Source organism: Talpa europaea (genome assembly GCF_964194135.1).
Source record: "Talpa europaea genome assembly, chromosome: 6".
NCBI classification, from domain to species: Eukaryota; Metazoa; Chordata; class Mammalia; order Eulipotyphla; family Talpidae; genus Talpa; species Talpa europaea.
Genome location: NC_140072.1, coordinates 14359645 through 14497590, shown reverse-complemented (window position 1 = coordinate 14497590; position 137946 = coordinate 14359645). Strand labels below are relative to the sequence as shown.

Here is a 137946-nt window from a genome sequence, read left to right as displayed (position 1 = left end):
TGTGCCATGTGGGTCACCTCCCTGCCTGGGAATCGAACTCAGGCCTTAGCGGTGATCCACTGAGACTTAACCCCTATGCTACCAGGGAGGCCCTGTTGATTGTCTTTACCTGTGAGAACTGATAGGATTTTTGAATATTACGTTGCGAGGCTCTGGGTCCTATTAAATCCTCTGAATAATATTGACTCTGTTATTATTTTAGCAAACATTCAATCCAGTGAGCTACAGACAACAAATTCTGTTTCATTTTCTACGAAAAGTAGTTCTGACATCTGTTGGGTTTTCAAAGATTTTACTAGACTTTGTGGGTCAGCCCCTGCAGGCACCACTCAGAGGTTGGCCTGGGCCTTAGGTGTTGATTCATAGTTATGTTTTAGTTCCAGTCTTTAAACCTTTGTATGCTTCTTGGGGGTGAAACCTGCACATGCACAGCTTGAGGTGAGCCTAGGCTTGTGTGAGTTAACAGACACAATTCCTTAGAGGTCCCCTCTCCAGCTCTCTCTGGAGGGCTGTACACACCACAAATGTATTTTTTTTTATTTTATAGAGGCATGTTTATTTATTTATTTGTTTGTTTGTTTTGTTTATACATGCACTGGGTCCAGTCAGAAGCGCGGGAGGGTGAGAGAATTCACCAGAGCCAGAGTGGGGAGCAGAGCAGGCAGAAGGACCGAAGTACACTGCTGAGGGGAGCAGCGGGCGGCAGGAGAGGTCTGCGCGCCATGTGGGACCCTCCTCCGGTGGCCGGGGAGCAGCCGGGGATCGAACCGGCGCTGCAGAGGCTGCGGGCAGCTTAGCAACCCAGTGCTCAACCGCTGCGCCACCAGGGAGGCCCACCACAAATGTATGGATTGTGTCACTCCTCTTGCCTGCATCAGAGCGTATTTTGATTGTGGGAAAAGATGCCAGATTGACACCTGGGAATGTTTGTGTGCTGACATAAATGGAAGAAATGATTCAGTGGTGAGGGACAAGCTAGAGACCTGGGCGACAGAGGGAACCCTTTTAGGAATGAGGCTTTTCAAGAGGGCAAATTTGGGCGCAGGGGCTCATGGGGAGCACAGGCTTCATCCATCCTCAATGCGGGTGCACAGCTGGGAACCCTGTAGTGTGACCGTTGGTGGCACAATGGGGATGTGGGCAGCGCCTGCCTGATTACTTTTATTTTCTCCATGAAAAAAGGGATGAAGAGAAGCTGAGAGGACTGCGGGAGAAAACAAGCGGGAGATAAATGTTTCAGTAACATATCAGGGAAGAGAAGATATCAGGGAAGGGTGCCATGCGGCATGAGTGCCCATTTAAGACTGACGGTGAGAATTTCCAGGGAGGCCGGAGAATGCAGCTGCATGTTCATCTCCAGCTGTGTTCAGGCAAATCTTGGAGTGAGAAGACAGGACAGGGCCAGTGTGTTGCCAACCAAAATCAGTGGGAGAGGAGGGAGTAAAGGGTGGGGATTTTTTGCAAGGGAGCAACTGTAATAATGAACACGGAATCGGAGATGAGCAAAAAGGCAGTAGGCCATGTGAGAAGATGGTTAGCAAGACAGAAGACAGTAAATGAATTAGACATCTCAGTAAGACGAAAGAAACACTAGACTGTACCCGCTAGCCTAGATGAGATGGAAGGAGTGGGGAGAGGGATCAGCTTGAAAGAGATTTGGGAGGTGGTGCAGCTACTGGTGATGACAAGGCACAGGGCGTGATCAGAGCAGTGGGTGGCTAGGATGAGGGAAGAAGAAATGGCATTGAGACAGCCACGAGCTGAGATGCCAAGATATTAGATGGCCATGATGGAGAATTCATACATTAGGAAAATCTTACAACATTGTGGTTTAAAGTATAAATTAAAGAGCCTCCCTGGTGGCACAAGGGGTTAAGACGCAAACTATGAAGCTGTCCACAGCCTCCGCAGCACAAGTTCGATCCCCTGGCTGGCCAGGGAGCTACCCACAAGGTGTGGCAGACCTCTCCTGACTCGCCTGCTGCTCCCCTCAGCAGTGTACTTTGGTTAATCTGCCTGTTCTGCCCCCCACTCTGTCTCTGGTGAATCCTCTCATCCTGCACACCTCTGGCCTGCACCCCAGTTTTTATATGCACAAATAAATAAATCTTGAAAAAAATAAAGTATAAATAAAAATAAATTTTTGAGTAAGTGGCATGCATTCTTCTAATGTAGACATAGATCAAAATGGTCGGAACTATGGAGCTATGTGCTTAACTGGATTAGGAAAATTCTATACCATGAGGGGTTTTTGGAGTGGGTGTGGGAGGAGGAACTGGGTCTATACTAATTCATCAGGTTGGCACAAGCCTGCTGGGGAAGGATGCTGAAAGATCATGGCCCGTGAGGGTCTGAGCTCGTATTGTTTTGCTTACAAATGGCACAACCTTCTGGTCAGTTTGCGGAGCGAGCTCAGCACACATGTTTACCATCTTGTAACTGATTGGAGCCTCAGCCCTTACAATGACGTTATTAAACACACGTACACAAAGGGCGCACAGTAACACAAAGGCAGTGGGATGTTTTCAAATAGTTTCCTCAGCAACCGATCTGCAGCAGGTCTTGAAAACTTTAGGGGAGACGTCGTTTTCCATGCACATTCACAGGAGGAAAAAAGTGCACTCGGACAGTGCTCGGAATGGTGTGAATCTAGAGGTCCTCCCCGAAGGCAGACTCAGTCCTAGATATCGGAGCTATTCTGCTCCCTTTAGCTCAGGTTGATTTCTGAAACCATGTCAAGATGCCACCCACGATCAGCCAAGCTGGCGTCAGGATCGGGGACCCCTCATCACATCTTGTTTAAAAGAGGAGTGAAATCAGTTCAGTGGTGCATTCCTGGTCACAAGGTAGGTCAAATGCCAACAGAATCAAAATCTGGTTGTCACATCAGTCAGGAATAGAGACACAGTTATATATTGTTTTTGAAAGTTTTTTTTTGTTTGTTTGTTTGTTTGTTTTTTTGTGGGACCCTTGCTGGTGGCCGGGGATCGAACCAGCACTGCAGAGGCTGCGGGCAGCCTCACAGCCCAGCGCTCAACCGCTGCGCCACCAGGGGAGGCCCTATTTTTATTTATTTATGCATCCAAGAACTGGGGTACAGGCCAGAGGTGAGGAGGGTTGAGAGGATTCACCAGAAACACAGTGGGGAGCAGAGCAGGCAGATCAACTGAAATACACTGCTGAGGGGAGCAGCGGGCGAGACAGGAGAGGTCTGCTGCACCATGTGGGTCAGCTCCCTGGTCGGGGATCAAACTCATGTTGCAGTGGCTGTTGATAGTTTGATAGCACTGACACTTGAACCCCTGAACCACCAGGGAGGCCCGCCAATGTCAATTATTTTAACAGAGGGAATTTATTACAAGGATGGCAAAGATCAAAGGGGACCTGAGGTGGTAGCTGAAGGAAGGCCCCTGGAGGAGGAGGGTTAACAAAGGTAAGGGGGAGAGTTACTGGAGCCCCAAGCTTGGGGGAAGTGGAACTCAACTTCAGAGCAAGTGGTAGTGACTGTTGGTGCAGTTATAAAAGGCACAATAAAAGCTGGTTCTGAGAGGCAGAAAACCTGAAAACTTGAACCAAGTTCATCTGCTGCCACCTTGACAGACTCTCAGTGGAGAAGTTCCCACTCTTCAGGAGCGCAGGATTCCTCTCGCGCCCCCTAATGGCGGAGCCTAAGGAGTCAGTTGGCAAAACTGCAGTGTGCTTTACAGAAGCCCAACCCCAGCAGTCCCGGGTAACCTGGGTTGGGGCTGTTAGTTAGTGCTGTGTGTTTTTGATGTGGAAGGTGGTCTCTCAATGTGGTTTTGATGTGCATTTCCCTGATGATAAGGGATGTTGAACATTTTTTCATATGCCTGTTGGCCATTTGCATTTCCTCTTTGGAGAAATGTCTTTTAAGTTCTTCTGCCCATTTCTTGACTGGATTGTTTATTTTGTTTTTGTTGAGTCATGTGAGTTCTTTGTATATCTTTGTGATCAGCCCCTTATTAGTTGACTGGAGTGCAACGATTTTTTTCTCTATCAGTGTGGTGTCTCTCTGTTTTGGTTAATGTCTCTGTTGCTGTGCAGAAGCTTTTCAGTTTGATGTAATCCCAGGTGTTTATCTTTTCCTTGAATTTCTTTGCTTTGGGTCATGAGTCTTTAAAGATGTTATTACGATGTATGTTTTGTAGTGTTTTACCTATATTTTCTTCTATATATTTTATGGTTGCAGGTCTTACATTCATTTCTTTTATCCATTTTGAGTTGATTTTTGTGCGTGGTGAAAGGTAGTGGTCTAGTTTCATTTTTTTTTGCATGTGGTGGTCCAGTTTTCCCAGCACCATTTATTGAACAAACTGTGCATGGAAGATGTGGTATATTGGAATATACCACATATGGTATATTATATGGAATATACCACATATGGTATATGGTATATCACATATACCACATATGTGGTATATTGGAATAATGGAATATTATTCTGCAATCAAAAAAGATAAACTCATGCCATTCACAGCAACGTGGATGGAGCTAGAAGGAAATATGCTCAGTGACATAAGCCAGAAGGAAAAAGAAAAATATCAGATGGTCTCACTTATAGCAGGAATTTAGGGGAACCAAATAAGACATCAGGGCTAAAAAATAATAACAGTACAAAACACAACAAAGCAAAACCAGACAATTATAAATCAGAGACATCCTGCAGGGGAGGAGGAGGGAGAGGGATCAGAGAGAAGGAGAGAGGAGCACAGGGGACTGAGGTGATGGTGCGCGGGTGAACTGGTGAAGGAAACTCTATGGGGACTACACCTGAGGGGGTGGGGGAAGCAAATGTTGTTTAATAATGAATAATGATGTAAAAAATAAAAAAATTAATATAAAAAAGAAATAATACTGTGAATGAGCACTCTTGCACTTATCTTTTTTTTTTTTCACTTACCTTTTGATGCTTGTTCACTCATATTTGGGGGGTACTTGTTGGATTGAATAATTTCAGAAAGTAACCATCCTGGTGAAGTTGCAGTAGCATCTCATTGTGATTCAAACTGCATATTTCTAATCACTATGGAAGTTGGTGATCTTTGACAGCTTGGATAGCCTCTTTAGAAAGATTAAGTCCCTAATTCATTTACAACTGGATTATCCATCTTTTTTCTTATTGATCAGTGGGCTTTGAAAAAAATGTATTCATGATGGAAGCCCTTTGGAGCATAAGAATGGCAAATAAATTCTTCTGGTCTGTGAAGTTGCCTTTTTTTCACTTTCGTAATTGTGTTTTATGTTCCTAACTTTATGGAGTGCAATTTATCAATCCATTCCCTTAGGGATAGTGCCCTTTGTATCTTCTTTAAGAAATATTTCCTTGTTCCAAGATCACGAAAATACTTTCCTGCATTATAGTCTTCTTTTTTTTTTTTAAAGACATTTAATATTTTATTTTATTTTATTTTTTTAAGATTTACTTATTTATTTATTTATGCAAGCACTGGGTACAGTCAGAGCACGGGAGGGTGAGAGAATTTACCAGAGCCAGAGCGGGGAGCAGAGCAGGCAGAAGGACCGAAGTACACTGCTGAGGGGAGCAGCGGGCGGCAGGAGAGGTCTGCGGGCCATGTGGGACCCTCCTCCGGTGGCAGGGAAACAGCCAGGGATCGAACCTGCGCTGCAGAGGCCGCGGGCAGCTTCGCACCCAGCGCTCAACTACTGCGCCACCAGGGAGGCCCTGTAGTCTTCTTTTTAATCTCTGTCCATATGTACTAAATTCTGAGTAATTTCTTCAGATTTATTTTCTGATTTACTAGTTTTTTCCAGCACCTTCAAATTAACATATGCACTTCAAACTAAAATACTGTGGAAGGATTTTCATTTCTAGACATTCCATTTCCCTCCCAATTCTGCCTGGTCATTTTTGACAACCTCTTGTTCCTGCATTGCCTTTTCAAAAATACGCTTGATTTCTTTAACATATTAAAAACATTTAGTGTCTATTCTGTGCCTAAAAATTACAGAATCTTCAATCATTACAAGTGTGATTTTTATAGCTTGATGTTTCTTTCTGCTAAAATTTTCTTATGGTGGTATAGTTCCTTCTAATTTTAGAATTGTTTTCTATGAGCTCAAACATGTTTGAATTTTATCCATGGGAATCCATTAAAGCCTGAATTTAAAGTATGTTTTTCCAGAGAAAAAAATTGTACTTGCTTTTCCCTAGAAACTCTACTACATTGAAACCACTTGAAATGTTTGGCTTTTTTTGTCCCCAAAAGTTTAAGGGCTTGGAAATCTCTAGAGACTGTCCTATCCCTTTCCTTCCTCTCTACCCCAAGGTAAGACCTATTTGGACAAATATCCTCATTTTTCTCTTTTACTCACGAAGAGTGTTGCCTTTTGGGAATCCCAGCTTTATGACAGGGTCTCTGATCCAATTTCCCATGTTGTATGAGCCCCAGGCTTTGTCTCTTGTGCTCAAATTTGACCTGCTAAAACCTTGACCTTGAGCACCAAGGTCTCTGCAGATACCAACAAGACAACACTGGCTAGTGCTGGCTTATCATTTTTGGTTTTACACTTCCTTATTCCTTTCCCTTACTTTTATGCCAGCCCAGCAACACATTAAAAATATGCTTTTTTAATATTTTACCCATAATTTAGAGTTTCTGTACCCGGAGTGTTTCTCTGCACATGTCAAAAATGGTCAGGCAGAATTCATCATATTGTCAGAAATGGAAATCCAATAAATTTTCTAAGAATATGTCACTCATGCAGGATCCCTGTGAGGTAAGTAATTTCTTTTTTTTTTTAAAGATTTATTTATTTATTCATACAAGAATGGGGTACAGGCCAGATGTGCAGGGGGGTGAGAGGCTTCACCAGAGACAGAGCGGGGAACAGAGCAGGCAGTCTGACGAAATATACAGCTGAGGGCAGCAGCGGGCGAGACAGGAGAGGTCTGCCGTGCCATGTGGGACCCTCGCCAGCCGGCGGGATCGAACTGACTCTGCAGAGGCTGCGGACAGCTTCACAGCGCCGCGCTCAACTGCTGCGCAATCAGGGGAGGCCCAGAGGTAGGTAATTTCTACTTCAAACAATCAGTCAAGTGTGTTTTACAAACCCAAGTATTCTCTTTCCTGCTCTGTTTCATGTTTGTTTAGAGTGTCCTGGAGAAAATCCTTCCATAAATTGTGTAGCTAACATAACTGAGCACAAAGTGAATAGAGGTTATTGTGTTAAATAATGAGACAGTGACCCAGGGCCACCTCAAGTCAGGAGGAAATAAAGCCTCTGGGAGAACAGATTTTAAACCCCATTGATTCCCTTCTATCAAGATCAGAGCCACCTTTGTTCACAGTTGTAATTTAGGAAGAATGAAGAGTAGTTTCAAACTGCATGATCTTCCTGGCTTGAGATGTAAATTTAAGTGAGGAAGATATTGGTAAAGTAGCCAGAGGGGATAGATATTTCAACACAGATGCTTTGTCAATATAGGTCTTTGTGGGCGGGTTTTGAACAATTCCAGTTCTGACTTTGTACAAAGATCATCCTTACAATACTTAGAAGAAAAATAGCCTCCAGTAAAGGTGGTGGGGGATGAAGGGGATCCTGCCAATATCTATGTCTTTTAAACTGGAAAGAACACTTTTCTCCAAAGGGCGTTGAGAGGCCAACATATAATGACTGATTTAGTATATTTGCTGTTCGTGGAAGGTCGCTTTTAACTCTGGCTTCTTTTTATTATGCACGAGACCAGTGCCTTTCCTAGGTCTTCGTTGTCTTCTTCTACTTCCTTTTTTTTTTTTTAATATTTATTTATTTATTTATTTATTTTTGCATAGAAGAACTGGGAGTAGGTCAGAGGTTCAGGGGATGAGAGGATTCACCAGAGACAAACTGGGGAGCAAAACAGGCAGATCTACTGAAATACACTGCTGAGGGGAGCAGCAGGGAAGACAGGAGAGGTCTACTGTGCCATGTGGGTCAGCCCTCTGGCTAGGGATTGAATTCAGGCCATAGAGGTGTTAGCATTGAGAATTTAACTCCTGTGTCACCAGGGAGGTCACCAGGGAGGCCCCCTCCCTCCTAGGTCTTCAACAAGCATGTCGTTAGTAACACACCCATCATGCGTCACTGGGGTGTTTCTTTTCTTTTTTTTTTTTTTTTTAAGATTTATGTTTATTTATTTATTTATTTATTTTACTTATTTATACAAGCACTGGGTACAGTCAGAAGCGCGGGAGGGTGAGAGAATTCACCAGAGCCAGAGCAGGGGGCAGAGCAGGCAGAAGGGCCGAAGTACACTGCTGAGGGGAGCAGCGGGCGGCAGGAGAGGTCTGCGCGCCATGTGGGACCCTCCTCCAGTGGCCGGGGAGCAGCCGGGGATCGAACTGGCGCTGCAGAGGCTGCGGGCAGCTTCGCAACCCAGCACTCAACCGCTGTGCCACTGGGGAGGCCCTGGGGTGTTTCTAATAGCTGATTTCTTGGGAGGATTTGCAAGGTCAAGATCTCATAATAAGTGACACTGACTTTCAAAAAGGGTTATCCAGTTTTCTCCCCAGGTCCCTCTATGGCTTACATACAACAGGAACCCCAAGAGAATCTTTTCACCTTGGATCGTGCAATCATCAAAATACAACCTCATATTTCTGTAATTTTTCACTAACACCATTCCCGCCCCCTCCATGTATCATCTACCTTTCCAAGCACAGGTAGATAGATATTCCTTTCATAGAATGTATGAGGGTCTCACCTATCAAGGTCAATGGCATATTTTTATGATGACCTTTAAAAGCTACAGTCTGTCCTGGTCTGCTTATGTCTGGGGAAATAATGGTGGCATGATATTGCCCAGGGACATGTGGTGGGACTGCTCAGGAGGGTGCCTCGCCTCCTTGGCCAGCTGGTGGAGTAGTACATCCGTGTATGCCTGGCTGTGCAAACAAGAGGCGTTTTGCTGACTGGCACAGCCCACATCTGGCAGCCTTCCCAGTGCCAGTGACTTCTGAGGATGAGATGTAGTCCTTCCTGGCAGGCTCGGCCTGTGCCAAAACTTGGGGGGTTATAACCGAGGTTTGCTTTAACCTCTGGTTTATGCTCCTGCACTTCTTGTCAGAGAAACTCAGGCCCTGACAGCTTTATATTCACCTGTCTTGAGCACATTCATCACGGCTGGCGCCCTCCCCAAGTCCTATTTAAAGTCTGCATCTTTAGAGAGTTTGTCTGTATTTTCACAAGGACCTCATAATGCTAGGGCCCCTGCCAGGCGCCGTGCCATGAGCTGTGGTTTCTGGGTTGTGTGACATAGAGTCTATTTTCACCCATCTTGGGCCCCACCCAGAGGTTCTGACCCACTGGAGCCTTAATATAACTGTCGGGTCATTTAGGACAACCTGATTTACTCGGCGGGTTCTCCTTCCTCATCTTTACTGTGGAGGCTGTTTCTATTCCTGTCACCCACCATAATTTTTGTAATTTTTTTTCATGTTGAGAAAGCCTTGGCACCTTCATAACCTCTCTGCTTGTTCAGTGGCACTGGCCTTTAGTTCCTGCTTTGTCCCCACGGTGCCCTCCCACCCCCTAGCTGGTGGGCAGCTCCTCTGTCCTTCAGGTCATCTCCTGCAGGCATAGTCACAGAGCCTGCAGCTCAGGGGCTGACCCCTCGCTGTGCTGGGGGGAGCTGATGTGGGGCTGGGGAGGCAGAGTTCCTCAGAGGGGGCTCACTTTCCCAGCACCCCCAGCAGCCAGCCTGGGAGTAGGGGGCATAGGAAACTCAGGCTCCACCAAGAAGAGATAATATATTCATCAGTGAGGAAGAGTCCACAGCAGTTCTTTTGGGGGCCACTTGCCAGCTGGAGCGTGGGGGCCTGTGATTGCCCCAGCAGGGGTTACGGGACCAGGCTGTCTGCTCACTGGTGAGGGGGTGTGCGATGGGGACACAGGGAAACAGGCCGGACGGTGGAAGGGCACTCAGGCGTCTGCACACTGGCGCTCAGAGGGCTGTGGGCTCCTGCAGGCCTGTAACTGTCAGGCTTCTTGGCTGAGCTCTAGGAGGTAAGGGGGAAACCAGGGGCTCGGAGCCCTAAGAACAGAGAGAACAGAGGGCTGCGCTGGAGACTCGGTAGGAGACTCAGCAGTCTTTTGTCTTTGAGGGGATGTGGACTGGATCCTTAGCCCTGTGGGGCCAGCGGGCAGCAGCCATGCTCACCACGTGAACAAGAGGTTGCAACTGTGCTCCAGTTAACCTTTATTTACAAAAGCAGGTTGGGTGTACCGGGTTGACCCACGAGCTGTAGTTTTGTCAACCCTGAGCTAGAACACTAACCTTGCAGGGTCCCTGGGGTTAGTGCTTGTACCACCAGGGAGAAAGAAGACAGCCTTCTGACTCACTCTTGCCACACTCCTTCAGAGGGAGAGGAAAGAGATTTCTCAGAGAAGACTAGCTCGTCTGTTTCTAATCACTCTAGTGACCAATTTGCATTCTCTACCTTAATACTCAGTTCCCCCTTGGCCAATGTAAGCCTCCACATGCACAGTCAGCTCTGGGGAAGTGGTCCTCACCATCATGGCCTCCATGCGCCCTCAAGTCATGGGCACCTGGGATGGGATGGGTACAAGCTAACCAAGCACTCCAACTATCCCTTTTGTTACAGGATAGGGAGAGGGGCACCCCAGAATCCCCAAGCCTGCCTTCTCTAAATAGGTTCTGCCATCCGCCACGTCAACACAAAACATATAGACCTTTAATGGAAAGGAAATTTAATACAATTAGTGTGCAATACAGACAAGACAAAGAATATAGTTTTCAAATCAAGCACCTGAAGTTACCCATCCCCCCCATGGTAAAAGTCCACCTGAACAATTGGCCCCGAGCAAGGCCCGAAAGCCTGCCACAAGCCTAAAGCACCTTCCAGTGGGGAACCATAGAAAAGAGTCAGAAAGGGCCTCCCTGGTGGTGCAGGATGGTTGAGCGCCACACTGTGAAGCTATTTGCAGCCTCTGCAGCGCAAGTTTGATACTGGCTGGACGGCAAGAATCCCACGTGGCGCAGCAGACCTCTCCTGTCTTACCCGCTGCTCCCCTCAGCAGTGTGTTTCGTCAGTCTGCCTGTTCTGTTCCCCACTCTGTCTCTGGTGAATCCTCTCATCAGGCCTGTACCTCAGCATCTGGCCTGTACCTCAGCACTTGTGTAAACAAAAAATACATCTTAAAAAAAAAATAGGTCAGGGGCCTCCCCGGTGGCGCAGCGGTTGAGCGCTGGGTTACAAAGCTGCCCGGGGCCTCTGCAGAGCTGGTTCAATCCTCGGCTGCTCCCCGGCCACTGGAGGAGGGTCCCACATGGCGCGCAGACCTCTCCTGCCGCCCGCTGCTCCCCTCAGCAGTGTCCTTCGGTCCTTCTGCCTGCTCTGCTCCCTGCTCTGGCTTTGGTGAATTCTCTCACCCTCCCATACATCTGACTGTAACCAGTGCTTGTATAAACAAAACAAACAAACAAATAAATAAATAAACATGCCTCTAAAAAAAAAAAAAAAAAAAAAAAACCAAGCCTGTCTCCAGGGGGCTGACCACTTTATCACATAGTGGCAGACTTGGCCATTTAAAAAAAAAAAAAAAAAATAGGTCAGAAACAGTCAGATAAGTCTGGGAGGAGAAGAGCAAAATCAAAATTAAGAGAAAAGTCACCATTGTTAACCTCCCCACGGGTCTTTCACCCACATCTGTTTCAAACAGTCCAGGACCAAAAACCAAATGCAGCTTCTTTCCATGTCTCTCTGCTCCACGTGCCTCCTCCAGGCCTCCTCCTTGTTCTCCATCCTCCTTCCCTCCTTCTCCAGTCTCCTCTCCAGCTCCACCCTCCCTTGGGTGGGGCAGGGAAACTGGAACCTCAACCTCCCCTTTTCCTGGGGCCCATCCTGTGGCACTCCGACGCCTGAGCCAGGCCACCACGTGTCATTTTGTCATCTGTGCTCCTGTTTCCTTTTGGAGCCTCTTTCCCATGTACCTCTCTGCCCTGTGAGTGACAGCTGACTTTGGACCTGAGTCTCAACTACCTTTTGTCCACCTTGTGCTCCCAGCCCTTGTGGGAATAAACCCTTCCCACGTGAGCACCTGCTGCTGAGCAGGGAGGGTTACTCCTGGTTCTGGTTCATTTGTGGATGCAAGTCTTGGGGCTGGTACTTCCTCTAGTTACTCCCATTCATGCTCTGCCTTGGCTCTTCCTGGCCCCTGGCAGCCCTTTGGCCCCCCTGTCTGACTGTGTGGGGTGCTCTCTGGCTGGAGGAGACTCTCCTGGGCCCCCTGGGACTGTCCTAGTCACCAAGGAAAACACCTTTGTCTGGAAAAAGCCCAAGGCAGTCCTAGAAACATACAAATGTGGCACCTGCCCTTCTTCTACCCACCACCAACCTCACCCTCCCTTTGCCCTTCTGTTTTCTCTACAGAGTGATGTGGTCACCCCGGAGGGGTCTGCTATTACTAGACCAAGGCTTGCGCCTAAGCAAGGCAGGACAGAGCAGACTCTAAACTGAAGTCTCAGAAATCCTGGGCCCTGGGGGACTCCCGAAGTACACCCCTGTTTCCTCCCCAGGAAAGGACTGTGTTCTACCAGCCTGGGAGGAAATTCACTGCCTCTTCCTACCACCCTGGAGCTCGGCCAGGAAGACAGGCTAGTTGACTTAAAAATAGAACATTTGAGTTGGACTTTTATGGTCTTGGGAAGAACACTGTGCTCATGCCCACCCACACCTGGTCTCTGCCCTAGCCTGGCCCCATCCAGCTGCCCAGCAGAAATTCTGCACAGGCCCTCCAGGCCCCTCAGCAGAGACTTGGTAGATTTACGAGTACAGCCTTGGCCGAGGCCTTCTCCCCATGGCTTCCAGCCACAGCCCAGCTGCTCTCCCACATCCCATGCAGCTCGAGGCTGGGACGTTCTGTGTCTCCTTTTTTGCCTCCACCCCAGCTTGCTGAGTCACCCCTCAGCCCCTTTTCCTCTGCTGCCCTGGCCAGCCCGTGGAGGGACAGCCCTTCATCAGGCTAGAACCCAGACCCTGGGCACTCTGAGCTGCCCAGAACCCCCTTTATACTCATGGGGGCAGTGGGGCCCTGTCTAAGGGTACCCTGTGGGACTCCAGGTGGCCTGTCCATCCCTTCCCACTCCGAGACACTGAAATTTAACAATCGTGATTCCTTCTCTGTCTGGACCTCAGCTACACCTGATCTGGAAAGTTACTTTCAAAATGTATAGATGCCTGATAGTCCTTAGAGTATTTCTGGAGGGTCAGAAAATAAAGCTACAGCTTTATCAGATTTCTGGCACCCCATGTGGGACATAGGGGGAGCCTGGAAGGGCAGTGCCTCTGGGGGGCAGAGGAGCTGTCCCTGGAGAGCTCATTTGTAGACATTGCAGAAATAACTCCAGGGCCCATCAAGTTTTTGACTAAAATCCTGCTGAAAATTCAGACCAAAAAACCCCACTGAACCCAGAACTATCTTGTTTGTTTTTCCTGGAGGTTAGGTTTTTAACATAATGGAAAGAGAAGACTGTAATTATCAACCTTTGGAAAAGAAACGTGTTCTCCTTTTAAGGTCCTTCAGGCCTGGGGGCCTGAAGAATGCAAAGCCCTGTGTTTGGGGAGCGGGGAGTTCAGGGGAGTTCAGGTAGAGCGGCTTGCAGGAAAGATCTTCAAACAAGGCAGCTGGGACGATCTAAAAGCTTCTCTAGAAACTGGAAGGCAAGCAATGTAGGCTTTATGGCTTAACCTGGAACTATAACTCATCAAGAAAGCGTGGAAGGGGACAGGGCCCAGAGAGGAAGAAGATGTGGTGACAAGGGGCAGCTGGAGAGACCACAATACAGGAACCAGACTCCTACGCCCCTCCCTGCCTCTTTGACTTTGGGTGAGGCAGCATCTCCTGGTCAATAACAAAGCTTGTTCCCTTCTTCAGTTTTCCCTCCGGCAATAGCTCTAGTCACATTCACGGGGCTGCCACAAGCCCAGCTCGTCCCTGGGTTTCCCATCAGCCCCCGGGAGGCCATCATCCTCGGCCCCTGCCTTAGCATCTGAGCAGCAATGTCTGTCTTGTTATCTCCGGAGGGTTTGTGGGAACCTTAGGGGAGAAAAGCAAGGGGTGGAGCCTTAACTCAACTGCCAATCTATTCAGACCCTTTGTACCTCAGCTGCCGCCAGGCAGTCACCCGCTGATGCCAAGATGAGGGTTGTACCCCGCAATACTCTCTACCACACACAGGCCCACTGCTTTGTCTGGTCTGCGCGCTGGAACCTGTTTGCTGAGCCTGACCGGGCGCGATGTTTGAGAGTCAGAGTGAAGACAGCTGAGGTCCGGCAGAGAATCCAGGTCCCTGAGCTGGAGACGCAGTCTGGGAGAAAGGGCGAAGGTGATGCTCATTTGTCACCAAGAGCTGGTGAGGGTGGCCAGGTGGGAAGGAGAGCGTCTGGAAGCCCGATCTCTGCCTCCTTGGCCCTCTGACCTGAGGTGGTGGCTGTGCTGGAGTCAAGGCCAGGGGACCCAAGGCCACCAGCGTAGAGGCGAGATCGCATCGGCCACTTCTGAAATAAAGATGGGAAGTGAGTAATGCTCCCTGCTGCTGCCTCTTGGAGCCCAGAACCTTGGTACCCCAAAACTTGGCCTTCTGACACCTCCCTCCCTGACACCCTCTCCTGGGACAACTGCTCTGATGATGGCCCACCCATTGCACGACCACCTGAGCCTGGCTGAGAGCCACAAGAGGAACCATTTAAGGAGAGCAAGGGTCCCCAAAGGAGCCCCCCACAGAGGGAAGGGAGGTAGATGGCAGAGCTGAAGCAGCCAGGGACTGGCAGAGGTGGGGCAGCAGAGCTGGGGCACTGGCATGGAACCATCTTGACCCCTGTCTTGTGCAGCCCCCAGCCCAAATGCCCCGGATGCCAATGCTGCCCACTCCCTCCAACCTGGGGACCGCCAAGGATTATCCCTCCTTGTAGCAACAGCATGGACAGTCCTGAAAATGTCAGGGTGACTGCCCTGAGGTCTGCCCTCCTCTTGGCAGTCCTTCCACCTGGGGGCCAAGAGGGCCCCCCCACTAAGCTGCCAGATTTCTAGCCCTAACCTGGCTTTTGGGTCTTCACGCTTCAGCATATTTTTCCATACACCATAAACCTGCTACTTGCAAGGGTCTCACCCTGGCAGCCATTTTCCACCTAAAGAAATGACCACGCCACCAAGAGCCCCGCGCCAGGTACCCCCGTCAGCATTTCATTCAGTCCCAAATGCTGGCTTTTTACTTATTTATGTGAAAGGGAAAGTCTCAAGTTTCAAGACATTTCAGAGCTGTGATGTTGCGGGGAGAGAGTGAGAAGTATCCTTGATGGGAATGAGTCATGCTGTCCACGAGGGCAAAGACGGACCTGCTCTCCTAACACAGTTACACTCTGCAAACACCACATGGCTTTGAGATCGGGTCTAGCCAGACACCCTTGGGCACAAACTGCATTTACCTACTTCGTCTGCCCAGGGTTCAGTTTCCTCATCTGTCAAGTAACCCTCATTTTGTTCTTGTGCCGATTAAAAGATAAAAATGCACTAAAGTAGTTAGCCCAGCCGCTGGCATAACTTTAGCACCCAAACAGGTTAGCTGTTACTGTGATGATGATTATGTTCATTATACTTTCCCTTCTGGACTTCATTTCCTACCCCTGGAAGAGAAGCAAGGTTCATGTTATCTTCCCTTTCACATAAAATAAAGCTGAGGTTCCAGGAAGGTAGGTCGGGGCAGGTAAGTGGTGCATGCAGGAAACCCCTCCACCCACTGCCACCCCACCTCCACCCCAGCCTGGTTGCTTCTAGATTGATGTTTTCTCAGTGGGTCTCTCTCCTGTGACAGAACCCCCGAGCACACGGAGGCCCTGTATGATGACGTGACGCCCCTAGAATCTAGGAATCTCCTAGGCCTTGGCCCTGTCAGCTGCTCTTTTATCCCCTGCTACTAAACATGCCAGAGTCTTGGGGTCTCCAAGAATCTGCCTCCTCTAGGAGCAACTATACTCTCACGAAGCCATTCCCAATCCCATCTCCCACCCCACCACACGAAAAGAGCTGTGTCAGCCCAGCCCCAAGGGCCCATCTTAGTTCCTCTCCTGCTGAGAAAGCAGGAAGCAGCCCGCCCCAGGTCAGCGCTGCCCAGGACAGGGGACGCACCTTCCTGAGTGCCCTTCCCCAAAGCCCTACCTTGAGAGGGTGCAAGTAGCAGAGTCCGCGCAGAAAGGGTGGCCAGGCAGGGCCAGGCAGCTCGTGGCCAAGCATGCGGGTGAGGTGGGCGATGTAGCTGGTGGCCAGCACCAACACGTCCAGCTTGGAGAGCTTGGTGTCAGGCGGCACAGCAGGCAGAGCGGCCTGCAGGGCCAGGAAGGCCTGGCGCAGCGTCCTCACCCGGCTCCGCTCCCGTGCAGCATTCTCAGGACTGGCTTCACTCTGTAGAGGACCCCAGGAGAGTGGGTCTAAGTGGACCCCCATCTGCCCGTGGTCACTAAGAACATTCTAGTGCAAGGTCTCCTGCCTGAGTATCAGCTGAACAGTAGAGACCAAAGGAAATTGCCCCTTCTATGTGGGTTCTCAGCCCTGCTGCTTTTTACCCCCAAAGGAAATGGGTGAAGGCCTTGCCTGGGGTCAGATGGCAGCAGGATGGAAAACCTGGCTCAGAACCTGAGTCCTATACTCTTCCTAATAAACCACTCTGCCTCCTCCTAGCCCTGGCTCCATCCACACCCAAGTCTGAATCCTGCTTATCAGGGTGCTGGGTGCCCAGGGCCAGCGGGAGCACAGAACCACACCCTGCTCTGTAGGACTGACCCTTGACCCAGTCAAATCCAGTGATGAAGAGCCAACTGCAATAAAGAGGAGGAGATACCAAACCAGGGGTCAAAACTGCTGTTCTGGGACCTTGGAAAATCCAATCAACCCTCCTGGCCTGTTTCCTGTAAAGAAGTGATGTGGGCCAGCTGTCTGGGCTGCCCTCTGGTGAAGACCAGCTCTGACTTATCCCAAGCACCCAGGGATAGAGTCTTGGAGTCCAAGGAGCCAGTGTCCCCTCTCTAAGGCAGGAAGGGTTAATGCAGATGAGTGAGAGGTGACATCTCAGCCCCCACCCCCAGCAGCCCCTGCCTCTCAGCTCCCTCTGCAGGTCCAGTATGTCCTTACCCTGCCACGAGCCAGGCTCCTAGCCCTGGCGCCCCGTGGGCTAGGGGCAGCTCTGCTCCACCTTTGGGTGCTCCAGCTGGTCTCTTCCCACAGGTCCTGACTTGTCCTGCTCAGGCGGCCCCTCTTCCTGTCAGTGCCTGCTCGCAACTGCCACTTGGCCTGAGCTGGGCTATGCCCTACTCCTGGCATGGCCGGTGCCCCTCTGGCCTCCCTCTGTGACATGCCACACCCGGGCGGGAGCACAGTGCCCGACACAGCCCTTGGGCTCAAGCTGGCCGGGGCAGGCCGGTCAGCCAGCAATGTCTATATCTGAGGGAGCTGACGCCAACTCAGTCCTGCTTTACTCTTTGCTCTGGGAAAACCGCCCACCAGGCACAGCCCCCGCGAAAAGCCTCCTGCCTGCCTCCCAAATGGCTGAGGGGTGGAGGTGCTGGACGCTGGGAGTGGCCAAGCCCTGGGAGGAGGCCCTGGCTGAAGAAGGCAGGAGGGTGAGTGGGAGAGGAGCTTCCTTCCTGGAGCCTGACGGGTCCCGCACCGCGGTCCTGTGGTAGACCTGTGACCTCAGCTTTGGGGTTCAAGTGTGTGGATGGGCTCTGAACCTCCTTCTCTGTCCCACAAGCCTGGCTGCGTACATCCCTCTTGACAATGAGCACGACCTTCCAGCCGCAGGGTCCTACCCCCCCCCCCACCCCGTCGTGCCTCCTGCTTCCAGCCCAGGGTTTAAACTTTGACCTTTCCAACCCCCCGGAATGCCTTTTTCCTACTCTACCAGGGCAAAGGCTGCCTATCTTTTGAGTTATGCCCTTCATTTGAGAGCATTTCCTCAACCCCACGGAGCCCAGTGCCCCTGTCGCCCCGCTGGAAGGTAACCCCGTTCATGTGCGACTGCACCCTGGCTAACCGCTCCATGCTCTTAAATCACTACGTGCTTGGCACGGTGCTCAGCACTTTACATGTGCATTATCTTATTTCTCGAAACAGTCTGCTAAGAAAAAAGACTCATATCCTCATTTTACAGATGGAAAAATGGGAGGTATTAGAAGGTGAAATAACTTGCCCAATGTCTAACGTCGTCCAAGTGAGGGAAGTAGGATGAAAACCAGGCGGTCGGCCGGCAACTTGGAAGGTTGCTCCTCCTCCAGTGCTGTTCTGCCTCGGGGGGCTACTCCTGGGTCTGTCCCCAGACTTGACATCGGGTCTCTGAAGGCAGCGGCCAGCTTTTTGCTGAGTTGCATGGAATCCTCCACACAGCAAGCTGAGAGAAGCTGCAGGAAGAGTGAATCTGCCGCGGTGGACCTTGTCTGTCCTCAGTAGACTCCATCTTACATGTGCCTTACTCTGAAACCTCAAGCTCCATGGGGGACAAAATAAGTAAGGGGAAAGTGCAGAGAGGACAGAGAAACCAAGGTAGATGTAGCTCCAGTGAGAGAGACCCCAGCCAACCAGAGAGAAAGGAAAATAGACAAGTAAATTGACCTGAAAGTCCATCAAGAAAGAAGTGATTAAATACATTTTGGTATTTCACTACTTTGTTGTTTTGTTTTTTTTTAAGATTTATTTCTTATGCATACAAGAGCTGGGGTGTAGGCCAGAGGTGTGGGGTGGGGGCCCTGAGAGGATTCACCAGAGACAGAGTGGGGAACAGAACAGGCAGATTTACTGAAATACACTGCTAAGGGGAGCGGCGGGTGAGACAGGAGAGGTCTGCTGCGCCATCTTTGCCTAATAAGATGGTCTCAAAAGTAAATCAAGCAACAACTGACAGAAATGCAGGAAGAAATAAAAAAATATCAAAAACTATTGTTGATCTGAACAAACTCCTTTCAGAAACTGATAGAGGTATATAAGCAGATAAAATGAATTATAATTAATCAGCTCAAGATTTTAGCTATATCCAAAAATAGAATACAAATAGTGGGTATTCCTGGAAAGAGTGAAAATCGGAACAGTATCAAAGCTGACTTTTACATTCCACTCTGTATACCTCTGTGTCGTTTGTATTTTATACAATGCAATTTGTGTATTATTTGTTGAACTTCAAAGAATAACAAGAAATAAAGGCAAAAAACCACAGTATTTCAAGCTGCTATTTCAACACATTTTTCCACTAAGAGCCTTCATAAAATCAGAATACATGGGCATCATTATAACCCCCAGGCTAGAAATTTCAATTACAAAGAAGGAAATACAAGCAATTTGGGAAAATCTATGTGGTGGGTACCTAAGGACTATATTCAGGTCCATATAGGTACTTGGGAATAAGGTAAATTGCATTCAAACACCTTTTTCTTCCTTTACCCCCCAACTCAGAGATTCTTTGACTTTCAGTCCTCTGTGTGTTGTTGCAAATTACAAAGCCACCAGCAAAAAGGCAAGCAAGAGAGCTGGAGCAGGTGACTTGGCTTCTCTATAACAAATGGCCACATTTTGAGATCTTCATCTGAAGCAAAGAATAAAGTCATCTCAAAATTGGGCCACAAGTCCCATCTGGCCTGGACTTTTTGGAGCATGTGTTTTTCCAAAAAACAACTCACATATGTGCAAATTTCAATTCCCACCTAGCAAGTCTCACAGTAGTTCGTTTGAGAGAATTTGTGAATCAACTCTGGAAGAGTAAGATGAGTCAAAGAGGCAAGTCTGGAACCGACTTTGAGTAATATTTCTATTAGAATAAATGAAGCTTGCTCTTTGCTCATTATTAGGTAATCAACTCATTTGCCCAAATTCCCTTGTTCTGAGGCCATGCATCAAGCATATTTCTGACTTCCAAGCAGATCTCTCTACATGACTTCTCATGCAACATCAACAATGTGGATTCTGAGTATATATTTTTTCTTTCTTTTTTAAAAAAGATTTATTTTTATTTGTTTATGCATACAAGAACTGGGGCGTAGGCCCCAGATGAACTCTTGCCTTTCTGTAGGTGCCTAACACCTTTCCTCAAATCATGATTCCCCCCAAACCAAAGTTAACTGTGCAAGCAGCCCCTTTCTCTCATATTATAATGGACAGCCCAAACAGCAAAGAAAATTAAAAGCCAAATCTTCCCAGATAACTATCAATGTGCCCATTCATTCATCCTCTCAACAGACATTTGTAAATTACTGGGAAGAGTACATGATATACATTTGAAAGAAATAGAACAAACTATTCTTGTCCAGGGTTGGAGGTGTGAGGGGGAAGATGGTGTGGCAGATAACACCTGCAACAAAAACATTTAGCAAACTGAAACAACCGTGTTGCAGTATCATGTTCCCAACGCAGATGCCAAATACTTAGATGTCTAACTCGCTTTCATTTGGTTGATGAAGTTTTACTAAGCATATACTAATGAAAACAATGTAAGGGAGAGAGTGGTTGGTATAAACTGAAGTAATTGTAATTGAAGACAATTTTTGTTAGGACAGCAATCTTTAAATTGGGGTTCTCATAACCCTGAAGGATGTGATTATTTTCCAAAAGGACTTAAATTCTAGGGAGACCAATTGTCCCACTTTATCTGTCTTGATTTTAGCACTGAAAGTCCCATGTCCCAGGAAACCCCTCGGTTCCTATGGCTGGGTCTCAACTTTCATCTCTTTCCTAAAGCTGATATGACTGAGATTTTGCCTGATTCTCTTTTCCCACTGCGCACCTTTTCTTAAGGGTACTGCTCTCACTTTACACAAATACTTTTACTCATTCCTGATTTTTTTTAAAGATTTATTTATTTATGCATACAGGAGCTGGGGTACAGGCCAGAGATGCGGTGGGTAAGAGGATTCACCAGAGACAGAGTGGGGAGCAGAATAGGCGGATTGACCAAAACACACTGCTGAGGGGAGCAGCAGGCGAGGCAGGAGAGGTCTGCTGTCCCATGTGGGTCACCTCCCTGCCAGAGGATCCAACTTATGCTGCAGTGGCTGCGGATAGCTTCATAGTGCTGCGTCTTAACCCCCCATGCCACCAGGGAGGCCCCTCATTCCTGATTTTATTAGATTAATTGTCTGGGGTGAAAAAAGCTTCAGGGTATTGAGAGAGAGAGAGAGAGAGAGAGAGAGAGAGAGAGAGAGAATATTAGAAATACTGATATGGGCAAAGCCTCCTCTAAACCAGACATCCTAGACCCTTGGATGGACATCTCATCTTTCATTTATATTTCATGGTGGTTAATTTTATGTGTCAACTTTACCAGGCCATGGGGTGGCCAGATATTTGGTTTAACATTCTTTTGGGAGTGTCTATGAAGGTGTTTCTAGATGAGATGAATACCTTGCTCGTGGGACTGAAAAATGGCGCAGCCAATTTGGAAGACAGTTTGACAGTTCGTCAAAATGTAAAATAGTCATGCATTGCTTAACCACATTTTGGTCTAAGTCAGGTGTAAAATTGGGTGATTGTCCTAATAAGCTATCCCTTGTAGCCTAGGTGTGTAGTAGGCTATAGCATGTAGCTTCTGTAATTACTGTATGATATTCGAAAGATGAAATCACCTAATGAAGCATTTCTCAGACTATAACCCCATTATTACATATCAAGCAACTATATTCATTGTGACCCAGCAATTCTACTCCTAGGTATCTACTCAAGAAAATGAGGCATTTGTCCATACAAAACTTACACAAGAGTGTTCACAGACACATTGTTCATAATTGCTGAGAAAGTAGAGGCAACAGAATGCCTGTCAACTGATGAATGGGGAAATGAATCATGGTATATCCAGATACAGGAATATTATTTTGCAATAAAAAAGTAAGGATACATGCTACAACATAGATGAAACCTGAAAACACTTTGCTAAGTCAAAGTAAGATATAAAGGTTATATTGTCTATGTTCCACTTATATGAAATGTCTAGAATATGCAAATCCATAGAAAGAGAAAGTAGATTTATATTTTCCAAGGACAAAGAAAAGAGGAATGGAGTGACTGTTAATGGGTAAGGAATTTCCTTTGGGAAGTACAAGAATATACTATAATTACAGTGTAGTGAGTTTTCACAACCCTGTCAGTACACTTTATTTATTTTTTTAAATAGGTTCATTCAATGCATTAAAGGCTTGAGCTTTATTTATTTTTTATTTTTTAAGACTTATTTATTTTTATGCATACAAGAACTGGGGTACAGGCCAGAAGTGTGGGGGGTGAGAGGATTCAGCAAAGACAGAGTGGGGAACAGAACAGGCAGCTCGAGTGAAATACACTGCTGAGGGGAGCAGCGGGCGAGTCAGGAGAGGTCTGCTGTGCCATGTGGGAGCTCCCGTCTTAACTAACCCCTTGCACTACCAGGGAGGTTCCCTGTCAGTACAATTTATTTTTTTTTTAATAGAGGTATGTTTTATTTATTTGTTTGTTTGTTTTGTTTATACATGCACTGGGTACAGTCAGAAGCGCGGGAGGGTGAGAGAATTCACCAGAGCCAGAGCGGGGAGCAGAGCAGGCAGAAGGACCGAAGTACACTGCTGAGGGGAGCAGCGGGCGGCAGGAGAGGTCTGCGCGCCATGTGGGACCCTCCTCTGGTGGCCGGGGAGCAGCCTGGGATCGAACCGGCGCCGCAGAGGCCGCGGGCAGCTTCGCAACCCAGCGCTCAACCGCTGCGCCACCGGGGAGGCCCTGTCAGTACACTTTAAATGGGTAGATTGTACAGTATGTGAATCATATATCAATAAAGCTGTTAAAAAAAATAGTTATTGGGCCTCCCCGGTGGCGCAGTGGTTGAGTGCTGGGTTGCGAAGCTGCCCGCAGCTTCTGCAGTGCCGGTTCGATCCCTGGCCACCAGGTGAGGGTCCCGCATGGTGCGCAGACCTCTCCTGCCGCCCGCTGCTCCCCTCAGCAGTGTTCTTCGTCAGTCTGCCTTTTCCACTCTCTGCTCTGGCTCTGGTGAATTCTCTCACCCTCCTGACTGAACCCAGTGCTTGTATAAATAAATAAATAAAAAATCTTTAAAAAAAAAAAAAGAAAAGTCATTAAAACATAAATATATCCCAAAGGGGGGCGGAGGATGTAGAGTATAAGCCACTGCTTAGAAAGCAAAGGAAAGCAGGAAGCAGAAGGGAAAGCTCAAATAAACTCTATAGTTGGGGAGAACCTTGGTTGGAGGAGGTGGGGGAGCAGAGAGCAAAGGCGGAGCTTGTGCACGAAAGGGCAGCTGAATCCCTAGGAGAGTTTTGCCTCCTTCAGTTTTGTCAAGGGTCAGCCAGACAGAAGTTCCCGGAACCTTGAGCAGGAGAGTCTATGAGGTAAGCAGTTGACCTTTGTGACATAGGCACTAGATGCCAGGGAGAACTGTCCCCAGGGAATGGGGTTACCAGCTCCCAAGGGGGGCGGCAACGCCGCCCCTTAGACAAAGTCCCTGTCTCCTGGAGGTTCTCATCAGCTGGCCCACATTACTGCTGCTGCTGGGGGTGATAAGCCATTTTGGCTGTGGCCAGGCTGAGCCAAGGACACCAGCTTTAGGGGTGGCCAGGGGTCAGGAGAATCAGACGGGCAGGATACCGGGATGCTTGCCGAAAATCTGATTCAAGTTTAGGAGAACAAAAACCCGTTTCGGAAGACCTCGACTGGCAGGAGGAGGGCCGGGAAAGGTCCTGAAGCCTGAAGGTTCAGACAGAGACCTGGTCAGAGTTCAGGGTGACAAATATGTGGCAGAGGACAGCTGTACCCACTGTTTGGTGACTCTGTTCCCCTCTTTCCCAGGTCCCCTCATCACTGCAGTGCCTGTGAAGCACATCTCAGAGCGGCGACCCTCATTGGTAAGAGCCCCCCACAGCAGAACACCCTCAATTCCTAGCCCCATCCCAGCCCTCAGCCCCCAGACCACCTCCTCCAACTCCATGCTACCCTCCTCCTCCCTCCTTCCCTATTTCTCCAGTTCTCACCTTCCCTGGACCATTCTGCAGCTGTTCTGAACCGAAAGGTGACATGGATTTAGGCTCTTGACAAATCGGCCTGGAAATGAGCGCGTGAAGCAAAGCCAGGAACGCACGATTCTCCCAATATCTTGGGCTCTTTTTCTTTCTCTCCAGGTCGGCAGCTGTGTCTTCCTCCCTGGCCCACCCACATCGTTGCTGCTGCCCCTCGGCTCCCGAGAGGCCGCTCGGATTCTGCGGCCCCACACATCCCTCATCAGTGGCTGATGGCAAATAAGTGAGAGGCCAAGTTCAGATCCCAGCTCCTGCCTGGACACTGGAGGTGGCTGCTGCTATACCTGCCACCCGCAGTTGTACCAACACCAGGCAGGAGCCACACTGTGCACAGAGGCCTCGATTTCTCAGCCACATCTGGCCTCAGAGACATTGGTCCTGACTCTGCAGGTCTCTAATCTCTGGTCCTAACACCCCAGTCCCTCCTGGATTCAAGGCGATGTTGCCTCAAAACAAGGAGCAGGTGTTGCTACAGAACGCAGCATCCCCTGGGCACACCCCGCAGAGCCCCTCACAACCTGTGGACTCTCCTCCCACGAGCCTACGGCCTTTGTCTCCCCAGAAAGCACACCCCCTTTCCTGGCAACCTTGCACCCCACCCCCAAGGACTCGTGCGCCTGCCTCCCACTTCTGCTCTTCTGACTCGAACTCTGACTTTGTCCTAAATCCCTGCTCTTCCTCTCTCCCAAGTTCTCCCACTTTTTTCCATCAGAATTTCCCTTTCATCCCCTTTTCACGCTCCCCCTCTCCCTCCCACCTGCTTTACTCCTCTCCTCCCCACTCCTCCTCCCCCTGCCAGCCAGAGAAATCCCTCCCGAACTCACGCTGCCAGTCTCCCTCCCACCAGGGAGACCCACAGAGGTCCACTCTCACGTCTCCGAGCCCCCACCCACATTCTTGCGGGATCTACCCTAACAGCCAGACATGGCACTGGCATCAGTACAGGGACACCAGGTCCCCTGGAGTGGTGGGGGGATGCATGGCAAGCGAGAGGGACCCTGCAGAGTTCAGGGACCCAGGAGCCCTAGCCCAGGTCCTGGTGGCCCACCTGGGGCACCGACGCATTGCTCACGACCTGCGGTTGCTGCTTTTGCAACGCCTGTGGCTAGGCAAAAACGGCCAGGCCCCGGTCGTGGAGTATCCCGTGTGCCTGGTGTGCCTCCGGCCCCGCACTCCCTCTTGCCCCGCCCCCAAGTACAAAATTGGCCCCCGGCTGCTTGCCTTCCCCCAACTACTGCCCTGTGTGCAGGGCCTGGAATCTGGACCACTCCGAATAGGCATCGGCTTTGGCCTTCGCCTGGCTCGGGGCCAGGCCAGGGCCTTGCATCTGTTGCCCGAAAGAAGGCGGAAGGAAGCAGAGCCTCAGGGAGAGGTCGCTCAGGCCCATGGGTATCCACCACCGGCATCTCAGTCTCCGGCAGCTCCAACCCCCGTGGCTCAGGGCCGGGCAGATTCAGCTTCAGGCGCACCCTCCCAGACCGGGAGCCTCAGATCTGCAAGCCCTCAATCACCAAACTCCACCCCACGTTCAGGGCTTCTACCTCAGGCACCAAAACAGGCCACTACCTCCATGAAGCCCAGGCCTTCCTCTGCCCCAAAGAGGCCTGCTTCTCCAGAACCCATTCTCCTAAATTCACCACCCTAACTCCAGAGGCACGAAGGCTCCCCGGAACACCACCTCCAAACACCACCATCCCCGCCAGGCCCCAGACATCAGGGACCCCCCGAGATACCCTGAAGGGCTGGTTGGCTGGAGGTCAGGTGTGTTCTCCAGCCCTGAATCCTGGGAGTCCCTTGTGGAGTTTGCTCTCTCCTGGCTGAAGAGGACCACGAGCACTCAAGGCCTCATTTAACTTTTAATCAATAAAGCCTAACCCTGCAATACTTGTGTCCGTGTTATGCTGAGCAGAGTGAGTGGCTGTGCCCACAAGGGTGGGGGTTAGATGGGGAGCAGACCCCAACAACAGGTGGGGGTTAGGGAGAGTCAAAGAAAATTGAGTGGCCAAGGACAGTGGGTACCATGTGTTGGGCGCCAGATGATGTGAAAAGCCCCATGTTGGGCGCCATATGTTGTCGTTTTTGGAGTCTGTAGATTTGGAGTACAGGGATCCTGGGCTTCACTCTGGGAAAGGTTTCACCAGAGCTCCCGTTTCAGCAACATGTGGTGAGTTTTCCAGGCAGGTTTCTCCATGAGACAGAGACATTAGTTATATTTAAAGGGCGGGTTTATTAGGGAAGGGATTCGACACTAGTATCCCCTAGTATCCTGAGGCACGTTAGATGCTAGTATCCTGAGGTTTGGTCTAAAGATATGGAGATTGAGCCCAACAGACCCCAAATGTAAAGATGGAGACTGAGCCCATTGTAAAATCTCTGGTCCCTTTCAAATTCTACATAGTTATTCAAAATTAGCAACCAACTGACAGCTCACAAGGAGTGACCCCTCCCAAACAGAGGAAAACCATATCAGTGCAATCTCTGCACTGGCTTGGGGCAGCACCCCATCTGCCTACCTGTGACTATGCAGGTGCCTCTTTTCACCAAATCTCCCTCTGCAGGGCAGCAGTTTCCTGCCTGCTGGTGACCTATCAAGGTCGCCTGCCTGCAACCATGCAGGCCTCTCTTAGCAAACCTGTCCCTTCTGGGGCAGCTCTTCCTGCCCGCTTGTGTCTATACCAGTGTCTTTAACTGTTTTATCCCTTCCCTAATAAACCTGCCCTTTATTTTTATTTATTTATTTAAGATTTATTTATTTATTTATACAAGCACTGGGTACAGTCAGAAGCGCGGGAGGGTGAGAGAATTCACCAGAGCCAGAGCAGGGAGCAGAGCAGGCAGAAGGACCGAAGTACACTGCTGAGGGGAGCAGCGGGCGGAAGGAGAGGTCAGCACGCCATGTGGGACCCTCCAAACCTGCCCTTTAAATATAATTAATGTTCTGTCTTGTGGAGAAACTCGCCTGGAAAACTCGCCGTGTGTCACTGAAACCTGAGCTCTGGTGAAACCTTTCCCAGAGCGAACCCAAGGACCACCCCCACCCCCTACACACACACACACACACACACACACACACACACACACACTCCAACAACAACAACAACAATATATCTGGGGAAAGCAAGGCCTAGACACCTGAAACCTGCAGAGAGCTCCATTTGGCCGTTCGCACATTTTTTTTTTTTTATTTTGTTTGTTTGTTTGTTTTGTTTATACATGCACTGGGTACAGTCAGAAGCGCGGGAGGGTGAGAGAATGCACCAGAGCCAGAGCGGGGAGCAGAGCAGGCAGAAGGACCGAAGTACACTGCTGAGGGGAGCAGCGGGCGGCAGGAGAGGTCTGCGCGCCATGTGGGACCCTCCTCCAGTGGCCGGGGAGCAGCCGGGGATTGAACCGGCTCCTCAGAGGCGGCGGGCTGCTTCGCAACCCAGTGCTCAACGGCTGCGCCACCGGGGAGGCCCCATTCACACATTTAATAAAATTTGGAGGAGCAATATTGGCAGGCTCAAAGATGAAGTCATTCAGCACCCTAGGCATAACCCTAGGTTAACAATGTATGCTAACCTAGGAGAGCAGCAGTTAGTGTCTTCTCTCAAGAAAGGGCATTCCTGCAGGGGTTCACTCACAGATAAAGCTGGGGGTACACACGTTGGTGATCAGAAATCCAGTGGCCCCCTCAAAAGGCTGTGTAACAGGGTCGTGCCCAGGATTGGAGTCTGGCAGAGATCAGAACTGTCCTGTTGGGGATTGAGTTGCCTCCCTCTGACACACACCACACACATACCACCCAACCCCACCCCACGCCCCCTTTTCAGGAGCAGAGAGAATAAAATAACCAACTCCCACCTCGGCCAACCATGGAGAAATATTTTGTTAAGATCGTGGTTTCTTCATACTAGGCAACCATGGATTCAAGATTTGCGGCTGGGTTTCTTTCTTTTTCTTTTTAAAGATTTATTTATGCATACAAGAACTGGGGTACAGGCCAGAAGTGTGGGAGGGGGTGAGAGGATTCACCAGAAACAGAGTGGGGTACAGAACAGGCAGATTGACTGAAATACACTATTGAGGCGGGGAGCAGCAGGCCAGACAGGAGAGGTCTGCTGCACCATGTGGGATTCTCGCCGGCGGGGATCAAACCCACTGCAGAGGCTGTGGACACCTTCACAGTGCGGAGCTCAACCGCCTGCACCACCAGGGAGGCCCCAGATCACATTTCGGGTGTGTGACCTTAGACAAATCATTTCCTCTCTGGGGTAAAAGGCAATGGTTGCGCTTGTATGCCTCCCAGGCCTAAAGGGTGGACAGCACTGAACCAAATATTTCTTTATTAAAGGTTATTAGTCTTCCTTAATTTTTATTAGCTCGTCCTCCTCCCCCAGAACCGCCAAGCTTTGCGGTGCAGGCGACGCGCGCCTCCCTAGCCCCGCACAAAGATGGCGGGGTCTGTAGTCACAAAGGGGCGGAGAGCGTAACCCTGACGCCATTGTTACGTCACCCCGCGGCGGGCTAGTGCTGACGCGTATTGGCGGATCTGCGCTTGCGCGAGGAGCGCCACCGGCTCAGTGCGCGTGCGCACTGCGAGTCGAAGTGCTTGGAATAAGCGGTCGCAGCAGAGTTACTGCTCCCTGGGGTAGAGAAGTGTCAACACCGGAGGTGCGAGAGGAGGCGGCAGTTTTCTCCGCAGCGACGAGACCGAGTTCGACAGCGGCCGGGCAGTAGTCGAAGGCCGGGTCCGGCATGTCCCGAGTGTCGCGGTGCGGGCAGTGAGGTGCGCGGCGAGCGGGATGGGTCGGCGGCGGGTGCCGGAGCTGTACCGGGCCCCGTTCCCGTTGTACGCGCTTCAGGTCGACTCCAGCTCGGGACTGCTCATCGCTGCGGGCGGAGGAGGCGCCGCCAAGACCGGCATAAAGAATGGCGTGGTGAGCGCGCTGGGCCCCAGAGACCTGACCGCCCAGGGGCTGGTGGGCGATTCCGGAGGGTGGCGGGGACGAGCCGCATCCCAGGGTAGGGCCCTGCCCCTCCCTGGGTGGGAATCCCCGCCGTATCTGACGCCCTGGCACGAATTTCCCGCGATCGTTTACTTCCCCTGACGATTAAGAGACTTCTGAGGTGAAGTGAAAGCTGCACAGCGCTGCGTAGGCTGGAATGCGTCAATTCGAGCTCAAGAGCTGCTCCAGGGGTTGTATCCTGAGTCGCTTCTGGGGGTCCACATAGACTTGTCTCACTGTCCTCAACTACCGGGAATCTGCCTGTCAGGTTTCTTTGCTCTACCGAGCATCACTCTATTCTATAAACTCCAGGTAGTAACCCATTACTTCTTGCTGTACAGATTTATGAGACTCAGAGAGAGAAAGGGCTCGAAAAAGTTTTGTGAACTAGAAAGTGCTGTAAGCAAAGGGGGGCCTCTCGGTCTATGGAATATAAGTTCGTCCTTGTGGTACTCCCTAGGCACCCCTGAACCTTGCCCCATCCTGGTTCTTGTTCCCATAGCACTTTTTGCAGCTCGAGCGGATTAATGGGTGTCTGAGCGCCTCCTTGCTACACTCCCATGACACTGAGACACGGGCCACCATGAACTTGGCACTGGCGGGTAACATCCTTGCCGCAGGGCAGGATGCCCACTGTCAGCTCCTGCGTTTCCAGACCAATCAGCAGAAGGACAAAAACAAGGCAGAGAAGGCAGGTGAGAAGCCCCATCTCTAGTTTTGGGAAAAGAGTTAAATGAGTAAGACTACTCAAGTGACCAAATTAGTAGGACTGGAGTGGCATTACTGGAAGTGGCAGGTGAGAAGCTGGATGTTGTCCAGCTGTGTGTACAGAGAACAGTACTACTTACTTTAGAAGCCTGGGACTTGGCAGGCTGTGTGTATTGCAGGTTCCAAGGATCAGGCGCCTCGACAGAGGAAGGGAGCAGCCCCAGCAGAGAAGAAACCTGGAGCTGAAACCCACCAGGAAGGGGTAGAACTCAGTGTCCAGAATTTGCAGGCAGTGCAGACAGACTTCAGCCCAGATCCTCTGCAGAAAGTGGTGTGCTTCAACCACGATAATACCCTGCTTGCCACTGGAGGGACAGATGGCTGCGTTCGTATCTGGAAGGTGTGGCTTGGGGGGCTTTGGGGAGGATGAGAGTCAGTAGCAACAGAACCAGTATTGTGAAAAACCCAACCTGGGTTCAGGGAAACTTGTGAGTGGAGCCTGCACTGAGTGACTGTTAGAAGAGATGAGGGGTGGGGAACATTTCACTCTTTTCGGGTGCCTGGTCTAACCACAGTGGTGATTTGACTACAGGTGCCCAGCCTGGAGAAAGTGCTGGAGTTCAAAGCGCACGAAGGGGAGATTGAGGACCTGGCTTTTGGGCCTGATGGCAAGGTGAGAAATTGAGAGGGTGGAGAAAGTAGGTGGTTATGTTGCTTGTCCAATGAGTGGATCCTCTAACTGTCCATCCTTGGAATTTGAATCCTGACCAGTTGGTAACTGTGGGCTGGGACCTTAAGGCCTCCGTGTGGCAGAAGGATCAGCTGGTGACACAGCTGCACTGGCAGGAGAACGGACCCACCTTTTCTAACACGCCTTACCGCTACCAGGCCTGCAGGTGTGACAACCCTAGAGGGGTGCTGAAAGAGGCACAGCCTAGATATAATAACAAAGTGGGGAAATACTGGGGGAAGGTGGGGAGGATTGTAGGTCTCGGTCAGTGTTACCTCAGGCCTGGCCAGGGTGCAAGGGTGCCCCCTGGGAAAGGAGGGTTGGGTAGGCCTGGGAGCTGAACGTCTCTCACCTGACCCCCCAGGTTTGGGCAGGTTCCAGATCAGCCTGCTGGGCTTCGACTCTTCACCGTGCAGATACCCCACAAGCGTCTGCGCCAACCCCCACCCTGCTACCTCACAGCCTGGGATGGCTCCACCTTCTTGCCCCTTCGGACCAAGCCCTGTGGCCAGGAAGTCGTCTCCTGCCTTAGTGTCAGGTGTGAGGCAATGCAAGTTTGGCTAGGTTTGTGGGTACCTGGGGGGGCTTCTAACACCTGAGAACCGTTGCTGGTGAATGATGGTTCCTGCACGGGCCTCCAAGACAATGAGCGCTTTATTGTTTGTTGCAGTGAATCGGGTACCTTCCTAGGCCTGGGCACGGTCACTGGCTCTGTTGCCATCTACATAGCTTTCTCTCTCCAGGTAATGGGTAGAGGTGATCACAGTCCTGAGGGCTGTTTGGGGTGGGAGCTCTAGCCCTGCCTCGGCCTGACTGTGCAAGAAGGCTGGCCCAGCCTGTAGAGGGTAGGCCAGGGGCAGGGGGCAGGGGTGTGTTTTCCGTAAGGAATATTCCTCACTGTTCTATCCCCAGCGCCTCTACTACGTCAGGGAGGCCCATGGCATCGTGGTGACAGATGTGGCCTTTCTGCCTGAGAAAAAGGGTCGTGGTCCAGAGCTCCTGGGGTCCCATGAAACTGCCTTGTTTTCTGTGGCTGTGGATAGTCGTTGCCAACTGCACCTACTGCCCTCACGGCGTGAGTCACTAGGGTGGGACATGGCTGGGGCGGGGGGTGGGGAACACCCATCTTTTAGCTGTAGAAGAAACTTGCTCCCTGGAAAAGGGGCTTGCTTGTCTATAGCCCGTTGCCCCTCCTTGAGTAGGTTGAGGGCGCTGTTCTTGAGGCTGTGAAGGCTCTTTGCCCTCTGACTGCTTCTTGCCCGTCCTGCAGGGAGTGTTCCTGTGTGGCTGCTGCTGCTGCTCTGTGTCGGGCTTATTGTCATGACCATCCTGCTGCTCCAGAGTGCCTTGCCGGGTTTCCTTTAGCCTCCCAGTTCCAGGAGTCCTACACCAGAGTGGAGGCTGGACCCCATTACTCCACTTGGCTCCACAGTTGAAGTTGTCTCGGCCGAGGGTGGCAGGCACTGCCAGCCCTTTCCGGATAAAACTTGGTTGTGGCCCCGCGCAACTTTGACTTCTGGAACCAGGCATTCATCATCTGTGGATCCACCCAGGAATGGTGTCTAAAGCCTGGGCCACACCACCTGCCTCCTCCCTCTCCCTGCTAGAGACTCCAGACGTGAGATTATCCCTTGTCCAGAAAGATGTGAAGATGTCCAGGAGTCCAGAGGCACTGCTGTCCTGCAGTTTCTAGAACTTCCCCTCCTTAAGCCGTGGCCAGTTGCCCTTCATGTGAGCCCTTGGCATTTGCTGGGGCATGTGCCGGGCAAAAGAAAGACCCAGGTAGTAGTCTGTGGATTCATCTGGGTGGCTCCAAACCAGCCGGGCTAAATATGTTGTTAGTTCCTGGATGGTCTACCCTGGCCTTGAGGAAAGGGAAAATGAACCCTCGGTCCTTTTGGCAGGAAATGTTGGTATTTAATAAACTGGGAAGACTGAACCAAGACCCCAAATGGTACTCTTGTCAGCACTTGCCTCCCTCGGCAGGGGAGGCGGCCCCAAGGTCGAGCAGCTCCACAGGGTGCTGGAAGATGGCTTTGGCAAACTGGTGGAAGAGGCGGTTCATGTAGCAGTGCTGCCAGGGGAGCAGCCCTTCCAGGAAGCCGATGTGGCCACCCTGGGCTGTGATGAGCAGCGCCACGTAGGGAGAGTTTCGGGCGGCCTGCAGAGGAAGAGCTTGGGGAGGGGTTGGAGAGGTCAGCCATTCTGCCTGGCCTCTGGTCTCCCAGGCACTCTCCGCCTACATTTCCTGGTCCATTTTCCCTGGGCGCTCAGACGTTCAGATTTCGGGCACTCACCATGCACTGGGGAAAAGGGGTCATCAGCTGCATTGAGGCAGAGCACAGGGATCTGGATGGCGTCTACTTTGGTTCTTGGGCTGGCTGCTTGGTAGTAGCTCGCACAGTCTTCGTACCCGAAGACCACAGCTGTGTAGCGCTCATCAAACTCGCGGATTGTGCGAGCCTGCGAGTGGTGGAGGGTGGGATGGGTTCGGATGGGTGTGGGGGTGGCGAGATGTTGGCGGAACAACTTTGGGTGGACGGCGGGGGGGTGGGGTGCGGGGAGATGGTTGAAAAGACCAACCTGAAGCACCGAGTCTACATTGACCACCTTTTCTATCACTTTTCTGTTTCTGCAAAAGATCACATGGAGGGCCAGCTCTACTCCTGGACCTGACTGAGCCCCAGCCTCTGTCTTATCTCATGAGTAAGGAAGCCCATCTTGCCCTGTCACCCCCTCCCACCTGCCCTGACCCTACCTGTCCACAACACGACAGAGTGCAGCAGTGAGGCGCTGATTAAAGAGTAATGAGTTGAGTGGGGTCTCCAGGGAGCGGGTGGTTTCAAAGGAATCCCAGCATGCAGATAGAGTCAGTGCTGCCACCAGCCCTGAGGCCTGTCCCTTTCGTGCCAGGTGGTTCAGCACTAGTATCCTGCAGGTTGGCCAGGGGCCATGAGAGAAGGGTTTGCGTTAGTGAGTTGGGACAGAGGAGAGGGGGAGCAAATGTGGAGGAGGAAAAAAAGACTGGGCGTTTGGGTTAAGCCCAGGCAGCCTTTACCCTCCCAAAGAGATGCCCACGGCCATCAGAGGAGCATGGGAGTAGCGGTGCTTTATGTGGCTCACAACTGTCTCCAGATCTTCAGTATTGCTGGCACAGAAAGTCCTGTGGGTCTGAGGCAAACCAGATCACAGGTAAGGAGGGAAGCCTTGGCCAGAAGGCAGAAAAGTAGACGGGCTCAAAGATGGGTAGGCAATGCCCAGGGCCCAGCATCTCTGAGGGAGTAGGGTAGAGGGCCTCTGCGAGAAAGGCGGGGACTCACCAACAGTTCTTCCCCACGGCAGCCTCGGTTATTAAATACAACAGCCCTGTGGCACACACAGTTCTTAGTTAGCCATGGCCTCTAGAAGCCCACCCCGTCTGGTAGCCTTCGGCTGGCCCTCCCTTCAGTCTCAGTCAGAAGGCGCCCTTCATATACTTCCCAGGTCTGACTTCACCTCCCAGTTAGAAATTACATCACCCGCTCCAGGGCTGTGCCCAGCCTTACCTGTAGCCATCCTTTACAGCTTGGTTAACTAGATGCAACATGTATTTTTCCTGGCTGCTGCCAGTGATGCCAGGCAGCAGTAATATAACGGGCCGGGTGGTTGGGTCAGGGAAGAGACAGCTGTCGGGTAGGCCAGCCCAGTCTAGCAGGAGCTGTCCTCCATCTGGGGTTTGGATGAATTCACTGCAGTTTTGTAGAAAAAGGCACACAAAGATACTATTAGGAACATCTTGCATTTCAAAAGGTTTATCGCCTGTATATCCTCAAACAACTAGCAACTTCCCATCAACAGCATTTGAGGGCATGCTCTATACAAAACATTAAGATAAAACCAGGTTGCAGTAGGAGCATAAAAGGTTGAATATTACCTCAGGATTGTGCAATGAGAGAGCTTTCCACACAGCTACTCTTTACCTTCAATACTCTGAGGTAGATGGGGCAAAGAACCATTTTCTTTTTCTTTCTTTTTTTTTTTAAAGATTTATTTTTTATTTATACAAGCACTGGGTACAGTCAGAAGCGCGGGAGGGTGAGAGAATTCACCAGAGCCAGAGCGGGGAGCAGAGCAGGCAGAAGGACCAAAGTACACTGCTGAGGGGAGCAGCGGGCGGCAGGAGAGGTCTGCGCGCCATGTGGGACCCTCCTCTGGTGGCCGGGGAGCAGCCGGGGATCGAACTGGCGCTGTAGAGGCTGCGGGCAGCTTCGCAACCCAGCGCTCAACTGCTGCACCACCGGGGAGGCCCCAAAGAACCATTTTCAAAGAGGTGGGCTGAACTCCCCAATACTTGCAGCTTCATGTTCACCCCCCTCTGCCCCTTCTTACCTCCAGTAAGAGACGAGAGGCTGAGATTGCAGTAAGACTCGAAATATGGTTTGTAGCCGCCCCTCAATACACCACAGCGTAGGGTAGAAAGTCTCAACAGTGACTGGACAGTGTTGCTCCAGGAAGGCCAGAAACTGGGACCCTGTTACCAGTTGAGGCCTCTGTAATCATATAACAATCTACTAGTCCCCTGGTTTGTGCATCAAGCCAGGGATGCCCCCGATGGGATCAGCGTGGAGAACTCTGCTTCATGTAAAGGTGAGAAATCCAGCTTCTCACAGTCTGGAAAGGCCAGGTTACCTCTGTTGATGTAGTTCAGCTGGCGCCCCAAAGACCCCCCCCAACTCCTGGAATGTGACCTCCACAATTGACCCTGAAGTGATTAAGAACCAGGGCTGGGAGGTGCTACCGCCTATCCATGCCCAAGTCCATTTTGGGAAAAATTGCCCATCTGCAGGAAGGTCTGGAGTTCTGGGCAAGGCTGAAGAAGTGCAGTACGTTCAGTATGTGACCTTTGCCTGGCAATTGAATTACCCATACTCATCTTCCCAAGCCTAGCTCTGCCTTCCTGTCTCCTGATTGTAGCACCCCGTTGTTGCTTATTCCTATCCCTAGTGTGTGCTTTGCCGAGGAGCTGTTTTTTAACTGCAGCACTTGTTTGCTCTTGCTCATGGGGTCCCTGTTGTTAGACTGTACTCTAAAGGAGGAATATTCCCAGTGTGCACAATTTTTCTCTTCAGGCTGATCAGGGGCAGGTAACAGGGATGGGATGATGGACAGGTGAGGTCTGGGGACACTCGGCCCTTTCACCTCCTCCATGTGGTTCTAGACAGGGAATGAAGAGGGTCTGGCCTCATGAAGGCTTGTGAAGGAAGAGTGCTATACAAAGCAAAAAGCCCTCACGCTCAGGAAATAAGAGCTGTACTTCTTTTGCAGACCCTAAGGAAGCTGAAGGCCAGATTCCTCTTATCTCCTGCAATCCTGGTACTCAGCAAGGCTGGGCAGATTATGAACTAGAGAGGCCAAGTTAGTAGCGTGACTGCTGTGAGATTGACTCATACACACACCTGGTCCTTAAGGCCTGGATTAGTAACACCTATGATTCACTATGTGCTCTGTACAGACACTTGGCTAAGCCCAGCTGTGCGAGCTAGGGTTTAGATGTGAAGAAACATAACACAGTTTCTATTGTTTGCCTAAAGTCAAAGCAAGCAAGAAGCAAAGTGGAATTAATAATAATTCTATTACCCACTAATATTAATAGGTAAAATGTGTTCAGCACTCATTATGTCCTAAGCATTGTGTTAAGCACTTTACACAATCACAGCCTGTGATCATCATAGCTCTTTTGAGATAGGCCCTGTGATGCCCTTGTGGGATCAGGTTTGAAGGTTAAATAACTTGTCAAAGGTCATGAAACTTGCTAGTTAGTGGAACCGGTATTCTCAAACATAGGTCTACCTGACCTAGAAGTCCTGATCCTAGTCATTGTGCTATATTACCTTTTAATTGCCAAGAGTTTGAGCTGTTGCCTTAATAAACCCTTGTTTGACAGCTCAGTGGTGTAGAACAAGATGCTAATAAATTAGATCACAGGTTTGATTTATGCAGGTTAGTTTCTGATGCTAGCAAATTGTTTTTTGACACGTTCCTTAGAATTAGTAGCATGCCATTCATTGGTTGCTGTGGATGAATCAGTATCAGCCCATTACCATGCTGGACAATCCAAATTCCATGCCCCTAGGGCCCTCAGAATGGCATTTTTCCTGCATTTTAATAGCTGTGGAAGTCAAGGAAAGTTTCGGAGTATAAAGTGGCAGCTCTCTGTCACTTCTGTGTGGTTGGCTCAATAAAAGAAAATGTTTAGCTTTTTTCTGAAATGGCTGACTTCTCATCTAGGGTAAGATTTATAGGATATGTGAAGTTTGGATTTTTATACTTTTATTAAGGCAGGCATTTTATAAGCAATGCATGCTAATGGTCAAAGGTTCTGACATTACAGAAAAGTCCAGGTAACATTAAAATTCCCTATAGATCTTTTTAAAGGGCTTGAATCAATTGGTTTCTTCTTAGCTACCTTGAATCTTAATAATGAAAAGATTTAGATTTCAGGGAGAACCTCCAAGTTCATAAAAATCTGCTTCTTTCAATACTTTAACACTGCGCTGTTACGAAGGGATAGAGGTCAGAACTTAAAACATGAATGCATGAGGTAGGACTGTCCGTTAGACTTGAGCAATGTCAGGAAATACCACCCTCACCCCACCACCACCACCCCCCACCCCGTGGGAGAAGCACGGCCCTACTGAGCTGCTGTTGGGCATTAGCCACAGGCCCCATGGGCCTTCATTCAGTGCTGCTAAGGAGAAACAGCTAAAAAGAACGGGAAAGCAGGCTGCACATGTCCCTGCCTTCCCGGGATGCCTCCCTCTCACCTTTCCCCAGGGCTGGTCCACCTCCTAGGCAGAGGCACCGCTGTGATGCCCAAAGGCACAGCTGGCGAGGGAAGTGCAAGGGATGCAGACAATCTAGGTGAGCAACGACCAGGCTCGCCACTAGCTGATAGCAGCGAAGTGGAGCCAGGCCGAAGCGCGGGGCAGGGGTGGTGGTGGAGTGGGGACGTCAAACTTCACCGGTGGCGGGAGGCCCAACCTTGCCGGCCCCCGCCAGTGGGCTGGAGCCCGAGGCTGCAAGCTGCCCCCTGAACCGAGTATCCCCAACCCGCCAGCCAGCGCTGTGGCTCCGCACCCACCTGGGGCACACAGGCCCAGTAGTAACCCAAGTAGAAGACAACGCCAAGAGCCAAGAGCAGAAAGAAGGACTCTGGTGCCATTCTGGAGGCTCGGGGAGGCGCTCAGCATTTTAGGCAGCTGGGCTCCGGCTCCCAAGTTCTCGGCTGGCCCTGGCCCTGGACTCTTGACTAGTGACCCTGCAGGTGCGCGCCCCGCCCCGCCCGTTACGCGCCATTGGACGCCGGGGCGGGTCCCACCTCCCCTGCCGAGCGGTTCGGGGGCGCCCGACCCCGCCCGCCGCCGGTGCGCCCCGCGGCGGGCTAGGGGCGGTGCCAGGAGGTCGCTGGGGTGAGAGGCTGCACCCGCCGCCCGGCGCTCAGCGGCTCGCGTGACCCGCGCGGCCTCCCTCCCGCCGGCCGGATCTCGCGCCTTCGCTTCTCCTGCTTCCGCCTCGCCGTCACCCGGAGCGCAGCCCCTCGAGCGCGCGGCGGCCTCCCCGCAGCCGCCATGTTGGCCAGGGGCACCCCGGGGCCCTTTCGTAAGCTCTGCCCCGGCCGCTCGGCCCGGCACACAGAGGGCACAGCCGGTCGTAGGCTCACACTCCGCCCTGCCACACAGAACACGGTGACACTCGGCGCCCCCTCGCGTGGTGACACTGCAGCCCCCCAGTTCTCCGCCACTCCTCACACTGCACACCCTCCACACGGTGACGCCCGCACGGTCACTCGGGTTTCAGCTTCCCGTCGGTGGCATCCCCCTCGGTCACACACGCGTGTGAGTGTCACTCCCGTTTCATGCAGTTCCTGCCGGCGCCACGTGTACTCACCGCCCAGTCTATGCCAGGCCCTCGGAGACCCGGGGGGTGCTGTTCCTGCCTTAGCTGGCATCAGGACCTCAGCCTTGACTGAAGATTTGAATTACTAGGAGTTTAAAAGCTGTGCCCAGGCCCCATTCCCTGGCAGAGCTGCTCCAGAAAGGAGTCTGGGCATCAGTATGACTTAACTCTCTAGCAGGTTCCGATGTGTGGATAGGGTGAAGCCCTGCAGTGAGAGTGGGGGACACACTAAAGAGGGTGCAGGAAAGCACGACCCAGACACTTTTAAGTGACAGAACATTTAAGGTGACACCAAAAAGTGGGTAGGGCTTTCCCAGGAGAGGGTGTAACAGGGTGGTCCCCAGGAAAGGGGGAGGTTCCAGGTTCTCTGCCCCACCCAAAAGGAGGGTGGAGCTGAACAGGGAGAGAAGAAGCTGCAGAGGAGACTGAGGGAGGGAGGAAGCAGGATGGAGACAGAAGGAGACCTGGAGGAGGCGCATGGAGCCTAGAGACATGTGAAGAAACTGCACTTGCCTTTTGGTCGTGGACTGGTTGAAATAGATGTGGGTGAAACTTGTGGGGAGGTGACAATGGCGGTTTTGTCTTGATTTCAATTTTGCTCTTTTCCTCCCAGACTTGTCTGGTTGTTTCTGATCCTTTTCTGTGGGTCCCCACTGGAAGATGCTTTAGACTTGTGGCAGGCTTTGGGGCCTTGCTCTGGGCCAATCCCATTTGGATGGACTTTTACCTACGAGGGGACAGGTAACTTTGGGTGCTTGATTTAGAAACTTTATTCTTTGGGCCTCCCCAGCAGTGCAGCGGGTTGAGCGCAGCGCTGTGCAGCTGTCCGCAGCCTCTGAGGTGAGGGTTCGATTCCTGTCCAGCCAGGGAGAAACCCACATGGCGGGATAGACCTCTCCTGCCTCACACGCAGCTCCCCTCAGCAGTGTCTTCAGTCCGTCTGCCTGTTCTGCTCCCTGCTCTGTCCAGTGAACTCTCTCACCCTCCTGCACTTCTGGTCTGTACCCCAGTTCTTGTATAAATAAATCTTTAAAAAAAAAAAAAGAAAAAGAAAACAAAAGGAAAAACTTTAGAGAAAACTATATTCTTTGCCTTTCCTGTATTGTTTCCTAATTGTATTAAAGTTCCTTTTCATTAAAGTCTCATATGTTTTGTGTTGATGCGGCAGATGGCAGAACCTATTTAGAGCAGGCAGGCTTGTGGAGTCTGGGCTGCCCTTCTCCCTGCCCTGTAACAAGGGGAGGGGGAAGAGAGTAGTGATTCCAGGAGCAGGAACTGTAGAAGCAGAAGCCTGCTGTGAAGGACTTCATAGAGGAACCTAGAGGGACTTCCTAGAGGAAGCCGTTGGACTGGAGCATAGGAGATGGTCAAGAAGCAGGCTGTGAACACCGCATGAAGGGTGTTAGAGTCACCCTAGGGGTGAAGGAGAGTCATCAGTTTTAAGAAGGGCTCTGCAAGGTGACTTAGAGGAATAAGTTACTGGAGAGTGAATTGGGGGAGGATGAGAGTGAAAGTAAAGAGGCCACTCAGAGGCAGTCACAGAACCTGGGCCTTTAACCACCGAGGCTGCCTGAAGGGGGGGGGGGGGAGCGAAACTTCAAGGTAGGAGGCAGAATTGACAAGGACTGCAAGGACTGGCTAGTAAGTTGGAGGTGGGGAGAGCAGGAAGAAGCATGAATGGTCCCCATTTTTTCTAACTGCATAGGTTCAGGGATTCATGGTAGTAACCCCCAAAATATGGAAACTGGGGAAGGGGGAGACTTGAGGTAGAAGGTGACACACTCAGACCCGGACACAGAGGTTGGGTAGATGTTCTAATTGTGTTTTTTACATTTTGTGTTTGTCTCTTTGGCTTCTATTAATCACAAGGCCAAACTAATGACCAAAATTATTTACCTGGCCCCTGTGATCTGGAGCCCACACTCCAAGCCGCTTCCTTTATCTAACTCTCACACCAACCAGCATTTCCTGTCTCCTAAGTCAAGGCAGGGTCAGGTACCAATTAGGGACAGCCCCTGTTCCCCAAAGCCCACCAGGATTATTCAAATTAACCATTGTGAACTGAACCCCCCCACCACACCCCCTTCCTTTGCTCCCCTTCTCTGCTTCTGACCTAACTGGTGTGTGGGACTGTGTGGCAAGCTGTGCCTCTCATTTCTAGGAGGAACTGTCACCATCAACTTCTCTTTCAATGGCACTGACCTCTTGTGTGGTCACTTAGTCACCTTTATAAATTAAGATCTGGGTAAAATCAGTAGGACATTCAATTCCTGTGTAGTCTGGGGCTTAGAGATTGGAATTCAAGATTTGAATTCATCAGCATTTAGAGGATATATTAATTCTCAGGGTTGCAGCAACACAGTACCACACACAAACTGGGTATCTTAAGCGACAGAAATTTATTGTCTCCCAATTCTGGAGGCTGGAAGCTCAGGATCAAGGTGTCAGCAGGACTGCTTCCTTTGGAGAACTGTGAGGAAGCTCTGTTGCGTATCGCTCTAGCTTCTTTCTGGTGGTTTGCTGGCAGTCTTTGGTGTTCCTTGCTATGAAGAAGCTTCACTTCAACCTCTGCCTTCATCTTTATGTGCTCTTCTCCGTGTGTGTGTGTGTGTGTGTGTGTGCATGCACACAATATTCCCCCTTTTGTATGGACGCCCATCATATTGGATTTGGGGTCCTCCGTACTCCAGCCTGATCTCATCTTATCTGTTTCTGCACTACTCTATTTCCAAACAAGGTCACATCCTGAGATACTGGGGGTTAAGACTGCAACGTGTGAATGGGGAGGGGGTGTGTAGCACAATTCAACCAATAACAGGTGACGATGGGGGCTTCCTGAACAGAGCAGGTGGGACATGAGGAGAGAACACAAAAGGAACTCTGAGGCATGAAGAAGACTGACCAGGAGGAAGGGTGTTGCTGTATCCATTGGGGGTCTAGAGGCAGTGTCCACCTCAGGAACAGGAAGGACCACAGGGTGACCTTGATGATTATTGTGATGGGTGTGGATGGAAAGGAGCTAATGGGGAGGGAGACAGGACAGATTCCGGAGAGGCAAGAAGTCATTCATTCAAAGAACTAAGTTGCCGCGGACCAGCACAGCAGTAGATGATGAGGCCGTCTCAGCGTTGAGAGAAACGTGCAGGGTGGTCAGGGCATCGGCGAAAGAAATGACAAACAGACACACTTCAAGAGAGTGTAAATCTGAGTGTAATTTTCTTTGAGTTTGTGACTAGTATATATGTTTCTAAAAGCACAGGAACAGTGAATATCAATGAAATCAGCTTGCTCATGGATTTAGCTTATCACTGATAGGGCTAGCCTCATTCTTAAGTAGATAGACCATTAGTTTTGTTTTTAAGCTATATAATCGCATTTTGTTTTACTAACTACTTTTTTCACCTAAACTGTATTTCAATTATTACAGGGTTTAGTAACGTTTCATTTGAGTCAGCCTTGTGTTAAGGATTTCATATGATTTTTTAATTAACAACCAATGAACTTTATAGAAGAAAAAGGAAGTTTAGAAAGACAATAAGGGAGTAAAGTTTGTAGTTCTAGAAAGACAAGATAAGGTTTTTTGTAGTAGCATTCTTGTAGTGGTTCCTGGTGGTCGTTATCTTTTGATAAGCATCTGTCTTATCTATGTCTTCAGGGAACTTTGCTGTACTTCCCTGCGTGCTGGTTCCTTGCCCAGCCGGACTTAGGGACCGTGGCGAAAGCCATTAGCCCTAAAGGTCACTGCAGGGGAAGGTGCAGCACTAAGTCCTTGGGTCGCTGGGTGAGACGTAGCCCCAAGCCTAGGTGGAGGGACTGGCCACTGGGACAGAAAGAGGCCATACTCCACTGTGACCACAAACCAGGGCCACTCTCTGCAACACTCCCTGCTGACCACCCCGAAGATGATGCTTTTTCCAGACCCTCACCCCACCTCACCCCTGCAACTCACAAGGAGCCCCTCCAGTGAGGCGACCATCGGCCACACAGCGACAATTTGCTGGGCACCAGCAGTCAGAGCTGCCACTGAAGTGACCAGAGCACCTAGGAAGCGTTCGCGGGGCTGCAGACACGCAGCGGCAACACCTGGGCCGCCGCACGCCCACCCCTCGCTGGCCACGCCCCCGCCGCTGCCGCCCGAGACGGCCCCGCTGAGCCTCGGGCTCCCGCCGCGCGCGCACACGCCAGCCGCCGCGCCCCGCGGGAAGCTGCGCTCCACGCCGCCGCACACCTGGTCCCCGCGGGCGGTGCAGGCGCAGCCTCGCGGGTCAGCCGGCGCCCCGCCCCCCCCGCCTCCCGCCCCCCCCGCCTCCCGCCCCCCCCCGCCTCCCGCCCCCCCCCGCCTCCCGCCCCCCCCCGCCTCCCGCCCCCCCCCGCCTCCCGCCCCCCCCCGCCTCCCGCCCCCCCCCCCGCCTCCCGCCCCCTCCCCTGCCCTGCGCGGCGCACTCCTCCCGCGGGGCCCAGGGCGGGGGCCCGGCCGGGGTCGGAGGGCCGGGGCGGGGCGGGACGCGCCGGGCTCCGGACTCTGCCCGGCCCGGGCGGCGGCCGCGGCGGGAGGCGACGTGGGCGGCCACGTGGAGCGGCGGGCGGGCGGGGCGCGGGGAGCAGCCCCGGCGCGGAGCCGCGAGGACGCCGCGGGACCCAGGCGCGCCCGCAGGTGAGTTCGAGCCCCGCCCGCGCGCCGAGGCTGCGGGACCCCGCCACGCCGCGGGGACCCCCCCGGCCGCGGGGACCCCCTGGCCGCGGCGCGGGCCCGCGGGCGGCGGCGGCCCCCGAGTCCGGATGCTGAAGGCGCCGCCGCGCTGCTCCCGCGGCCCGGACGCGCGGGCGCGGGGCCTCGCCGGGGAGCGCGCGGGAGGGAGAGGCTCGCTCGGCCCGGCGCGGTGCGGGGCGCGTCCCCGGCGCGTTCCCCTCCCGCGCCTCTGGTCGCTGCGGGAGGGCGGGGGCCGCGGGCCGGACCTTCATCCTCGCCGGACTGATGAAGCGCGCGAGGCTCGGGGCGCGCCGGCCCATCACCCGCGGGGGGCGTCAGGCCTCTCCCGGGAGGGGGAAGGCCTGGGGGGGCAGGGGCGCGGAGGAGAGCACCAGGGCGAGGACTCAGTTAAAAGTAACTTCCCGACAATTCCCCCCCACCCCACCCCACCCCACCCCCCACCCCGGCTGGAAACGGACCAGATGCCCGGGGAGGAACTGGGTTCCTGTTCTGGAAAGCCAAGTGGAAGCTGAATGAGTATTGACAGGGATGCTGTGGAAGACATTTCTGCACTGGATGGAAAATTACACAAGACAAGCTGTTTGGTTTTCTCTTAAACTTTTTTTCCCCAATGCATTTTCTCTTTTAATTGAAGTAATATCACGTTATAACATAAATTTCAAGTGTGCACTGTTGAAGACCAGCGTCTGTATATACTACATTAAGTTCACCGCTGAAAATCCAATTTTGTCTTTCACCTACAACTATCCCCTTTGTCGGATTTCCCACCCCACCCTAAGATAACCTTCTAAGGCCCTGCCACCTCCTAGAATCAGAAACACTCAAAGAGTGTCTGTCTGGCCAGCCACCAAACTATCTTATCCTGAGCCCCTATGAGGTGGGTATCCTCATTTTTAAAATAAACACCTTGCCTAGGTGACACTGTTATCGTGAGAGGCAGCAGTTGAGCAGAGGTTTAATCCCAAGGCCAACTCCTCCCGCACGCTGGTGCAAAGGCCCAAAGAAATCCCAGGTCATGGAGAATGGGGTGTGTATTTGTATGTGTAGGATGTGGATAACTTCATTGCAGTGCACGCCGTTAACTGCTAACTAACAGCTATGGTGGCTTTCATGTGGTCATCAGGGAGAATTAGGATCCTGCACATTACAGTTATAGGAAATGATTAGGAACATTTTTATTTGACAGGCAGTGGTTCAATAACTTTTGTAGTGCTGTTGCTTGCCAAAGTTTTGTAAGTGCTTAGCAATTGTGTAAGTGTGAACAAATCACATTTCACCTAAGTTCTTTCTAATAATGGAGGTGGGTTACCTGTACCAGAGAAGTCACAGTTGGAAGCATTACTTAAGAAATTATAACTTAGGGCATCCCTGGTGGCCTAGGAGTCAAGTCTTAGCGCTGTTACTGCTAGGGCCTGAGTTTGATCCCTGCCCAGGGAGCTGACCCACATATGGCGCAGCAGGCCTCTCCTGTCTCGCCCACTGCCCCCTCTCAGCAATGTATTTCAGTAGATCCATTTGTTTTGCTCCCCAGTCTGTCTCTGGAGAATCCTCTCATCCCCCCAGCCTACACCCCCATTCTTCAAATAAATAAACCAACAAATCTTTAAAATAAAAAAGAAAGAAAATATGACATAGATGGCACAAAAAGTCGATGTGCAGTTATGTTTGTGGACTGCACCAGAACGCTGAGGTTGTCAGGGAGGCTCAGGATATTCCATGTAGAGGGTGGAGGAGCTTGGGCAAAAGCTCTGAAAAGTGAAAGTGAAAAGTATTTCAGGAGACTCCCTCTGTTGGAAGCAGTGGAGTGTGATGGAGCACTGGAAGATGAGTCTAAAATGGTAACTTGATATCTGATATTGGGCCTTGAAGACCAGTGAGGACTCCGGACTGTAGTGGAAACAGGCAGCCATGGAAGGTTTAGGAGCAGGAGCAGTGTAGTTGTAGCAAAGGAAAATTAATCTGATGTAGATATGGAGGGTTCTTTAAAAGAAGATACAATAGCAGAGACAAGAATAACAGGCTACTGCATTAGTTTGTACAAGAAGTAATGTTATCCGCTTGGTATTTGCTGTAACTCGAAGGTAAGCACTGTCATCTTCGTGACGCAGATTAGATACTGAAGTTTAGCGAGGATTAATGACTGACCCGACGTCACGGACAGTCGCTGGTGGTGCTGGGACTTGAAGCTAGATTTGGCTGGTTCCTAACCTCTGTTCTCTGTCCACTGCACATACTGACCAGATACACACATGTGCTGGCTACGCAGGACCTACAGTGAAAAGAGTGAGAGTAATTCATGTGGGCAGGGCTCAGGACAGACACATACTTCGTAGGACCCCGTGCAAAAATGCCTAAGAATTTCAAGATGGTGAGAGCACATTAATCTAAGCCCTTCCGAGGGAAGGGCTATGTGTGACTGTACAGGTCGCACACCCATGAAGCCAGTTCTGATTACTATGACAACTTAACAAATCACCCCAAAGCTTAGTGGCTGAAAACAATAGCACTGATTGCCACGAGTGTGTGGTCTGGGAGGGTTATGGAGACAAGTTTGTTTCTGCTTTGTTCAATATTGGCCAGGGCGGTTAGGAGACTGGGTTGGAAGCGTCTGAAGGTTGCTCTCTCACCCAACTGGCCACTGGACTGGAAAGCTGTGAGCAGCTGGAGGCTAGAACAGCGGGGCGCCCCTGCCATCACGGTGTCTGTGCGTTTTCTCCACGTGCTCTGTTCTTGTTCAGCCTGGTAGCTTAAATCATGGATTCAACACTGTCTCTCTTATTACATATGTGCAAGCTTCAGGAGGGAAAGAATTAATAATTCTACCTTATATTATCACCTAACTCATAATAGAGTGCCTCCCTCTAGTACGTGAGCGATACATATTAATAAAATGAATAACTCTTATCCTTATTCTGCAAGCTTATATTTGCCTTCCCTCGGCTGCCAGACTCCTTCCAGGTGACTCAAGGCTCCGGGGTGCATATTTCCATGTCAAGCGAGGGAGAGTGAGAACAGGAACCAGCCAGAAACTGGTCATAAACATCATCTTTTATGAACCAGACTTGGAAGGCACAAAGCACCATTTCACCTGCAGTGAAATAACATCACAAAGATGTCCTCCAGCCGCAAGTCACTCGAGTCCAGGTCACGTTCAAAGAAAGGGGACTTAGAATCGAGTTTTTATGGGGAGTAGTGTCCAAGAATTTGTAGGCATGTTTCTCAAACCAGCACAGTTTGCCTAATGAGTGAGTAGATTGGCGGGGTCTGAGGGGTGCTTCCCCATTATGCCTGAATTGCCACCACCAGAGTGTCTTTGGAGTTGACAAAAATCCTGTGTAAAAGGCAATCGTTCGTGGATGACGGCGCATTAAGACTGAGTAATAGGTTTTGACAGCCACGAGGGATTTAAATTACTCAGGTGCCTCCTTTTGGCCTAGGTCCTGGTGGTAAACAGATGGGGAGGAGAAAGTAATTTGGGGTATCCAGGTGGGAAGACTAGGACAGGACAGTGGGGATGTGTGAAGCCACCACAGAGCAGTCCAGGCAAACGTCTAGAAGGAAAGGGGCTTTCTTGTATAACCGGGCAGTGCATGCCACAGGTCTTGCCTCTTTAACCCTTCCATAGCCCACGAGGAGTTTTCTTATCAGCATCACCTTCCAGATGGGGAGCCTGGGACACGCGGGTCACATGGCCAGCCAGCTGGGAATGCACTTGCACTGGGCAGCCTGAGATGAGCACCCACACCCTCACACTGGGCCCTGCCTCCTCTGCCTCTGCGGTTCTGTATCCCTGTTTTGCCCTTAACCGTTGTTGTAACATTTGTCTTACATATTTGTGAGCTTCGGGAGGAAAAGAATAATTCTTATATTATCATCTTATTTGTAAGAGACTGCCTGGCCCGTAGTATGTGATCGATACGTATTAAAGAAATGGATGACATTTATCCTTATTCTAGGAACTACCATTTGCTTTTCCTGTGGCTGCTTCCCCTCCTGACTGTTGTCACCAAAGGAGTCTGAATCTGCTGGCGCTTCCCATGATTCCTAGTGGCACCCAGGGTCATACCTCTGGCCTTCTCCTTCTGGCTGCTTCTGACCAGCTCGGCCCTTCCGCCCTTAGGAACCACTCCTTCCACCCTAGAGAACCAACCCCTCAGCTGACTCCTGACCCCTCCTCAACACAGCAGTACCCTGGATACAAAGAGCCGGGTGAGGTGCCCTCCCGACCCACTCCCTTAGACCCGCTGTCAGCCACCGAGGCTGCTGCCGGAGCCCCAGGCAGGGCCTTCTCTCCCTCCCCCGGGGCTGGGCACATCTCCCTGCATTTCTTGGATGTCCACTCAAGCTGCGTGTTGAGATTTCTGTCTCCAACCCCCTGCTGAGGCCCAGGTGGTGGACAGTTCCACCCTAATAAGAACCCGGGTCGCCTCGAACCCTGGTTGCTTTCCCTCCAGTTCTCTCTCACTGTCTCCTTGAACCTGATTTGTGGTGTCTTTCATGATACACAAATTTAAACTTTTGATCCACTCAACTCTGTCCATTGTTTCCTTTCAAACTTATGAGTTTGAAATAGTCATCATTTCTAACTAACATTTCATTTCTGCCATATAATACCATTTGCTTAGCCATTGCCTATTGCTTTCATTTCTTTGGACTGACATTAGCAGCACAGTAGCTTTCTATGTTCTATCTAATGTAACCCCAGAATAATATTGTTGGGCTGAAGTTTTGTGGCAGTTAATGCACATTTGCACACCACTCTCTAGAAATGGTTCAAGGTTATAATTCCTCAAACAATGTAGATTAATAGTCACTGATTCATTTCTTTAATGGCTGTAGGGTTATTAAAATTTGCTATTTTTTTTCCCCATCAGTTTTGCTATTAAGTTTTTCTAGGAAATTTGTGATAGCCTCTAATTTCTCAAATTTCTGCTATTTCTGTAGTTAGGTTTCCACTTTCAAGGCTAATATTTAACAATTTCCATTATAATAGTCTTCATTGTTGTTTTTTTAAAGATTTATTTGTTTATGCATACAAGAACTGGGGTATAGGCCAGAGGTTTGCGGGGTGAGAGGATTCACTGGTGACAGAGTGGGGAGCAGAACAGGCAGACTGACTGAAATACACTGCTGAGGGGAGCAGCGGGCAAGTCAGAAGAGGTCTGCTGCGCCATGTGGGTCAGCAACCTGGCCAGAACTAGTGCCACAGTGGCTGATGATAGCTTGACAACTCTGTTGTTAACCCCTGCTCCACTAGGGAGGCCCTAAATCTTCTACATCCTTACTGATTTTCAGTCTGCTTAGTAATTCAAATGCTGGATGAGACATATTCAATTCTCCCACCACAGTGACAGATTTTTCTCCTTGTAGTTATGTTGGATTTTTTAAGACTTTCTTATTTTAGAACAGTTTAGGTTGATAGCAAAGCAGAGAGGAAGGCACAGAGATTTCCCATATGCCCTCTGCTGCCCCAGGCAGAGCCTCCCCATTTATCCGCATCCTCTGGAGAGCGCCACGTGGTGACTAGATGAAACTGGACCGACAGTGATCGTTCGGTCTCTGTTGACATTCAGCAGGTTTGGACAAATATTTAATGACATGTATTCACCATCACAGTATCGTATAGTTTTCATTGCCCTGACAATCCTCTGTGCTTCGCCTATTCATCCCTTCCAGTCCTGAGAAACCAGTGATCTTTTAACTCTCTCTATAGTTTTGCCTTTTCCAGACCGTCCCATAGTTGGAATCATACCATATACAACCTTTTCAAACTGGCTTCTTTCGCTTAGTAACATGCACTTAAATTTCCTCCCTGTCTTCTCATGGCTCGATAGCGCATTTCTCTGTAGCATGGAATAATATTCCACTGTCTGGATCTACCAGTTTATTTATCCATTCACCTACTGAAGGACATGTTACTTCTAAGTTTTGGGCAATTATGAATAAAGCCGCTGTAAGTATCTGTGTCCAGGGTTTTTGTGTGGACCTAAGTTCAACTCCTTTGGGTAAATACCAGCGAGCACAATGGCTGGATTGTATGGTAAGAAAATGTTTAATTTTACAAGGAACCGCCCAAGTGTCTTCCAAAGTAGCTGTACCATTCTGCATTCCCAACAGCAGTAAGTGAGAGTTGCTGCTGCTCCACATCCCTGCTGGCGTCAGTGTCGTCTGCATCGTGGATTTGGGTCATTCTAATAGGTGTGTGGTCAGTTTTTGCTTTAGATATTTTGAGGCTGTTATTCGATACCTTCAAATTTAGAGTTATTGTATCTTTCCTAGGGATTAAACTTAAAAAAAATTATTTATGCAAAAAAGAGCTAGGGTGTAGGCCAGAGGTGTGGGGATGGTGGGGGCAGGGGGCGGGGAATGGTGAGAGGATTCACCACAGACAGAGTGGAGGGCAGAAAAGGCAGACTGACTGAAATACACTGCTGAGGGGAGCAGCGGGGAGACAGGAGAGGTCTGCTGCGGCATATGTGGGTCAGCTCACTGGCCGGAGATCAAACTTGTGATGCAGTGGCGACTGCTTGATAGTGCTGAGACTTAACCCCTTGTGTCACCAGGAAGGCCCCCCAGGGATTAAACTCAGGGATTAAAGTTTTGTGCATTCTATAACGACACCCTTTTACCTATAAAGATTTTCACCTTAAAGTCTCTTTAGTCTAATGTGAGCAATGAGACACCAGCTTCCTTTTGTCTAGTGTTACTTAATAAGCCTTCCGTTCTTCTGCTTGCAACCTTTTTTATCTATTTGGGTTAATCTCTTAAAAATTGCATATAAGTATATTTTGCTTTATATAACTTTTGAAAATCTGTTTCTTAAGGGATGATTTTATACAATTTATATTTATACAATTTATATGATTTTATATAATATATCTAAGTGTATATATTTAGATCTATTTTTACCATTTTATTTTGTGCTTTTTATTTGTTCTTCCTTTTAACTTTCATTTTATATTTTAGTTTCTTCTTTTTTCCCCCTGTCTTCCTTCAAATGGATTTTTTTTAAATTCCACTCATTTTCTTCTCTGCTGGCTTGAAGTCTTACATTCCATTTCTAATTTTTTAGAGCTTAGCCTTAACATATTTTACATGTGTATTCAATAAAGCTGATCAATATGTCTAATCTCTTCCAAGACAATTATCCTCAACTTATTTCTTAATATTGTCCAATAGTGTCATTCAGTCCACCTTTCTTGCCCCATATGTTAACATAATTATTATTCGTTGATTAGATTTTCCACATATTTCTGATTTCTGGTTTCTGATTTTGATCGCTATTTTTCCTTGCATTTTAAACTTTCTGGAATTTTGAAATAGATTCCTTTTTTCTGAATGGACTACATAACATTTCTTTTAATAGAGGAATATTGGTAATATTGGTAATAAATTCTCTAATTTGTAACTTATCAAAATTGTTTTTGTTTCTCCTTATTCTTGAAAGATAATTTTCTGAGACTAAAATTCTAGAATGGCAATCCCTCTTTTCTCAGCATATTAAAATATGCTTCTTTTCTTCTTAATGTCCTCTCATTGTAAATCAACAGCTTTGGGTGTGCATTTCTGTTTATTTAATCTTCCTGAGATTTTTGTGCTTCCTGGGTTGGCATATTTATGCTTTGCAATATATTGCAAATATAAATATTTATTTATACATACAAGAACTGGGGTGTAGGCCAGAAGTGCTGGGGGGGAGAGGATTCACCAGAGACAGAGTGGGGAGCAGAACAGGCGGATTGACTGAAATACATTGCTGAGAGGAGCAGCAGTCGAGACAGGAGAGGTCTGCTGGGCCATGTGGGTTGCTCCCTGGCTGGGGATCAAACTCAGGCCATAAATTTGATAGCACTGAAACTCAACCCTTAGGCCATCAGGGATGGCCTCAGGTATTTCTTAAAATACTGTTTCTACCCAATTTTCTCTATTATCTCCTGTATCCTCCATGCAACTTCACCTTTATGTTTACTAGGTCTCTAACTCAATGAGCTACATCCTGGATAATTTATTCCGATCTGTTTTCCAGTTCATTAATTCTTACACCATCTGTGTCTAATCTGTTTAACTCACTCATTGCATTTTTTGAGTCAATCTTTTTATTTATGTAAGTTTTGTTTCTTCAAATCTACTTGTTCATTTTTATGCTTTTATTTCTTTCCCATAGTTTTAAGCTTATCTTTGATTTCTTAAAACATATTAAATATACTTTAATAGTGTGTGCGATAATCCCAGTATCTTAGTTTTTGCAAGTCTGGTTTTACCTGCTGTCATCTTGCTGGTGCTCACACATGGTGTCTTCTTTCCCTGTGTTTATGACTCTTTGAGTATGAGTTCATGCTCCCTGAAACTTTACCTCTGGAACTTCTTTGAGGCCTGGGGTGGAGCTGTGCTCCTCCAGAGAAGATGTAAATTTTCCTCTGTCAGTTAACTGGGGCCACTGTCAACCAGGCGCCATTTCCAAATGAACCGTGAACTTTAGAGGAAGATTAGTTCAGCTTCCAAGTCGCGTTACAGCAGGGTTGTCACTGATGCTCAGGGAAGGGTTTTTTCTCCCTTCTGCATAGGATCAAGATCAAGATAGGCAAGATTCTCTGCTGCCTTTGATCATGACAAATTTACTTTTCGTTCCTCCTTTGATAGAGAGTGGCGTTGTTCGAATCCCAATGCTCAAGAAATCTTCCGTGGGTCTCCAGTACTACGTGCACCCCGGCTTTATCTCTTTTGTCTCTCATCTCCTCCAGTGCACTAAGCACTCACACTGATAGCCCAAGGCTACCAGGGTTTGGTTTGGCAGAAACTCTATAGTCTAAAAGCTGACTTAAAGCGCACTTTTCCCCTGGAATACCATTTTCACTGTGCGTTTTTACTCTGAGAATTTCTTACTTTCTTGCCAACTCAGTGCACTTTCTATTTTATTTTATTTTATTTATTTATTTATATATTTTTTAATCCAGCTTAGGAGTTCCTTTCACTGGGATGCTTACTATTGAAATGGAGGGCTGAGTACTCTTCTAGTCTCCGCTTTACTGATTATGTCCACCAGATGACAGGCCGATCTCTATTCCGACTGCCTGCCTAGATGGGCAGCTCTCCCGGGTGCAGCCTCTAAAGCCCTAGGATGGATGTCACCAGCGAAGGCTTGTGAACACCTTTAGGGCAGCTGTGGCTTTAGCTCCTGTTTGCTCACTGGGGATTATGGACACCATCAAACTCTGTAGACTCAGTGTATCTGTGGGGACCACCATGTGCATGGAAGAAGGAACATTTCTGTGACTCTTCTCCCTGTCCTTGTTTTTCTCAAGATTTATTTATTTAGACTGCACTGGGGTACAGTCCAGAGATGTGGAGAGGGGGTAGTGAGAGGATTCACCGGAGACAGATGGGGAGCAGAACAGGCGGACTGACTGAAATACACTGCTGAGGGGAGCAGTGGTGAGACAGGAGAGGTCTGCTGCGCCATGTGGGTAGCTCCCTGGCCGAGATCAGGAGATGAACTTGGGGATTGAACTCATGCTGCAGTAGCTGCCGATAGCTTCATAGTGCTGACAACCCCTTGTGCCACCAGAGAGACCCCCATGTCTTTGTTTTGCTGCTGCTTCCTCAAAGCAGCTGTGGGAGGGGCTCCTCGCTATGTCCGTCTGCCAGAGCAGGTCTGCCGCGTGCACTGTACGCACTGGATCCAGAGTAAGATTTGTTTTGCACTAAACCCCACAGGGGGTCGCTGATGTCTGTGCTGGGCTCCTCCCTGAGCAAGAGGGCTGTCACCTGGGCTGCAGGTAAGACAGGAGACAAGGCATTCCTACCGATCCCCTGCTCTGGGGAGGGCACCCCTTCCCCCTGACTCTCTAATTCTGTTCTGGTTCCAGTTACAGGAATGATGCTTCCTTTGATGATGAGAATGCTAGTGCTGCTGCTGCCCCTGGCCCATGCTGCCCCCAAGGACGGAGCCTTGAGGTAACAGGATTCGGAGGGGGGCACTGTGGCCTAGAGCAGGGGGAGTCTCTGGAGATCCCAAGGGTGTGGTGGGCCCCTCTGGGAGGCAGGGGACTGGGGCGTGTATTCCCTGACGCGTATCCCTCTCCCCCACCTCACCTCTGCCTTGTGCATTCAGTTCATGTCTGCGGGGCTCCCTGGGAAGCTGGGAGCTCAGTCCAATGAGGGGCGCAGCACAGGGAAGAAGCTGCTGGTGGGGAACGGGCTGCAGTTCTCATCAAGACCTTACAGCGGCGACTCCAGGGGAATTGAGATCATTAGTGTATTATTTGTTTCACCTGAATGCCATTCTCAAGGTGTCATGTAGCAGTACATGCAGGGGTGGGGGTGCTGATTGGGATAGAGGACAAGTGCAGGAGCAGCGGCAAGGGCTGCAGCAGTGATGCAGTTGCTTCAGCAGCTCTGCTGACTTGCCAGCGTCACAGGTCTGGATTGACTTGGCAAACAGGTGCCCCTGTCCAGAACTGGGAGCAAACCCCGAGCTTTAAAGACTGACAAAGGATCCTGAGCAGACTGAAACTCTAAAACCAGCATGTATGCTTGGGAAAAAGTAGAGTCCCATTTGGGCCAGGGGAGGAAATCAGGTCCGTGTGAGACTGGGCAGTGCCCCCGGGCGCAAGCGCAGACCTGCCCTCGGCTCCTGGGCTTTGGCTGCTTTGCCCGTTACTGGCTTTCACTGTCCAGCTTGTGTCTGTTGGGTGCGGCCTCATCTGGCTGCTACCTACCAGAGGTTTTGAGATTTTACTCAGCAGCTAAGCTAGGAATCTGGAAAAGCAGTCTCAGTAAGCTCCTACTTCCAAGGAGGCTAGAAGGCCTCCTCCCACAGGATTCCTAGGAAACTCCCTCTGGGTCTGGGGAGAGAACTCTGACAAGAGTTTGGGGGTGAAAGACAGGGAGGCTGGGGCCCAGGGAGGCTCTTTGAAAGGCCAGGCCTTCCCTCCCCCTCCAGGCTGGACCCTGAAGTTCAACACCAGCCCTTGCTCAACCCCTTCCAGCCAGGCCAGGAGCAACTCCGGTGAGTAGGCTGCGCTGGGGCCTGAGGACTTGGCCGTGGCTGCAAACTAGGCCTCTCCTGGGCTGATTTTCCACTTTTCTGACAGACTTCTGCAGAGCTACCTAAAGGGACTACAGGGGATGGAAGAGGAACCGGATCACATGAGCCGGGAGCAGGGTGAGGGCCTAGGCTGATGGGGGAGGCTCGGGCCGTTCTAGCTGGGACTGACCGTGGGCCAGGCGTGGCCTCCTGCCTTCGCCTGCCCTGACGCTGCTTCTGATCAGGCTGTTCTTCCTCAGTTCTCCTCTACCTCGTTGCCCTGCATGACTACGACCAGAGTGGACACCTGGATGGCCTGGAGCTGCTGTCCATGTTGACAGCAGCTCTTGCTCCTGGAGCTGCTGACTCTCCTGCCCCCAACCCGGTAAGCCCCATTGGCTGGGGGGTCCCCTTCTCCTGTGAAGGAGACCCAGCTCCTAAGGGCTTTGGTCTCTTTCATCCGGACCCCTTTGGTGACTCCCCCGTGAAAGGAGGGCTCAAAGCCTGGCTGGCAGGGATGCAGGGGTGTGTTGGGCAGGGCAGGGCCCCTGGTCACTGTAGACTCCATGGTGACCGTGTGCTTCCACAGGTGATCCTGGTGGTGGACAAGGTGCTGGAGACCCAGGACCTGAATGGGGATGGACTCATGACCCCTGGGGAGCTCATCAACTTCCCAGGAGAGGCCCCAAGTCAGGCAGAGCCCAGAGAGCCCCTGGAGCCACAGGATATTGGGAGGCAGCCCCTGTCCACTAAAATCCCATCAAGACAAGAAGCACAGGAAGCCCCAGACCCCAGAGACCAAGCTGGGGGACCAGAGGAGTCCAGAAGGGGATCTGTGGAGCCTGCACAGGAAGCTGGGGGCCCAGTTGAGGCCGAAGGAGAAGCCCCAGGTCCTGGAGGGGAGACTGGGCACCCGGCTGAGGCTGAAGGAGAAGCCCCAGGCCCTGGAGGGGAGACTGAGGGACAGGCAGAGGCCCCAGACACTAGAAAGGAGGCAGAAGAGCTTCCACAGGAAACGCTGGAGTCTAGGAACACCCCCGATGAGTTTGAGGCTCATGCTATTCAAATGGAGAACGATGAGATGTAAACCTTTCCCCCCTGCAAGTGTGAGCGCCAGCGCATAAGCTCTGAAGGGTGCGTCTCTGGAGAAGGACCACCTCCGTGTCCCCTTCCCAGCCCCCGCGGGGGCGGGTCTTTCTGTGCAGGTCTGGGAGACCCTATATTGAGGGGCAGCTCTGGAGTCAGCCCACCAAATAAAGAACCGAATGAACCGTGCCCCGGGCATGTCTACAGTGTGCCTGCCAGACCCGGGGGCCCAGCGGGGGGGGGAACTGGGCAGGTCTTGGAGAAGCAGGGATGCGGCTTTCCCAGTGTCCCCGGCCAGTGCTGAGACGCAGGGGAGTACAGCACCAGGCCATGGCCGGCTGCAGACCACCCTGGGAAGAGCGCCAGCCCTCCCGGGAGCCCACATACCTCGGTGCCCCCTCTCCTGGTGTTCCTCCGGGGCTCATCTTCCCCAAGGCCGCATCTGCGCTCTGTGCCCCCGCCGTGTGAACAACAACCTCTCCTGAGAGCAGAGCACACGCCAGCCATCCAGCTGGGCACGTCACCTATTGCCTGATTTTATCCTCGCGATCATTCTAGGATCATGCAGAATTAGTTCCGTTTACCAGGTGAAGAAATTGAGGAGACGAGTTCAGTCACGTACCCGGGTGACAAAGCTTAAGTGGTGGGTATGAACTCGGGTCTGTCTGACGCACATTCTCGGGCCTCGGCCACCCTGCCCTAATCTTCGAGTGGAAACGGGCCCATTCTGCCCTCCAGGCCCGGTCTCCCCACAGGACAGCAACACTGTGGGCAGCCCCATCTGTGGTTGTGGCACTGCCTTAATTATAAGGCTGCCCAAGGACCGGACTTTTAGGCTCTGGGGCAGTCATGGTGGAGATATTTTTAGACTGTGAAGGTGCCACCAAACCACTGAGTTGGCTCAACCACCTGGACACTCTTGGAGCCAAGGGACGAGAGACGAGGGGCAGGGAGGGGAGGGTGGGGGCGAGGAGCTCTTTCCTGGCCTGTGGTTATTTGGAGGTTTCCCCAGGGTCCAGGAGTTAAGTGTCACCCCACCCCGAGGCCACTCTTCACAGGAAGAGCTGGGCACAGGAGGCGGCTGGGGGAGCGACCTGCTGCTCGAGTCCAGGCAGCCCCTCCTCCAGGCCTGGGTGGGGAAGTGCCTTGGAGGAATTGAGGAAAAGAGGGGGGAGAACCGTGGTGTCAAAAACCTCAGGAATCCCCACCCAGAGCAGTTTGGGCATGGAGCACAAGCAGACTGCCAGAGGAAGCTGGCTCAGGGCAAGGAGGTTTATTTGCTCTGTGGCATGAGATGCCAGGACTCGGGCAGGGCCCTCCCCAGCCTGCATCTGCCCAGGGAGCAGGGCAGTCCCAGCAGCGGGTTGGAAGGGGGGAAACTGCCAGGAAGCCAGTGATGCCAACCTCCACGGTAGCGGTAGCAGGGACGTGAGCTAGTAGCCCCACCACAGGCTCACACGATGCCATCGTAGCCTTGCAGGCCACACTTCTTGCCGGCCACCTGGCAGCCGAACCGCAAGGCCTCCTGCACAGGCTTCCCTGTGGTGGGGGAGGGAGCGTAGCTGGGTTAACACCGTCCTCTGGGCAGGCCCGGGCCCAGTCCTGCCCCTCCTGCTGGGTACTCACCCTGGGACAGGCTGAAGATGACCGCGGCATTAAAGGTGTCTCCGGCGCCCAGAGTGTCCACCACCCGGGGTGGCGGGAAAGCATCCGAGTGGAGCAGCTTTCCATCAGGGCCCAGGGCGTCAGCGCCCTGCTCAGCCCAGGCACAGACAAGGGTGGCCCTGCAATATTCTCCATCAGCTGGTTGTCAGCCCATCCTGCCCCCCAGCCTCATTCCTCCTCCCACTGCCCCCCAGGCAGCGCCCTGGGGTCCAAGGCACTTCAGGGCAAGTCCATCAGACTTATTCTTCCCTTTCCAAAGGACTCCGGCCCCACCCTTCAAGCCCTTTCCCTGCTCCCCCCAGCTCACCCTTTCCTCACACGGCTGTATAAGCCCCGCAGGGCCTCCACTGCTGACTGGAACCCCAAGTGCTTGGCCACATCTTTGCTGACAAACACCTGTGGGAAGGGAAGGGGCTGACCGGCTAGACCCAGCTGCACGCACCACCTGCCGCCTCGCGTTGCCCCAGTTTGTCACACGGCTCCTCCAACATAGCAGCTTGTTGTCCCACAGAAACACTTTTTTTATATTTGCCCCAGATAGGCTGGAACACAGCCACATACAATGGGACACAAAAGCCCCCATCTATTGCTCTCAGCTCTGAATTTCCGCGCCATTGAAACCTAAATCAAGCCTTGCGCGCCCTCTTGCGGGGAAATCCAGCACTGCCACTTCAAACCACTGCTTTCAGGAGCCGCTGGTTTTGATGTTTATTCTCACACCACTCCGCGCTCTAGGTCTGGTTTCTGTGTCTGAAGCAAAGGGGTAGGGACTCCAGACTTCCTCAATACCAGCTACATACACATTAGAATAGCCAGAGAGTTTTGTTAAAGATATTTCTGCCCAGGAATCTAGAAAACTTAAATAAGGGACCAGGAAAATGATTAACTATAAGAAAGTGAAAATCAAAATCAACAAAAAACTATGAACCAGAGACACTTTTTGGGGGGTGGGGGGCGGGAGGGGAAGGATTGGGGTCAGAATGGGGCGTTTGCAATTGTATGGGGGAATATAAAAATAAAATTTATTATTTAAAAAAATATATATATTTCTGCCCAGGCTCTCCCTCTGCCAAATGAAACACCAGCTCTTGCTAGGGTCACCACCCAGCCCCGCTTACATCCCAGCCCTGTCCAAATTTACCTTCTGCAAGTCCCCTTCCCATCCCCCCTCACCCCTACTGGTTCCCACAAGCTGCCACCCATAGCTAGGATCAGAGGATGCCCTGGAGAACACTCCCCTCCTGTTTGACAGAGGAGACCCAGGGAGGTGCTGGCATGCGGGCCTGCCCTGTGGCTGTCCGCAGTGGCCTGCGCAAGCCCTCTGGCTCCCCCCATATGACTCCTTGGCCACAGCTGAGGCCCTAAGTTGGGAGTCTGCCTCTTTGTTTCGCTCCCACCTGCCAACACTAATGAGCCACGAGTTGCCACTCCAAGTGTGGGGAGGGAACACTTGGGCCCAGTTTAATTAGTAGGATGTGAGGAGGAGAGGCTGCAAGGGCCACTTACCAGGTCTCCGTAACCAAATAGCTGGAACAGTTCCTCTCGGGGCTTTTCCACCTCTACAGACACCCGGATCTTGTGCTCTGGAGGCTGCTGGGCGTTGTGCAGTTCTATCCGCTGCAGCATCTTCACCTGCTCCGAAGCATTCCGACCCTGGAGCAGGGAGGACAGCTCAGGACCTGCCTGGCACTGCCTGGCTCATCTGGCTCATTCTTCCCTCTCTGCTGGAACTCTGGGTGGAGAGGGGGTGACTGGGCTGGTACCCCACCCTAAGTCTAAAACTTCTAGAGCTGCCACAAACCTTGGAGACCTTATCAATTAGCCCTCCCATTTTATAGACTCTCCTCAGGACCTAGAATAAATAAAATGACAAGGCTAGGATTAGAACTCAGGCCTTCTCAGGCTTCCTCCCATCCAGACTCCAAAACTTCTTTTTGAATGAAAATTCTAGTTCCTTTAATTTGGGATCTGGCCCAGGCCTCTTGCAGGTTCATGCCACCAGTCAAGTGGGAGGGTCCCACACAGAAAGTACAGACCAGGAGCCAGCATCCTGCTACTGGTGACCACACCCTGCTGCGTGACCTTGAGTAAGTTGCTCAACCTTTCTGGGCCTTAGTCACTTCACCCGAAAGCTTAAAGAAGGATGGAGAGGAGATGGGGAGAGGGTTCACGATCTCTACGGTACTTCATGGTTCAAAGAAATCAAGGAGACAGAACAAGTGGAAGAGCTGGCAGGTTGAGATGCTCGAAACACAGAAGGGTGGGGCTTGCCTCAATGTGGATCCACTTGAATCGGGTCAGATCAACCTTCTCAAAGTCTGTAGCAGACACATCAGGCAGGTTCCTAAGTCAAGGGTTGGAAAGGACAGAGAAGAAGGAGCCTGGTGAAGTCAGCCTGGGCCAGGGTTGCTAACTGGCTGCTAACTGGTGCCACCTGCAGCACGGCAGGAAGACGCATCTGTAGCACAGGCAGCTCTGTAGTTTAGCCAGACCCAGCTAAACTCCTGACCCCTTTTTGTCCCACTAGTTCCATTCAGGCAGGGGACTGGCAACAATCTGTTAGGGTGTATTTCCTGTGTTTGAGGCGCTGATATTATCAGCTTGTGGCAGGGGCCTTGGAGACCACATCTCCCAGAATGCTCTAAGCGCACTGGGACTACAATTCCCAGAATTCCCCTAGGCGGCAGCCCACAGCTCCCAGCATGCTGTGACCAGAGAAAGTACAAAGGCCACTGGTGCCCTGCACGGGTTTTGGCTCTTGTCCCACTCCCTTCTGACACCCCATGGAGACAGCACCGCTGTCTAGAGCTGGTCGCTCTGAGCAACAACCCTGAGGTCACAGGGGTGCTTGGGAATGGCTCAGGTGTGGAGACTTGACAAGGGTTCACCTGGACCTTCCTTAGGCAGAGACTTCATTGTCTTCCCCTCCATGTTCTGTGGTCGAATCCATCGTCCATTTAACTGAGAGAACTCGGCCTTCTCAAGGCTGCTTCCCCGTGGGTAATTGGGGCCCAAACCCCCACCCTCACAGGCCTGCTGCTGGAGTTAGTGGGCAACAGATGTTTGTCCTGGGAGCTCCTCTTCCCTCCCTGTGCAGCCCCTGGTGTGCTCTTGGTCACAGCTGCTGGACTGTGCTTAACAGGCGGATGACGAGGCGCGCCCAGCATGAAGGCTGCGTGAGCGTGTGGCGCCCGCCCACTCATCCACTGGGACACGGGGGGCTCTGGGATCTCTGGTCCTGAGATGTGTGGCCTCTCCCCTGGGTGGCGGCCATGCTGAGGAGTAGGGGCAGCCAGGCTCGGGCCACCTCAGCCCTAACATGGCACCCGGCACACACCAGACCTGAAGTAAACCTCTGAGAGTCTTCAGGCGGGATGCTGAGAGATTGGAAGGGTCTGGCTCACTAGGTCTCTCCCTAGTAGCTCGGAATGTTGAAAGGTCCCCTCTCAGCTGACCCGGTTGTGCTGAACCAACGTTCCCCTTCCTGCTCCCTCAGCAATGGCTGCAAGTGGTGTGTGGCATTTAGTCTAGTTTTATTAGGCTGGGAACTCGGGATAAGGAGTCCACTTTCCACAACACCCACACCCCAGCTCCTCGGTACCCTGCTGCAGGTTGGCAACTCAGGGGCTGACCTGGAAATATCTGCGGGACCCGTTGGCAACTTAAGATGGCTTCAATCACTTCTCTCATCCCTCTGTCCTCAGTTTCCCCACAACCACACCCACACCCAGGCTGCTGATTGACTAATTACGGAGGAATCACCATAAATTACATTTGGCTAGGCCCGCCTGCCCCTCCTCGGCATTACCAAGGAAGGTCAAGTTGCCCAGCAGAGCCAAGCCCCTCCCCTCCCGCCTCACTTCTCCCCTCATTGAAACTGATTCACAAATCACTGCAGATAGGCACGGGGGCAATTTCCGGTACAGAGAGAGAGGCCTCGGAGGATGCGCAACTGGGATGCCCATGGCGGCAAGTGAAGGAACTGATTGGTGGGCTGTGGCAGGGCGAGGCCGGGGGCCTTACGTGTCGTAGAGCACAATGGTACGGGAGCCATTGGCGTTGTTGACGATGCAGCAAGAGCACGGGGTCTCCCCCCTGCTCTGCCAGGCCACCTGAGACACATCCACGCCCCGCAGCCTGAAGTCAGTCACCAGGAAACTTGGGGTGGCGCCCGAGCCAAGGGGAGGGCAAGGAGACACATATTAGAGCCTCCGTGGGGCTCTACGTGAGCTCCCACAGCAGTGGGCAGCAGGGGTGCCGGAGCCCGCAGGCCTCTGAGAAACGCTGGTCCTGTTCTGAGAGTTTAGTGACGGCGCAGCTGGCAAGGTGCAGACAGGGGTACCGACCTGTAGGCGTGCAGGATGGTGCGGCTGCCGCTGGCCTCACTGATGATGACCGTGGAGACGGGGACAGAGCCCGTGGTCTGGAGGACCGTGTAGCGCAGGTCCACGGAATAGCGGCGGAGGTCCTCCAGGACAAAGCTGCGGCGGCGGGGGTGGAGGGGGAGCAGGGGAGAGGGGGAGGGCAGGATGGGGGGGTGTAATGGGGGGTAGGTACGGTTTCACAAAGGTCTGGGGAAGGGAGGGTTGGGCCCCCAGGGGCCCTGAAAGACTGGAGTGCAAGCAGAGCGTGAGGGAGCTGGAAATCACCAGGTTCCACAGGCTGTGAAGGGGGCAGAAGCAGCAGGAGCGCACAGGCTGGGGCTCAGCGAGAAAATCACTGAGGGGCATTCATTCAGGTCCGAGCTGAAGCAAAGTCCAACCTCTTCCTTCAGGCATAAAGCTGGAGGAGATAGATTTGGGGCCTAGAACATGTACCCTGTTCGAACCCAGCAGGTGAGGACACTGAGGCCTATTTCATGCGAGACACAGGCAGATTTAATAATTAATCACTATGGTGATACTTTGCCTCCCAGCTGCCTTCTGCATGCTCTGCCATGTCACTCCTTCCTCTGAAGCCCCTTCCAGACCTGACGTCCTGTGCCTAAGCCTGTCTCTGTGATGCCCAGCCAGGAAGGGGTGCTGCCCGGGTGAGTTTGCTCACTGCCCTCTTCTCTCTCAGGGAGGCAAACCCTCATGGCCAGTGAGCTGGCTCCTGGTACCTGATGCCCCTCAGCCTGGGCCTGGTCCAGGGCTCTTGCCCAGAGTCCCCTCCAACCCCAGAGAGCTGGCGGGCAGCACCTGGGGAAGACTGTGCCAGCAGGAGAGTAAGGCCCCAGGCTGGCCCTCTCTGGAGGTGCAGAGTCCTGTGGCCGAGAACTGGCGCTTATCCCCAGCAGTCTAGCCACCATCCGGCTTTTCTCACTGTGGCTGGGCTCCATTTCGGGCAACGCCAAAGCAGGGCGATACATCCTTCTACAAAGGCACGGAGTCGGGGCATCGTTCTTTGTCTTATACGCAGGGATCCTTTAAACCGTAACCTTCTCCCACATGGAAAAATGGCTTGCTCTGCCTAATAACTTTGGCGCCCAGAGTGCCTAGCACATGGTAGGTGCTCGGGAAATGTTTGCTGAACACCTGGGGAGACTTCGGAATGCCCCGCCTGTCTCGCTGCTAGCTGCCCGGAAGGTGGCTGCTGGAGAGCGTAGCTCAGCTAGGGGCTCCAGGCCCCTCTGCGCCCCTCCCAGGGCAGGGTCTTGCCCTTATTCCCCTCGTGCCACTTCATCATGGAGAAAATCTGGCTGTGGCCCCGGAGGTTCTGTTAGCAGCGCCTCCTCAGCCAGGGTGCAAAGATCTGTGCATCACGGACCAGCAACCTGGCAGCCTGCCCGCTGTCCGCAGTGGGCAAAGTGTGGGTCACACCTCCCAGAAAGTGCTTGCTGAGTCAGCAGCCCCAGCGGGGCAAAGGGCTCTTGGTGCCTGCAGGGCCTGCGTGGAAAACGCCAGGCCACTTACGGCTGCACGTCTACGGCCGATAAGCCTTAGACTCATGGGGGGCATGGGCTGAGGCCGGCTTTAGCACGGGCTTCAGCGTGTACCCCACCCTCGGGCAGGGCATTCCTGCTGCGCTCTGGCCTCCACTGGCAAAGAAGCGCTGGGCCCGTGAGTGGTGGCCATCCCAGAAGGAGGGCGGCGGAGCACGCCCCCAACTGCCTTCTGCCACGAGCAGGATAGGAGACTTGCGGAGGGCAAAGTCACATGCACCACAGAGTCTACCGGAAACAAGGACAAAGGTGGGGCAGCTGAAGCAGGCGCCTGGGAATTGGGTTGTAGGGAGAAAACCTTCAACAGGAGCAGCTTTAACACCGACCAGCAGATAAGCCACACCTGGAGGCTGGGTGCTGCCGCCCCACCCCACCTCCTCCTGCCTGTTCTGGGGAAGAACCATTTCTTACCAGCTGCCGCCCCACCCAGACTTCAGGCTTCCTTCTCGCCCCCCACCCCCACCCCGCGGGCAGGCCTCCCCTGCTTGCTCCTCCACTCACTCGGCAACGTGGCCCGGGGCCAGAGAGCCCATGAAGGCGCAGGGGGCTCCTAGCAGGGAGAGAACAGTGCAGGAGTTGGACGCGTTGCCTCCGCGCTGCCATCGCTGGGACAAGCACCTGCAAAACACAGAGAGGGTCCTGCGGCGGCAGCAGCAGCTGGAGCCTGAGAAGCCGGCTGGTCCCTGCGAAGCCAAGAAGCCGGGCCCTGCAGTGCCCGGGCGGGCCCTTAGACTATAACAGCAGGGGCTGCTCCTCAGAAAGCATCCGGCTGGTCTGCTCATCCTCTAGATGGGCAGCTGCAGCTCTGAGAAGGAAAATGACTTGGCTGAGGTCCAGGTGTGAGTCCCCAGTCCAGGCTAAATTCAAACTGACAGTGATTATTTTCTACGCTTCCATCTATTCTTAGGACGTCAGGGAACCACTCGCTCTGATCCATCATGATCTCTGTACAACGGCCCATGATCTCTGTACAAGCTGCCTCCTTGAGAGCTGGGTGACCCTGAGGGCCTCTTCCCAAGGGGATCTGATCTCCTGCCTACACCTGTCTTGAGAGCCCTTTTCAGTAACAAGCACAGGTTAAAGTAAGCCGGGAAGCAAAGCTGGCATTTCTGATGATTTTAAAGCGGGAGGGCTGACTTTCACCATGTCAAACGTTGAAAGATTATTGGGTGGAGAGCGATTTTTCTGCACCCCCCTCCCCGTCCCAGCTTTACTGAGGTGCAGTTGATAGACCACGTAAGCGTAAGGCGCACAATGGAATGATTTGATACGAGCAGCTACTGTAAAATGGTTTCCACCATGCGGGGGTTAGGCACCGCATCCATCACCTCATATAATGGCCTTTTGTTTCTATAGCTTTTCTCCATCTTTACTAAAAATTTAATAAAAGGAAACTAACTCAAGATACACCTGAAGGGCCTCCCTGGTGGCGTAGGGGTTAAAGACGCAGCACTATCAAGCTATCAGCAGCCACTGCAGCACGAGTTCAATCCCCGGCCAGGGAGGTGATCCACAAGGCGCAGAAGACCTCTCCTGACTCGCCCGCTGCTCCCCACTCTGTCTCTGGTGAATCCTCTCATGCCCCCCGCCCCGCCATACACACCTCTGGCCTGAAACCAGTTCTTGGGTTCTCGTATGTGTAAATAAATAAATCTTAAAAAAAAAAAATGCTCTGCTGAGCATAAGGATGCTCTCTGGAAGGTTCTTCTGTTATGGGCTCTGAAAGGCAGGCCATTCCTCAGTAGTCTGGCCCAGCTCCAGGTGGCAACTCCTGAGAATCTCCAACAGCCCCTGGAGCACAGAGTGCCTGGGACAGATAGGGCTAAGATACCCAGGGAGACAGGGTCCCCACTTGCTTACTCATCTGGGAGGCACCACAGCATCCGGGAGCTAGGCTGGGGGCCCTGGGGAGCGAGGCAGAGAAAGGAAATAGGGACAAACAGGCTGCTTCCACCAAGGACCAGAGCCATGGGTCTTGGGGAGGGGGAGCTTGAGGGGCGATGGGCATGGAGAACACAGGAAGGGTCTCTTTAGAGAGGCGACGCGCCTAATGCCCACCTTCAGAACCAGCCCATCAGGGTGGGAGTTGGCAGGGCCCTCCTTATCTCAGCCTCCCAATAGAAGCCCAAAGGGAATGGGACCGCAGCTCTCATGGAAAGAGGCACCTGGGTCTTCCCAGTTCCTCCCCAGGCTTTGGGGAACCTGTGGCCTGAGAATTGGCACTCTTCTCCCAGGAGGGAACCTAACTCCTGGCTGCGTACCTGGACCAGCAGGCCTCGGTAGATGCGTCACATGGCACAGCAGCACACCTGTGTGCCTGCACACCAGCAAGGGGCTCTAATGTCTGGCAATCAGGGCAACCAAAAGAGACGTTGGCTCCGTGAGATGGGCAGCAGCAAAGGGATAGGCAGCACAAGAGATGATGGAGGGCTGGAGCGCCAGGCTCAGAGTTCAGAGGCTTGGGTGATAATTACTGCTCTACCGCTCACGAACTGTGTAGCCTTACAAAAATCACTTCATTTCTCCACAACTTTAGCTTCATCAATTACACAGCAAGGATGTGACCGGTCCTCTCACGCTGCCCATCGGCTGCTGTGAGCAAAGTAGGTGGCAATGCATGTGACAGTGTTATGTGGCCCCAAAGCCTGAAGAATGCCCAGTCTCCCCTCAATCAGCCTCATGGCTGCTGGAGTTGTAATCTCCTGCCGGAGCTAAAACTTGAACTTGCCTTTTATCTAGTTCTTGGCTGAGACAACTAATAACCAAGGAGCAATTCTTGGTGCTCTAAGCTCGAGATTGCACCAAGAGCAAGCCACCTAGGTTGCCCCACAGAAATGCCTTCGTGGGGTTACAGGGTAGCGTGTTCTTATCAAAAGTAAATAGGAGAACTAACAAATGACGCTTCAACTTCTACCAGGCAACCAGAAGGAAGTTTCCCTGCTGTATTGTTCACCCACTTTTGTAAAAAAAAGATCTCTGATCAACTCCTTCAGGAATTCAGCACCAGGAGAGTTTGCTGGTGCAAACCAGCTCTCTGCATAACCCACTGAGTCTCTAAATGTGCCTCTAGTGCCAGCAAGCTCTGAAACTGTAGGCAAGTTCAAACACCATGGTTTTAAATGGTATTAAACAGTCTAATTGCACAAACTTCTCATTGTCAGCTGCCTCAGAAAACGTAAAGAAAACGGAAGTATATGATAAACTAGGCGTGAATGCTGGGGAGAGGCAGGTGCTTAGGTCTTGTTAAAAAGCAAAGAATCTGGCCCTGCCCTTGACTAGCTGTGTGCCCTCGGACACAACACTTTATACCTCAGTCTCCACTTGCCTGGAGGTAAAATGGGGTAATGATCCCGACACAGTCCTCCGGCTGCAAAGGGAACGGGCGGTGGCAATGCCATGCAAAGCCTGGGTCTCATTACCAAAGGTCTCAACTCTGTCCCCCGAAGCGGGGGAATGGGGTACGCGGCACCAGCCCCTCGGCTGGACTCCCACGGACCCCCAGCCCCGGTCCTGGCTCCGCGGACGGGTGGCCTTCGCCGCGGGGCGCCAACGGGGCGCTGCCGCGGCCCCTGAGGTCTCCAAGGGCCAGGGCGCCCCTACCTGGTGTCCGTGTCCTCCTCCGGGTACGTGTCCACCACGCTGATGATGTCCAGCACCACCAGCCCCACGCACAGGATTTGCTTCTCTTCCATGTGGCCACTCCCCGAGCTGCCGCCGCGCGCCGACCCGGCTGCTCCCGCGCGTGGCCTCTCACCCCGGGGCGCCGCGTCCGGGCTCCGGGGGCCGCCCAGGCTCCTCCCCCGCGGCGCGGGCTCCTCCTCCAAGGGCCGCCGGCGGCGGAGGGGCGCGGAGCAGCGCGGGGCGGAGCAGGGCCCGGCCGCCCCCGCCCGCCGCGTGGCACCGCCTCCCGCTTTCCGGCCTCGGTTTCTTCGCTGGCAGACGGACTTGGACCCCCCGAAAGCGCGGCGCGCAGGCCCCTGCGCACAAGGGGAAGGGCGCCGGAAAGCCGCCCGTGCCCCGCCCCTCCCTGCAGCTGCGCCCCGCGCTCCAGATCCGCGCGGTTCTCAGGCTCCTGGTAGGCGAGGCCGGGCTGCGGCTGTCAGCGGCGGCCGGCCCCGCCCCGCCCCGCCTCGGCCCCGCCCCGCCCCCGCCCGCGCACTGCTCCACTCCGCGCACTTCCCAAGCCGGCCCCGCCCCCGCCCCGCCCCCGCCCCGCCCCCACCCGCGCACTGCTCCGCTCCGCGCACTGCACCGCCCCGAGCCGGCCCCGCCCCGCCAATGCCACGCCCATCCCGGTCTAGGCCCCGCCTCCACAACGGGAAGCCCCGCCCAGAAAGTGAGGGGCGGCGGTCACGTGAGGAGAAATACAGCGGCGCGGGCTAGGCGTCCAGCGCCCCCTGGCGGGCACCGGCGGAGGCGGCGCGACCCGCGGGAGAGCCGCGCGGTCTGCGCGCCCCGAGCAAGTTCCTGCAGAGCCTCCCAGCGCGGCGCGAGGGTCCGCAGCCCCGTTCTCCCCCGAGCCCATCCCTTGTTTACTCCTGGGTACCCCAGAACACATACTGGAGCCGACGTGTTTTGTTTTTTAGAAAAAACTAAGTGTCTTTATTCCTGAATAGTTTAGTATGGCTGTGGGCCCGGGGGCTCTGGAGCCCGGGAACCGCCTGGAGGGCCAGTCGGGGAGCGCAGGCTGCAAGATCGGCTCCTCCGCAGTCCAGGTCCTGCACGGGATGGCGATCAGGCCGAAAGTCTGGACGAGGGAGCCCCGGAGTCCTGCCCGGCGCGCTCCGCGGTGGCGAGCAGGCTGCTCCGGGGGCGCGAGCCGCGGCGGACCCCGAGACCGCGGCTCGCCGGGAGCTGGGGTGCCAGGCGTGGCCGCCGCTCCGGCTGACTCCCGGCCGGCGTGGACACTGCGGACAGTCCGGCCCGCCCCCCATCTACGCCTGCTCCAGCTCCGGGTCCCCGTACAGCAGGGCTCCGCTGAAGATGGTGAGCGGCTCCTCCGAGTGCGCCAGCTGCCCCATGACCAGGTCGATGCAGACCGTGTCCCCGGCCTCCAGCGGCAGGATGAGGCTGAAGACGCCCAGAGCCCCGGGGCTGGGCTGGCTCTCGGCGACCGGCTTGTTCTCCAGACCCTCCGGCTCGTAGCCCCCCGAGTCTATGCGGGCCACGCCCAGGTTGGATCGAGACAGCACCGCCTCCACTTTCTCGTGCCGGTGTCCAGTCAGCACTGCGCTGAGCAAGTAGCGGCCGGCCAGGGGCGCTGTGAACACGCCTGGGGACCGGGACGACAGTCAGAAGGGGTAGCAAGTGGCTGGCGCCAGCAGGATCTCTGGGAGCCCACCCTGAACTCCTGGTCTAGGGAGGGACCCACTGGGTCTTTCCACCTCTCTCTCCTGGCATGTCAGCTCCCGGAGGGCGGGGAATTTGCTCTGAATCCCCCGCACTTAAAACAGTGCCTGGGCAAGGCCAGCCCCCAGAGAAAGAGCTGCTGTAGTACAAGCCACCCCCACCCCCACCACTGGCCAAGCAGTCCTGAAATGAATAAATGAAGAATCGCCCGCCTAAGAGGCAAGATTGAGAACATATCACTGCACAGCCCCCCCAGTGCCCCCCAGCCCTTCCCCCCGACCCCACCAGTGTTCCCAGGTACCTGTCTCTGGGTCGTAGTAGCCCCCATCGTTGAGCAGGACTCTGTCGAAGGGCACTGTGCCTGGTTCAGACCGGGGCAGACTCAGGGCAGCTGAAAAGGCCACTCTGGGCACAGACACTGCTGGTGCCCCCTCCACTCCTGGATGGGGGTGGGATGGGTATTAGATTAGCCCCTCCATGGACCCCACCCCTCCCCACCCTCTACCCCAGGGCTGCCTGAGGCCTGGCATTCTCCAATCCCTCCCTCCAGCATCCAATGAGAGGAACTCACCTTGTTCACCTTGGGGACCTGGGAGGAGAGGAAAGGGAACAGTGAGAAGTAGAGCAGCAATCACTAAGTCACTCGGCAAACATCTGCTGAGTTCCTCCCACTGCGCTAGGTGCTGTGCAGACTTCCATGCAAGAAAGGGGGTATCAAGAAAAGGAGGCATGGGGCCTCCCTGGTGGTGCAAGGGGTTAAATCTCAGCACTATCAAGCTAAGACACCCACATGGCGCAGCAGACCTCTCCTGACTCACCCGCTGCTCCCCTCAGCAGTGTATTTCAGTCGATCTGCCTGTTCTGCCCCCCACTCTGTCTCTGGTGAATTCTCTCACCAACCTCCCCTACACTTCTGGCCTGTACCCCAGCTCTTGTATGCATAAATGAATAAATAAATAAATAGAAAAGGAAGAATAGATCAGACCCATTCTGTACAACTGCTGTGCCATGAGCCCTAACTGCCAGTTTTCCACTCCCTGCATAACCCCTGTAGGCTCAGCCTTCGTCTTCAATACAGTGAGGCCAACATACCCAATTATGCAACACGGTGACTACCCAGCCCCTAATCACTTTCTTAGTCATTGTCAGCCAGGGAGGACCCCCAATTCCTCACCATTCTCCCTGCTTCTCTACCAAGTTCAGAGTAGAATGTCAAGCCTGGGATTGCTCAGGGGATGGTGCCCTGGTTCCAGCAAGGATCCCAGCCCACATACCTGGAGGCCCAATGGGCCCCTTTTGTCCATCCTTGCCTGGAGGTCCTGGTGGTCCAGCAGGGCCTGGGGGTCCCTGCAGCCCAGGAGGCCCGGGGGGCCCAACCTCACCTGCAGGCCCTGCAGCGACAAAACTAAGTTGAAGGAGAGACACAGCCAGAGTTTCCGAAAGATAAGGAAGGTGGTGGCCCCGGGGATGGGAAGATGGGTGAACAGGTGGGCGTCTGTAGGTAGACAGGGCCCCTCACAGCCTGGCTGGCTGGATACCTGGCTGGCAAAGCAGCCCCTACCTCCATGCACCCACAGACCTATCTGAGCTGCTAGGGGAGGGCAGGGAGCTATGTCTTATAGACAAATCAACCCCTGGGACAGTGGTGTTTGATGATCCATGCTGGGCAGAACAAGGAGAAAGATGAGGGTGAGGCTGGTTGCTGTGTGTTAGGAGAAAGAAAAAGAAAGGCTTGAATGAGGTCCCCCCACCTCCCTGCTTTGTGCCCCTCACCGGTGAAGTCCTTCAGGCTAAGCTGGTGCAGCCGGTCCTCTAGGAGCAGCAGGGAGCTGTTCAGGGCACCAAGTCGCCTGCCCAGGCCGGCCTGCCCCCCTAGGAGCTTCTCCAGCAGGGCTGCCTGTGTCTGGCTGGTGCTGTTGCTTTCCCGCAGCCCAGCCCAGAGTCCAGCCACGTGTCTGGAAAGGCCTTCACGCAGGCCCTGCAGTCCCCCAGCCACAGTGTCCAACCGTTCACAGACTCCCTCCAAACGGCCCAATCGCCCCTCTAGGCTGGGGCATTGGCCAGCCTGTGCCTGTCCCTCCTCCAGGCCTCGGAAGCGCTCCTCACTCTCCGTGGCATGCTCTGTGGCCTCCTGCTGCAGCCTGTTAATCTCAGAGATGATGCGGTCCTTGGTGGCTCCCAGGTCAGCCAGATCAGCGCCCTGGCCCTCCACGGTGGTCTGGAGCTCATGCAGTGAGTCATTGAGGGAGCTGAAGGTGAGAATAACCTCGGAGAGCTCTCCTTGCAGAGCCTGTAGGGCTGAGCCTGAGCTGCCCCCAAATACACTGAAGCCGTCCAGAGGCCCACGGCTTGGTCCCCCAACACCCGAACCTGCCCCAGGGCCCCGAGGGGGTAACAGGGGGCAGGAGCACCTCTCCACACCATCGCGAAGGCGGCCCAGTTCCTCCTGGACACCGCCACAGGCCCCGCAGCCCTCATCCCCACGGGCCTGCAGCAGACCCTCCAGTTGGCCCAGTCGTGCAGCTGTGAGATTCAGCCGCAGTGTCAACTCTGCAGCTGTCTCATCCAGGGCATCTACGCGAGCCTGCAACTGGCCCACAACCCCTTGCAGTCCCTGCAGCTGGGCCTGCTGGGCCTCCCCAGCGGCCCCCACCTTATGCAAGCCCGAGCCCACCAGCTGCAGCTGCCCCTCGCTGTCCTGCACCCTGCGCTCCAAGGCACTGAGGATCTCGCTGACCTGGGAGTCCTGCTCCCCTGGGGCCCCAGAGCAGAGCTGGCCACACTCCTGCACTGCCCCTGCCACCTGCTCTTCCAGAAAATCTAGCCGCCCACCCAGCTCCCCGCTCACATTGGCCAACAGTCCCTCCAGCTTCTCTAGCCGGCCCCGGGCAGGCGGCCAGTGGCCCAGCCCCCCAGGACGCGCGGGCCAGACCTCCCCCTGTTCCTCTGAAGGGCCCAGGGTGGAGTTGAATCGGTCCTCCAGGCGAGAGAGGCGCGAGGCTAAACTGGTGTAGCCTGGGGGGTGGCCCCCCTGGCCGGTTGCGCCTTCCAGATCCACGCCTCGCCGCCCACTCAGCACCGTCACTGAGCCGGCCACGACGTCCAGCCTCCGCTCCAGCTCTGCCAGTCTCCGGCCCAGCTCGGGAGGGCAGCATTCCTGAGAGGGCCTGCGGCCCAGTGCCTGGCCGGCAAGCTGCCGCTGCCGCTCCTCCACCGAGCCCAGTAGCTTCTCCAGGGCTCGCAGCCGTTCCCTGTCCTCCTGCTGCTGCCGGCGGAAACCATCCAGCCCTGCCAGGCACACGGAGCAGGACTCCTGCAGCCGCCGCTCCAGCTCCCGCAGCAGCTCCTCGCTGTGGCCCGGAGGGGCTGGGGCCAGGTTCTGGGTCCGACTGTGGCTGCCACCACCACCGCCGCCACCACCATTGTGATGGTTGTTGAGATGGCCCAGCTCCTGGTCGTGGGTGGAGACACGGTTGTCCAGTTGTTGCAGCTGCTGCTGGATCTCATTGAGGGTTTCATGCACACCAGGTCGGGCGGCTGCATCTGCTGGCTGCTGCCTTCCATTGAAGGCCGTCTCCACAGCCTTCTGGACATCATCCACCAGGCGCCCACTCAGTCCTTGCAGAACACCCCGAAGGCCCTGCAGCTCCTTTGTCAGGCTCTGCACCTGCTCCTCCAGCTGTTGCACCTTTTCTGACTCGCCAGGACCTGACAGAGAGAGGAAGGCGAAGAGGCTGCACCTTGAGCTTAGTGTTCACCCCCTGGCTCCTGCCCGTCCCAGCACAAACAAGTCAGAGGCCCTAGGCTGACTCTACCACGCCTCAGTTGGGAGATTTGGGCAAGCGAAGATTCAAGGAAACTCCATTCACTAGGCCAGATTTGTGCCGTGGCTCTTTCCCCCTTACAGTTCCACTGGGCAGAGATCATTAGCTCGTCCATTTTGCAAACTGGGAGAGAACCAGAGAGCTCAAGTAACAGATCATAGATTACAAGTTTCCTAAGTAGCAGCGCCAAGTTTCAAGCCCAGGTCATGTCTGACCACCCAGCGCACGCCCTGTGCACAACACATTTTAACTCTCTGCAAGCCATTTCCGCATCTCTGAAATGGGAATGACACTAAGGTCCTCCCTCCTCGGGCTGTCAGGACAAGCAAAATGGGAATGTGAGGGAGGCCGTGGACCCCGCAACAGCGGCTGGTCCTGGGCAGCATCTCTCTGCCACAGCATCGGAACAAATGAGGCTCCCCACAAGCCTGCAGGGGCTCTAGCTGGACGGCAGCAGAGTCAGCCAGAAGTTCCTGTTTCCATAATTACAGCATGACCCTCTCCCTGGCAGGCAAACACCGCACATCCGCAGCGACCAGCACACACAGGGAGGGCATGGGGCTGCTGCATTCTGGGACCTGCAGTCTCCAGAGGCCACCGAGGGGCCTGGGACCTGTAGTTGGCTGCAGTGCATGCTAGGATTTGTAGTTTCAATGGTCTGTCTCCTTGGACCAAGCTTCTCAAAGGAATTCCCCTTCCCTCCCGCAGCTGTTCCCAGCTAGGACCCATCTTGGCCACATGTGGGCGTGTGTGAGCATCCTCTCTCGCTCTTTCGCTCTCGATTGGTTTCTCTCTCTCTTTCTCTCTCTTTCTCTCTCTCACGAATCACTCAGGGAATTTCAGGATTCCCCACAGCAAGGGGTTTTCCAGGCAGTGGCCTGGCCCCATACTGTCTCCCACTGCTCTCTCAGCAGCCCCCATACTCACCTTCCCCCCCAAGTCCACTCAGGTGGCTGCCTGCGCTGGAGCCGGAGAGGTTGGGGCGGGCAGGCCGGGGCCGGGGTGTGGTCAGTGCAGGACCCAGTGCTGGGGCAGAGCCCTCAGCACAGTCATCGCCCCTGTACCCCTGACAGCACCTCCACTCCATGTCCGTCACTGTCTTGTAGGCTACGCGGTAGCGAGGGCGGACAAAGCTGCGGTACCTGGAGAGACAGAGGGAAGCTTGACTCCTCCCTGTGCTGTCAAGGACTCTGGCCCCCGGCCTCAGAGGTGGGCAGCTGCTGGTGGGCGAGGCTCGTCCCTCAGACTGGATTCCCCCTTACTGTCCAGCATGTGGCCTTGCTCAGCTGACAGCTGTCAGCTTGCTGGCCAAGGGCCAAATCCTTGTTCGTCCTCTCCTTGTCCTGTGCTGGAACCCTGAACTCTTCTCCGTGAGCAGGACCCAGCCCCGACAAAGTATTTGGGGGCTGTTAGGGCAGTCTAGGTAAGTTTCAGGATCTCGCCAGCCACACTGCTGCCTCAGCAGCTCCTCATATGGCTCTGACTGAAACCCCTGGGCTGGCCCCTCGCAACCTGGTTGGTACAGATCCCCTGAGTTGGCGCAAATCCTCCTGCCCTGGCCCAGCCCCCACCAAGTACCCGGCGCAGGGGCTCACATGATGCTGCGGGGACACTGGGGCTGGCCCCAGCCACAGGGCTGGTAGTCGGGCTTCACAAAGGTCTCCACTCCATCCTCAAGGACACAGCTCACCGTCCGGGTCACCACGTAGGCACACCAGTTCCTGCAGGCACAACCCCGCCTGGGCCCAAGGGCCAGAGACACAGGCCCCAGAGAAGGGCCCAGGGGCTACCAGAGGGGCTGAGGGAGGGTCAGAAGATGAGGGGCCCCTGGGGACCAGTGAGAACCAGGGTTTTGGCAGGGCAGCTGCCCCCACGCTTTCCTGTGCGGCAGGAGGAGATAAAGACTTTTCAAGACTGGGACAGAGGCGCAGAATGGAAAGCCACAACTGCAAGAAATGGATCCTCAGGGCTGGGGGAGGGGGCCTGGGAAGGTCTGAATTCACGCATTTCTTCATGTCCCTTTCAGTTTCAGTCCCCAGCTTGGCGTGGCCTGTGTGAGCTGGCCACTGACCCCCTGGATGCTGGCTTCCACCCTCCCCTCAGGGGAGAGGCCGGGCAGGCCGGGGTCCAGCTCAGAGTTAAGTTAAGAATAAGCCATTGATGAGCCCTGCCTCCCTCGGGGCTCGCCTTCCACACTCGCTCGGCCTCATTCATGCTGCCTCCGAGTCTGGCTGGACAGAAGCAGTGAGCGGGGCAGGAGTGGTGTCAGAGTCAGGGATCGTTGGAGGGGCTGAGAGAGCCCTAGAAAGGAACAGAAGTTCTTCCCGCGGACCCCAGGCTGGTAGGCAGCTGGCAGGAAAGCCCGGCCTACGCCCCTCCAGTTTCCCCGGGGAACCCAAAATGCATGTCCCCACGGGAAGGATATGGGAGCTGAGCCCTCTGGGGGGGTTAGATAGGGGAACCTATCAGTTCTTGGGGTCCTGGGCGTGTCGAGTCACCTGATAGGTGGCGTCCTCTCCCTGGCAGGGATACACCTGGGGGGGCGGGTAGCGAAGCCGGCCAGGATGCCCACCTTCTGACCCACCCTTGCACCCACCTCCAGCCTTGGGCTGGGTCCCCGAAACTCTTACCTATGGCGGCTGGCAGGCCGGGGAGCACTCTGGGCCTGGGGTCCCCCAGGGCTCAGGGCCCCACCGCCCCCAGTGTAGAGGCTGTAGCCGCGAGGAGGGTAGCTGGCCGCCCCCACGGCCGTGGTCAGCAGGCAGCAGAGGTAGCAGCTCCAGAGCGCGCTGGGGGCCATGGTGGCTGCGCTCGGTGGTGGCCCTCAGAGGCACATCCTGGCCTGACCACTGGTGCCTCTGTCCGGAGCAGGGATGCCGCCGCACCAAGGGACAGCGCCGGTGGGGTCCTGTCCCCGGCTTCCTGCCAGCAGCCCCCAGCCACACGCCTCCTCCAGGCCGCGGGGCCTGACCCGTCTCCCCCTCCTCTTTCCTCCTCAGGCTCGGCTGTCCCTCCCTCGGTTCCTTCCGCTCTCCTCTTCTCCACTTCTGAGGGGAGTTTGTTCTCGGTGCCCCCCGGCCTCCTGTGCCTGGTCTCTGCCCCTGTCCGATGCTGTCCTGGGGTCTCCACCCCCTCGGCCCCGCTGGCTGGCCTTTGCTCTCTCTATCGTTCTTTTCCCCAGTGGCCGGGTCCTGGGGGTGACAGGCTTTGCCCCTGTGGCTGTTCAGAGGCTCAGGAGCGGCTGCGGGGCGGGCCCTGGCCTCCCGCCTCACTCTCCTGCTCACTCCCCTCCCTTCCCCCCTGTCTGGCTGGCGGTCCAGCCTCCCCCTTCCTCCCCCCACCTCTCCAACCATCGTGCGCCACATCTGCTTCTTGTTAACTCCGGGAAAGAGAGGGAAAAAAAGGAAAAACAGAGAAATGTGGAGTTGCCGCCGGGCTCGGGGCCAGCCTCTCAGACGGTCCACATGGAGCAGAGCCGGGGCCGGAGCTGGGGAGGAGGCCTGGGCGGGTGGTGTAGACAGGGAACAGGAGCTGGAGCCACAGCTCTCCTGGGGTTGGGGCAGGCCTCCCCTGGGAAAGAAGACCTGAGAGAGGAGACCCGAAGGAGAGGCAGAGGGGAGGGCTAGAAAAGGGGGGTTGAACTCGTAGAACTCAATAGGATGTCTCTCACCCTCTAGGCCAGCCGCCTCCTTTCATAGACGTGAAATTGAGGCACAGAGTGGGAAAGCAACTTGTACAGAGTAACACAGCAAGTTAAGAACAGGCCTGAGGTTAGACTATAAATATTCAGGTCAGTGAGGGGCCTCCCTGGTGGTACAGGGGTTAAAGACACAGCGCTCTCAAGCTACCAGCAGCCACTGCAGCACCAGTTTGATCCCTGGCCAGCCAGGAGCTGACCCACATGGCGCAGCAGACCTCTCCTGTCTCCCCACTGCTCCCCTCTGCAGTGTATTTCAGTGGATCTGCCTGTTCTGCTCCCCACTCTGTCTCTGGGGAATCCTCTCACCACCACCCCCCACCCCCGCACCTCTGGGCTATACCCCAGTTCTTGTGTGCATAAATAAATAAATCTTAAAAATAAAATAAATATTTAGGTCGGTGACTTGGGAGCAAGAAAGAAGAAAGGAGTGAGGGCTACTAGGCCAGGGAGGAGAGGGAAAAGGACTCTCCTAAGGCAGACAAAAAATTCAGAGAAGTCAGAAGAGGAAGAACGGCATCTGGAAATGGGGGAGCAGCCTTTTGTAAAGTAACAGGGAGGACATTGTCAAGAGAAGACTCTCATTCTTAAAAGGCCAAATGAACATGGGCCCCAGGCCTGTCTTGGTGATAGTCAGGTCCTAAGTCAGGAGGGAAGGGAGGGTGACTGGGCCCTCTCCGGGTATGACCTTAGGAAGTCACTCCCCAGCCAGGAGGCAAATCTGATAGCCTCTGCACTGGGCAAGAAACTCAGTCACATTCAACCCTCCACCCACGGGACAACTCCCAGGATGTCTGAATTTGTCAGCTGCCCCCCTTTACCAGGTGGCCCTCACACTGTGTTCTGGAAGGAGGGGCTCCCTGCGGGTGGGACGCCTGGAGAGTGAAGCTGAAGTAGTAGACAGAAGCAAGCCAAGGGGCCTTTCTGGTGGGGCAAGGGGTTGAATCTCAGCACTATGAAGCTACCTGGAGCACAAGTTCGATCCCCGGCCAGGGAGCTAACCCACATGGCACAGTAGACCTCTCTTGTCTCACCTGCTGCATCCATCGGCAGTGTATTTCAGTCAGTCTGCCTGTTCTGCTCCCCACTCTGTCTCTGGTGAATCCTCTCATGCCCCCACATCTGGCCTGTACCCCCGTTCTTGTATGCATAAATAAATAAATCTTTTTTTAAAAAACCAAACGAACCAGCAAGAAGCCAAGAGTGCTGGGTGCCAGGTGTAGGAGGGGCACCGGTAGCAAGAGTGTGTGTATAGACGTGTGTATGCGCACATATACACAGTGCAGTGAGGAGCAGCCAGGGCTGCTGAGAAAGCAGACAGAACTAGCACAAGGCAAAAGAGACAGAGAGCCAAGGGGGCTGGACAAATGCGTGATGTGTTCTGGGTAAGGAGGGAAGACAGCTGGTTGTCCTTCTCTGGGGGTATCAGAGAAGAATTATTGGAAGAGACAGAAACCGAACAGTGCAGGCTGGGAAAGTGATTGCAGGCTGGGAAAGTGGTGGGTCTCGTTTCCTCATCTGTAATGAGGCAATGATAACAGTACCCTCCTACCTGGACCTGTGAGGAATTAGCTACGTGGAAAGCACTTCAAATAGTGCTGGCATGTGATAGATTTCCACTAAATGTCAGCTTGGGGGCCTCCCTGGTGGCGCAAGGTTTAAAGACATAGTGCTATCTAGTTATCACCAGTCACTGCAGCACGAGTTTGATCCCCAGCCCACCAGGGAGCTGATCCACATGGTGCAGCAGACCTCTCCTATCTCACCCACTGCCCTCCTCAACTGTGTATTTCAGTAGATCTGCCTGTTCTGGTCCCAACTCTGTCTCTCACCCCCTGCACCTCTGGCCTACACCCATAAATAAATCTTTAAAAAAAAGTCAGCTCAGCAAGAAGGGGGACAGCAAATCTGAGAAATTGACTGTGGAAAAATCAGGGAAAGGCTTAAAAGACTAAGAGTTTTGGTACAAGTGGAGTAAGGGGTCCACACAAATGCGGAAAGAAACTGCTGTTGGAGAGAGCAAAGGGCAGGGTATTAGGGCACAAGGATGCTGGCACCAGGAGCTCCTCTTAGTAACACGTTCTCTGACTCAGTGGGAGCCTGCTGTCTGTATTGTCTAAGGTCCCTTCCACATTCCTGTGAGGCAGCCTTGGACTCTGGAGGTGACGGTGACTGTGGGAAGGAAGACAAGGCCATGAACCACTGGATAATAAATGAAGTGGCTCACCAGAGGAGATGCCAAAGTTTCAGCCTGGATGGGGAAGTCCAGAAGAGAAGGTTTGGAAGGAAAAAAGACCTTAGTTTGGACCTACTGCCTTTAAGATGCGAACCATACAAGACAATGGAAAGACAAGTCCAGAAGATGGTTAGAGGGGAGTGGGGGGTTTGTGATTCAGGGAACCATTCGCAGGGCAAGAGTTGGAAACCATGAGAATGGACACCACCAAATCTTCCATGTGACTCAGTGATCTGGCTCTGCCTCTATCTGATCTGCCTCTATGGCCTGGACCCTGATGCCTGGGAGAAATGTTGGCGGAAAGATAGGGTGAAAGTTAAAGTAAATTTTGGAACTAACAGAAATGGAAACTTGTGGCTGCCCCTTAAAGGTCTGAGGATGAGCACATAGGAAGACCGAGGCACATGTACCCATGGAAGATGCTGACTTCAAAGTCTGCAGTCAGTAGAAGGTTGCAGCTTTGTCCCTGGCCTCTGTATTAATTCTAGACCCTGGCCCTGGCCCTGGTGGCAAGCCAACCTACTTCTCCTCCTGGTTGCTCTAGCTGCTGCTAGGGGTTTTCTTTCTCTGCTCCTCCCCCTCTTCAGTCCCTACAATTGCCTCTGGCAACCTGAAGTCATTTCAGCCATCTCGTCACCTCCCGGTTGTCACCTATTCTTTTGCCTGCCCCCTTATGTTTAAAAATCTGGTGTATATTTCACGTGTGTTGAATCAAAAATGTTGGCTTTGAAATACAGTTGTAGTAGGTTGCATGTCATTTACTTCTGTAATGAGGAACCAGATGTAAGGACAAGAATGTTTCTGAGATCTCAAATAAGTCAGTGGCCCTGGATTCACTGGGGAGGCCTGAGGCGTTGGGCAAGCAGCCTACGATGGAGACCAAGGTTAAGAGAGAATGCAGGGATGATGGTGGTGCTGCTAGGGGGCGGTGGGGTAGTGCTGCTGCTGGTGGTATTGGTAGGGAGCCACAAATTTCCAAAGCATTGGCAAGAGAATTCCTGTGGCCAAAAAATCCCAAGTCCCTGGGGCATGAGGACAAGATCTGTTTTGTAACCTTTCCAAGATGGGGGGATTTCCAAGGATCTAGTGCCAATGGGAAATTGTGGCTCTACTATGCAACTCACTCATTCATTCAACCGTCTCTGACTAAGCCATGAGCTCATGTGCTTGGGACCAGGACAGCCATTGGGCACCAGCAATTAAGGAGCATTTATGTCTAACACCCTCTGACAGAGGACTGAATATTGGGAAGCACAGAAGGGGAATAATATGAATTAGATTTTGGATTATGTAAACCCAGATGGGAAGTCTAGTTTGTGGGGACTCCTTAGGAGAAGTCCATTCCTGCTCAAATGCATATATTTTCCTTTCCCTTTGTTAAAAACAAGACCATAGGCCCAAAATGGAGTCACTTCTGCTAAGCACTATTGTCACCAAACCAAACTGAGATCTAGTTATAGTTTTGGCCTCTCCCAGAAACAGAATCTTTAATCAGTCAATCAGGAATCACCTTATCAGCACTAATGAGGTCACCTGATAAGACCCCTGGCCTCCCCTAAAGGAAACTGACCTTGCCAAGATCAACCCACTTTTTGCTATTATAACTTCTTTGTGTCCATTCCTTTCTGCCTATAAAAATTTCTCCTTTAGCTCCTCTGTGCTCCTTTCTTTGTGCTAGATGGGACTCCATCCTAGTCATGAATCCTCAAACAAAGCCAGTAAAATCTTTTAAATTCACTCATTTGAATTTTAACACCTTCCAACCCTTCCCGCAGGTAACCTAGGAGCCAGCCTTCCGGCACTCGGCTCAGTTCCCATTTCCCAGGTCTTGTTTTTCACTCCGGAGTCTAGTCCTGGCCTCACGTCTTCTTGAAAATGTCACACTAATCACAGAGATCAGGCTCCACATGTGCCCATCCCCCATTCCCTTCAGGATGAGGTTTTGCTTGCCTCATTTTCCACATACTTTTCCACCCAAGTTTTGCTAGCTCTTAGCTAAGTCTAGTTTAGTCCTGGAGACCATTGTTTGTTTCAGTTCTCTCTAGACGCTAGGCCAATGACCCCTTCAAGGCTGATAAACACTCGCTGACCTAGGCACAGGATGTTCTATGAAGGACATTTCTGGGTGGTTCTAAAACAAATCCTTTCCAGCTTATCTTTGGCCCCAGGACAACCTATTGAGCCCACAGCCTAACACGGTGCATGGACTAGAAAAATCAAGTGACACGGTCTCTCACTAGTTGTAGAACTTTGGTCAATACTGTGGCTGTTTGGGCCTCAGTTTCCATCTTTACAAAATGATCTGAAAGATCCCCTTCCGCTCTGGCTGTCCAGGACGCTATGCACCTGGTCAGCTGGTTTCAGGACAGCCTTTGAAACTGGAGGCTCTTCCAGGACCTTTCCTTCAGACGTCCGTAGTCTAGAAGTCTGCTCCCAGGGTCTGGGTCTACAGCTCTAGTTCTGTGTCAGCAGTAGACCTAAGTGTCTGGTTGGGCTTGGATTGGCTTCTCATTTCCAGGAGACACAAAGCATGTGCGTAATCCTTTAAGGCCTAGACATGGACTCATGATTGAATGTATGTCTGGGTTTCACTATTACACGGGGGGACACGGGTTTGGGATTTTGAATAGGAAACTTCTGGGAAACACTGGGGATGAGGCAGGGGAGGTAAGGGGAGGGATAGATTGCTAAAGGCAGAGACTGCACTTACACGGAGGACACACAGCTGACCGGCCCAGGCCAGGGCCCACTCCGGGCCAGGGCACGGGGACACCACTGTGCACCCACGGGCAAGCTGGTCCCCTGACCCAGCTGTTCCAGTGCCCTAGCAGCTCCTCTAGTTTTCCTTGGCTCAGGGAAGCAGAGGCGTCCCCTGAGCCCTCGCCCCCCTCTACCGCAAAGCAACTGGCTTCCATTACCCCTGACAGCTCCAGAGCAGCAGCCCAGCCCCCGCCCGCCCGTCCCAGACTGGCTCAACGCCGTTCCCTTTTATGGTGAAGGCGAGGAAAAGCAAGGAGTGAGGCGGGGAGTAGGTTTGTGCCGGCAGAGCTGCAGTCGGTGAGCGACTCCCTGCCCACCAGAGCCCCTCACACGTCCTCTCCCTGTCCTATAACACGTCTACCCAATCTTTATTTCCCCCGGGCGGCACACTCGGCTCCGAACCCCAGACCCAGACCCTCCTGCGGGCCCAGCCCTTCCTCCCCTCTCCTCCCTCACATCCGGGGGGGGATTTCCCACTTGGCCGCAGTCCCACAGTTTGGGGTTTGATTCCGGGAGGGTCCGCCCTACTTCCGACGCCCACCCCGGGCTGGGGTGCGTGGAGCCGCCTGGGGAGCGAGGCCTCGCTCGGGCCGCGCCTGGCGGGACGGGGCAGAGCGGCCGGCTCCGAGGAGCGGGGCACCCCGCCGGCCCGGCCACGTCCCCACTCGGCGCCATTCCGCAGCCGCCTCCCCGGGGCCCCGGCCAGGGAGGGGACCCCGAGGGCGGGGCCCAAAGGAAGCACCTGGCGGGGCCGGGCCGGGAAGCGACGGGTGGGCAGCTGCGCGGGGGGCCGAGGCAGGAAGGAGGGCGGGAGTTTCGGGGTCAGGCCGCGCTTTCCACCCGGGCCCGCCGCGCACCCTCATCCAGCCGCTCCTCCGCTCCGGGGAGGCGGACGCGGGGCCGCACGCCGCGCCCCGGGCCGCGCCAGCTGCCGCCAGCTGCCCGCGCCGGGATCAAAGCGCGCGCGCCCCAGCTGCGCGGCCCGGACCCCGCCCCCGGCGAGCGCGCCCGCCGAGCAGGCGAGACGGCGGGGCTAGAGGGGCCCTCCGAGCGGGCCGCACGGCCGGAAGCGACTGGCGGGGGCGGAGCTGGCGCTCTGCACTTCCGGCCCGGGATTACTACCTCGAGCTGGTGCGCAGACCGCGTCGGAGCCGAGCCCAGCCGGTCAGGTGAGCGACACGCAGGCGCGGCCCACCCGCCGGTCGGCGGTGGCTGGCCCGGGGGCGAGGACGGGCCCGTCCGGGACGAGGAGCGCGTCGCCGGAGGCTCAGTCCCTCCTCTTCCCCGCAGGATGATCACAGACGTGCAGCTCGCCATCTTCGCCAACATGCTGGGCGTGTCGCTCTTCCTGCTTGTCGTTCTCTATCACTACGTGGCTGTCAACAACCCCAAGAAACAGGAATGAAAGTGGCGCTTTCTCCGCCCCAGGTAACGGTCCGGGTCGTAGCGCCCCGGAGAGTGGAGTGGCGAGGCCGCGCCAGGGGGGGCAGGGTTCGAAACTTCAAATCAGAAAGTGTCGGACCAAGAACTGAGGTCCTTTATCTGCAGAGTAGGGAGCGCCTTGCAGTGCCCTTCTCCCTCTTAAGCTGCTCTCTGCTAGAATGGGAGTGGGATTCTGAATCCCCCTCAGTCCCATCTTCATGTGTTCCCCAGGTTTCCAAGTTGGGGGTATGGCTTCAAGGAGACACTGATACAGGTAGGAATAAAGGCACTGAGGCGGCCATCCAACTCGGAGAATATGGGCTGGTCACTTAAATAGCCCTCACTTTCCCAAAGTTTAGGCTTTTATTTAGGCACCAAATTTTCTGGTGAGGGGGCATGAAGGCAAAGAATTTCCATGTTCTGGGGCCAGGACTCTGATTTAGAGGTTGGCTACTGTAGACCTAAGTCAGAGAAGAAAGGTGGGGTGGTGGTGTGGGTCAAAAATGTGAAGGGGGAACAGGTTGGATGGGAGTGGATTCCTGAAGGATTTCCCCAGAGGAAAGATGTAGCATTTTCCTTACCTCAGGTCTTTCCCCCTTTTTTCTAGGGTTCCAGGACATAGTCTGAGGCAAGATGGAGGGTGTGAGGGGCCTTCACACTTCACTTCATCCCTTCTACCCATCACAACATACAAAGCAACTACACCTGGATTTTTCCAAACAACTTTTATTTCCTCAAAGTCTTCCTTAACCCTATGGAACAAGAAGCTGCCACTGAGTAGGGCCCAGTATAGGGGCTGCTTTCTTTTCTACTCCCCACCCAATATAAAAATATAGATATATTTTTTTGTGGTCCCAAAATCTTGTGCTGTGGAGGGAGGGAAGGGGTGGCAAGTCCCTGCTTTGTCCTGTTTCAAGGTGCTGTTCTGCAATGCAGCAGAATGATATCACTGGCATTCCAAGGAGGTACAGTTGTCACATGGAATCAGCAGCTGAGGGTGGAGACTAGCACATTTCTCCCTGTGTTCCCCATCTTGGGATTATATCCTAGGCATGATGGTCCAGGCATCAGACCCGGGGAGATGCAGCAAACGAGGGAGACTTAGGGACAAAACAAACCTCAGTTTGGCCCAAGGGCCCCCCACTGTAACAAATCCGGGACTGGGAGTCAGAGAGACTACAAGAAAGAGGAGAAAAGGCAGGGGCAGAATGGGGCCGTGGGGGCCCGGCCTGAGGCAGCCTGCAACAGAGAAGAAAGAGGAATCAGGGTTGTGGAAACTCTTCCTCTCTTATAATCTTTTAGCCAGGGATTGGGAGATGACAGGTAAGGATAGGCGGGTTGAGTATTACACTATGGTCTGATGCTGGAACCAGCCAGCTCCTAGGCCTTAGACCCAAACTTGAAGTTTTCTTCTTATACATTGAAGTAAAGATTGAGGCCATGACAGGGAAAATAAATCAGGGACCAGATTCTCAAAAAAGTACATTTAGTCTTGGGGTCACGGAACAGGGAAGGAAGAAAATGCTCCTGAAAGGCAGAAATGGGAATGAGGGGCTAGAAGTGAGAGGTGGGGCAAGGGACTGAACTCTGTGCTCACCCTGGTGCAGAGCAGGGTCCCGGCTCCAGCTCACTGCTCTCCCTGGTCCCAGGAATAGGGGATGTGGGGCCCGAAGAGCCTCTCATCCCTCTGCGAGTCGGCGGTGAGCCCCGGCCCAACCTGGGCCTAGCCTGTGTGGACATGGGTAAGCTAAGAGGCTGGATTCTTCTATGAACTTTTTTGCCTCTAAGTTTGCTTCTAGAGTTTGCATGCAGAAAGAGTGTAGCAAAGGGGTAAACACAGGTACTGGAATCTAATTTCCGGGCACGGTCCCTAGTGCGAAGGTAAGGCAGAACAACAGAACTCCTGGGTTCATTTATGACTGTACACTCCAAGCCTTGCTTAACTAGGGGAGGCAAAAGGATCCAGCATTTAACCTCAGGGTCAGGTGTGGCTGAATAGAACAGCACTGTGTGGAAAGATGTTGGAGGATTGGTAGACCTCCCTCAGAGCCGCTGCCTTAGCCCCTGCCAGAGCAGCTAAGCTTCACCCATATAAAGTCAGTTTCTGCCTACACCCAAGGATAGCCAACCTAGCATGGGGATCTGGACTGAGTCAGAATTGGTTGCATAGCTGTTCCTAGGAGCAGCAGCCACATGTGTTACCTGGGGAATCCGGGACCCCTTCTGGCGGGAACTCTCCTCGGGCAGGTCTGGGCAGAAAGAGAGGAGAAGCTAAGGGGAGGGACCGGCAAAGCTAGCAGGCTGAGGGTGGGGTCTAACTGGCAGGTACATGGGTTGGAGGCAAGCAAGAGACCTGGCTGAAGGGAAAGGGAGCACTGGAGTCAGGCACCAGAGCAGGTCTTGATGTGGCTGGGAGAGGTGGTAAAGTGGTGCTGGGCATTTTCCCTCCCACTACCCAGATGAACAGTGCCTTGTTGGGCTCCGCCACAGCTGTTAGCTGGGGACCAGGGAAGACCCCAAAATGTTACCTGTAATCGGGTCCTGATACAGGGGATCCGAGCTCCAGTCCCTAGCAGACCTTTCCCAATCACCATGACAGCCTCTGACTTGTCCCCTGAGGATAGGAATGAGCAGCTGCTCCCTAAGGAACAAAAGAAATTGGCATCAGGGAAGGGGCAATGGAGTAGCAGTAGCTTTAGATCAGTCTTGGCACTGTTGATAGCTGGGCTGGGTAATTCTGTTTTGTGCATTGTAAGATGTTTAGCAGCACCTCTGGCCTCTACCGTTAGTTGCTGTTTCTTCCCTTAGCCCTCACTATTATAGTCACCAGAAATATCTCCAGACATTGAGAAATGTCCCCTGGGGGGCAAAATCGCCCCTGGTTGAGAAGCACAGCATGCAGTAATCTGGTCCAAGGAGTGCAGCAGCAGCTTGGAGCTTGAGTCAGAACCCACTCAAGCTGATCTCTGAAAAGGTAGAGACCGTAGAGCTTATTCCACTCAGAGTTACAAGCATTCAAGGATTAAGTCAGCAGTACCCTCCACTGGTGGGCTGCGGGCTACCCCACCGCTACCCGCTGAAGAGAGTGTAAACAGGGCAGATGTGATGGGCTCTGAGGGAGGTGGAAGAAGTGGAGTCTGATCAGTTCCCCTCCGGTCCTTTACACAGATGGGTCTCTAACTCAGAAGCAGTGCAGACAACAGCTTTTGGTCACACAATATTTGCAGTGAAGACAGGTGAAAGGTCTGCGCTTTTTTTTCATTCTTCAGGTTTGTCTAATGTTGGCCAGCTCCTGAAGTCAGGAAGCTTGACTAAGTAGCAAGCGGGAAAAGACCTCAGGTTCCTCAACTATGAAAATGAGGATTCAATGCGTAGAGCAATGTCTGGCATATAGTAAACGCTCAATAAGTGGTAACTATTATTTTATTATACAAAGGTGTTCACTGAATTCCAGCTTCTGTACAGGGAGTTAGGATAATCAGGAGGATAACTATGTCCCTGGCCTGGAGTGACCTGCATTAACCAGGTCAAGAAGGAAGTCTGGGTCAGGTGACAGCATAGCTGAAGGGATTTCTTCAAGCTCAGTAAGGAGCCTGGTTTAACAGCCTGGGTAGTCGGGAAGGAAGGAGGCTGGTGAACACAGACTTAAGTGGCAGTGGGTACAGACCTGATATGCTGAGTGTGTTGGGCAGTAGGCAGGAGCCCATGTTTCGTGAGGAGGCTGGGCCAGAATTAGTTGGGGCTGGGACCAGGCTGCCTGAAGTAGAGCGATGGGTCGGCTGCTGCCGCCGTCTCCTGTCCTGGCTTCGGGGCTCTAAGTAGAATGGACACAAGCAGAAAAAAAGGCTAATGAGGCACTGTCACTCCTCTGTCCCGCTGGCGCCCCTCGGTCAGAAGTTCCTGCTTTTAACCTTTTTATCACACCAGTGTCCCTGGTTTAAAGTAACAAACATTCTTCTGCTCCCATCAGTGAGCTAGTGTGTATAGTAACTCTCATTTATTCCATTAGCCAGCTCCCAGCCAGCCTTCCTCCTTTGCATCTCTGTAGCCAACCAACCTGCTCACATACCAGTTCATTCCACTGACAAAGAAGTTCCTGAGCTTGGCTTCTAAAACAGCTTCCCTAGGTTCTTCTCTAACTGCCTCTCCAACTACTCTTCCTGCCCTCCTAAAAGTCAGTGTTCCCCCACCTTTCTGTTTTTGGCATTCTGAACTCCCCAGGTTTCTATCCCTTTTCTCCTGAACTGCAGTTTTAATTGTCCACTACACATTTCTGCCTGGCACACTCATCACCCAAACAAAACTCATTTTCTCCCACCCTGTGTCCCCCCTATCTTGGTAAAACATATGTTAGAAACTCGACTCCTTCATATTTAGATTTGTGTCTCACCAAGTTTTGGTAATTCTATCTCTGCTTTCACTTGAATTCCTTTTTTTTTTTTCATTTTTTAAAGATTTTATTTACACAAGAGCTGGGGTACAGGCCAGAGGCACAGGAGGGTGAGAGGACTCACCAGAGACAGAGCGGGGAGCAGAACAGGCAGATGGACCAAAAGCACTGCTGAGGGGAGCAGTGGGCGACAGGAGAGGTCTGCCGTGCCATGTGGGTATCTCCTTGGCTGGCCAGGGATCGAACTCTCGCTGCAGAGGCTGTGGACAGCTTCCTAGCGATGCGGTCAACACTCTGCACCACCAGGGAGGCCCTCCTTTTTTCTCCCGTGTCATGGTCAATGCCCATATGTATGTGTTTATTTTTCATCTAGCTTTTGAAAAAAATCCCTACTTGGTGGTTCTTTTTACCATCTATCCTTCACAAAGGTGCCAGAAATTACTCTAAAACATAGACATGATCAACAATCACTTTGGCTTAAGCCAGGGGAAGATACTGAAGGTTTTTTAAAGGGTAAACTCCAAACCTCTTGACATGGCATTCAAAGTGCTGTCTGCTGGGGCTCCATTCTCTATATCCTCAGTGGGCTGCTTGCCTGATCCTTTACTCCCTCTGCTTCAGCTCTTAGGGCTGCCAGCTATGTGCCTGCTCTGCAGTATGCCTGCTCTGCAGTATCTGCTCCTCACCCTACTGAAAACTTGGGCATCTTGCATGTCCCTCAGACATGTGCCATCACCATGTCAGTCTCCTTGACCATACAGGTAGAATTAATTATTCTCCTTTATTCACTATTCTTTGTGCACTTGGCCAGTAAACAATTTAGTGCAGGTAAAGTACTTACAGTAGTGCCCATACATAGTAAGTAGGAAGTGTTAGCTAATACTCTTAATAGGAACTTGAGGGTGTGGACCTTGTCTTCTCCACTACTATATGTCCCAATGCCTATAAAATACTGTTTGAAAAACCAGAGACCTTAGTAAGTACTTTGTTTACCTAAGCAGCAGACACCAACTACAGACAGATCATTTCTAAGGACATAAGAGTTATACCCTGTAGGACAGCTCTCTCTGGTCTAGTCCATGTGGTTAGAACCTCACCACTGTAAGTTCTGAAAGGTGGGCTTCCAGTGGAGCAGGTGTTGAGTGGGTGGGGTAGGGAGGCTTTCAGACTTGGCAGGTCCTCATTACAGAGCAGCAGCGGATACCAAATGCTCTCAAACCAATGAGCTAGTTTAACCTTCATGGAACTGAATTCAAAGGAACTGATCCCTAACAAAGCAACATGTTAGATGTGAAAAGTCTCCAGCTTAGGAAGTACTTGACAAGAATATCATCTTGTGTAGCTACACTGAGCTAGTCAAGATGAGCAGTAGCCAGTAGTAACAGGATAACTTTGGAGTGTCCCAAACCAAAGTTTAAAAATTGATACATGAACAGGACTAAAAGGGAGAGACCTCACTATGGAAGCTACTCTACTTTGAGGAATTTGCTGAGATGGTGGGTACCAATTACAATCTCAAGACCATAGCTAAGAGTCAAAAACAGATTAAAGGACTAGTAATTAGTAATCTGTTTTTACTAATTACTGTGATGCCAACAAGACAACAGAAGTCAGATTTATGGCCACAGTCAAACCTGAAATATTACCTACCACTGTTGAGACTTTGACTACTACAAAGCCCAGGCCTGGATAAGTCTTTGGTTAAAACGTCCAATTCACAGTGAACAGTAGGCAGAAATAAGAACTTGGTAGAGAAGGAACTAGTGGGTTTCTAGATGATCTGAGAAATACTTACTCATAGAGTCATGCTGAAATCATGTTAACAGATAAAGCCTCATCCTCAGTCCAGGAAAGAATAAGTGAAAAAGGGTGAAAGCCTTTGGGACATTTGTAGGTTCTAGTAAGAAATCGAGTAACACTTAAGATGGGAAGCTAAACAGGCAAATGATATCATAAATTCAATGTGATATGCAGGGGTCACAGGAAAGATAGTAAGGATAAAATAGGGATCCTGTCCTTAATTAGTTTCAGGATATGAGACAAGGTCTGGTCCAGGAGGCCTGAACTGGAGCATATAAAGCATTTAATTACAGACTGCACTTAAAAGACCTGGCCAAGTCTGCCTGTAAACCTGGCATTGTAAGCATACAACCCAGTTTTTCATGTTTTGATTTTTGGCTCTAGGCCTGCTTGGCGCCCACTGAGACGAGAATTAAAGTGAGGGTCCCAAACTATTATTTTCGGGTTCTGAAAAAGCAGCTTAAGTTTGAATGCAAGAGTGATAGGCTATCAGTTCTGCTTCTAGATGTATTGAATTGATATTTTATGATGATCAGCTACAGATTCTATTTCGGGAGTGGCAAGATAGTCGTGGGGCAAAGGTCTGTGAGGTAGAGCTAGACAGACCTCATGGCTGAGCGGGTAGTCTAAGGCCTCACACTTCAGAGGAACACTCTTCTCATTTGTCCCTAGATCCTACATCATCCACCCTAAACACTTTTAGAACTGTCCCTATCTGTAGCTCCCCAGATCTTATTGAATCCTTGGGGGTGATTGCAGATCTGATTTATGCCCTCCTGAGTGGTAAGGATGTGAGAAGCATTCATTTGGCTCCCAACTTCTTGCCTTTTATTCACCCAGCTGATATTTGCTGATCCCTTAATAAATGCCAGGCGCAGTGCTCAGGGTAGGTGTGTTAGGAGGCATTTCCTGCCATAAGACAAGTTTTAAGCCATTTAACATGCAACTTTTGTTTGCAGTGGAAAAATTAAGTCATAGAATGGGGGGCAGTTCCTATGTCCTGTAAGTAGCTGCTTTATCAAAAGTGGCCTGCCTGCTGAGCCAAGACATTACAGAGGCCAGGAAAAGATTTTGGTAACCTCAGGTGTAAGTGCCAGAGTTGGGAGTCGGGGAGTGAGAGTGGTGGTGGTAAGATGACAGCTGAAGGTGCCCGCCATTACCTTTAAGTTCCTTTTATACTAGTATTGCCCTGGGCAGGCTGGTGGGCCAGGGAATACATTTCAGTTACTGAGTGAGACTTGCTGGGATTGGGGCTAGGACTAGGTGAAGCAGATGAGACACAAAGGGCGCACATTTTAAGGAGGGCCTTGCCCGACCCCGCAAGTGAGCGCCTTCTTAAATTGTGTCTCCTGGGCACCTCACTTTGCCCTGCTTTCATCAGTACATAACCACAGACGGAGAGTTTGGCTTACATAGCTACGCTCTCCCCAGCAAGTGTTTGCATACTTCTGCGCCAGTAGCCCCTCACAGGCTGTGAGTTCCCTCACTTCACGGTTGGCCTTTCCCGTCTCTGCAGCAGTGGCTGCTGATAGTGCTGTCTGCTTCTGAGCCTGACTACAGGTCTGGGGAGGTGCCCTGAGTGCCCGTTTTTGCAGCAGAAAAGAACAAGGTAGAGAGGACCTTGGCACTGTGATTGGGATTGCTGGAAGTCAAGACTTATGCAACCCTTTCCCAGCCTCCTGTCCCAGGAAAATTACTGCTCACTCACTGGTTTTCTAAAATGTCATCCCTAGCCAAAGACAGAACCTTTCAGACTAATTCCCTGAACTTCTGCCTTAAGCTCCTGGCTGGGCTGCCTATTTTCTGGATAGTCCAAACTAATGATTTGTTGTAGTTAATAGAGAATTGACATTAATTAAGTGTAGTTAAATGTGATATAATTTTTACACATTAGTGGGAAATTTCTTATAAATTCACAAGTTAAAAGAAATCCTTTGTCAAATCACAATCCAAATTTTAGGTATGGAAAGTAATAGCTGCTTTATAGTTAGATTTATGAGATTGGGGATTGTGTTTTCCTATCTTGGAAGACAAAGTATACCTAAATATGACATATAAGCTAGGCACATCTGCCAGTGTACTTCAAATCATTTCTAGATTACTTACAACTCCTTATGCAATGTAAATAGTTATTATACTTTATTATTTAGAAATGACAAGAAAACCTGTTTGTACATGTTCACTATAGATATAGACATCGTAGGCCTAATTAATTACATAGTATGTATTTTCCATCTGTGATTGGTTGAATCTGCAGATGTGGAACCTGCGGATGTGGGGGGCTGGCTGTATAAGTTAACACATTATTTTTGTTTTCAAGACATTTCAGTTTCTTCTACCTTTCTTAGTTCAAGACATTTCAGTTTCTTCTACCTTTCTTAGTTTTCGTGGTGAAGAACCTGGCCTTTTGAACCAGCTAGTCTACTTGTGTTTTTCCGCTGTGTCCGGTAGTTCTGGTCTTGGCTGTCATATATCACCACCTACTTTTCAAAACCATTTCTCAACTGAATGTCTCTAGCTAATTACTCTGTGTGTTTATCTACAACAGTGTCCCGAGGTCAGACTCTATGTTTCTAATTGTGTGTTTTTATGTTGGTTTCGCTGTCCCATGTCCTCTATTAAATTTCAAGTCATTTGATCAGGAATTACTCAGTATTGACTATGCCTATTTTATGTTTTTATCTTGGGAAATAAACAGAGTACCTGTCCCTCACTCAAGGAACTTCTTAATACAGCGCTTTGTATTGGGGTTGGTGGGGAGCTGTTAATAGTACACTAATTAAAAGCTGCCTAGAATCCTCCAGTGAGGAGCTAAAAAAGGCTCTTTGCTGTTTCCCTTTTGTGACCAGAGGAGAATTTGTGGTGCTGATGTTCCTTCCTTTCTAGGAACTATTAAGAGTTAAGAGGTATGAGAGGCTGATCAAAAAACGCCAACAATAATAATAGGGAGAAGAAATTTGAATATTAAGTTTCAATAACCATCAATCCCTGTGCAATCTTGGGCAAATCATCCTAAACCACCTCCGTTTCCTCATCAGAAAAATGGAAGTACCATCTACCTCTGTGGGTCCGCATTACCATGAAATGAAATATACACTATTTAATGCTATTTAAATATAAGGTATCATTATTACTTTAATACTCTCATTCAAGTACAGTGTGCAAAAGTGTCCTTTCCCAATGCAGACAGAATCTCAAATGAGGGCTTGGAATGTAAACAGGAACTGCATGCACACCAGGAGGAGAGCATCTTTCTGGCAAAGCTGGCGGGACCACTGTTTGTCCTGAGGCAGTGAGACTGACAGCTGCAGACCCAGTGAGGTTTCAGGTCTGTACCAAGAGCTTTGTTGAAAGCTGAGTAGCAGGGAAGTGCTAACAAGGACAAGTGCAGCTTTAAACCTGTAAAGCTCTTAGCTCCAATGTTCAAGACTCCATATGCTTGGCAAGATTTCCGTACCTCTGAAGCCACGCATGATACTGATTGATGGGTCGCGTGCTTCCAGAAGTGGGGCTGCAACAATCTCTCTCCCTACCACAGTCAAGGTCACTCCCAAGGGATGGCTCTGCAGTCCTTTCCTTTTCTTTTTCCCCAAAGATCCATCTGCTTCTGGTACACATTTTGACCCAAGCCCTCTTATCAAGCAGGGCCTCACTGGGCAAAACCTAGAGGCACTGATGCACAGTTGAGCAACTGTGATCATTGTTGGAAGGGGCCAGACTGCCCTATCGTATACGCATGGAACAGAAGCTATGTTATTTCATTTTCCCTTGGAAGAGCTGGAATCCTTCTGCTACCACTTTCTGCATAGGCTCTGAAGCTAGGAACAATTTTCAGCCCAACTTGGGCTGTGAGAACATTCCCCTTTATACTGCCCCCAACAGGACAGCCTATCACTGTCCTTGATGCAGAGGCTCCATTTCTCAATGTGGTCCTGCTTGGGCGAATATTTCATCCTCGGGAACTCCCCTGCCTCCCAGCAGAGAAGCGCGCACAGCCAAGACTCCTGCCTCTGCCACACACAATACCACCCTGGAGCTCATGCCGCCGGAAACACCAACATCGCAGGAGAGGCCTCAGGTTCTGCTAGAGACTAGTTTTATTGATTCACCCCTTGGTCCCAGACCAAGTGTGTATCTTCAGGCTCTCACTCCCCCCAGCAGTGCCCCAAACAACTGAGCATCTGCTGCAGCGGGCCCCAGACTGGCTTACCTCTGACGGGGCCCAGCACCCTGTGGCTGACCTTCTGGGTGCCAGAGCCCAGGCTTGGCAGCCCATTAGGCCGACTGCCATGAAAAGGAAAGCTGGGGGAGTTCTTCATCTGTGGAGAATTTTGTTGGCTGCTGCTGCTGCCACCAGCACTTGTGCCAGTGCTAAAACTTCGTGTGCGGCTCAAGGTATTTTCAGAGCAGGAAACAGGTAATCCACTGCAAAGAAGTAGATGCCAATTACCCCTGGGCCAGGGAGGTTTGTCCCAACTCTTTCTCCTAGGTCTGATATTCAGTAAAGTTTCACCTTTAGGGTGAAAAGACTTAGGGATTCATTCCAAGGGGGTAGTGAGGAATGCATATTCCTGAGGTGTTTAACTTGGGTTGTACCTGCTGGTACACCTGCTGGTACCTGCTGGTCTCAGAATGCTTACAAGCCCTTGTTCATGCCTCCACGCTCCTGCAGAAAATGTACTAAGGGCTACCCCAATGGCTTTAGCTCCCGCTGAATTTCTGCCTTACAGCTTTGGTCCTGCCTCTGGGACCCCCCTCAGTCACACACAATTGTATTTGTGAATGGGGAAAACTGCCCCCTACTCTCACCACAGCTGTATTTATTTTGTGCAGGGCTCTGGAGTAGGGAGTTCCAAGCCTGATTTTCAATATCTAGGAAGTACATAGTTCCAGGGGAAAGGGAAAAGGATCCCATTCTCAGAAAATGAACTCATCTTAATAATTTCAATTTACCCTGGAAGCATTTATATCATGCGGTACTTTGGGGAAGAGGAAAGGAGTAACACTTCCTTGGAACTCCTGCTCCAGAACCCTGTGCCACTTCCATACCTTTCCTCCCCCTCTGCTCTCTTACTTGTTACTTTTGGGTGGAGTCCGAGAGCCTCTCTTCTTGGTGACACCCATAGTCACAGTGCTGCTCAGGCCGCGGCTGCTGCGCACGTGTTTTAGCATCCAGGCCCGCAGGTTAGTGAGGCTGCTGTGCTCTGACAGCACAATTCGTGGCCACGGATTGCATTCGGCCATGTCCAGGGCTGCAATGGCCATGGCTCGTCCCACCTGTGGGGAGCCCAGTTTGGCTCAGCACCTTGGTCTCCCAACCAGGTCTGCTGGGTTGGGGTGAGGTGCACAGCACAGTGGAAGGAGAGAACGGCCCCAAATTTTGTACCTGGTCTGTTTATCACAGGTGGATTTTGAGCTGTTCCCTAAACTGTGGCTTCTTTGGGGGCCGGCATCAATTACCAAAATAGGGGTGGCTGTGTATTCTGACTGGCACCAGAAAGGAATTCTCCCAGGAGAAGGTGTTTGGATCTCTTCTATAACCCATGGTTTTCTACTCTTGTGTGCCCTGGGACATCTGTGCAGGGGGTGCCTTTGAGCCTAAGAGTGGGTAAACTCAGTAACGGAAGAAGACAAGCTCAGAGGCAAAGACTCTGACTCAGCTGGACTAGGGATGCTCTGTAGTGGGAGGTCAGAAAGAGACTGTTCAAATGTCCTTTCCATACCATTATAGTTAGAGGCCTGTGCCTGCCCACAAAGGGAAATAACCAAAGTGGGGAGTCCTCAGAGGACTTTAGTTAGGCAACAGGCATGAAGGCCTTCCCAGAATTTGAGGTTCTTCCCCCCTACACTTATCCCAGTTATTCATACCTGCTCAAACAGCTCCACGGTGTATCTGGAGGGGAAAGCTGGCGGGGGTGGGGGGCTGGCACGCCCATTGTCATGGCAGGCGGCAGGGATGCTGTTGACTGAGCGTCCAGTGTTGTAGTTGCATTCAAGTGTATAGCTAAGACAGAGAGATCCTTATCAGAGTCCTGCCTGGACAGAGTCAGGACAGAGCCATGGGGACAGCATGGGTGGTCTAAAAAGTAATCCCTTGCGAAAAAATGAAGACAAATAGGAAGTCCCCAGCAACTAGCATCTGCCCTACAGCACACACTCATAAGTTACAAAAAGGGGAAGTCCCAGACTAAAGACAGTCACACCAACCGTGAACCTGTGGGCCGCCCCCTACTCCTCAAGCACCCTAGACAGGGTACAGGGTATTGTTTTCTGTAGAGGAGTATGTCATTGCTTGCATCCCAGTTGCCTCCCAACCTGTGGATTATCCCTGAGGCTTTGTAGATTGCAACCCGGCCGCTCCCCTCCTTAGACTGGCCATCTCTGCGGTCTCGGGCATACATGTTCTTTTCTGAGAAATTGCAGCCATGGAAATCGAAGTGTGCTGAGTTCAGGGAGATGAGCTTGGGATACAGCATATTTTCCACCTGTTTGGAGGAGGAGAAGGCAATCAGGAGGAGGAATGGAGAGAAAGAAGGGACAGGGCAAGGAAGAGATGGCACACACGGGGCCATGTGACTCGACACGAGGCAGAGACTGTCACGGCCATCAGCAGTAGCCAAGGTCTCCTAAATTCTCACTGCACGCCTCACATTATTCCCAGCTGATGGAAAGTACAATTTTGCCTGTTTTTAAGCTCTCAGCTGCTTCTCCAGTAATACAAACCCCCCCTTCTTCCCTGGTTTCCCAAACTCTAGAAAAGAGGGTCAGCTTGACCTTCTTTCAAAGGTAATGATGGAGATCAGAGGCCCTGATGCCATCCCTTCTTGGCCCCATGAAGGTTATTCAGAGGCGGCTTCTCACAGTGGCAGGCCTCCCTGCCAAAGGCCACCTTCCCTGTTCATGGTCTTTTGTCTCCTAACCTGAACACCTCCCACACTCACGTGACATTCCTTGCATTCCTACCTGGGTGCTCTCGTCACTGAAGCTGTTGCCGTACATGAAGCAGCCCCTTTTGGAAGCGTGCCCATGCAGGTCCACGTAGTAAGCAACACCACTCTCTTTGGGCGGGATGGTGTCGGGGGCGGGCTGCTCCACCTCAGCAGACTGTTGTGGCACAATCCACACACTGTCAGGTTTTGGTTCTGCCAGCTCAGTCTGCGTCCAGGCCTCCGGATTATCCCCGGCAGATGAGTGCCCCAGGTGAGCTTCATTTTGGAGATTGTTGGCTTTCTCAAGGTCAGAAAGGGGGGCCTCAGGAGGGAGATGGGAATTGTGCTGGTGCTCAGAGGGGGCCTGGGGGTTGAGGCGGGAGTGCACGTGGTGGTAGAGAAGCACAGCTTTAGCCCCGTAGATGGCAGGGTGCAGCACAGCATCGGGCTTCAGGTACTGACGGTTCAGATTCACTCCACGTGAGTCTGTGCTGTAGGAAAGTAAGAGCCGAAGCAGGGTCTAGAGATGGGGCCAGCAAAGGAGACTGGGAAATTGACTTAGAAAACGAGAGTCTGGGCTTTGCATGAAAGAAAGGAATTGGGAACAGGCCCTCTCCTGATCTGCTTCACTCCTATGGCAGAAACTAAGGAGGGACCCGCAGTTATTCTAGTTCTGCTCCTTCCAGAAAGAGCCACTGGAGGGGCTCATTCTCCCTCTCAGGTTACTGGACCCATGACTAGATGGGCTCGCCCTTGTTAGGGTACACGAGAACTGGGAATACCGGAGAAGTCAGAGAAGAGTTTCATAACATTTCATTGAGATGCAGGGCATGAGGGACGCTGGGACCAATACAGAAAGGCTGAGGAGGGTTCTTACCGGTAGTGACCCCGGACCACACCATCAGGGTTCAACATAGGAATCAGCTTAAAGACAAAGAGGCGACGTAGGGTTTGGGCCCGGGGGTCATCAGGTCGAAGGATGAAATCCAGAAAGCCATTGAAGACAAAGCTAGATGGTGTCTCCCCAGGGTGTACCCTACTGCTTAAGAAGAATATCTGAGGTAGAGAGGAGAACAGTCATTAGGTCAGTAATTCTAGTTTCACTCAGCAGTAGATTGGGGGGTGGGCAGGAATAGTCCTGGGTTTCCAGCTGGCTGAGTCTGCAAGTGGAGTGGGAGTTGTCAGGCTGGCCTCAGTGTAGGCTGAGGCCAGAGTCCAAGATGTCTAGAGGCCACATGGCCTTATACCACTGCAGTGCTAGAGCCAGGGGGATGCCAAGATGCTGCCAATATGTTATTGTCACTCACCCTCTTGCCTGTGAAACAAAATGGCCGGGGGGTGCCGATATCAGGAAACAGCTGCTCCAGACGGGGCTCTCGATCTTCTTGAAGTCCATGGCAGGAACTGATTGTTAGCAGATCTACACGAAGTCCATCCAGAGAATAGCAAAGGATTTCCCGGTGGTAATAGATGGTATCCAGGGGGCTACGGGAGTATAAACCATTAGGCAGGCGGTACAAGGCCAGGATTTGTAGGACCTGGTCCCTCACCCTAACCTTTGGGGCCCTACCGTCCCCAGAATGCAGAACACAGGACAGGATGAACTTAGTGTTTTCTCCCGGTTTTGCTCCCTAGGATAGGTTACTCTGTGAAGATGGCGAGAATTACCTTCTGTTGGGACAGAAAAAATGGTGTGCTGGGCAACAGTAGTGTTGGCTAAATTCTGGACAACTGTGAGAACGAGGATATAAAGATGCTGGAATTGGGCAGGTGGACAAGGACAGGGTAGCTGTGGGATGCTGAGATCAAGGTCAGACAGAAACATACTTATCAAAGGTACCCAAAGTCCCACATTCTGTACAGAGAAAAGAAGGGATGAAATTTGCTTCAAGGCTCTAAGGGCAAGTTTCAGAAGTAGCAGAGGTGGCTAGGCGGTCCGGAACGCTGTGGTGGGAGTAAGAATGGGGCTGGCACCTGCTGTGGGTAGGGTGGTTCTCCAGAAAGCGCTGGTCTAGCTGGTTCAGCAAGTCCTGGCAGTCACTGTAGGAGAAGGGGTAGCAGAAGGCGAAGAAGGTGGTGGCCCCACGGCCCTCCAGGAATCGGTGAACGAAGGATAACACAAATTGCGTGTCTGTCATCTGAGGAGCAGAGGAGGAAAGGCGGCAAGACGCCACAGGTGTCAGACTAAGATCCTGCTGGGATCACCAGGAACTGAACTCACCCTGCTCGCACTGACCAGCTCCCCTCCCACTGTGACGTCCCAGAGGACAACAAGCTCCTCAAGGCTTCCTGAAGCAGCAGCTTATCGTGGACTCTGGCTAGCGCTGGAGGAAAAGCTGATACCCAAGCCTGGTGCCCACCTGCCTCGCGCTCAGTATTGAGGGTACACTCCTTTTCCTTTTCCCCCTCTACTTCAGCGCCCAAGTCTTTCCTTCCTACTCATGAAGAATTTACCTCAAAAGTAGGGCGGTCTCGAATGCGCTCCCAGCGCGGCCGGGTGGGCAGCGTGCGCACAAACGGGGCCATACCCTGGGAGTACAGTTTACTCTGCTTGTTCATGTTCATGATGTTGATCTTGATGAGTTTCCCTGGAGTTCCTCCCCGGACGCTGAAGTAAAACCATGACCTGCAGGCCAACCAGGGGGGGCAGGACGTTATATACTGCAGAGAGACTTGGAAGAACTGGAACAAGCAACATCGGGGAAGAGCTATTTAGTGGGGGCAGAGGTGGTATGCTGGTATGAACTGAGAGTCAAGGAGCTAATGAAGCATGGATCTGGGACAGGGCAGCCCCTCCTTTCCTGCTTCCACCCTCCATTACTTTCCTCTTACCTGTTCCCATTCTCAAATTCCGTTTCAGCACAGTCTGGTCGGGTCCACACGTTGAATTCATAGTCAGGGGAAGAAGCTAGGGTGCCAGTGGGGGCTGATGCCCCACCCACTACTCCTTCCCCATCACCAGACACAGACTCCACCTTCTCCACATGGGCTAGGTTCCCTGAATCAAAGCGAGAACTGAACAGCAATCCCCCACAGCGCAGCTCCATGGTGGGGGTGGGAAAGCATCCTCCTGCCCAGCTCTGGCCCTGAGAGCTGGGGGGAAATGGAGGGTGAGGAAGGGAGGAAAGGAAGAAAAATGAAAAGGTATTTTTTTTGGCATTTCAGGATAAATGTGTATGTCCTAAGTAGCAAGAAGCTCACTCCGGCTTAGAAAAAGTAGACAAGGGAAATCAGTATCCTGTCTTCACACTTACGGGTTTTTAACTGACTTCTAAAAGGATGCTATTTTACTAGCACTTGCCTTTTCCAGAAGGAATACTCAGTGGCTTAACTATGTTGAGAAATACTAAACTCTTAGGATTCTTTGCAACCCACAGATTAGAGAATATAATTAGAGAGGTCAGATTTCCCAAACCCAGCCAAGATTCGCCCACAGCAAGCACATGGCCATCTTGAAAGATGGGCCGTTCTGGATCTCTGGTCCCTAGACTGGCTCCCTACTCTCCGGCAGAGCAGAGTGGAGAGAACCAAGTTTCGAAGTTTACTTGAGCCGCTCCCTCTCTTCACTCTTCTGCCCTCACAAGCACCGACCAGGCAGTCTTTTGTGGTTTCCCCAAACCCTGGGAGCACTGGCGTTTCCTTTGTTGCTACTCTGTCTGGAAGAAACCTAGAAAAGCATGGCTTTTGCGGAGCCAAAAGAAACAGCAGGATTCACCTGCTCACCTATAGATGAGTTCAATTCCACTTAGGCAAGGGTCTGTTTCCAACCCCCTCCTGCCCTGGAAGCCCTGGAGCCTCGAAAAAGCTACCTGGGTAGTAGTGAGTAGTGGGTGTCCTAAGCACCCCTGAAGAGGGTTTGGTGCAGGAGGTGAGGGGGCGGCTTCTCGACCCTTCACTCCGAAGGACCCGAACACTGACCGCGCTCGCCCAGGGCGGGGAGGGACCCGAGGCCGGGGTGGGTGTGGGCGGACTCACACCAGGGACAGGGGAGGGACCGTGGGCTCGGGGTCAGAGGTGAGGCCACCGAGTGGGGGTGGGCCCGGGGGGCCCGGGCGGAGGGGCGGAGGGGCGGGGTGGGCCCGCCGCCGGCCCTGGGGCGGGGTGGGATTCCAGGGGGGCTCCGGGCTGAAAGGGCTGAGAAGGGGGCGGGGCCGGGGCTGGCGGGGCCCGCACTCCGCGCAGGGCCCCTCACCTCTCTCCGGGCCGGTGCTCCCGCTCCCTCTCCCGCTAGTGAGGCGCCACCTCGGGCCCCGGCACCTGGGCCCTCCTCCCAGGACCCAAACAAAACCCGAGCGCCGCGGTGCCGGGACCCCGCTCTGCCAGGAAACAAGAAGCCCCTCGCCTATTGGCCGCGGGGACAGCTGGCCACCCGCCCAGTAAGGCTCGCTGCCATTGGTCAGCACGCAGGGGTTCCCTCGTACGTTGGCGGGGGTCTGAGCCAGTGCCGTTTGGGGGCTCGGCCGGCGAGCTCGGCGGCGGCGGGGTTCCACCCGCGTCTGTCCAGAAAACGGTTAACGCCTCCCACCTGCGAGAAGGAAAAGGCCAAGTGTCCAAAAAGTAAACTGGAAAAGACTCACCTGCGAAGCAAAAGGGCAGTGCGCGCGGGGAGCCATCGCCCGCCGCGCCCCCAGGTGGACCGCAGCGGCCGCGCCGCCGCGGGAGCCCCCGCCCTACGAAGCCCGATGATGTAAGGGGCAAAAGCCGAGTGGAGGATGCGGGCATCGATCCCGCTACCTCTCGCATGCTAAGCGAGCGCTCTACCATTTGAGCTAATCCCCCGGCTGCTGCTGTGTTCTTTCCCGCTGCCTTACAGGCTGTTTGAGGCTGACCAGTGGCGCAGCTATAATCAAGGGCGTTTATTTGGCGGAGTATAGTGAACCTGGGCACGATTTTAAAAGCCCGGCATGTAGTGGCCACAGTGAACCGTAGTAACAAAGTGTTACTTTAAAACACGTTAACCTACTTTTCATCTAAACGCCGAGAACTGCACTGGGACCGCCACACGGCTCTGTCCCCCGCACAGCGGCGCGCATACAGAGTCGTAGGCCTCCGACGAGTAAAGCTCTTGACCACGGAAACCATGATTCGCGGAGGCTAAAAAGAGCACACGAAGTCCTTCGAGCCGGAATCGAACCAGCGACCTAAGGATTGCCACGGAACGCCCTCTACAGTCCTCCGCTCTACCAACTGAGCTATCGAAGGCCTCGCTGCTCCCTGCGCCCGCCGAGTCCCTTCTAAGCTCGCCGAGCCCGCCTGGGGGGCCCAGGTGGGCGCGGGGAGCCCGGCCCCCCTCGGCAGGGGCGCTCGCTCCGGCCCGGCCTCCTGCGGCGCGCGGCGCCGGGGCCGGGAACAGGCGCGCCCGGGCCGCCGCCCCGCTCCGCGCCGAGGAAGCGGGCCGGCGCTTCCCTCGCGTGTCCCTGCGGTTCGCCAACAATGAGACCCGCGCGCGCCCCGCCCCGAGGGCTCCGAGGGACGGCGGCGCTCGAGACCCGCCCAGCCCGGGCCGGCCGCTCCCCCCGGCCGCCGGGCGCACGTGCCGCAGGGGAGGCCGCGGCTTACTTTTGCTTTCTCCGCTCCACATTCCCCTTCGGCTCTGCCGGACGCCAGTAAACGCCCACTGCCCTGCTGATGTGAAGGGCAGTCAGTCACTGAGCCCCGCTTTGTCAAGATCGATTCGTTCTGACTAGAGCAAGAAGGAGACAAACCACAGAATTGCTGGGGACGGCGAGGGGGGCTCAGATACAGCCGGGTGGCAGCACGCGACTGGGGGCTGGCCGGGGGCGGGGCCTGGCGGGGCGGGGCCTGGCGGGGCGGGGCCAGACGGGCGGGGCGGGGCCTGGGGGCGGGGCCTTGATGGCCTGGGGGCGGGGCCTGGAGGGGCGGCTCCCGCCCCGCCCCGCGCTGGGAGACCCTTTTCCTGCCCTACGGACGCCTTCACCGTCTCTAGGGCCCAGCATGCCAGCCCGCCATCTCCCGGGTGTTTAAAACAAACCTAACACTCCTCTGCGATGTCTTCGCAGTCTGGTGGGAGCTTTGGGGGGGGGGGCGTTCATGGAGATTCGGCGTCCATTTCCAGCTCCGCGGTGCCGGGGGTCACAGTGGCCCGGGCGGCCAACGCCAGGGCGGGGGCGGGAGGCGGGGAGCCTCCGCAGCTCCGACATTTAATTGGTTCTGATAAAATGAGCTTTTAATCCAATTGATTTTCAATGAAGTTTCCAAGACCATTCAATGGCGAAAGAATAATCTCTTCAACCACCGGTACTGGGACAACTGGATATTCACATGAAAGTGCTGAAGTTGGATCCCTGGATTACACCAAACACAAAAGCGAACTCAACCTTTATTAATGACTAAATTATAGAAACTAAAACCATAACGTTTTAGGAGAAAACATGAGGGTAAATCCTCATGACCTTGGAATTGGTTATAGATCCTTAGATTTGAGACCAAAATTAGAAGCAACAAGGAAAAAATAGATAAATCGGACTTCATAAAAATGAAAAACTTTCCCTCCATACCCTATCTGGGTATGCTATTCTCCCCCAAACCATTACCTGTTCCCCAACCTGGAAGCTCCCAAACAATCCAGTTTTTCTGATGCTATCCCCTCAATGTCTCAAGGAAACACTTTCAATGAATGTCTTATTCCTTGCTGAATCTGATGATTTTTCCAAGGCAGCATTGCTTCCTTGGGAAAAAGTCCCTTAGCGGTGTGTACAGAGGGAATCAGACCACAGAGAGAAGTGATTGTGGATTATAGACTCTGTGACTAGCAGGAATGTGACTAATGTGCTATAAGATCCTCAATCAAATAAGGCAAATTATGATTTTTCCCTTTTCAATATGGTTCCTTAATCCCATTAGTTCTGTGTACCTACTACTATTTATTTTTATTTTTTTTAATAAATAATAAATTTTATTTTTATATTCCCCCATACAACTGCACATGCCCCATTCTGACCCCAATCCGTCCCCTCCCGGCCCCCACCCCCCAAAAAGTGTCTCTGGTTCATAGTTTTTTGTTGATTTTGATTTTCACTTTCTTATAGTTATTCATTTTCCTGATTCCTTATTTAAGTTTTCTAGATTCCTGCTATGAGTGAGACCATCCGGTATTTTTCTTTTTCTTTTTGGCTTATTTCGCTGAGCATGATCCCTTCCAGCGCCATCCATGTTGCTGCAAAAGCAAGAGTTACAAGTTCATTTTATCTAAATTTCCTCAGCAGTCCATGTTCAGAGTTTGGCATCAAAATCTTTTCTCTGTGGTGGGAGTCATTATAAATTACCTTTTATGGAACTATCTGGGACAATTTGGGTATCTATCGGTAAGTAAGTAAAGTGGGCTGTTATTAAATAGCACCTATTCATATAGGGTACTTGGAAATATATTAAAATATGGTATGATATAATGTTTTATTGTAGAGAATGGAAAATACAGTGTATAAATAACTTTAAAAGCCACAGACTGAGAATAATTATTTGCAAAAGACATTCAGTATAAGACTGTTATCCAAAATATTATAAAGAATATTTAAACTCAACAATCAATTAAAAAGTGGGCAAAAGATCTTAGCAGACACCTCACCAAAGAAGAAATACAGATGGCAAATAATCATATGAAAAGGTGCTCGACGCCTTATGTCACTAGGCAATTATAAATTAAAACAACGTACCACCACACACTTTTTAGAATGGTCAAAATCCAAAACAATGACAACACCAAATGCTGGTGAGGATGTGCTATGACAGAAATTCATTCATTGCTGGTGGGAATGTAAAATGGTACAGCCACTTTGGAAGACAGTGTAGCATTTTCTTACAAAATTAAACATATTACTATAGAATCCAGCAAGATCACTCCTTGGTACTTTACTGAGTTGAAAAATATATGCCCACACAAAACCTGCCTGCTGATGTTTATAGTTTTTTAAGTGCTAAAACTTTGAAGATGTCTTTCAGTAGATGGACTGATAAACTGTGGTACATGCAGACAGCAGAGTAATATTCAGCACTAAAAAGAAACACCCTATTAAGCCATGAACAGTTGTGGGAGTACCTTAAATGTCTATTATAGTACTAACTATACCACTATAGTACTAACTGCAAAGAAGAAACTACTGGCAAGAGTTATACTAACAGTATTTTTTGGAAACGATTTATTTATGCATACAAGAGCTGAGGTATAGGCCAGAGATGCAGGGGCGAGAGATTCACCAGAGACATAGTGGGAAGCAGAACAGGCAGATTGACTGAAATACACTGCTGAGGGGAGCAGCAGGCGAGACAAAAGAGGCCTGCTTTAGCTACCTAGCCGAGGATAGGGCATTGACTCATGCTGCAGAGGCTGTGGATAGCTTCATAGTGCGGAGACTTTTTTTTTGGGGGGGGGAACCCTTGCCCAGTGGCCGGGGATCAAACTGGCACTGTAGAGGCTGCAGGTAACCCCCTGTACCACCAGGGAGGCCCCGGCAATAGTATTTTGTTTTTTAATGGATTTTTTTTTTTTAAGATTTATTTTTATTTATTTATTTATTTGTTTGTTTATTTATTTATTTATACAAGCACTGGGTACAGTCAGAAGCGCGGGAGGGTGAGAGAATTCACCAGAGCCAGAGCAGGGAGCAGAGCAGGCAGAAGGACTGAAGTACACTGCTGAGGGGAGCAGCGGGCGGCAGGAGAGGTCTGCGCGCCATGCGGGACCCTCCTCCGGTGGCCGGGGAGCAGCTGGGGATTGAACTGGTGCTGCAGAAACTGCGGGCAGCTTCGCAACCCAGAGCTCAACCGCTGCGCCACCGGGGAGGCCCTGGCAATAGTATTTTATTAAGGCAAAACTATGGCGACAGTAAAGATTACCAGGGGTTGACAGGAGTGAGAGATGAATAGGTGGGGAACAGAGGATTTTTAGAGCAGGGAAATTGTCCTGCATGATACCATAAGGGTGGACACATGTTATATATTTGGCCAAATCCATGGACTGTTCACCGCCAGGAGAGAACTTTCTTGTGAACTATGGACCTCGGGGTATAGTGATGTGTTGGTGCAGGTTCATTGACATGGGCAGCGGGAGAGCCTGAGTGCAGAATAACTGTCATGCTAATATGGTAAAAAAAAATTATACCAAGGCACATGCAACAACACATTGAATCATATTTTTATTAACAGGAAGACTGTCCAATATTTAGGTTTTCACTCATATCCTGAATAGTGGAAACTCTTTCCTCCCCCCATTTCTTCTTATACCTCAAATGGGGCAGTGAAACAGCCCTGTAAAAATGAAATACATCAGGGCCTCCCTGGTGGCGCAGCGGTTGAGCACTGGGTTGCGAAACTGCGCGCGGCCTCTGCGGCGCCGGTTCGATCCCCGGCTGCTCCCTGGCCACCGGAGGAGGGTCCCACATGGCGTGCAGACCTCTCCTGCCGCCCGCTGCTCCCCTCAGCAGTGTACTTCGGTCCTTCTGCCTGCTCTGCTCCCCGCTCTGGCTCTGGTGAATTCTCTCACCCTCCCGCACTTCTGACTGTACCCAGTGCATGTATAAACAAAACAAACAAACAAAACCAGCAAAACAAATAAATAAAGCATGCCTCTATAAAAAGAAAAAAAAAAAAGTTTAAAAAAAATTAAAAAAAAAAAAATGAAATACATCAGGACACAAGCAAAGCCCTTTAGTGAGCAAAACTCAAGAATATGTAGAAAAAGGATGGGTCACTTTAAGTGCTCACTCCGAATGGCGTCCAAACCCCATTCGGAGATAAGACGTATTAAAATATTCAGAGGCCACTCACCATTGACATGTCCGTGTAACTGAAAACTGGGTCATTCTGGACTAAGGCCAGGTAGGCCTGCCTCTCTTCATGGGACACACTCCCCCTTAAGTGTGGTGGCTTTGGAGACAGATCCAAAATGCTGCCAAGTGTGAGCCCAGCAACATTATCTGCAGCAAGTCAGCTACCCACCAACTGTCCTTTTCTAAAGCTGAAGTTGTAGACTAGGTACAAATAACTGGAGGAATATGTAGGGTGTTTTAAAAAATTAGAAAAATGGAAAGGATTTCAAATGAGCCACGATGTGGTTGACAATAACTATATTAAGATAACCATGTTCAAACTGCCCTTTGGTTTTATGGCATACTATCTGTTCACCTCTAGCGGTGTGTGAAGCTGCACTGTCCAGACAAGACCCTGAGGCGAGGTGTACTCCTGTACTCCCTGGAGCAGGCCTCTCTGCCAGCCCACACAGCTCCACGCACTGGCTCAGCTTGGATGCCTGTGTTAATAATACTGTTCTGCAAACATGAGCCATCTGGATGTCTGGTTTACTGCAAGGGACAGCAGGTGCGCTGCTGTACTTCTCTGGCAGAGGAAAAATTCTGGACAATTGCGACACTGGGTTAAAACATGTCTATAAAATAAAGCCTATTAGGCTGTTGGTATCCCTGACACTCCAGAGAGGATCTAGAGACCCAATTAAGCGATAAAGAGAAGTGTTGCATTCCTGGATTGTAGAGTTGGGTAGTGTATGAACCCAAAAAGGTGAATGCAGTGCCCACACTAGCGACCAGGGCAGCTCTGGAAATGGTGTTCTCGGAGCTGCTGAGTGGCCAGACTCCATGTCATCGCATAATGATGTCCTGTGTGTCACCAACTCAGGCCCCTCTTCAACTTGGCTTGAACATGCGTCAACTATCCTTAAGGGTCCCGCTTGGCTGGTTAAGGAATAACCCAGAAACAAGACATGTATTAGGATCCTGCCTAGCCCTAGACCTGGCCCTTTGCCTATCAGGGTTTCTTTTTTTCTGGTAAAACTGGTCGTGAGCGCCACCAGGAGAGTGAACTCTGCCCACTGTGGGCTGCTTAAACCTCAGAGATTAGGGAGTTGTGTCCTAGTAAGGAAAGGGAACAAGAGTGAGATGCTCACTGTGTCGAGATTTTTCATGCTTGTTACCTTAGAACCTCACCACTGGAAACTCAGGCATCATCTCAGGCATTTATGATGGACACAGAAACCAGCCTATGGGAGCTGGAGTGACAGTGTACCTCCGGGACTGCGTATGTATTTCAAGGACTCTCAAGAACTGAAATATTTGTGCAGTCATTGGATTAAACAGCCTAACTAAAACAAAAAGGGGGGGGGGCGTGGGAAACCAGGGGAAGTTTGTGATAAACTCTTAAACGCTTAGGTCTCTTGGAGGTCTAAAACTTCCGCTTATAAAAATGAAGCTATTAATAAGGTCTGGGAAGGACCTAGAAGTCACTCCTGCTCACTGGCCAGGAAGTCTGCTAGGAGCCGCTTTTCCAAACATTGGAAAATACTCAGGCTATCAAAGCACATCCTGGGACTTGAATCACAGAGATGAGACAGTATGATTAGGGGGACAGGAGGAGTGCATCTGTAACTCTCAGTAGACCAAACTGGAGCATGGTGGGTGTGGGCATTCTCTGCTAAAAGCTCAATTGTTACATCAGTGGCAACAAATCCCAGGAGCACAGGAGGTCAGAGGAGAATATGCACGTGCCTGATATTTTGTTGTGCTGTTCCACATTGGGAATTCCTAGCTGAGGATGCAGAGAGATCTAGAAATCAGTATGTCCTTTATTCCGTCTAGTAGGCATACCCAGGAACCATATGCTGAACACCGTCTCAACATGTTACTGGAAGTTTCCCTGGATCAGAAGCACACAACCACCTGGGCTCTGTTCTCCAGAAAGAGAGTAGGAGTGGTCAGCAGAGAGAAGCTAACCCTTGAGGCAGAGCTGTTCCCCCACCCCCCAGCACTGAAGGGGAATAGACAGTGAGGAATTAGGTCCTTGAAGGAACTAAGTTGGACATTTGGAGGTGAGGCCTTTCCACCCAGGCCTCCGAGTCCGCTGACAGCCACACCCAGGCTGTGGGTAGGTGTGAAGCTGCTACTGCCGACTGTGGTATAATATTCTTCTGGAAGTTCCTTCCTTTATTCTGCTGTGGCTCATCAGAAGAATGTAGCAGTTGCTTGCTGGAGTCACCTTTTTGGAAATGAGCTGTAGGGGTTTTAGGAATGAGATGGAAGGAAGTGGAGAGCTGGAGACAAGGGGAGGTGAGAGAGACTACCACCCCAAGGACAGAGGCTGAGGGCGATGTGCAACAGGGCCAGAGCAGTGTCCAGTGGAATCATGGGTAGGAGGTGGGGTACCTCTGGGCTTGGTCTTCACCAAAGATGGAAGAACTGGGGCAGAGGCAACTGGCCACTTGCCTAGGAGACGAAACTTAGGCACCAAATAAAAAAGACCCCATGCAGAATGGCACCCTCTACCGACCCAGCAGTCTCAGAGGACCTGCCCCGGACAAAATCCAGTTGTGGGAGGCCGGGCCTACTGCTGGGAAATCAAGGAAATTGCCCAGTCCAAGAAAGCCACTGTGGCGTCCTGTAGGCGGAGCCAGGTCCAGCGGGCAGCCTCGCCGAACTGTGTCTTCACGCAGTCCCAGGTTACCTCACCTCTAAGGAGAAAGCAGAGCAGTGAGTGGTGTGCAGCTGTACTAAGTCACAGGGCTGCGGCTCAGACCAAACCTGCATCCTGGAGGGGCCAAGGGATGAACGAGGGCAGGCAAGGCAGAGAGAGACATTGAACACGGGGGCCTTGTCCCTGGGGAAAGGGCACGGAGCCAGGGTGGGGTCTTACCCGCACACATCGTGGCAGTGCTCCTGGGCCAGGGCCAGGGCCTCCAGCAGCACGTGCCACAACGGCAGCAGCACGTTCTGATAGAGAAGCAGGAGCAGCTCCCGCAGAGAATGGAGGAGCTGGTTCAGGCCATCGGGGAGCTGGGTCTGTAGCTGGACCGTGGAGAATGAATGGGGTTGGAGTGCTGGGGAATGCATGGCGGCCCTGAGGACCCAGTCCACACACGCCTGCGCCTTCCCAAGAACTCAGTCCCAGGGACACCAGGTTGCCACTGGCTTACCCTCTGGGAGAGGCTGGAGATGATGTTCCCCAACCAGGCTAGGAGGGAGGCAAAGTGGGCAGAAAGGAAGCTGAACATGGCATTAGCGCAGTCCCAGACCATCTGCAAGCTGGGCCTCATCACCGTCAGCAGTTGCGAGCCCCAGGCCGGCAATGTTTCCTCTAGCCAGCTGCAGAAGAGGGGGGAGGAGGAGGGCAATGAGTTTCCTCAGAAAGCTCGGCTCCCCTGGAAGAGCTGGGGGAAGGGAAGCCTTGGGAAAAGAAAACCACAGCCACTGCTCACTGATGGTCAGTGCAGTGCAGTCACCACCCTGCACACCCTCCTCTGCCCCCCACCCCATCCCCAGGAAGTGCTCACCTGTAGCCTTGCAGGCTGTAGGAGTAGAGCTTGGCACATACTTGTTGGCTGGCAGGCAAGAAACCAGATGATTGAAGCAACCGGCCAGAGAGGGAGGCTGAGTAAAGGGGACCTCTGGTGAGCACTCAGTGTGCCCACAGGCTGCAGAGGTGGCTCTAGTCTGCTCTAAAGCATGTTTGGAGGACGCCGGGCCTAGGGAGAGCCCTGATCTTAGGTCTCAGGAAGCCCTGGGTTTGAGGGTCTGCCCTTCTACCTATCAGCCGTGATCTTAAGCTAACGGTCAAAACTTTCTGATCCTCAATTTCCTCGGAAATTAAAAAGGAGTTAACAGCTACTCAAACGAGACCATGAATCTATGAGTATTTATTTATTTATTTGTTTGTTTATTTAAAGATTTATTTACTTATGTATACAAGAATTGGGTTACAGGCCGGAGATGTGAGAGGATTGGGGTACAGGCCAGAGGGGTCAGAGGATTCACCAGAGACAGAGTGGGGAGCAGAACAGGCGGATCTACTGAAATACACTGCCGAGGGGAGCAGCGGGTGAGTCAGGAGAGGTCTGCTGCGCCATGTGGGTAGCTCCCTGGTGGGGGAGTGAACTTGTGCTGCAGTGGCTGCGGACAGCTTCATAGGTTGTGTCTTAACCCTTGCACCACCAGGGAGGCCTGAACATATGAGTATTAATATACCACAAAGCACTAGACTGACCTGAAGTGGGGGTGCTAACGCAGTGGACAGAGAAGTTTGTCTGCAAAGTGTTTGGCTTCAGTATCAGGGCAAAGCTGTGGGCATGGGGGTGGGGGATGCTGCACAGCTCTATGCCAGACCCCCATGTTACTTTCCTCACCTACGATCCCTGCTTACCCTGGAAAGAGCTGTGTGACCGGACGTCATGGCACAGGAAACCTATGGCAAAGACCAGCACCAACAGAAGTAGCCTTGTCCAGGGCAGCTGGAAGCCCCGGGCCTGCTCTAGTAGACCCTAGGCAGAGAGGGGTCAGGGAGGAATGGTCATAAGGGGGAAGGGCTAGTCTTTGCCTCTTAAGGCAGGCCTCAAGCTACGCCTTCCAGGAAGATCAAGCCTTCTATTACTCCAGAAGAAGAGGGTATTCCCGAGACAGGTGGGGCAGGGATGGGATCCAGGCCCAACCCAGGGTGTACTGAGACAGATGCAGGACAGTGTGTGGGCAAGGGAGGGCTGGGTGCCGTTACCTTGCAGGCCATATCACAGGTGACGACATCCTGGTTCTTATAGTTACCCTTCTTCAGCAGTTCCTGGTTGGTAAGCTTGAAGGACTGAATGGTTTCTTGCAAAGATTTCTGTGTCTGTAGGGTAAAAAGAGTGGGTTGAGAATGTAAGATTTGACCCATAGGGAGTTCTGAGCCTCCACCCTGCCTTATTTTATTTTCCATGCCAAATACACAAACAGAACACCTTCTCAGGGGAGGGGGGAACATGGCCGAAGGGTACAAACTCAGAACCCAGGCAAGACTCAACCTGCCATACCCTCCCAGCTCACCTTCTTGGGAATCTGCTCCCAGGACTTGAGCAAGTGCTCCAGCAGCAGGCTGTGGGGAAAAGCACAATCCCTTCCAATCAGGGGGCCCACTTGACCCCTCTTACCTTCATTGGCCCCTTCAAGTTGAGACTCTCCATCCCACCTTCCACTCTCAGAGGAAGAACTTGCTTCCTAGAGGCCTCCCAGCAATGTGCCCACTCAACTTGAGGTATGAGCCCAAACAATAGGGACAGGAGAGAGGTGGGTGACCCTCCCATCCCCCACCTGCCTGGACTGTGACAGGTGCTTGGGGTATAGCTGCCGCCAGACGCTAGCGCTGAGGGGGTCCACTGTTAGGCACTCAGTCAGGCTGCTCAGGAGCTGCACAGGGAACAGAAGGAAGAGCCTGCTGGGGCACGGGGCCACCTGCCTCCTGAGGCCACCCCTCTACCCTAAAGGGGGGAGATCCCAGAAATTCCTGAGAGGCACAAGGGGAAGGGTACCACTTCCCAGCTACAGCCTGAGCTGGAAGACCACTTGCCTACAAGGGGCTGGACATCAGAGACCAGCCAGACCTGAGTGTGCCATCTGTTCAGCACTGTTCTTCTGAGGGCAGAACATGAGGGAGTGGGGCATGCAGCTGTCAGGACTGAGTTCAGGGGAGCCCGGGTAGACAGGGCCTTCCGTCAGCAGACAGGGGCATCTGTAGCAGAGCCTTGGGAAGGAAGGAGCCTCCCATCATCTCCTCACCTCTTTCTTCATCTCAGGGGGGCAGTTAGGGGTGGCTCTGGACAGGAAGGAGGGGAAGTAGGTATGCAGGGTGGATTCCGGCTTCGCGCCCAATGCCAGCACCTTCAGTCTTGGGTAGAGCTGACACAGCTGCTCCTGCAGGCTAGGGTGGGGGTGAGGAGAGCCAGGTACAGCTCTAAATGGAGCCGTGTGATATGTCCCCTTTGTCTGCCTTATACATCCATATCCTATGCCAGGGAGGAGGTCACTAAGAGCCTGGTGATGGCTCTGAACCATAGACAGCTTGGAAATATACTGAAAGTCATGGATCCTCTTGCCAGGTAAAGGCCCATATGCCAACACATTCAAGGGGCCACATGATTTCAGGGGGTTAATTAAGCCCTCAAACTTGCAGGTTGAGAACCTAGGATCTAGGGTGGCTGGAGGAGAAGGAAAAGGAATATACTGCCTGTTCCTGATCCTCCACTTAGATCCCTCCCAGCAGGTGTGCCCCAGGGCAGCCCTACCTGGGTGTCAGGGAGTTGTTGGGCATATAGGCGAAGTCCAGAAGTGGGAATAAGTCCTTGGGGCCAATCATGCCAAAGCCTTTGGTGAGGTTGGGGTGCATCCTATGGGGAAAGGAATAAACAGGCTTGTGGGAGTTTACCACTCAGGCTATGATCCCAGCTAAGACCAATAACAGGAAAAAGGGGGTGAACACAATGCTACCCCCATTTCTTAATGACTCCCTCCCTTTCCTCTTCACCATCCCATTCTGGGTTGGGAGAAGCTGGGTCCTGATTTTCCTCCCTTCTATGGAGATCAGAATCACAGCATCCCAGTTTTTGAGATAGTGACCTGTAGACACCCACGCCTTCCCCTGCTGTTCCCCCATGACTTACAGGAGCAGTCGATCCAGATACGCAATGGCATAGGGAGACAGAGACTTAATGCCCAACACAGGCAGCATGATCCCCAGCCACACTGCAGAGACAAAGGTCAGGGAGGACACCTCAGGCTTGGATGCCCTGGGGACATTAAAGAGGAGCTCCCTGGCTCCAAGACCTTTTCTCTTTCTTCTCCCATGTACTTGTTACCTTTCAGTCCCTCGGTGAGGTTGGTAAAACCTGCTTGACCCAGGGCCCACATGATGGTCAGACACTTTGGCGGTCGGCTCTGGTGGGACCTCAGCAGTTCTAGGAACTGAGGAGATGGGCGGAGAGGCAGGTTTGGCTAGGGCCAAATACCAGAAACATCCCCAAAGCCTGGCAGGAAGAGAGACGTCAACTAGGAGAGGAGGGGCATGCCAAGGGGAAGTGGAGTGGTAGTGATTCAGAGAATGGCTCTGGCACCAGAATGTGGCTTCACCCATACTTGCCACTTACTGGTTGACCGACTGAAGGTAAGTTACTGAACCCCTCTGACTCAATCTTCTTATGTATAAATGGGAATAACAGCAGCATCTGCCCCATATGTATACAAAGCAGAGACAGACAGTAAGTGCTAATAGTGCTACCTATTAATACTGGACTTACTGGGACTTCCACCAACTCTTAGCAGAAGACCCATACCTATCGGCAGAGATTCTGCATCGTCCTCCTACTTCTAGGTTCCTGGTATCTTTAGCACCAGCCTGAGCTCACCTTGCCTAGGTTCATGGTGGCAATCTTGGGCTTGTCTTGCAGAATTGCCTGGATACAGATGCGGTAACCATGAAGTGACTCCCCTGGAGAGATATGTGTTATCAGAAAACCTGAAACCCCCTTCTGGCAGCTGGGAGCCCAAAACCCAGGCCCAGTGAGTCCTAACCTCCTCCTCCCTTTTCAAAATGTAGTGTCAGGATTAGCACATTTCTCTGCTGGAGACAGACCTACCCAGCCACTCTGAGCAGGAAAAAGAGAGGGGCTCACAAGTTGGGGCTGGGCTATCTCTCAGACTCTCTCACCTGGTGTCTTATCCAGCTCTTGCAGCATGGTGAAGAGACAGTGGTCAAAAAAGAGCTCCAGAGACCCAGCTGCCTTCGCCAGGAGCCCGCGGATGATCCCACGCAGTTCCCGGCTCACCAGGCTGTAGGGATAGTCTGCGGCCAACAGGCTGCACGTCAGCACTAGGAACAGACGCCCCTGCCAGCTGAGAGCCTCTCTCTGAAGGTGGCCAGTGGAGATCCCTGCACTGAGGGTGGCATCCTCCCCATCCCAATGAGGCCCAGAAATGTTCACAGCCACAATATGAAAGCAGCTCCAATCACCCATGGACAGCACAACAGTGGGGGTCCTGGGCTCTGTCACTAAGGTGCTCATCCACAGCCCTTTCAGAATTTTCTTGAACTTGTCTGAGGGAGTTGGAAGAACTAACCATGAGGATGCTGGCTTAGTGTGGGTTCACTTAGAGGTGCTTGAAGCTTGTAGTTGAGATAACTGGCCAGGTCCTTCAACCACACTGACGGGTTCCCAGGGAACACGTTTTGGCTCTTGTCCAGTTCCTTCTGCAGAGCTGCCACGTCCAGCTGCCAGGGACACAGTTCCCCTCATGGTAAGTTGTGGGTGAGTTGTGAGTGTAGGGCAACAGGACAGTGGGAAAATGGCTGAACTAGGAGGAGGTTGGAAGAATAAAGGGTTTCTGCTTTTAAACATAAGCAGTGGAATGCCACAATGTTGCTGCATCCAGATCTTTGAAGATACAAGGTAGCTGGAATTGCTGATCTTAAAGCCCACTACTTTTAGGCCTTTCATAGCTTCAAGGAAAAAACAGAGGATAAAATGGAAAAACGAAAGATCACTGCTTCCATGGGGCGAGAACTACAAGAGATTTCTCTAACCCCTCCTGGTATTCCTGGGGTTCTTCAAACTAATCAATTTCCCTATAAACTACGTATTTCCTTTCCATCGTAAGTGCCTTGGGGTCTCCAGCCTTTCCTGAATGCCTCCTGTCAAGCAAGTGTCCCAAATTCCACGGTTCCCGCAGCTGTGGCTCCCCCCTTCATCTCTATACCCCAAGTCCTTGTCCGTTCCCCGCCTAAAGTTTAGGCACACTCACAGCTTTCATTGCCTCTTCCAGGCTGCGGAAGCGGCCCTGTTTCTGCTTTTGGTTGGTGAGGGTCGTTGCTTTCTTAGCTGGCTTCTTGTTCATTGGTTTCTTAGACTCCACAGCAGGGGGTGGAACCTGCTCCTTATTCTGCCGTTTCATGATTTTCTCAAAGCCCCGCTCATAGAGGGTGCTTGTAGTCTGGATTGGAGCTGGATGATAACAGGCAAGAGAAAGGAAGGCCATCCTTGAGTCAGAAGCACCTCACAGTGACAAGTGAGTCCTTCTCCCACAATGTCACCCAAATTCATCTCCAGAAAGGAGCCTGCCTCAAAGCCCCTTCTTGCTGCCCACCTTAAGCAGCAATCCAGGGAGTCCTCCTGGTTGCTTCTTTCCCTCATCACAGCTCTTGAGTTCATGGGCTCTTTCATTGGCATGAGACTTTTTTTTATAAGGTAAATCTGAGTCTGTGAGAATTAGTGGTGGGGTCAGATACACAGAGCAGGCTGCTTTGGTGAGCCTGTACTAGTCGGGAGGTCAGGATTTTCCCATCTTGGTTCTACCCCAATTCCTCTTGATTCAGATGTGACAACTGTATAATCAACAAGTGGTAAGCTTTCTTCAGTCCTCCGGGAGACTGAGGACACAATGATTGGGGGCGAGGGTGGGGAGGGGTGGGGGGGTGGCTCTTTTGCCCTCTGGGCCTACTGTCCGCGCCTGCCCCGCCCCATGTGCGGTAACTTAAGGAGGCACCAAATATAAGGGACCAGGATGGCTCTTTTCAGCTCTGCCACCTGCCCAGGGACAGGGCTTGGGCCGGGAACAGCTGGTAGAGTGTGAGCGTGTGTGTGTGTGTGTGTGTGTGTGTGTGTGTGTGGGCGCGTGTGCAATGAGCTGAGCGTGCAAGACCGGAATCCCAGTCCCCTCTGCCATGCGACTCTAGACAAGGCATCCCAGTTCCCCGGGCCTCAGTTTACCAGCCATGACCTCCCGCAGGCTACCTCCGGTGGGGCTTAAAACACACCGCAAGGGTCGCGCTGCTCAACTGGGAGGTGCTGAGCCGCGGGCAGCTCACGCCGCGAGGAGCCGGGGTGCTTCTTCCCTGTGGGCGCCGCCACCCTGCAAGGGCAGGCCCGGGGCCGGCGGCGGCGAGCGGCGGGCCGGGCGGTACTCACGGGTCAGGTCGTATTTCCACACTCCGTTCGCCTCCCCGAGCGCCCGGCGGTCGCCTCCGCCGCCTTTACCTCGGCCGCCGGCCCCGGGCCGCCGCCCCTTCTTCACCACCTCCCAGCGCCCCACACCCGCAGTCCTGCCCGCCATGGCTCCGACCCTCCCGCCACGGCCACCTCCCCGGGCTTTCCGGTCCCGTGTGGCCGCGCCTCGCTCTGCCACGTCTCCTCGCGGGGCCACGCGGCGCTGACGCCGCCCGCAAGGCAGCCTGGGACTTGTAGTCTCTCGGTTTCGCCAGGGTCTCCTCCGCGAGGGGTTGGGGCTCCTTCTTAGCAAACTCCAGGCTCTTAAGATGTTGAGATGAGGGGCTGTTCAAATCAGAAAACTTTTACTGGGCACCTGTTGTGTGAAGGCCATTGCACGGGGTGGCTTGGTGGAAATTTAACTGCTAGGGCTTTTTGTTTCCTTTCTAGTAGTGCTGGAAGGATGTAAGGAAATAGTTCCCACTCACTGGGAGCGTTTGGATATTAAATGCTTTCTTCCTTCTACAAAAGTGCTAGTTTTTCTGTTGCTAGTGATTAACTTTGGGTTTATTGGGCTATAAAAATTTATTGTGAAAGAACAAGGAAGAGGAGAGCGCTCAAGGGAAGAGGCAGAGTTTGGAGGGCAGGAAGGGGGGAGTCCTGATAGGAGGCAGAAAAAGTCTGGGACAGCCAGGACTGGTTTTTCCCTTCCAGGAAAGGGGAGCGAGACAGTTCTGGCTCCTAGTGCAGGAGTTTGTGTGGCAGGGAAGTGATCAGGAGCCCCAGGCCCAAGACCTACTCAAACAGGTGACTGCTCAGACTGTCACTTCGCCGGGCTACCTTCCACCTTGCTGCAGTATCATGTGAGACCTCAGAAACTTGAATTATCCCAGCAGGGGAGGATGAGGAAAGGTGAAAGTGATTTATCACAAGCAAGGGGAGATGTGCAATTCCTGTACACCTACATTGAGGATGAGATTCATATCTGCTATACTAAGGTATGACATAGGCCAGCCTCACAGTAAGAACTAATAGAGTCCAAATTCCCTCATGATCAACAGCTTAGGGAATGATAAATTCCTCAGGACTGAAATTAGAGAAGGCTTCCTGAAGGAGGTGGCATTTAAGAGGAATCCTGAGGAAAAGTAGAATTTTCATTGGTTGGGAAGAAGGACAGGTAGGGAGAATGGTTATGTGGATTTATTCATTTAAGCAAACACCTAGTTGTAGAACATGACAAAGCAAGGCTGGGGAGCTGGGAATAGTTCACTGTGGTGGTTCTTAATGGGTTAATGGAGGAGATGAGGTTGGGAAGGGATTTGAGCCCAGATTCCAGGAGCTTGACCTTGCAAAATTGGGTCGGTATTCTCCAGATCCTAGTGGGAAAGTGGCATGATCCACTGCTTTGAAAAGATAAGTGGGGCTATGAGAAAGATGAGTGGGGAAGGGGAATGACAGAAGTCAGATGACCAACTCTTGCGTCCCCCTCCTGCCTGTCCTCCAGCCACTCAGTCCTGATCATGACTGACTGTCTCAGGGAGCTCTGAGATGGAACACTTTTGCCAAGATTGTGCTTGAGTTGATCATTTTCCAGGTCATTGGTGTAGCTCTACTCAGAGTCCAACAACTGCATCCCCTCTTTGGTTGACCCCTTCTCTGTTGCATATATGGCCACTGAAGAGACCCTGATTTTGGTGGGGAAGGGCATTCTCTTCTGTCTTTCCTTGGAATAATCTGCAAATCATCTGATGCAACTGGGCATCTAAAGGATAGAAGTCATTCACTTACTTATCCAGCAGCATTTTCTAAGCCTCTTCTCTACCTGAGCATCTCACACTGTGAGGAACTCAAAGCCTGTGTGGGAGACAAATGTGTAAACAGGAAATTACAGTTGCTATCCAGGGTAACACTGAGTGTGAGGTACTGGGAAGAGGTGGGAAAGGAGGCTGTGGTTTTACATCCTTGAGCTCTTGGTTTTGGAAGAACAGTCTTAGACAATAGCTGGCAGGGGGTGGGCTTGGGCACAGGGGTTTGGGCTTGGGCTTGGGCACATTGGGTCAAGGAGAACAGGTGGGTGTCTAGCATGGGGGCAAGAAGGGTGAGCTCACAGAAACACAGTTTGACCCAGGATACTAGTTTTCTTTTGCTACTGTAACAAATTGCCATAAATTGGATGGCTTAAGCAACATGAATTTGTTATTATATTGTTCTGGAAGGTGGATGTGGAAGTTGACATGGGTCTCACTGGATTAAAATGGTGTCATTAGGGCTGTGTTCCTTTCTGGAGGCTCTGAGGGAGATCTGATTCCTTGCCTTTCCTAGCATCTAGAGGCTGCCCACATTCCCTGATGCAAGGCCCTCTTCCAGCTTCAAAACCAGCAAGACCAGTTGGAGTCTTTTGCACTCATGTGGCATCATTCTGGTTTTCTCTCCTCCCGTCCACTCCCACTTCTGCTTTTATGGACATTTGTGATTCCATTGGGTCCACCTGGATAACTTTTCCCTACTTTAAGATCAACCAAATGGCAATATAATTCCATCTGCAACTTTAATTCCCGTCTCCAATGTAACCTAACCTATTCACCGGTTCTGGGATTTATGAGGTGGACCTCTTTGAGGGGAGCCATTATTATTCTGCCTAACACACCACTTTACCAGCAGGATGAGGTCTTGGCCTGGGTTGAACACTGGGCAACGAAGAACCACCATCTTATCCTTTTATAGTACCTATCCTGGAATTGTGGAGGAAAAGTATTTTAAAATTAGGCATAAAGAGAAATAAAAGGCAAGGAATTGTTGGAGAAGAAAAACAGAACTAGAATAAGGTTAGAAGTGTCTATGTTGGAGTGGGAGTGAAATGAAGGAGATGATGTGGATGAAGAGTAAACAGACACAAACTGCTTATTGAAAGCTTGCATGTGGAGTCATTAGAAAAAGGCAGAGTTCCAGAAGAAACACAACCCCAGCTTGGTTATACTCAGAAGAATGAGGAAACATCTGGCATCTCAGAAACTCTGAAACACTAGGTCAGCCTGAAGCTAGAGGAATATTCTAGAGACACCTCTGTGATCTTTGGAAGTGAGCACCGAACCATGAGTCAGGAGGTCTGAATACTATTAGTCCAGGTTTTTACCACCTTCAACAAGTAAGTCTTGTCACTAAAGACTTGCTGGGTAAGTAAGTGAATGACTTCTACCCCTCAGTCCCTTCAGCAAATGAGGGGCTGGCCTACATGACTACCAAGGCTCTGTTTGACGCTGTACCCACATGGGTCCCCGTTGGGTTTGCAGGACCTCGGTTATTATGGTCCATTGCCTGCTCATGCACTAGGGAGGGAGGAAGGACTGTGTGGACAATGTGAAAGGGTTCCTGACTCTCCCTTCTCACTAGCCTTGATTTGGAGAAGGAACCGCTCGGACACTGCTGTTCTCTCGGGCCTCAGCATTCGGGGCCACATGCTCTTTGTGACTGCCCAAGGCTTGCTCTGTCACGAGACCTGTCCCCAGATGGATCTCTGTTGAGAGGTGCGTGAGCTTTGCCAAGGGGTGAGAGGCACCATGCAACTTAAAGCACTTCTTGGCCAGGCTATCCTGTTGCCCAGTGGCTTTGCTGGGCTGCCCATCATCACAGTCGAGGCCTTGAACTTTACTCCTCCTCAGTGATTGGGGTTGGACCTCCAGGCTTTCTCTTAGAGGCCTTGCACCAGTGTTGGGAGTCACAGCAGGGCTCGGAGGCCAAGCACCAATAGTGGCTTCTGGACCCGAGAGTGGTGGCAGCAGTGCTGTGGGCCATGGCCTCTGGAGAGGGGGCGCTCAAGAGGAGAAAAGCACGGAGACCCAGGCTGTGGCTCACTTGAGGGAGACATGGTATGGACTTTTACCACACAAGTTTATTTAAATAAAAGAGAACACATATGCAGGCTGGGTGGCCCAAGGGGCGGGGGCTGGGGAGGCGGGCGATGGGAGGCAGACGCACAGAAGGATCCAGGCAAAGTCTGTGTGGTATGAACTAAGCTGCAGGAGGGAGTGGCTGGGGGCCTCGGGGCGGTGCTGGGCTGTGGTGCTGGGGCAGGGGCTGAGGGTGGGCAAGCCTGGTGCCAGGAAGTCATTCTCATCCCTTGCATGTTCCCCTCCCTCTCCCTGACCACCGGGGCCTAAGGCACCCCTTCCTCAGTCCCCCATCCCTCTCCTGACATCAGTTTTCTCCTCAACTACTGGGCAGTCCGAAGACAAAATAAATAATTGGTGAGTCCTGCAATGGCCCCCGCAACAGGGGAGGGAGGCCCAGCCAGGCACACTGCCCCGAAGCCCGTGCTGTCAGTCCTGGGAAAGAACAGGTAAAGTGCAAGGAAAACCCAGTAAGTAAAAATATACCAATGACTTTGTCAAATATACAGCTGCTGGCTGTCAGGGGAACAGGTGGCTGGCTGGGTGGGTGGCAGCAGCACCCTGGGAAGTGTTGGCCGACACAGCATAGAGACAACGGAAATAAATAGGGGTGGGGAGTGGGCAGGGGTCCTGCCCGCTGGGCCAGTGCCACAGGAGGACGGGGCCTCTGCCGGCTCACCTGCCCCACGCCCCGAGCCCTGCAGGCCTGGCTTCCCCATGCTGCGGCACTGACACAAAGCACCCGGCCGACTGGCTGTAAGGAAAGGATTATAATGTGGGGGCGGGGGCGGGGCGGGGAGGCACGGGGAAGTCGTGCAGTCAGCCAGGGCTGGAGCTGCCCTCAGTACTCGTCCTGGTCTTCTTGTTGGTGTTCCTCAATCTCATCGTCCTCCGGGGGTGCAAAGCCTTCCTGGAGAGCGGGAGGAAGAGGAATAGGTGAGACAGGCTGAGGGCGTGCACTTAGGGGTCTTGGGACAAGGGGCCCAAGTGCTAGTCCTCTGTTCCTGCTAAGGCTCTATGTCCTCCTGGGCTGCTCATGTCACCCTGCTCCCCTCATCAGTCTATGTTCTCTTCTGGCCCGAGGGCCCGGCCAGGAGAGGGGAGGGCCCCGAGGGCCTGGGACATTTGTAGGTGAAGGCCGAGCTCACCTCAGTGGCATAGAGAATGCCAATGATGCCTGAGATAACAGGGCTGTTCTCGCTCTCATGTTCCTGGCAGATGAGCTCAATGTCCCGGAGTTTGCTGAAGTAGAAGTCGCGCTCCTTCTCCAGCCCGTCCACCGTCAGCTTCAGGTCCAGTAGCTGCTTGGGGAGAAGGAGGTGTTCAAGCAGGGGGGCCTGCCTCGGACCGCCCTTCCTGCCCTGGTACTGGCAGGGCCGAGCTCTTGTGGCAGGGCGGTCTCAGCCACCCTCGCCATCCCACTCACCTGCTGGTTGAGTTCAAGAATTTGGGCATCAGCCTCATGGCCGCCATTTCGGGCTGACGGGGGATTCTTTCGGAGGATACAGGGTGGAGCCACGTTGCTCAGTCGGCCAGAGGTCTGCATATTTTTAGGGCCTGTGGGGGACGTCCTCTGTGGAACTGCCCAGAGGAGAAAAGTCAGGTGGGGCCGTGAGCTCTGGGCTCGCGTGGCGTGAGACAGCCTGTGTGACAACTGCGGGGCGGGGTGGCAGGGCCATGCGAAAGGCAGGCACCCCTCCCCTCCTGTCCCTCTCAGGAGGGGCATCTACATCTAGGCCTCAAGCCACGGCCACACGTGACACCACAGCAGCTAGGCAGCCCTTTGGCAAGCCTGGGCGAGCAGGACTACAGGGAATTAAAGAAGGGATGAAGTGCTGGGAGGGAGGAGAGCCTGAGGGAGAGATGAAGGAAACTGGGAAAGCAAATTTGGGAAGTGGGGCTGAAGGACTTGGGGCCCCTCGCCTACTGACAGCTGGAGCTTGAGGAAAAGCAACTGATGCAGGGTATTGGATCTGACTCTGGCTGGGCCTTTCCTAACAGAAATCCCAGCCCAAAGTCACACTCCTGTGGTGATCTCAGCCTCAGGGGCTCAAGTATAGAGGGTGCAACAGACACCTGCCTTGGCCTTTCCCTCCGCCCCTGCCTCAGGAGAGGCTTTGGGCCCTCTGCTGGGCCTGACTCTGGGACTCCCGCACCTCCCGCCCGCCCTGCATGCTGTGGCTACTTGTTCTCCAGCCGGGCAGCTCCCTAGACAGAACTGGCTGCTTCTAAGCAAAGCAAGCAGGTGAGTGGGGCAGGCCCAGGCGGGGCAGCAGCACAGACAGAGGAGTAGGCTCTGCTATGACGGGTTCAGATGCGGGCTGGGGCTGCTCCTCTCCCTTCTCCCCCAGCCTCTCATCCCCCAGAGTCCCTGCTGCTTCCTTTCCTTCACTTTAGAGACCTGAGCAGGCCTCATTTCAAGAGAGTAATCTCACCTAGGACTGCGGGCCTTTGGTGTGGGGAGGGATGGGCTCACACTTGGCAAATTCCTGCTCCTGGAGTGGGCAGGGGGCAAGGAGGCGCTGTGGTGTGGGCACCAGGCTCTGGGCCGGGATGGACAAATGGAGGAGGAGCCAAGCGCTGCCCCATCACTCGAGGCACACAGTGAGCTCTTGCTTTGGAAGGACGTGCCCCAGGCTTCGCATGGCCAACTTCATGGCCAGTTTTCCTGGGCTGGTGCAGGAGGCTCTCCTCTCCCAGCAATCTTTGGAGCCCTCTCCTCCCCATGGCGACACCCCCTGGTCTAAGCAGCAGGCAGCAGGCGGCGTCATCTGAACTCCGTGATAACAGTCTCCTCTAGGCTGGTGGGGCCGGGCCAGGTGGCACAGGGGCACTCCGGGCTATAGAGCCCTGCCGGCCCGGCCCCCCACACTCCCTCCCCCGGCTCGGGCACGTTACCTGCTGTGCCAATGAGTTTCTTGGATTTGTTGAAGATCTGATCACCTGGGTTAGGAGGAGGCGCTACGTCCTGGCCCTGCCGCGCCAGCAGAGGGTTGTAATCCTTTCCATCATAGTTTGCGTCAAAGAATTTCTTAAACCACTGAATAAACTCAAAATTATCTTGGAATTTTCCTTTCACTAATTTCTCTACAGGAATTATCTGAAACAGACCACAGAAGCAGACAAGTTTAACCAGCTGCGGCGGCAGGGCCAGCTTCCTCAGCGAGAGGACCCCCGCTTTCAGGAAGGCCAGTGCTCGGCTGCACCAGGCCCCATCCCAGGGACCAGAGCAGATGGGGAGGCTGCCGCCCGGCCTGGATGCGGAGACAGCCCTTTCCTGTAGGCACAGGAGCCACTGTGTGGGGAGGCGGCCCTGGGCGCTGCTGCCTGGGGTGGGGCGTGGGGGGGCATGGAAGCCCCTGTGGTGTGAGCAGAGCCTTAGGCCTCCAGAGAGGGCTTCACAGGAACAGTGTGCCGGGCCTCAACAGCTGGGAGGGATGGGGTCCAGAGAGGAGGAGGGGACATCGGATGGGACAGTTATGGGTGTTTCCATTGTGCCTTGAGCTGTGGGGACACGCCCACTGGGAAGCCAAGGACGGGTGGAGAGGTGTGACAGTTGCAGACTCCAGCAGCCCGCTGACCCGGCTGGCGGGCCATCTTCTTCCCCAGGGTCACACAGCTCCTCAGGGCCCCCCAGAGCGCAGGCACCTACTTTGTCAACACCCATCTTCTTGAAAGCTGCTTGCAGCACCTTGAAGTTGTGGATGTACTCATGTTCTAGCTTGGCCTGGAACTTCACCTTCCTCAAGTGCACACAGCCAGGGAAGAGCATGTCCATGAACTGGCAGTAGGCTGCGCCTGTGGAGAGGCACAACTGGCTGAGGGGGTCCCGGCCGCTCTCCTGCTTGGGCTACCCCCTTTCCCTTCCTCAGGCCTCCCAAACCACCCTGCTCCTCGCCTCTCTCCTTGTCCTGGGACTGGGGCCAGGCCTGCTTTCAGAATAGACATGGCCAGCATCACCCGCCACCACCCCAGCTTTCCAAGATTCAGGACATTTACTATGTATCGATGCAGTTCCGCTCCAGCACCACAGCAGAACACCGCACACTGCACCGTGCAACTTAACCCTAGCGAGACAGTGACGTCGTCTCTATCTCATGGAGGGGAAAACTCAGAGTGAGACGCATGGAGTCTTTTGCCCAGGACTGCACTACAAGAAACACTAGATTTGGATCTAGAGCGGTGAGAATGGACCCAGTGCATCAACCCGTGGCTTCACTGTCGGTCCCCACAGCCACGCTCCCCTAAAGCCCTTCACTGTGCTCTCCTGCTCTTCCCTCCCATAGGGACCCCTACTTCCTTATTACAGCTTATTATTTGATTAGTTCATGCTTCTACAGCTTTGCTCCTTAATCTTAATTACAGCAGCCCTCCTTTATTTGGGATGTGTTCCGAGACCCAGTGGATGCCTCGGAGACTTGGGAACCCCACATATACCGTAATTTTTCCTGTACATCTATACCAAGGATAAATTTTAACTTATAGCTTAGGTATAATAAAAGATTAATAATAATTGGTAATATAATAGCACAATTTCAACAATACATTGGAATATAAATGATGTGAATGTGATCTCTCTGAAAATATCTCAGTGTATGTAATATTCCGGACCAAGGTTGACAGTCCTTCAGAAGCAAACCCACAGACCCGGGGGACTACTGTGTAAGTTCCAGTCTCAGCTGTGGCTGCTTGGCCTTCTGCCTTCCCTCCGTTTCCCTCCAGTGGGGCCCATGACCCCATCTCCAGCCTCCTACCTGAACAGAGCTGTTCTATCTTGGTGTAGTTGAGGTGCAGAGAGTCGTTGACCCATGCGAGCATATCATGGCGACTCAGATTCTCACTGGTCACAGATGTGGAGTACACATTGACGGCCATACCCCAGCTGCCAAGAAATAGGAAAGGCAAGGTCAGCATCCGGGGCCTCATGCTGTCTTCATCTGCATGAGGAGGAGGAGCCAGAAGGCCCTTGGGAATGAGATTCCTCTTCTCCATACCAGTCTTGCATTTTGCCCTCTGGGAGAAGGGCCACTTACTCATTCTAGACATTTACTGTGTGTCTACACTGTGCGGGACCAGTGCTGAGAACTGCTGGTGTAGTTTAGCGAGATGTGGAGGAGTTTTGCGTGGAGGAATTTATAGACAGGCAAGTATATGAAGTCCAGGGGAGGCATGAAGAAGGGGGTGATCTGCTTGACAGGGTCAGACAGGCTTCTGAGCAGGGATGTTGAAGCCTGAGAGGTAGGAATTTTCCAAACACATGAAAGGATGGACAGAAGGACACTGCAGGCCCATGGACTGGCAAGAACAAAGGCCTGGCTTATTATGGGACTCCGAGTTGCTCAGCAGGCCTGGGGAGCAGGTTTTTGTATTGGGGTGTGGCACTGTGAGGTTGGCAGGGACAGACTGCCAAGGGCTTTGTTTACTATGAGGAGTCTGGCCTTTCTATTTAAAAAACGGGAAGCCATTAGAGGATCTTAAGCAGACAGTAACCTGGCCAGACTTGGGCTCCAGAAAGCCCACTCACCTTTGCCTCTGCTCTGACTACAGACCCCATATTCCCATGGATGGGCCCACCGGCATCTAAATTCTGCTTGTCCAGAACCTTCCTTCCTGCTCTTGTATTCATTATCCCAGTCAATGGCACCACTGGTCACTTGGTTCCCCAAGTCAGAAACGTACGGTGCTGTCTGAAACAGCCTGCTCCCCCATCCACAGAGCCAATCACTCACCAAGACCTGCAGCTCCCCTTCCTCTACCTTGGGATTTATGTGTCCTCTCAGCTCACAGAAGCCTCCTGGAAGGCACTCCAGCCTCCAGCCTTCCTTCCCCCTGCCCATGCCCGACATTGCTGTGGTCAGAACCTATCTAGAAGACCTGTCAACCAGCAGCCATAAAGGAGACCCTGGTCGACGAGTTTGCCAAGGATCCCACCCCAGTGTTGGAAACAGTTTTAAATCAGTGCGCAGCATTTCAAAGTTGGGATATTTCACACTGAGATATTTGGGATTTCTGCCTCTTTTGGTAACCTTGGCGCTACATTCCTGCACCACAACCCACAGTTGGAGCTGAGCAGAGGCGTCCCTCTCTGGCAGCAGCGGGAGGGCCTCCTTACCCACTTCTTCCCTACCCAGAGGCCCAGGGTCAGCTGCTGTTTATCACTGACTTGCCCTGGGAAAAAGGAAATACTTCTCGTAACTAAGTCTTTATCAGAAACGGAAACAGAGAGAGCAAGGGACTGTGTATTTTGACAACTGTGTGTATTTCTGGAGGGAAGACATTTCTCTAGCTTTAATATGCAGTGTCTCTGTGAAGGAAGGACCCACCCGGCCCACCTTCCTTCCCCTGTAGGCACCTGTCCTATAATGTGACGCTCCCCACCACTAATCAACCCCCTAAATGAGCCCCACCTCTTCAGCCCTGTCCTCCCCTTGGCTCCCCCAGTTGGGGGCACTGGCAGCTCCCGGCTCACCTTCTGTCTGGAATTCTGCCCCCACCTCATCCTCACTCTCTGATCAAATTGCTCGAGTGGTTCTCAAACTGGATCCTGGGTGCTGTGCGGGTAGCAGCTTGTCAGAAATTTCAATTCTTGAGCCCCACCCTAGACCTACTGAGTCAGAACCTGTGCTTGAAGGAGATGCCCTGGGGGTCTGCAGTGGAACTGGAGAAGCTGCTTTGGAGGAGGTTCAGTTGGCATCTGCCAGGCTGTGCTCCCTGCCCCTCCCCCATACATTTCACTGAATCTCATTAGATGCACATTAAACTTCAATGAATTATTTGAAGGAAAATGGAGAAGCCCTCTTGTTTATTCCTAATCCTCCCTCCTTTAAAAAGTAGACCTTGTCCTCATTGCCCAGAGAAAGGGATCAGCTAGGGCCAAGAAGCCAAGAGAGACAAAAATTGGCTTCTAAGGACTCAGGAGCTGACCATTCTTGAGATTTCCGTGGATAATTTTGATTCTTTCTGATTCTTGGTTCTTCTCGTACACCATAGGTTTGAATCCACTGCCCTGCACTAACCCCTGGGCTCCCTGCTCAGTGAGCACCTGGAAGCCAGGAGTGTAGTTTCCAGGCCTGTCATAGGCCAGGCGTTCAGCAAATTTGTTGAATGACTGAATGACACGTCCACTTATACTCTCCTCTTTCATCACCTTCTGGCCTGGATCCTTCTTCCCCACTCAACTGTTAGCTTCAATGTGGGCATCATCATCTTCAGAAACTGTCTCTGAGCTCCCACGCAGGGAGACATGTGCCTGTCTCTATGGTGTCTGGGGCAACCTGAACCAGGACGTTCATTACATTCTCCCGTGAGCCTTTCCAGGCCTTCATTCACTTTTGGGTTCCAGACAAATTCTCAGTGACTAATAATCCCTGAGACTAAATTAGGAGATGCTTTGGCGTTTCTGCGGAACTCACCTACAGTCACATCGGTAGGCATGATGGAGAGGATGCACCAAACTTGATGCAGAGGCAGACAAAGCTGGGCCAGGAAAGTGCATTTTGGTTAGGGACTGTGAGCATTTGGTTAGGGGCTGTGATTACAGAAAAGACTTGGCCCTGTCCTCCAGGAGTTTTTAGTCTTACTAGGGAGACAGATGCACAGGAGAATAATATAACTGAATGCCCTCAAGTGTGGTGAGAATAATAAGTGCTACAGGAAGTCAGCGGGGAGAGATGGTGTAGAGTTAGAAGGAGATGGTTTGACTGGCCCCGGGTGTAGAGTTAGGAGGAGATGGTTTGACTGGCCCCGCTATGAGCAGTCATTCAGGATTTCTGGGGGTCTGAGGAGGCCTGCTGGGAGCCGAGTACAGAGGGGACAAGCTATTCTGGGAACTGGCCTTGCACAGGCCGGGGGACTCATTTCTCTTCGAGGGCTTGGGGCTGTTCTGTCCCTAGGCCTGTGGGGCAGGCTGACTTGGGTAGGCAGCAGCTGTGGCTTTGAGCTCTGCCAGGTCTCAGAGAGTCTGGGCTGGTCAGGGCTGGTTCTGGAAGATGAAGGGTGGCCTTAGATTGGCCCTGGGTTTCTTGAGTCACTTTAGGGTGTTTTTTTTTCTGTTTACTGTGTATGAGTTTCAAGGAATGATTATTGAGGAAAAGCAGAGGCACTGGTCTTAGTCTAAACATGTACTCCAGGTTTTGATTGAAATTATTTGAGCTCCAAGGGTCTGCCATCCTGGGCAGCCTTCTTGGGTTCCACTGATGGTTCAGGCCTGTTCCAGAGGTTCTTTACTAGGAGAAGACATCAGATTCTCCTGCAGAGACTTTCCAACAGGCTGGAGTGAAGTCCAAGTATGTGTGTGAGTATAATTTATATGTGTGTATACATATATATATAGTATGTAATTATTTATATATATTACATATAACTATATAATATACTATATAACAATAAAATATTAATGTAATATAAACTATAACAGCTATAAAAGTGTATACATTATACATATGTCACTTTGGAATGACTGAGGGTGACTCTGGTGCACAGTCAGCCATAGAACTGCAGTCTGCATCTGACACCTGTGCTTGTGTGACTGGCGCGTGGTGCAGTGGCAAAGGCTGGGGTGCTAGGATGTTCTGCCACCTCCCTGGGGGGCAGTGTTAGCCATTTCCTCCTTTTATGTAAGAAAAACCTCCAGTTTCCCTTCCAGAACACAACTGAAGCCCTTGCTAGGAGGACGCTAGAGTCTTCAAGAACTACATAGGTAGCTAAGAAATGCCCAAGTCTTCTCAGCTTGGCCAGAAATCTCCAGTTCTGTTAGTGCCTTATGACGGGGGGAGCAGGGTATTTTCCACACCTTTGATCACTATGAACCAGGTCCCCAATTGGCAATGGTGCTTGTAAGAAGGAAGTTGGAAAAAACAGCTGCTTTTAGAGTCCAGCAATCAATCATGCTGTTACCTGCTCTGGGCTTTTGGGGATGTGGGCAGGGGTGGGGGTGGGGGTTGGGAGGGTGGGGTGGGGCTGGATGGGCAATCTATTCAGATGGACATAGTTCTTTCAGACGATGCTCCTCTCTGCCTTGGTTGGGGTCCATTTAGGTTCAAGAAGACTCATTCAAGCTGCAGGGATCTCTGCAAGGATTCACTGTCAAACTTGCTAGAAGATCATGAAGAAACCAGTCTCCTAGTTCCCTTATCCCTCATCCTGTTGGGGAGGGCCAGATTAATTTTCCTCTCCTAGACTTGGCCCTGCAAATATGAATTATTTGGCCAGCAGGAAGCATCAGATCCTGAGCAAAGATTTCTTTAAATGTAACCCCACCCCAACCCCTCTCCCTGGCTCGCTTTAGAAAAGGAAAGCCTCTGACTTTGATCTGGTTCTCCGGAGAGGAAGCCTGGCTCAATGAAAACCTGGTGGTGTCAGGGCAGGTTTGCGTGGAGGGCTTCTGATGCGGAAGGCCTCTAAGAGCTGGGCCAGCCAGGGTAGCCTGGAGCATTAGGCCAGCTCTAGGATTCTGGTGTGAACTAAACCAACCTCCCTAGTCCCTAAGGCACAAGTTCAACTCATCAACAGGCCTGACTTCTCATTACTTTTGGTCTTGGAGTTGATTCAAGCCTAGACTCAAACCCCCCAGTTTCTGGGGCTGCAGGTATAGAAAGCACATGCCCAGCATCTGGCTCCCATGGGGCAAGTCGCCTCTGATCACAGCGGAGACCAGTCTGAGAAAACTCTGAAAGTTGACAAGCTGTTCCTGAGGGCTGCTTCAGCAACCCTGAGAAGACGGGGGCCACCACCCAGGGCCATGACCGTGGGGCCTTGCAAGCCCCAGCAACATGTTTCTACCACCATGGGTGGCACATGGCGACTGTCAGGAGAAACAGCCCATGTGTGGGCTTTTGACTCCTGCTACTGGGTCTGGAGACGGGCCAAGAAAGGGGGGAAGGGTCAATCCGGTGGTTTTGCTAAACTCCTTCCTAGGCTAGGACCACAGCGTTCGGTGCCTTCACCGGTGATGGGAAAGCAGGCACCAGCTCTCATCAGGAGAGCTCGTCATTCTGTGGTCTGAGGCCTGGAAGATGGTCCTCCAGACCACTCCCAACACCTGTGGCCACGGGGCATTCCAGACGCTCAGACTACTCTTAGATAGAGGCAGTTCTCTTCCTAAGTCCTAAATCAATCTGTATCACCCTGAAATTTCACATTTTAACATTAAGAACCTTATCATCAACCTAAATCCAATTTGGCTTTTTGTTTTTAAGCCTTCAGTGGAAATCAATCTTCCACAAATATGTCTGAAGGTGGTTCTGGGGTCCCTAGCTCCTCTAACTCCTCTAACCCTCCGGTTCCTGGAAGAATTGTCCCCAGGCCTCTCCCCTCTGGCCAGCACGGCTGTGAACACACACCAGATCTCTCGGTCCTGCAGCAGGTGTTGGGCAGGCCTTCTTCAGGCTCCCCAAAGTTGCCACTTTAAGAACATGGGGTCTCCAGTCAGACCACTTGGGTTCAAATGTTGGCTTCAATGTTTCCTAGTTGTTCAACTTTGGGCCTCAGCTTCCTCATTTATAAAGTGGGGACAGTCATAGTCCCCACCTCATAGGGGTGTGATGAGGATTAATTGAGCCTTGTGTATAGAGACCTGAGCAGAGCCTGGCACGTAGTAGGTATTCTGGAGGTGTCAGCAGCATTTCTGGGGCAGACAGGGAGAGACCAAGGGCACTGTCTGAGAAGCAGTTCCCAACACACCTCCAGCCCCTCTGAGGTCTCTCAGACCATGGAAGCCAGTCCAGGAGGAAGACAGAGGACAGAACTGTGCTTTTCTCTGCCCCTTCCACCAGGAGTCCCCTGGGCTTCCAGAAGCTATCCTCTGACCATGCTCCCTCCCTAACTCCAGATTTCCCATATGTTCTGCTCTTAAATGCCATCCTACCGGCCAGGAAAACTGGAACAGATGCCGTGGGATCAGAGGAGAGAGAACTCTGTGGAGTCTGCCAAAACGTTTCCGCTCCTGACGTGGGGCTATGCCCATTGTCACTGGGTCACCCCTTCCTGCCCAAGCCCAGGTGGGCAGAAGTCACCTGTTAAGAAAATCTGCAAAGTTGCTACCCCTTGCCCCCTTGGGTCACACATGCAGGCTATTCAGGGGTTGCATAGAGGTCATATGTGGATGGGCAGGGATGAAGTGTTCTGAGGGGCTGAAGGAGCTGCTGGCGGGTCACAAAGCCCTGGCACACCCAGCCAATCACCTTCTTCCATGGCTGAGGACAGACTTGACTCATAGGGAGCCTCAGTCTCTCAGAGCTGACCCAATCCCAAGTGGAGATGGGGCAGGTGGAGGCATTGCGGGGATGGCAGGGAGCAGCGTGTGCCTGCTCTAGTAGGTGCAGGGCAGGGAGCTGGACATCAAGTTTGGGTGGGGGTTTGAGCTTCTCTGGGATTGTTGCTAGATCATGTCGCTCTTCCCTAAGGTCCTGAACCCCACTGAGGTTCCGGCTGCTGGAGTCCTGGACATGTTCTGCTGAACAGAGATCGGAGCTGTCAAGGTTTCCCTAGGCAGGTCCGGAGGACGCAGCCAGGCTCCTGGCAGCTGCAGTCCTTTGGGGGAGTCTGTCTGGCTGCTCTATTTGAGCACAACTTTGAGGGTTGGTGGAAACCCTAACAGGAGAGTGGGACACAGAAGTCCTCATCTGCTGACTTCTAGGGTCCATCTAGGTGGACAGAGAAAAAGCAAACATTTCTTTCTAAAGGTTCTTTCCTGGACATTGTAAAGTTCCTCAAACATCTACTTTTTAAGTCAACAAATAACTTGACGGGAGCCACTCATCAAGCCAGGGCCATGAGCAGCAGGCCCCTGGCAGCTGTGCACTGGGGGCGGCAGGCTTCATGGGCAAAGACGTGGCTTGGCCCCAGGCTCTGCCACTCCCCGCCTGTGGAACTTGGAGCCAGTCATTTCTGAAGCATCCAAGCCACAGTTTCCATTTCTGGAACTCAGAACGAGGATACTATGAGCATGGATTGCAGTGTGGTCAAGGAGGGACCCTGGCTGTGGAACCAGAGGTTCACCCTCACCCTGCATTGGGGGGCAACCTTCATGGCATCACCATGTTCCTCTCACATCCTTTCCAGCACCCAAGCCAACTCCTCACAGACAGGAGGAGGGCAGGGCCCTGAGCTGGGGGACAGCAGGGACAGGCTTGGCTTTCAGTTCTCTGCCACCTGATCTCTGGCCTCTAGGCTGATGGACAGAATGGTGCTTTGGGACTACGCTGCTCCTCCCTTTCCTCAGCTAGCATTGGCCCAGGGCCCTGGATACCAGAGCTGCTTGGTAAATATTTGTTGAATGAATGAATGGGAGAGGTGAAACCAGAGTGTGGGGGTTTCAGGCTGTAGGTAGTTGCAGAAAGGTTGGTTTTCTGGTCTCGTTTCTTGTTTGCTGACCCTGAGGAGTGGAATGCCAGCGCCACTCTCTGGCCACACACGCCCAGACACAGCACAAAGCCTCTGGACGCTCAGCAGCAGATTTAAAAATTCTCCTCTGGTGCAAGTACAAGAGCGACCATCTAACAGGGTACTGCCAGGTTGCTCATAGCAGGTTTCAGGATGGTTCTGGAAAGGGAATTAGTAACCTGCCTGGAGTCCAGCTCGTTGTATGCCCTGGCCTGCTCTGGAGATGGGCTGCCAGCCTCAGGGGACAGACAAGGGTCTGCAGTGGCTGTGACCTATTGGGAAGGGAACATTTTGTCTCTGCAGACCCAGTGGGCCTGAAGTTTCCTTAATGACCCTTCACGTGCCTTAGGGGGCACAGATAAGCCCTTTAAAAGGCTTTATCACCCTTTAAAAGCATGCCTCTTCAGACTGTGGCTTACAGTGGTCTGGAGAGCCAAATGGGAGGTTCTCTCCTTCTCTGAAACAACTGGATTCTATCAACCTACGCTTCCTTGACCCCAGGCTCATCCCTTTTCTGCTCCCATAGCTCTGCCCACCCCATAGCAATCCCCTTATTTCCTTGCTTTTTTGACTGACTGCTCATTTAATTTTCTAACCTTTGCACCAGAAAGTCTCCTCTAACAGAGTCTAGAACAAATTTGACAGTGTTTGATTTTTTTGTCCTCTCTCTCAGGCACTGTCATTCTTCACACCACCAGGGCTCTCCCCTACCTGCCCAGTGGGGGACAGTTTGCACCCCTCAGTGGGGATGTGCATGGCAGGGAAACCAGAGGCCTATCTACCTTTACACGCTTCTCTCCTGATCTACCATAGCGCCCTCAACTGACGTCAGAAACGCCATGCTTATGGATTAGAGCCACCACCTCCAAAGTGCTTTAGCTATTACCTCAATTTCGAATGTGTGGAAATTAAGGCTTTGGGTTCAAGGGACTGGTTCAAGCTCAAGTTTAACCACCAGTGAGGCCACAGCAGGAAGCCAGGCCATCTGAGCCTGAGCCCCAAAGTTGACTCTGCTCTCGTGAGGAACTCACTCTGACTCAGGCCCTGCAACTTTGGAGAAGGGAAAGGAGATGAGGCAAATTTTATATTTCTCTTTCCAACTTGCAGCAACATTACCTTCATCTCAATCAGCAAGCGCTTACTGGCCACTGACACGACATGCCAAATAGTCTGGGAGGCACCATGAGGACATGGAATCACTTTAAAGGGTGGGTCTTGTCTCTAAGGAGCCTTTGTTTGGGTGAAGAAATAAGAGTTATTCATTAAACAACAAGGGCTCCCACAAACTAGAATATGTGTTAAGCGGTAAAAGCACCTTTGGTTGTAATTATTTCAGGAGAGAATAAAGGAGGAGCGGAGTCTTAGTAGTTAGAGGGCTTCTGGGGGAGGGTGGCGCCTAGTTTGGGCCTTTAAAGATGACAGGATGTCAGAAAGCTATGGCAGGAAAATGGGAAACTGGGGGACATGGGAAACATGTTTATCATTCCTTTTATTTTCAAAGATGAGTGTGAGATCAGTGATTACATCTTAGAGGAATGTTATGGGGTGTGGTGAAGAGAGAAGGCAGGGGAGGGAGGTGATGTCTCAGGAGCCACAGGAGGCGCAAGTTGCAAGGAGGAGATTATCTGCTTGTTAATGAACATGCCAGACCTCAGGTGGAGAAACAGTCATTAGCTTATGCAAGAAGAATGATGACTCCACTTTGTTGGAGTGTGGTGACAGGAGCCAGACCTGCAGACAATTACAGAGGCCACAGAAGGATGCCGAGATGCCCAGGAGGACACTGAGGAAGGAGATCAGGAGTAGGGCAGTGTCTGCTGCATCACTGAAGTGGACGAGAGAAGGACTGCTTGCAAGGTGGAGACTCTTCTCTTAGTGACATTTTGAAGTGAAATACAGATTTAACGTAGGCTTGTGTGCTTTATCTCGACCTTGCATCCGTCCGCCTTCAGCATCCTATCCTACCAATAAGTTTTAGATCTTATCCAAGGAGAATCAGGAGCGCAACCTCATGGACTTTCTAAAGCTTCTTACCAGAATGTTATGAGTGAAAAGAAAGAATGGGAAAAGATTTAAATAAAGTCTTAACCAAGCTGAGTGTTCGGGGAATGTTTTAAATATTAATTTACTGTTCTGTTTAATTGTGATTAACGATCACCCCTTTTCATTTTTGGTTTTATTGAAAATTCTACCCTATGGAGTTAGATTAGAGTATAGGAAATTGATTCCTAAGGACTCAGCACCACCTACGACTCACTCACAATTTCCACTATGGAGTGTGTGTTCCAGGCCCTGAGCCAGGTGAGGGGCCTCGGGGAAGGAAGGGGACTCAGGCCGGGCCCTCCAGGTGTTCACAGACTACAGTGGGAGTTAGACGAGAACAAGACCAAAGGGCAAGTGTTGCCAGGCAGTCCCAGATGCAGGGGCGGCTTGCTGCTGGAGCACCTCTGCTTCCTAGATGGGGGAAGGCTTCCTCAAGGAAGCAGACTGGTGTGGGATCTTGAAATTGATGCTTATCAAGCACATAGGAGTGAAGGGGGTAGAGGAGTGGACTGGGAGGAGGAGAGGACTACAAACAGTCCTCCCAGAATGCATGCTGGGAGGTAGAAGGGTAGACAGAAGCCACACACCAGGAGCCCCATAAGCCATGGTTCAGGAGTGATTTCATCCCGGGGGGAACCCACCAAGGGATTTTGTCCCGCAAGTATACAATATATTTGTAACAATACACAATTTTTGTGATGATACAACAGTTAAAATAGTTGAACATAATTTCAAATCGAAATTATAGCAAATGAAATTACAGTGCTTAGCAAATGCATTAAATTTACTATTCTTCAGAGGCTTTATTCTATCTTTCCTAGTAAAGTCGGAGATTCCCAATGCTTGTGGAAATCAAGCATCCCTCCAATTTTTTGTCAACTTTTTATTTTGAAGTAATTTTAGACTCACAGTTATAAAATAGGACAAAGAATTCCCATGTATCCTCATCCAACTTCCCCAATAACATCTTATGTAACACTTGTTTTAAAGTCAGGAAGTTGACATTGGAACATTATTAACTAAACTACAGACCTTATTTGGATTTCATTAATTTTTATAGGCACTCTTTTCTTTTTTTTTTGGTACAGAGTCTATGACATTTTATCACATACATAGATTCATGTCATCACCATTCTACAGGACACAGGGCTATTGTAGAACATCAGAGACACTCCCTTGGGTAGCTTAAGAGCCATGACCTCCCCCAGTTCTAATCCCTGGTGACCACAGATCTGCTTTCCTTCACTATAATTTTGTAACTTGAAGACTGCTATATACATGGAATCATCCAGTAACCTTTTGAGATTTACTCCCCCAACTCCCCCAGCACAATTATTCTTTATTTTTGCTGAGTAGTATTCCAAACAGTGGTACAAGTATGGATCATTCACCTGATAAAAGACAACTGAGTGGTTTCCAGTTTTTGGTGATTACAAAAAAACCCCATGGGAACGTTGCTCAGTCTTGCTTTGCCTACAAGAGAGTGACTCTGGGAGAGCGCTCTCCATATTCTTTCGTCCTCTGGAAATACAAATCTGGTTGGGGTTTATAGTTAGAAGACCCAGGCATTAGGATGAGGGGTGGGAGCTGAGACACAGGTGTACAAGAAACTTTTTGGACTGACTGTTTCCCAAATTATGAGTTTGTTTCTGTCTAAACCTAAGCCTGGCCCTCCAAACTAGATTCCTGTTTCATAATGCATGTACACTGGACCCTAAATTTGCGAACTTATTTTTCTAGATGGCACAATTTCACCAACAATAATTTAGAATTCTAGTGGCCTTCCATAGGAACAAAATTAAGAAGTACTTTAGAACAAAAAGCCAATTGTTTGCAGGATTATCAGGGCTAAATCCATTAAGGTTCAGAATTGACCTGCCTACATTTCTTGCACAATACCTTTTTTTTTTTTTTTTTAAAGATTTATTTATTTATTTATACAAGCACTGGGTACAGTCAGAAGCGCGGGAGGGTGAGAGAACTCACCAGAGCCAGAGCGGGGAACAGAGCAGGCAGAAGGACCGAAGTACACTGCTGAGGGGAGCAGCGGGCGGCAGGAGAGGTCTGCGCGCCACGTGGGACCCTCCTCCGGTGGCCGGGGAGAGCCGGGGATTGAACCGGCGCCGCAGAGGCTACGGGCAGCTTCACAACCCAGCGCTCAACCGCTGCGCCACCGGGGAGGCCCCCTTCTTTTTTTTTTTTTTTTTATGAATTATTTTATTTTATATAATTCTTACATCATTTTTAATTTTTGCATAATGTATGCATTTTCATTTTGGTTATATTCCCCATACAATCCCCACCCCCTTTTTCTGACCCTAATCCCTCTTCTCCTCCCCCCATCTCCCTACAATACCCTCTTAAGACCAAAGCTCTTTAGCTAAAATAGTCAAAAGCAAAATAGAAAGAAGACTCCTGCAACACCCTAACCCTCACAGTCAAAAAGCCCAATGGGTAGGAGCACAGATTTACTCAGGATCTTGGGGCCATAAGTAGAATAGTCATTCCCTGACCAGAACCAAATACTCTTCCATCTCTAGTGCCTCTGAGGCTGCACATTTCACAGATGTAGATACTTATGCTCTGCCTCTTTAGTGTTCCTTTAGCTCAAAAGAGTCATTTATTGCTTACCTTCTCCTGGGAAAATCAACACTACCCTTGGACTATTATGCTCCTGAGACCCCTCCCAGTTTTTACAAGTCCTCAACTTTTTACAACCTCATGGGTTTTAGGTTCCCTGGTGATAACTTCACAAGGATGACCTTTTGTTATGTTCCAAAGAACGGGAGAGTTCTAAGATCCACCCCAGCTATTGAGTGCTTTCTTCCAGAAAGGGCATAGGTTTTCAAAGAGAAGTTCCAATTTTGTTAAAGTTTATCACCCAGGACATGACATCGCAAGAAGGTAACCACTTTATTCTTGATAGATGATTGGCTATTCAAAACTTTACTTTTCTGAAACTACCACACTTAAAACTTAACCAACTCCTAAGGCATGCAAATCCCTTCAGGGGAAGTAAACACAGGAAGAGGCCTTTTGTGAGTTAAACTAGCCCTGCAGCATCCGCTGCTCTGGGCTTACCCTAATTAAAGCAAACCTTTCTAGCTGTTCATACATGAGAGATCTGGCTGGAGCTCTGGGGCTGGGCTCTTGGGCATCGCTGGACATGACAGACTATGCAGCCTCACAACGCAGGCTAAGCCTACTCACCTGTGCTCACTTGTCATTCACTAGCAGCCCTGTAACTCGACGGTCCTCTTGGTGTATAATACTTGTAACTCACCGAAAGTACACAACATCTCTCAGTATGTACGCTCAGCACCAGTAAAATCCTATCACTTCTCCATCACATAGGTCACAGCAGTCATACTTTGCATGCAGTTGCCCTACTTTTCTAGATGTCATTTACTCCATGAGGTCATTTTGGCCCATTGGTTTCTGCTCTAGGAAACACACTGTTAGATAATTCAAGGAGAAAAACTGGGCCTTGATTTCAGAATCAAAACCCTAGACACTTATGGGGAAGCCAGGCTTTTTCCTTCTTTCGTCTTTTCAGTTCAGGCTTTGTAAGAAGCCTGAAAAGTAGGGGGAATCCTACTGACAGTGGACCTGACAGGATTTGCTGCAGAATGGTTGTGGGGTATGAAAGAGTCAAGGGTGACCCCAAGGTTTCTGGCTCAAGGCACAGGCAGGATGGAAAAAACTACAGGAAGGGCATGCATGAGGGCGGGGTGAAGCTCAGGGCTCACCTGAGCTTCATAGCAAACTTTTCCAGCTATTGTGCCTGTGAGATCTTACTATTATACCGTGAATACTTGAGAGAATAGGTAAAGATATTAGGAAAATCATCTTTATTGAGGAAAAATATTCCATGCAATTATTAAATCATTCTCCAATTACTGGATGGTTTAGATATTTAAAGAGTGCTGGAACTAGTATCTTTGAACAGTCAATTTTTCTCTAAATATAGTACTATCTCCTTAGGGAGGGAATTACCATGTCAAAGGGCATGACTTTTTTTTTAAGGCCTAGCAGCTTTCCCAAAAGGCTGTTTCTTTTCTTTTTCTGCCAGAAGTTTGAGTGCTCATTTCAACACACTCTCACCAACACAGAACGTTATTATTTTAAAATGTGTTGATTTAATAAAAACCATTTTTTAAATTCTTTTAAGTAACATTGCTTTGATTACTAGTGAGGGGAACATCATTTCCATGTTCACAATCTATATAACTCTAGTCTTCTGTAAACTGTGCGGGGCTACAGCGTTTGAGGAACCCACAAGTCATCCATGTGGCATGTGTCACAGACATCTGGAAATCCTGACGATAATTCCTCACCCTCTGCCCCTGTACTGAAGCTCTAGAGTTCTGGAATGGACTGTACTGACCTCAGACATACCAGTGATAATTGCTTTTTTTTTAAAACTTTTTTTTAAAGATTTATTTATTTATCATAGAAGAGCTGGGGTACAGGCCAGAGTTGTGGGGGATGAGAGGATTCACCAGAGACAGAGTGGGGAACAGAACAGACAGACTGACTGAAATCACTGCTGAGGGGAGCAGTGGGCAAGACAGGAGAGGTCAGCTGTGCCATATGGGTTGCTCCCTGGCCGGGGATCGAACTCGTGCTGCAGAAGCCACGGATTGCTTC

General features: G+C 52.1%; 11 protein-coding genes across 22 annotated transcripts; 4 read left to right on the top strand and 7 right to left on the bottom strand.

Annotated features, from left to right (window-relative positions):
• Nucleotides 1-14375: 14375 nt before the first annotated feature.
• On the bottom strand, nt 14376-17388 carry TCF23 (transcription factor 23; the record flags this gene model as incomplete). Its single annotated transcript, XM_084236080.1, has 3 exons — nt 14376-14540; nt 16198-16440; nt 17167-17388. 3 exons carry the CDS (start codon nt 17386-17388, stop codon nt 14376-14378), a joined length of 630 nt encoding a protein of 209 aa, XP_084092206.1.
• A 7119-nt stretch (nt 17389-24507) lies between these two features.
• On the top strand, nt 24508-25713 carry PRR30 (proline rich 30; the record flags this gene model as incomplete). Its single annotated transcript, XM_084236067.1, has 1 exon — nt 24508-25713. One exon carries the CDS (start codon nt 24508-24510, stop codon nt 25711-25713), a length of 1206 nt encoding a protein of 401 aa, XP_084092193.1.
• Nucleotides 25714-28721: 3008 nt separating this feature from the next.
• PREB (prolactin regulatory element binding) lies at nt 28722-31892 on the top strand. Of its 2 annotated transcripts, XM_084236069.1 has the most exons (9): nt 28722-28987; nt 29559-29751; nt 29944-30164; nt 30357-30437; nt 30536-30660; nt 30859-31032; nt 31165-31237; nt 31407-31569; nt 31765-31892. In XM_084236069.1, the coding sequence occupies exons 1-9, from the start codon at nt 28853-28855 to the stop codon at nt 31857-31859; spliced, it is 1260 nt and encodes a 419-aa protein (XP_084092195.1). In that variant the 5' UTR covers nt 28722-28852; the 3' UTR covers nt 31860-31892. The 2 variants fall into 2 exon arrangements, with proteins under 2 accessions (XP_084092195.1, XP_084092196.1); XM_084236070.1 differs by lacking the exon at nt 30859-31032.
• Nucleotides 31893-32457: 565 nt separating this feature from the next.
• On the bottom strand, nt 32458-37723 carry ABHD1 (abhydrolase domain containing 1; the record flags this gene model as incomplete). Its single annotated transcript, XM_084236017.1, is given in 10 exon segments — nt 32458-32669; nt 32792-32957; nt 33078-33126; nt 33253-33426; nt 33553-33665; nt 33815-33860; nt 34040-34222; nt 34863-35023; nt 37615-37686; nt 37688-37723. Coding segments are annotated over 10 exon segments (1212 nt in total).
• Nucleotides 37724-53017: 15294 nt separating this feature from the next.
• On the top strand, nt 53018-55253 carry CGREF1 (cell growth regulator with EF-hand domain 1; the record flags this gene model as incomplete). The annotated part of the gene is made up of 5 exons (XM_084236077.1): nt 53018-53094; nt 54083-54148; nt 54234-54304; nt 54427-54551; nt 54756-55253. The coding sequence occupies 5 exons, from the start codon at nt 53018-53020 to the stop codon at nt 55251-55253; spliced, it is 837 nt and encodes a 278-aa protein (XP_084092203.1).
• A 1267-nt stretch (nt 55254-56520) lies between these two features.
• KHK (ketohexokinase) lies at nt 56521-66532 on the bottom strand (the record flags this gene model as incomplete). 4 transcript variants are annotated; one of them, XM_084236073.1, is made up of 9 exons in its annotated part: nt 56521-56791; nt 56879-57036; nt 57225-57313; nt 58424-58570; nt 59189-59261; nt 60941-61075; nt 61264-61398; nt 63342-63458; nt 66441-66532. In XM_084236073.1, the coding sequence occupies 9 exons, from the start codon at nt 66530-66532 to the stop codon at nt 56706-56708; spliced, it is 1032 nt and encodes a 343-aa protein (XP_084092199.1). In that variant the 3' UTR covers nt 56521-56705. The 4 variants fall into 4 exon arrangements, with proteins under 4 accessions (XP_084092199.1, XP_084092200.1, XP_084092201.1 ...); XM_084236074.1 differs by lacking the exon at nt 60941-61075; XM_084236075.1 differs by lacking the exon at nt 61264-61398.
• An 893-nt stretch (nt 66533-67425) lies between these two features.
• On the bottom strand, nt 67426-74813 carry EMILIN1 (elastin microfibril interfacer 1; the record flags this gene model as incomplete). The annotated part of the gene is made up of 8 exons (XM_084236056.1): nt 67426-68112; nt 68491-68628; nt 68761-68778; nt 69464-69580; nt 69963-71897; nt 72941-73155; nt 73609-73734; nt 74644-74813. The coding sequence occupies 8 exons, from the start codon at nt 74811-74813 to the stop codon at nt 67775-67777; spliced, it is 3057 nt and encodes a 1018-aa protein (XP_084092182.1). The 3' UTR covers nt 67426-67774.
• Nucleotides 74814-81949: 7136 nt separating this feature from the next.
• On the top strand, nt 81950-82394 carry OST4 (oligosaccharyltransferase complex subunit 4, non-catalytic). The gene is made up of 2 exons (XM_084236083.1): nt 81950-82134; nt 82360-82394. Exon 1 carries the CDS (start codon nt 81998-82000, stop codon nt 82109-82111), a length of 114 nt encoding a protein of 37 aa, XP_084092209.1. The 5' UTR covers nt 81950-81997; the 3' UTR covers nt 82112-82134; nt 82360-82394.
• Nucleotides 82086-98309, bottom strand: AGBL5 (AGBL carboxypeptidase 5; the record flags this gene model as incomplete). Of its 5 annotated transcripts, XM_084236060.1 has the most annotated exons (16): nt 82086-82190; nt 83247-83367; nt 83726-83911; nt 84331-84377; nt 84657-84765; nt 85792-85942; nt 92529-92743; nt 93393-93595; nt 94187-94322; nt 94634-94803; nt 95282-95738; nt 96125-96303; nt 96555-96732; nt 97222-97385; nt 97702-97873; nt 98080-98309. In XM_084236060.1, 16 exons carry the CDS (start codon nt 98292-98294, stop codon nt 82086-82088), a joined length of 2808 nt encoding a protein of 935 aa, XP_084092186.1. The 5 variants fall into 5 exon arrangements, with proteins under 5 accessions (XP_084092186.1, XP_084092187.1, XP_084092183.1 ...); XM_084236061.1 differs by lacking the exons at nt 82086-82190; nt 84331-84377 and having other exon boundaries at nt 83196-83367; nt 83726-83856; XM_084236057.1 differs by lacking the exons at nt 82086-82190; nt 84331-84377 and having other exon boundaries at nt 83196-83367; nt 83726-83946; nt 98080-98294.
• A 9283-nt stretch (nt 98310-107592) lies between these two features.
• Nucleotides 107593-115252, bottom strand: TMEM214 (transmembrane protein 214; the record flags this gene model as incomplete). Of its 3 annotated transcripts, none has more annotated exons than XM_084236065.1 (17): nt 107593-107719; nt 107902-108047; nt 108182-108350; nt 108539-108635; nt 109405-109522; nt 109753-109866; nt 110061-110109; nt 110329-110420; nt 110790-110931; nt 111296-111397; nt 111671-111752; nt 111866-111971; nt 112412-112494; nt 112714-112848; nt 113124-113274; nt 113805-114004; nt 114968-115252. In XM_084236065.1, the coding sequence occupies 17 exons, from the start codon at nt 115110-115112 to the stop codon at nt 107593-107595; spliced, it is 2058 nt and encodes a 685-aa protein (XP_084092191.1). The 3 variants fall into 3 exon arrangements, with proteins under 3 accessions (XP_084092191.1, XP_084092189.1, XP_084092190.1); XM_084236063.1 differs by having other exon boundaries at nt 107902-108053; nt 114968-115112; XM_084236064.1 differs by lacking the exon at nt 112714-112848 and having other exon boundaries at nt 107902-108053; nt 114968-115112.
• Nucleotides 115253-119713: 4461 nt separating this feature from the next.
• On the bottom strand, nt 119714-123750 carry MAPRE3 (microtubule associated protein RP/EB family member 3; the record flags this gene model as incomplete). 2 transcript variants are annotated; one of them, XM_084236079.1, is made up of 6 exons in its annotated part: nt 119714-119782; nt 120021-120173; nt 120299-120453; nt 121771-121972; nt 122525-122670; nt 123627-123750. In XM_084236079.1, 6 exons carry the CDS (start codon nt 123745-123747, stop codon nt 119714-119716), a joined length of 846 nt encoding a protein of 281 aa, XP_084092205.1. The 2 variants fall into 2 exon arrangements, with proteins under 2 accessions (XP_084092205.1, XP_084092204.1); XM_084236078.1 differs by having other exon boundaries at nt 121816-121972; nt 123627-123747.
• Between the last annotated feature and the right edge of the window lie 14196 nt (nt 123751-137946).

Excerpts from the sequence above, each read along its gene's own strand:
- PREB (XM_084236069.1), top strand. The coding sequence starts at position 28,853 with ATGGGTCGGCGGCGGGTGCCGGAGCTGTACCGGGCCCCGTTCCCGTTG. Across the intron at positions 31,238-31,406 it reads ACATAGCTTTCTCTCTCCAG|CGCCTCTACTACGTCAGGGA; the intron begins GTAATGGGTAGA and ends TTCTATCCCCAG. Across the intron at positions 31,570-31,764 it reads GCACCTACTGCCCTCACGGC|GGAGTGTTCCTGTGTGGCTG; the intron begins GTGAGTCACTAG and ends CCCGTCCTGCAG.
- OST4 (XM_084236083.1), top strand. The coding sequence starts at position 81,998 with ATGATCACAGACGTGCAGCTCGCCATCTTCGCCAACATGCTGGGCGTG.